Source organism: Ixodes scapularis, unplaced genomic scaffold, assembly GCF_016920785.2.
Source record: "Ixodes scapularis isolate PalLabHiFi unplaced genomic scaffold, ASM1692078v2 PGA_scaffold9__187_contigs__length_104089568, whole genome shotgun sequence".
Lineage (NCBI taxonomy): Eukaryota > Metazoa > Arthropoda > Arachnida > Ixodida > Ixodidae > Ixodes > Ixodes scapularis.
Genome location: NW_024609884.1, coordinates 7,965,779 through 8,109,957, shown reverse-complemented (window position 1 = coordinate 8,109,957; position 144,179 = coordinate 7,965,779). Strand labels below are relative to the sequence as shown.

General features: G+C 47.8%; 4 protein-coding genes across 4 annotated transcripts in view; 2 read left to right on the top strand and 2 right to left on the bottom strand.

Moving 5' to 3' along the window:
- The window catches only part of LOC8041778 (protein big brother), a 62,316-nt gene extending 5,762 nt beyond the window's left edge, over positions 1-56,554 (top strand). The window contains exons 3-6 of the mRNA XM_029991414.4: positions 10,140-10,235; positions 37,187-37,303; positions 45,009-45,128; positions 56,367-56,554. Of these exons, the coding sequence (XP_029847274.1) occupies positions 10,140-10,235; positions 37,187-37,303; positions 45,009-45,128; positions 56,367-56,423 (390 nt within the window). The 3' untranslated portion in view covers positions 56,424-56,554. The remainder of the gene's footprint in view (positions 1-10,139; positions 10,236-37,186; positions 37,304-45,008; positions 45,129-56,366) is intronic.
- Positions 56,555-85,191: 28,637 nt separating this feature from the next.
- On the bottom strand, positions 85,192-108,391 carry LOC121833719 (the record flags this gene model as incomplete). The annotated part of the gene is made up of 5 exons (XM_042287229.1): positions 85,192-85,305; positions 85,461-85,559; positions 85,717-85,815; positions 86,737-86,878; positions 107,187-108,391. Coding segments are annotated over 5 exons (1,659 nt in total), but the record flags the coding sequence as incomplete, so codon positions are not given.
- A 6-nt stretch (positions 108,392-108,397) lies between these two features.
- Positions 108,398-109,418, bottom strand: LOC115328469. Its single transcript, XM_042287228.1, has 2 exons — positions 109,389-109,418; positions 108,398-109,303 (listed from the first exon to the last, which is right to left on the bottom strand). Exons 1-2 carry the CDS (start codon positions 109,416-109,418, stop codon positions 108,398-108,400), a joined length of 936 nt encoding a protein of 311 aa, XP_042143162.1.
- A 22,121-nt stretch (positions 109,419-131,539) lies between these two features.
- Positions 131,540-142,579, top strand: LOC8041777 (E3 ubiquitin-protein ligase makorin-1-like). Its single transcript, XM_029991415.2, has 2 exons — positions 131,540-131,564; positions 141,369-142,579. The coding sequence occupies exons 1-2, from the start codon at positions 131,540-131,542 to the stop codon at positions 142,577-142,579; spliced, it is 1,236 nt and encodes a 411-aa protein (XP_029847275.2).
- Positions 142,580-144,179: the final 1,600 nt, after the last annotated feature.

The window sequence follows — 144,179 nt, the reverse complement described above, 5'->3', positions numbered from 1 at the left end:
AGCGCCAGTAAGAAGTATACAAGAGGCCAGTTTTGTAGGCGTTACCGAAAAAAAAGTAACAAAATGCGTTACTCGTTACTTGTAAATGAAATGTACGCGTTACAGACATGCGTTACCCCAAAATAAAAGGAAATCGTTACCGTAACCGTTACAGGTAAATAAAAAGGTAACGCACGTCACTTTTGCGTTACTTTTTTTATAAATTAAAACGTTTTACGGTTTTGACGTTACATGTATGCATAAAGCGCCGGTCACACGCTTGCAACCGGGTATTGGACGGAGAGACACAAAACCGGTTTTTAAGTCTTTTGCGAAGGCGTAGGACCCGCTCCGTAGCAGCGCATCTGGTCCTACGCCGTCGTAAGCGGTTTAAAAACCGGTCTTGTCGCTCACTCCGTCCCACGGTGTACTCCGTCCTACTCGATTGCGAGTGTGCGAACGGCGCTCAAGCGCCATGCATATTTCAAGAAGCATCGTGTCCATACAGAAACGTAACATAATCACCTTACCTTATTTTACGGTTCAACCTGAATACTCAGGAGGAAAAAGGCGAAAAAAAACGCGGAAATCGCAATAATTAATTTGACTTGGCTCCTAGAAAGAGGAAAAAAATTCAAGTGTAATTTGTTTTAGGTCTTGGGAAAAGACGTAACGGGTAACGAAACTGCGTTACTCGTTACTCAATACAAGTAACGTAAGTACGTTATCAGTTACTGTTTTGAAAACGAAGCGAGTATGTTACGGTTATAGAAACTGACACTTTACCGTAGTAACGCCGTTACTATAGTAACGCGTTACTGCCAACAATGCATTAAACCGTTCCGGACATACACAGCCCCCCCCCCCCCCCCCCCCCCCCCCATCGTCTTTCCGATGCACTATAGCAATGCGAGCGATCATACGGTGCGTGATGGAATGAGAGGTTCATGTTTGCTTCGCATTTCGCGATTTGAGAACGCAAAGAAAAGATAACAAAAGCAGACTACGCATCGGCTTTGTGTTGTGTTCGCTCTGGGCTCTTTGTGTTCTGAACTCGCAGTGGTATAAGAGAAAAGGAATTGAACAACTCTCACGATGTACGGAACGTGTACGAGCCGGTACGAGCATACATCGGAACCCAGATCGAAGTAAGTTGACAAGCTTCATGCAAAGCCGAGTGGCTTTTTGTGTCGCGTCTGCTCGGTGGCGCTCGCTACGCTATCTGTCCACCCTATTGACAGAAGCGGCAGTATACCGATGGAACGTTGCATGCACATTGCTGGCGGTGTAAAGTGCTTCTATTGGGGTTTTTATGGTAAACATAAAGTTTGTGCGAAAGCCATGCGCAAAAAGAGCGTCGTTCGAAGACGGTCCTTCACCGTTGCTCGTGGAGAAGTGGCGCTATAGGAACGCCATCCGCCCGTATACCTGCTCGCCTGGAGGCGACAGAGGAGAACCGTTTTCGAATGCCGCTCTTCCGTGGAGCTTGTCAACTGATACATCTAAGAGCGTTTATTCGGACGGTCCCAGTCTAGCGGCGGCGTTTCAAAACGACACACGCGGGCCCTGAGGCTGGGCCAACTCGGCCGCCATTAATATGGCGAGAGAGTGTTTGACTTCGAAGCACTTGCGTTCCCGCCGCTGCTCCAACGCTACTCGTAAGGCACATTTTCATTGCTTAGTGTCACGTCATTGAACGCAGACAGGAGGGAATTGTAATAATAAAGAAAATGTGAGGAATCATGTTTCCCGAATCAGTCTAAACAGCACGATCCTATCGCTTTGAGCAGGAACGATATGCAACGCGAACCGCACGTATATACGCACGGTACTAATGCGCTACTTCGAAGAAGCAAATGTTCGTGAGATGTTGTCTGCATGACCAAAAGTGTGCTCTGGGTAGTGTAGCAGGCCTGCCAGTGCTGTCACAACAGAGCTTTCGAAAGCAGCTTGCACGCACGCGCTCTGCAGCGAGGATATTGAAAGGCTTAACGCCCTTCACCCTCTTCAACCGCAACATCAACCCCTCACTCTCGTCCACAAGCTCCATTGAAACCATCATCACAGTCATCTGTACAATATCATCTCATTATCGTTAAACGCGGCGCCGCGGGCTTCAACGTTCACGGCGGCATGCTATGGCAGGCGCACACGCGTAAGAGTTTTCACCTTTCTGGTTAGCATATATAGCACGCAGTGGTGAACGCATCTGTTCTTGCGTAAATAAACTACAATTACAATTACAGTTTATACCCGCATTCGCTGCGGCGACGGCCAACATAGTTATGGCGGCGCATCAAGTAAACAGTGTTGCCTGGCGTAGTCTTTAGCCTATAGTTAAACACGGTGTCTTAGGGAGGGCGAGAGGTCGGCAGCCGCCATTTCAGAAAGGGTCTATTCCCCGCGCTGGGCGGTGCATTGTGCGGTTGACGAGAGGCCTTGTGGAATTTCCCGAAGAGGTAGATTTCAAGCTCGCAATCTACCTCTTCCTCTACCTCTCTACCTCGCATAGCTGATTGTAACACAGAGAGCCACATAAGACATATGATGGAATAAAAAAAAAAATATGGCTTAATTAACACACTGAATGATTTGATCAAATATAAATAATTAACTCTGCTGACGCTACAATTTGAAAATAGCCAGCAAATAAAAAACGTAACTGCTTTTTTTTTTTTGAGGGGGGGGGGGATTGTTCGTAAAAATTTTAAAAATAGATTAAAAATAATAAAAATAAAAAAATAAATAAAAATTCCTAATTTTTGTTTTCCACCCAACGTCTGTCTCTATATTCTGGAAGGCTCATGCTATCGGGCGCTAAATGATGGCAAGCTACACGAACTTTCAAGAAAGATATTTTGAATGCTTAGCTGGGCCATTCAGTTGAAATGAGACGAAATAGTTCGTCGAAATCTCTAAAGCAGCGGTGTCAAAAGGGCGACTGTTTGAACCATATTACACGTTCTCGGAGTCATCGGTGTGGCTCATCGAAGTCGTTTCAACGGAAGAACTTGTACCCTGCTCTGTGCTGACTGCCGCAGAAAATGCCACGACCCATTTTCACCTTAAGAATAGCAGTAAAATATTGTTTCGCTCTTCCTGATGCGTTAATGATTTATCTGTCATTGCGTTAATTAAGTTACTTGTACGTTCATTTAATATCAATTATTGTATTATCAAAATGTAAAAAAATAAAACGAAAAGATACTCTCTTTTTGTGACAACCACACCTTGCAAGAACTACTTCGCGCACTTTATGCAGTATGTAAAAAAATCCTTTTTTTTTTTTTAGATGACAGCATGCGAGTAAACCGAAGAGGGTACTTTTACATTACTATTCCTTTCGGTTTGCTCAAAATACGACACTGAAGAATGGATGTCTCGACGGAGAGCTGGTTGTTTTTCGCCCGATGCTTGGATGCAGTGGTGTTGTGGGCGACACACGGCGACAGAAGGATTGGGAACCGCGTGTTGACACTCTGAAAGGTTGCACTCGAGAAGGTGCAAACACAGATAGCAGCTCCGCATTCAACGGCTTAACCGCTTTTGTGCACGGCCTCTGAGGGAGACGGGACGGCGACTCGAGCCGTTATTGTTTCTGTCGTCCGTCTCCTCGATTTCTCGTCATTTTTCGCACCGGTTTTCGTGGTGGGTAGTTCGCATGCTCGGCGCTTGTCAGCGCTGACGTCACTTACGAGACACTTTCGTCGATGTTCTTCAATTTCAATCCGTTTTAGTTACGGGTAGATCAATCCGTTTTAGTTACGGGTATAGTTATATATATGACCAAGGTGAGTTAATAGATATATTTCTAAAAACTAGTCCGGAGTCATTTTCAACCCCGCCCCCTTAAAACCAACACCTCCATGGCTTCAGGAAAACACTCCTGGAACTCCACCAGAGTTAGAATAGTGGCTCATGGCGTTGATGTACCCGGTTGTGTTATTATCTCTGCGGGGTAGGCGAGGTTGCATAAATACTCGATAACCATGAAGAAAACCCTATATCAAAACAAATAAATTTGTAACGCGTTGTACTTCTTGGGACGTTGGTGGCTAGCATACAGCTCACAGTCCGCACGTGCTCAATCACAATTGCACGGAGAGCTAGAAAGTGCTCGTTCGATGCGCACAAACACAGCAAGGAACGCTCCCTGCAACGCTCTTATGTAAGCGTGTATGCGGGAAGGACGTAACGGACGAAGAATTTATATTAAACGAAGTTCAGAAACCTCCGTTGGCAGAAACCTCCTATACACGGAGTATATGCTCTGGATACCATAACTGAAAACATTTACAAACACGATGATGTTCAAGTTTCTGCAACAAACCAAATTAAATGGTAAATATGAGGGTAAACATAATGAAATGTGTCGAATGGCGTCGACGACGAGGCCGCTGCATTGGGTGACGGTATGCGCCCAGACTGGGCCCCCTTCTCAGACCCTTTGCGATCACCATCAGGAGTGGTCAAACCAGCCACGTCGTCAAGGCACCATAGCCGATTGGGTCGTGGATCCTACCGCGCGCGGAATCCCTCTGGCCGGCTGTACTCAGGTCTCACAAGCTGTGTCCAGTGCTATCAAGAGCACAGTCGCACGAGTTGAGCTCTGCAAGTGCATTTTTGTTCGTACGAGCACTGGCGCAGGGAATACTCCAACTAAAGCCACGCGCTCATGCCCGTTCCTGCCACAACACTGGAGATAAGGAGTTTAGAAATTTTTTTCACCTGCTTGGTTCGAGTAACGAGGGAGTAACAACTCTCGAGAGAGCGCCTTCCTTGCGTAAGCACCCGTGAAAGCAAAGCATTCGACAGAGGTGAATGCTCTCGTGCCAGTGCTTTCGACATATCGCTGCACACAATAAAATTTAGCTCCACCCTACCTTCAAGGGCATGAACAGGAAAGGCATGCTGATTATTTATTTTCGCGATATCTTTTATATGCTTCCATTATAAGTAGATCGCCATTAATATGGCGCTGCGTGGCCTTCTGTGACGCGGCAGCTCTCCCGAATGAATATTATTATGATTCAAATGTGACATTGACTGTAAAGTCATTTATGAACGCGTTGTTCACAGCGCATGTTCCTAATGAGCTCCCGCGTATCATCTGCCAAAAGCGATGCGCTAACATAAATATTGTTTCTTTCACCATTTCCTTCGGAACTGTAATATTCACCTTTCAACGGATATCATTGTCACGCAGTTTCTGAGGGAACGTAGCCATTTGACGCGGTTTGTTTACGAATTGCGTTATAAATATATCGAACCACATCGTCTCTCGGTGTACGAGTGGTCTAGCGCACACCAGCTCGGAGCACGTCTAGCGAAAGCTCACGCTGTAGAACCCAAGCATTCTGGGTTCAATCCCCAGCCCTGCCCGTTTCGATCTGGATGAGCATCGTACCGGGGCGTGCGGTCGTGTGTCACCGCTGCGCGGTGCACGTTAAAGACCCCAGCTAGCTTGTATACTGCACTGGCTAAATTCTCATCTACAGCTGAGAGACAAGTCGCCCGTTGAGGCAGACTACGTTCTAGACTGTAGAAACACACACGCAGACATAAAATAAACCAGTTTCAAGTGGAAGAAGCAAACATATCGTCAGTTAACCACAGTGCACAGGTAACGGAAATTCGAGGCACCAAAAAATCTTTAATTGATACGGGCACTATCAGCGATAGGACCTCGGAAACCTATTAGGCTGTCCATGCGGCACAGGTATGCAAATCCGATTCTACCTGTGCGCCCCCAAACCAGCTCTGCCATGAGCGCAGCAAACGAGTGACGCGGTGAGAAGATGCGTCGATATAGCCTCGAGAAAGCGAGACATCGTCCAGCCACTGCAGGCTGTATACACCGCCGCCGCAGCCAGATTCGCACCAATTACGTTTCCGTCTCGGAGAACGCCGTCCGGCGTTGCCCAGAGCAAGGCGACACAAAATTGCATTCCACTGCGAGTTCCCCTCCACGTAAGCACGGCGTGTAGACCCATATGTGCCCTCATCGCATGCGGAGAGAGGGAGAAAAAAAAAAATAGAAATGAAGGGGCTGTTATTAAGGCATCGGAAATCACACGACGACTATATACTCCCGTTTACATGCCTCCAACAGCTTAGCTCGGCCGGCCAGAATGTCTCTGTAATTAGAGCATTATCTCACGCCCAATGTTTCGGATGTACACGCCGCGCGAAGGGCCTTTCGCGAGTCTCGCGTACGGGTCTCCTCGCAAAGCGCATCGGAGGCTACCGAACTGCTTCGTTTTGCTTACGAGTCGGAAAGAGCCCGCCCCGGGCGTCTGATGTGGGCCAACGCGTCTCCGAGGGTATACATACAGGCAGCTCGAGCCGACCCGCGTGCACACACTAACTCATTCCCGTTTTGGGTTGTGCATCGGCAGTCCCGCACCCGAAGCAATGGCGCGGTCACGACGCCATCACGGAGAGCGGCTGTCTCCACCGCGTTGTCGACGGAGTGATGGTCGCCGGGGACTCTGTAATGGGGCCCTGATTACCGTCGATACCATTTCGGGCTTATAAACACCGCTGGCACTTGGAGAACCGACAGCGGGTCCGGCGGAGAGAAAGAGATATGGGCTCATTCGGACATCGAACGATTTCGGGCGCAGATAAGGCAGGAGTGATGCGCTCCATCAGAACGAGATCGTGAGCGCCTAATAGGAGCCTGTCACAGCGGACCCGTAGAACCGAGGCGACGCGGAGGTCCCCAGATGCCGTGCTCGCGGCGCGCCGTAATTTGCGAGTGTGCGCGGAACCGCCCGGGGACCGGCAAACGTGTGTATAATATACGCCGGGATACGCGCAGCGTGGAAGGAGTCATAAGGCGATTTTAGACTCTGCCAATTATAAACTTGGTAACATAAAATGATTTTTGCTCGCGTGCACTGTAGTTTTTATTCCATTCATATTTTTGTTCCATGAGTAAGGTAGAAGCGGGCGCTCCAAACTCGTGAGAAACGTCATAATAATTGTTCACACGGTGAGCGGCAGTACACGCAGCTCTATCATTGTCACGAGCGACACCTCTAAGGCATATAGAAAGTAACGAATTATCCGACACGGATGGCGTAGCAGACTTTGGGACCACGACAAATGTGCTTGACTGCAGCGTGCACTCAGGCCAGAGGACGAGATGCGAGGACGGTATACCAACAGTTGGTCAACGAAGCACTGTAGAACGGTTGCAAATCGGAAGCAACGCCTAAATATGTTATTGTTTCATACTCAAAAGTTGCTGTCATCGCTCTACATGTCTGAATCTTTCACCTAAATAGGATGAAATCAAGGAGGCCATGTTTTCCCCAAGGCTCGTTTTACTGTCTCCAGTCGAGGCAACAAACATGTCTAAGAGAAAAAGTTTTTTTTTTTTTTACTTGAACGCCTCTTTTTTCTCGAAGCGATAGCCGTTCATTGGATCAAAAAAAGTCTTTTAACCTCAACAGTGTTTTTTTTTTTGTTTTTTTTTTTCTGTCTGTTTTTTAGTTTCGCACTGCGATTGACGCGTGACCAAAACATCCCTCAGGATTGTGTTTTCTGCCACTGTGCCTTCCGTTCGTGGTAGGCTATCCACATGTCGCAAAAACGAAAGCATAAAGCGTCCTCTTTTACTCATGTCTGGACCCTCAGCAGAGAGAACACGCTTTCCTGTGTCTGCGCGCGCCAATTGAGCGCGAGTGTTATTATTATTTTTATATTTTTGCGTCTCTTTTATCCTGATTTTGTTATTTCGAGGTCTTATTGGAGGGGCACGGCCAAGGAGGGCCGTGCTTCGATATTTCCGGAACGAGCTCGCATTCTATCGCTCGAAGAGTTGAGTGCACCCGCAGCCGTTCTCTGGCGGCGTGCACCTTAGCAACAGCGAGCGCACCCCCCAAGGCCCCGATGGGAAAACGAGAAACCTTGCTCTGACGTTTCTTGGGTGAACTTCGCTCGCGATGGGAAATGCCCGTCCACTTGTCGCCCGGATAAGCCAACCGGCCGCGAAGGGCGCTTTCATGGACGCCTCGTCGTGAGCACGCCTCAGCATCGCGCCCACGACGCGTGACAACACGGCCAGACGTGATGACGTGACGTGACGTGGTGTGATGAGCGTGACAGCTTTTTTGGCACAGACCTTTTGCTAAATTACTCGAGCACCGAGGAACATGCCGCGAGTGTATAGTCAAACGCGCTGGTGTCTGCAGCGCTAAATGTTCTAAAAGAAATGCCTAACCCAAGTGGCACCTTTGTGCGTGCGTTCCTCGACGCGTTATTTTGAATATTTCCTTAAAATATATTTAACTGCTAAGGCGAGCGCGTGTAGCGCATGTACTTATACGTTTCCAGCATTCTTCGGTGATGCTTGGGTAATTTTGGCGAAAAACCTTACAAGTTAAAACCCACTTCACTTTTTTTTTATTCAAAAGGATGAGTTTTTTTTTTTTTTTTTGTGTTTGCTTGGTGCAAAACTTGTTTATGCTTCGAGACGTGTCAACCGGTTACCATTATTTTGTAGAGCGCAAGCACGTTTCGAAGTTTTGAGTTCATGGTGATTGTTACTTTTCTAGCGACGATGAAACGGAGCACAGCCCACCATCAGAGGAACCGCGATGCGACCGTCACGAGCTCGGTACAACGGCGTTCATTTTTCAGGGCGTAAAATGAGCCGCTAATTATTGCTTTTTCAGTTTACCCTTAGGATCAAGGACCGCGGCTTAGTGCAGCACTGTTCAGCACTCATGACCCACGTGACAAGCGTAGCTGCGCTGCTCAGTGTATTCGCGACTCCTGCAAAACGGTCGGCATCTAGCGGGAAAACAGTGAACCGAACGAAACATTGAACAGTTGTCTCGTTGACTGTGTTGTTACAGTCGTATAAGCGTGGTTGCCCTGGTCGCTGTGAACACCGCGAGAACCAGACATTGTGCGTTTATCAACGTTCATCGGCACCGCAGTCCCTCCATCGCATTCCCAAAAAAGGTCAAGCCTCTCGAAGCTCACTTGCTACCAACACATCGATCGCCGCAGGTTTGAAACGTAGTGAATAAAAATCGGGGAAACTCATTTTGAGTCCAACGCTTGTCTGCTGAAATACGACCGTTGTACGTATTGCTGGTACATGACACGCCACGGCACGACCCGTTTGAGACCACCATATTTGGCCGATTGTGGCGACCCCTAAGGTCGCTGGATTGCGGACAGCGCTTCGGCCGTTTAATCGGTGTTTTATGTGCGCACCCATCGTCTCGAGCTCGGCGCCTCCAAAGCCGCCATTTCCAATTAGCCTCGCTCTTCGGTCCAAATGCCACCCCCCCAAAAAAAAGATCTCGGCTCGCGGAGCCATCTTTGCTCAAAAGACGAGCGCCCACCAAACCACCCCCGGGTGCCGCGGCTTCTTTCAACAGCGCGGGCTTTCGGGGGCCGCCGTCCAAGGCCGCTCTGTCCCCTCGTCGTAAAAGGGGGCGCCCAAGAGCCAGGAGAGTGCACCTGCCCCCCCGGCCCCATTGTCTCGGGGCTTCTTCTACCGGCACGGCCGAGGGCCCTCGGGCCATTCCACTCCGAAGCCCCGCTGCCCTTTCTGCTGGCGCAGACGACGAGCGAGCCATTTGTCGCCAATCACGGCCGGACAAAAGCGCCGTCTGGGCTTCTTTTAAACGGGACGTTTTGGGGAGACGCTCTTGGGAGCCGCGGCATGACGCCGCCGGCCAAACGACCACAAGGCGCTGCCGACAACAAGGACATGTTTCTGGTTGTTCTTTCGTGGTGCATGTCCGGCGGGGCGACGGCGCGAGGATGTCACCGACTTGTCCTCCGACGGGATGGACACAACGGAAGGAAACCTCGCGACTCTTTTGTTCTCTGAAGGGGTTGCTTTCAAGTTCGATCTGTGCGCACCCCCCCCCCCCCCCTTCTCCTCCTTTTTACCGATTTGCTTCACACATGAACCTTTATTTGGTGCAGCGCGAAAGCTCGCGAATGGCTCGGTAAAACAATCACATGGCGGGCGTATAAGAGATGATTATCGAAAAAAGAGACCGATTTTTTTTTTTTCTACGCACTCTGTTTTCACTAATTAAAAAATCACCATTATATTTTCAGCGCATGTTGTCCACGTGCCAGGCGTGTGTTGCGTCTAAGCGACCTGTCCTTTTCTTTTCTCACAGGCGTTCGTGGCCACGGGCACCAATCTTCAGCTCGTCTTCAGCCCCTGTCACAATGGCTACGTGGACTGTTGCGACTTTGACAAAGAGCACGGAAAGGTCAGCACACTTTCCGATATTTTGAGCGCGCGTTCATTGTTAGTATTCAACTGCAAACCTTTCAAGTTTCGTTGGATATTGTTGTATTCGAGGTTGGAGACCGAGAGCGATGCCGAGAAATAATAGTGTCGTGTATTTTTGTTACCTTTTTTTTTTTTTAGTGGTGTACGAAAATTAGAGAGAAAAAAAAGTGGAGCACTTTAACTTTGCATGGTTCGTCAGTGCATCCGAGTGATGTCATTCAAAAGGCAGAAAGAACGAAATGGTGTCCTTCTGCCTTTTTGTTGTGCACATGCTTTTTACCTTGTTCGTGTATTAAAATATGCATGAATAAAGTACTTCATGCACTAACTACCTTTTTGCTTAGGTTGAGCTGGTTGAAATATATATATATATGTATGTATTTTTTGTTTCAATTAAAAAAGTCGTAATTTATTTTCCCCGTGTTCTGAGAGCACAGTGAAACGTCGACATGACATCATCAGATACATGTATTTTATTTGCTGCTGCCACGAATACCCTCTTTGAGGTTTCCCCCAATGCCCCTGCAGTATATACCGAGAGTTCGTGGGGATAGCATACCCCTTTCTCGGGTCTAGTTTGACACAAACAAGCCGCGCACTCCACTGTCGTCAACGAACCATGTTTACTCTCCCGATATTTTCACATTCCGTCCTGGTATCTTATCGACGCGCGGGGTTATTCAGACATGTTTGCACTAGACAGTAATGTATGTGTCTATCAAGATGCAAGATTCTGAAACTTGACCTGTAGATGTAAGGGTGGCCTTTGCAGCTTTTGTGTGAATATGATGTCGTTTATCAAACTCAGTTAACCACTCAAGTATACATCTGACCCTTTTTCACCCTTTCTTTCTTTCATCCAATCAGTTTTCAGTTGACTGGATCCGCTACCGTCGAATTGAATAGCATATCGCTGATGTTTTTGCATGTCGTTGTTCCGTGAACCTCACCCGTTGTATAATTAAACTAACTCCTTAGTTATTGACGCAGGTCACAAAGGTAGAAACAAACTATACGTGCGTTGACCAGCAGAGTTTCAAATCGTGCGCACCAAATGCAACGCAAGAAACGATAAGCAAGAAAAAAACCGTCTTTCAGCGAACCACAGATACCCGAAAGTCAACATTGCGGTCGAGTATTTTCGCGGGAAAGGTTATCTTATCCCAGGTTGGAATTCGGCACGCTCAAATACCAGGCGCTTGAAGAGACTCTTACACGTGAGCCGCCGAAAAGGAGGCACTCGTAATGAGGATTTTCGTTGTTTGCGAATCGTGTGCCAACATTCTAACGGACGCGGAATAAAGCCAGCGACCAGTGCCGTCCTCTTCACGGGATACGAGGAACGCAATTCATTGCGATGTATTCATCAAAGCACTAAGTGAGGATGGTCTATCTTCTAGCCGGCCAACATGTGAACTGACAGTACGTGAGATGCCATACTAAAGTGCGGTGAGCATCACCAATTAATCGTTGGGCTTTTTGCATACATCGTGACTCATGTGAGCGTGATTGGGACGGCTTCTGTGATCCGCAAGCCAGATCTTCAAGCAGTTCGGCCGCATATCACAATTAGAGATAATGGTGTGGACCCCAAACTCCGGTTTCGATAGCTACAGGGCTCTTCTTAACCGTGGCACGAACCCGGGTCGAGCGATCGCGCTCGGGTTGTCCGGAAGCGTACTCGAAAGCATTTTTTTTAAGCTGCGTACCTCGATGTAAGGGGTCGGCGTGCCATGGGCTCACGCTATGTCCACGCGCACGCCACGGACCGACGGTATCTCGCGCGGGGAAGGGCGGCGAATCATCCTTGGTCAGTCGAGGAGATCGGCCACGGTCGGACTGGCGGCGGCAAGAGACGCACTCGACGCGTTGGCGTGAAATTGCCGGCTCATTCAATTAACGGCGGGCACGGCACGCGTCGGGAGTCAGCTGCAGAGCGGTCCGAACCGAGGGACCGCGTCCATGGGCGCCGAGAGTTCTCGTGAGCGGAACGCCGCCTTCTCGGACGTTCCAGAAAGTCGAGGCGAGCGCTTCACTCGAAATCAGCCTGATTAAGGGAGTGTGTCTGTTGGGAGTTCGGGGTTTCTCGCATGCTAGACGCACCACTCTAGATTCTTCTAATTTGACAAAACGTGTATGGTAGTAGTATAGTAAAATGTAAACAATGTAACCATCACATGTAAACATGTGATGGTCACATGATGGTAGATGATGGTAGATAGATGGTAGATAGATGATGGTAGATAGATGGTAGATAGATGGTCACATGTCAGATGGTAGATAGATGCTGGTGATAGATGGTCACATGTCACATAGATGGTAGATAGATGATGGTAAATAGATGGTCACATGTAAACATGTGACCATCTAAACATAGGCGACAAGATTCAGTTCAAAATTCGCACACCGACCTAGCTCTTGACACTGATCAAAAATACAGGTATGTCTGACATATCTGTGTGACATACGTGTATGTCACAGATATGCACATATGTGTGACATACACAGGCGGCAAGGTTCGATTAAAAATTCGCATACCACTGAAACGCGAGTGAGGGAGCCAACTGTGGCCGATCTTTTCGTGGCAGTGGCAACAGTCACTATAGGCAAAGGTGAAAGACCAGACAGGTTCTGCGAAATACCTCCGATCCGCGAGACACCGTTCTCTCCGCGCTCCCGCAATCTCTGGGAGTGCGCAACAGCACCAACCCCTCTTCAGCGATCTATAGCGATGTGCCGAGATATAGAGATCTCCGCGACCCTTCATCGAACATTCGTTTCCGGCAGCCGCGTGCTCCCAAAATGCGCCGTTTCCGAGATCCCCGCGGCGCGGGCACAACTCGACGCCCACCCCGCCTCGTAACCCGCGGGCGAGCCGCCCGATACAGACGTGGCCGAAAGGCGCGGGTACCCCCGAGGAATCCCCCCCGAAGACGCTGCCTCGTCGGTGTGGGGGCACTGTTTTGGCTGCCTTTTTTGGGGTTGCGCGCGGCGCTTTGGGACAAGCGGCGGGGTGCCCGCGCTTGTGTACACAGGACGGGGTGCGCAGAGTCTGCCGGCCGTGTCGGTGTAAAACACCTATCAGGAAGTAGCGCGCACCGGCTCGCTGGTCGGTCACGCTCCGCTGGCGGGGCTAATGCTGCCTCCAGCGGGCGCTCAGCACGCACCTCCGGAGCGAACATGCGAGCCGCCTTGGAGAGACTTCGCGAGGAGGGGATGGCCGCCAGACGGGGCCCGAAGGGGCACCGAACGGCCAGAGCGGTCTTGTCGGAGAACATTTTTCGACTATTTACTGGAATTTGCAAGATAGACTCTCGACGGTTCGTTACACATTTATCTCATCCGGCCATCCACTCATTCCAAACATATCAACTCGCCGGTTTCTTTTCCCGTAGATATTTCGATAACCGCACAGATGTGGGAAAATACCCGTTTCGCCCTGTTAAAGCAAACTAGAAGGGCAGATGAGTAGATGAAAGGAATTATCGACTCTTATAGTTACAAGTAAATATCGGTTTACAAGCGTTTCACTGTAGAAGTGAAAAAAAAAAAAGCGAAACAAAAAGTGCTTGATTTTTCTTAACGTTTTTCTAAAAGGTTATTTCCTAAAGTTTTACCAAGGGTAGGGAATATATCCGCTCAAAATTCACCCGTCACCGAATTTAGAGCAGAGATTTCCGATACAAAGCGAGAATGATATCAAAAGCGCGGTATCAATTTCCTTCGTCCGATTGCGATGGCAAAGCTGATCGCTGAAAGATCTCGACACGCTGACGATACTTTCCCCTTCGTGAGGGAGGCAAAGCTTTCATTTAGCGCTCTTGACCTCTTCTCGGTACCCCTCGAGCTTAATATAAAGACAAACTTCCCGGTGCCGCTTCCCAAGAAGCGGAAGACCTCCATTATTTTGTCTTTTTTTCCCCGTTAACGCGCCGCATTTCTGGGCAAACATACAGAGTGGGTATAAATCACTCCCGCCTGCTACGGGCAAAGCCGCTTTGGTCAGAGTCATGGCCGCCGTGACGCACAACAGCCTTTGGCGCCGACTTCCTTCCGCCGGCATGGCGCGAGTCTCGAAGAGCAGAAGGGCCCCGGGGAGGGGGACCGACCGCGTGGCGGCCACGCGCCAGCCGCGTCTCTACCTGCGCCGCCCCCGCCCCGCTCAAAGCCCCCCTCTGCTGGCCCCCATCGCCTTTCGTGCGGCCCTACCCGCAAAACGGCTGCGGTCCCTTTCCTCGCTTTTAATTGTAGGTGTACGGGGCCGCACCCGCTCCCCGTGCCAGGGCCTCGCGGTTTTTCTGCAGCATTCCAAAGACTGCAGCCAAGTGCGGCGCTTGGCAAAGCCGAGACCCGCAAGAAGAGGCGCGCTCGCTTGCTCGTGTGGGCAATGGCGTGTGTGTGTGTGTGTGTATACGCCTCCCCTCAGCATTCCTCAATGAGCCTGCGCCTTTGTGTTTAGCGCCTGGTGCCGATCTGGACCACGGAAACCTACTGGCCTTGGCTTTGGCCCCAAAAACACCCGAGGAAAAAAAAAAATCTCAATGCAGAGCTTGTGTTGTACAGTTGACTGTATGATTTTTTTTTCATTGTCACAGACGGGTAGACCAAAAAAGGTTAATGAAAGAGTTAATGAGTGGTTGCGTTAATAGTTTTCACAAAAGCAATAAAAACAGTAATAGTGGCCGTAACCGACGTTCATTTTCCCATCGAATAAACTGCTCGGATAACGCCAGAATAGTAGCCGTTGAGGATCTCTCTCCCCCGCTTTGTCTGAACCCGCTTCGACCACCGAAATGGTCATGCACCTCTCTCTGGGAGTGTGGCATACTCGGCCAGTGCTGTGGGCAACCGGAACAAGCAGCGCGAAGACGGACGAGGCCCGCACGGCGAGCCGGTCGGGGCTGCAAACAGCGCGCCTAAGATGGCCTGATGAATGCCCCGATCATTAGCCACACGCCAAACCCAGAATTATCCACCGTTAGACCATCCCTTCGCCCCGTGGCTTTGTGGGCCAGACCAGTTGTACAAGTGCTGTTTGCGGTTCTCGAATCTAACTGCTGTTTAGAACTGCGCGCTCGTTTGGTGCTCGCACGACTCCTTCAAGAAACGTGTAATTTTGGGGAGAAAAAAAAAAATGAAACCGAGCTTTTTCCCCGGTTCTTGGTTTGGCGGACGCGGTTTCGACGGACCCTCCTTCGTGTCTGAACGCCTTTGGGCCGACGCGGGCCACGTTGACCGGGCATACGGCACGTATCCTGAGCTACCCCTTCTCACGTCTGTACCACATATCATTGTTACGCCTAAAACATACATGGGCCTTATTGCGCTCCTGTATAAGACGGGTCGCCAGAGTCTTTGCGTTCTGCGATACGCACGACTCGTCAAGGTCGCTACGAGATAAATAATTTGCCGAAAGGAGACCAGTTGTTACTTAGTTGGAGGGGCGCCCCTTGAAATGGGTCCGAACCGATCATCGCAGGTCGGGCCTTTCTGGCCGCGTGTGGACGGCCAGGATTAGCGTGCTCCGCGCAGCCATTGTGCAGCCTTGAGCAAGCAGAGACGAGTGTTGGCTTTATGACAGGTGGCTGCTGCAGCAGAGCGCGGCCGAGGGGCCCCCACCGTTCCCCGTTCCGCTGCCACCTGACCGCTGTTTGAGTTTCGGCTGCGGTGCCGCTTAGGGAGGAGGCATCAGCCAACACGTCGCGGCGTGATCAGCCCCTGCGTGTTGGAGTAGAGGCGCCGACCGTGTGCTTCCTGTGTATATATGCCGCCGCCGTAGGGTGCTTCGCACTCGGAGTCATTACCGAGTTGTTGGAGTGACGGGGCGCGTCGGCGGCGCCTAAACCCCTTTGGGTGCAGGACGGACCCTTAGGGCCACGGATAAGCACAGTTAGCTGTCCCACCTATTTACCTGGTACTCGTTAAATCTCAGAGACAATCTCGAGATTTGGCGGAGAACAAACAAAAGGAACGAATGCGCGAGGATCCAAGACACCCTCGTTGGTCCCTCTGTCCCAAGTAAAGCTTTTTTGTTTTTTTCCTTGAGATGACCTCAATATTTTCTCTTTTCTTGCGAATATTATTTTCTGATTTTGGTGCTGATTTATTGATAACTTGCAGGCTTTCTTTCGGTGAATTATTCGCCATTGATAGAAATTGCGGATACGACTGCGTTTTTATTTATGTCTGAATGTGCATGTGCGCAGTGCGTGTTTGTATATAATAGATACATCCATGTATAGATAAATACCCGACATATACTCGTAATATTTATCGAGGGTGTATACGTAGACGGGGTGGCATTTTCGCGCGCCACCGAGACCGCGTTTTGTTTTAGAGAATTCGTTTATATGGCGCGGTACGGTGTTAGGTCTTGCTTTTCCACCACAAAGGGATCGTGGCTACATATCTCCTATCCCGAGGGTGAGAGCTCCCCGGCGTCTTCGGAAACCTCGCATCACGGTAAAGTGGTCTGAGACGCTAGCTATAGGGGCTCTGGGCGCGAACGATGTTTATGCGCCAGCATAGACACAGCATCGTGAGAATCTCCGCGAAACGGCCTTCCGATTCCCGGAATGCCGACTGCAGTGTGCTCCGCAACGCTTGCATTCGCGATACGCATTGTCTTGTGTTTGCAATGTCCTCCGTTTTATTTATTTTTTTTTTTTTGCTTATTTTGAGGTTCGTTTACACGATTGCGTTTGACTAAGGACCGACTTCGAGACGACCTGTTTTTGAGCCTCTTGTGACGGTTTACGACCGGCTGCGCGCTGCTGCAGAGCCGGGCGTAAGCCGTCACAAGAGGCTTCAAAACCGGTGTTTAGCCTCTCAGGTCGTAGGCAGTCACAAGTGTGTGAAGGGGCCTTAATGCTCTCGCTCTAGGTTAGATGACTTGTTTTCCTCATGAGGCCCGTTTTGGCGATTATCGCCGAGATTGTCGGGATCGGTATATTCTCTCCGGCTCATAAGCAAAACCGGGCATGTTTAAGCTCCGAGCTGTGGGACCTGACCTTTCTTTGACCTTATCCGATTGGTCGAGAGTGGGTCGGTGCCTGTAGCTAATGAGCTTCTTACCAAGCCCCGATTGGATAGGACAGTTTTCGGCGCACTGCCTTAACCCTTGGCCGGAAGCGGGACCGCTGAGTTTGAACGAACCCGTGCGCGGGCCTCCTCTTCCGCGGTGCGTCGCGCTTGCTTCTGTCTTGCGCGACAGCCCCTGCTCTCCGCTACAAGTTAGACGCCGTCTTCACCGTGCGCACGGGACACTTGACGCCGAGGTAACTGTTTAACTACGTAAGCCGTACGCGGCAGTTAGTTACAGTTGCTCTACAGGTTTGCTCTTGTATGCAGTTGTGTCACGCACTCGTAAAGTTGTATCTGTTTGTATTTATTACAAATTCGCCTTCCAGTCGATTAACACTCCATTGTTGGATACCAGAAGCAGAAGAAGCAAAGAGTCTTCTTCAACAAGTCCAATCAGCAACCGGCATCCTCATCCACAATTCCCCTTCCCACCCTGGAGCTGTTTTAAGTTGGAAAGTTCAACGACTTTCATGAAATTCATTTCTTGATAATTTATTGGAAAAGGGAAGAAAACCATTCACTATAGCGTGGCTTTCTCTTTCTCATATTTCATGTACAAACATTCTGACTTTTTGTGCTATCAGAGTAGTTTATGCAAGACCCAGCTTTGCTTGTGTAAATTAATATATATATATATATATATATATATATATATATATATTGCAGTACTCAGTCAGCTCGCCTGCACCCTTGTTTTAACTATAAAAAGCACTATTCCCGAACGCAGCAGCGTCAGTCAGGTTGTTTTCCGGAACAATCCATTTAACTTAATGTTTCGGCAGCGATTTTTGTGTTCGCTACATATCAAATTATTGTTGGGATATTTTTATTTATTTATCAAAAACGTCGCTGTATTTTTTTAATGTTTTTATAGATTACCAGGAAGCATATCAGCCGCAAACACCAGCACGTTAAAATAAGTATACTGCGCTTGGGCGGCGTGTGTATAAAAGGCAGCTCGATCAAATCTCGGTCCCTTCAAGTGCCGTTTTCCTGGCAACCTTCCGGGTGTCGTCTTTCCGAAGGCGGCGAATGTGACGTGACGGCTTCCTTTCTATGGCGTCGGAATCCCACTCGTGTTTCCGCAAACCCTTAGCTGTACGGTGGCGATCAGGAGCATGATTGCTCCTTTCCGAAAGCTGCCCCTCCCAGGGGTCCGGCTGTCAATCGTTGCAACCTTAGACGGTCCCAGGGGAAACAACAGTGTCAAATAAACCCGCGGCCGCTCGGCTCGAAACTGGCCGTTTCAGCCATTACCAATTTCTTGCCCGCTCAAAGAGTGGTAGGGCCCAAACATTGTTTACCGTGGCTCTGCAAAGGCAGCGCGCGCGTCAGGAGATTGTGGCGGCGGCAAGAACCGCCACAAAGAAAAAAAAAAAAATGAACGAAGGGGGGGAAAAAAGAAAGAGCGTTTGATTTAGCTGCCAATTGCTCGAAGACCGTCGAAAACTGCCCATGTAATGACAGTGTTCACGCAACAGACCATTGGGCGAACTTCATTCAAGGCGTAGTGATTGACAGCGGTTCCTATCGGGGCATGGAAGAAGGGAGCCAATCTATAATTTGACCTCGTAACCCTGAGCCAGGCAACAACCGGCGCTCGGGTCCACCAGGGAGGGGAGCATTCCTTGTCGAGGCTAGACGGTGCACACGGACCATTCTTGGTCTCCTGCGCCGAGTTAGATGTGTGCTCAAAGTCGCACAACAAAGGGAAGAAGACGAACGAAAAGAAAAGCGAACCACGAGGCATTCAACGGCCGCTCAAGACACGGACCATTTGATGTCAAATCAGGCACGCGTGTCTGTTATGCTCCAACTCGCTTTAACGTGGACTGTAGCCAAGGCTGTAAGCGCGCGTGCTCTCAAAGCTACGCGCTCGCGCTGATATACCCTTTACGGCGGTTCATGTTAAGGCGTTTTTTTTTTTTTTTTTTAATTTTATTTGCGCGTTTTTGGCACGTGTGTTTATGGCTGCTATTTTGAATTACGTAACGGCGATTCGCTTACGAGATTGAAGGTATAAGAAGTGGAGTATTTTCCGAAGGAGCACATCAATGGGCCCGCTCGAAACGTACCTGCGATTTCTACTTTCCATTTGTGGCACGTGTTTTCTTTTCACGAACAAGAGGGGACCAGCAGCTCCAAAATGTAGATTGACACGATTAAGAACGTTCGGTTACGTCCGATCGAAAGATCCACCGAAAACACGTTGTCGATCCTGTGACACCTTCGGAACTTCAGGGGTATTATTTGTCCCCTTTTAGTAATTTACCATTCATGATGTCAGCTGCAGAAATAGACGTGGGTAATTCCGTGTCTTCCAAGGTTAGTTAGAAAGCAGATGTAATACAAGGCATAAGTAAAAAAGTAGTCGATTTCAGACAGACGTTCTCAATATGCCCATTTATAATAAACTTCGAAACAGTGTTAAACATAACTCAACTTGAAACACGGTTTTTTTTTCTTCTGTAGATTTCATCAGCTCTACTACGCATTCCCTCTTTCAATATATACAAATAAGCTCGCAAAAAATAAAAAAAAAAAAAATAAATAAAGAGAGAGAGAGATTCTATCGGTTGGTGAGAGCGGATCAACGCGAAATTTCGATAGATGCGTTCGAGACATATGTTACTGTGTTCCCTCACCCACGTAACACGCAATCAGTTGCACGCACCACACCGACTCGTGAAGCGTATTGTCTCCGACAAAAAGGCGCGTTGTTGCATACAATACGACAGCTCGAAGCGATTCAAATTAGTTCTACTGAAAGCGTTAAAAATGAAAACAAGTCATCGGATAGCGCGAAACGGTCGCCGACAAAATCGTTCGCAGTCGAACCCCCGCCATTCAAAAGCGTCGTGTTTCCGGCCAACGGAACCAGGTGCCACTTTTCATTACCTGCTGTCGCGCTTTACACGCTCGCTTTGGCTTCCTCAAATCCCAGCGAGCGGGCACGTAGCCAGTACACGAAAACGCGACGAAGTAGCGACTGTCCCTGTGACGGACGCGACAGCCCGCGGACGTCACAAAAGAGAGGCTCGTTCGTGTATACAAGCGGCTCGCTTCCGCGGACTTCCGACGAGCAAGAACGCACCGTGGTGTCGAGGAGCCCAGGCGGCGGCGGCGGCGGCGGCGCCGAATCGAGGATCCATTAGATTCGCCACGCGGGGCAGCTTTCGTTTCGTTGTGTTGCGCGGAGAAGCGCGCCGCTGGCTGGCGACAACGTCCTCCCACGCGCCGCCGCGTGAGAACTGCGGGCCGCCGGTGGAGCAGCGAGACACAACAGGAAGCACCGTGGGGCTCCGGACTCGTCGCCTCGGCGGCCTCGGGCCCGTGCGCGGGGTGCGACCATGTAGGGCCGCCGGAAGCGCTCTGACGCCCTCGGCAATGTCAGGGTGTCGTGCGGACGAGCTCTTGATTTTGGGAACGAGAAAACAAGCACACGCATACAAAACAATGTGCGCGGAAACACGACGTTTAAAAGAGCTGTACATACATGGCGCTCCTACGATACCTGAATATTAAAACTAATTGTGCAAAAAAAAAGAAAAAAGAAAGGAGACAGAAACGTAACAATAATAACATGAGTAGTTAGCTTCACATCCTGTGCGAACGTGCGACGTTCTTTTTCGGAGAAGAGCAGCTATGCGGTACTTTTGTGACTTTTGTTCGTTAATCATTGCACGCATACACATACGCATCATCACAATCCCACATGGTTTCACCACGCAGGGAAGAGAATGTAACCTCCCAAACAGCTGGCCAACAAAGTGACCTGGACAGTTGTCCTGCCCGGACTCGTATACAAAAAGTCCGGCCAATATTTTTTTTTTTTCTTTGTCTTCACAGAGGGAAGCATTAGCTACGTGCTTGGGACGAAACGCCCAGTAATGCGCAAAAGGGGTAAAAAAGAAAAGAAAAAAGGAACGCATCGTCAAACGACGTTGTTCCGAACTTGAAACGCAAAGACCAGTAGGCAGTTGTCAGGGACGGAGAACACGAAGCTCGTCCAGGGCGCGCTTCGGCCTTCCTCGCAGGCATGCCCGCGATTCTAGACTACTCAGAAAACCATAAGGCGACACGCGAAACAGGGGAGTGCTAGAAACGTGTCTTCGAGAAAGCGCTTCCCTGTTTTTGCTACGTCTCGGCAATCCCTCACACTCTCGCAAAGCAACAAAAACCTCCCACTGTTTCGCTTTTGTTCTTAAGATCCTGCGTTTTTGTCTTCCCCTTTTTTTTTTTTCCGCGCCCGTTTGAGGGCCAGACGGTGGCCCGTGTTCTCGACGAGTCTTTCTTGTAAACGGCGCTCAGTTGAAAGGCGAGCGTTATGTAGTGCAGACTGCGGGGCCCGGCGGACGGACGGACCCACCCGCCGACTCGGCAAGGGGCAGTCCGCGAAGATCGCCCACGTCCCGGGAAAAAAAGAGAGGCTGCTCGGCCACTCACCCCCTCATTACAAGGGTTCCCTCGCCGCTTCGTTTCGGCATATCCATGCGCCTGCAGCAAGTTTACCTGAGACGATGCGTTGGCCCCGCGCGTGTGTCAGTTTTTTTTTTTTTTCCTTTGACCATATTTTTTTTTTTTCTTGTGCATGTTTGATTTCTGGGTTATCAGGCACGAACCTTTTCGTTAGGAGTGGCCTGGAATAGCGGATAAAATAATCAACGTTCTCAAAACAAAACATAAAAGTCAGCATTTGAGGTCTTGTTCACATGCGTTTGATTGCCTGTTAATTGTACTGACAGCCTTAACTTTGAGTTATGTTTTCGAATGAATAATAGTCACGCATGGAGTAATATCCAGAGTCAATATTCTCCATGGGTTCATGCATTTCTGTATGCCTTGGAAATAAATCTTCGACTTTGCCTATATTTTATTATAAACACCGTGGTTATCGATGCCGTGGTCAAATCCCCCCCCCCCCTTTCCCCCCTTTTACTCCGAAACAATAAGATAAAAACATCCCAACTACAAACGCGTTCAAAGGGGATCCGTCATGCTGGCGCCCCATGCAACAGAGGCTCGAGTCACCAGAGCAAACGCGTTCAAGCTTCCCGCCTCAGTCGGTTGGCTAAGCATTACTTGGCTCAGCATTACTTGGCTCAAAATTACTTGGGTCCCAACCAAACGATTCGTCGAACAGCAGACCAAGCCGGTTAGAGCGAGGCGACATCGTGACCACGATGACGTCTCCTCCACTGCAATGGCGACCGTCGTGTACGGCCGTGCGCCAGACGAGGGAATTGAACGCGATACGAGCGAGCAACCGACACCCTGTTAAAGGCGTAGGAGTCTACATAACCGCCGACGCGTGGGACGGGGGATGCGCGCATGGTTCCGAGACGCGCGGCCATCTCTCCAGGCGCATCGTATCAAAGAGCGAGGATGGCATGCAAGAGAGCCTGCAGAATCGTCCCATGCGGCCGTTAAGGGACGCCGCTTCCGTCGAGAGGGCCTCATTTTCAGCTGGCTAGTCGCTCGCTAATTGCTTCCTGTCGGCCAAATTACAGCCGTACGCACTCCGAGCGCCTTTGTTTCTGGCTTCGCGGTCCTTCGGCTAATTCGGCCATCTTCGTGAACCGAGCCGCCGCCGTATACACCGGCGGGGGCGGATGTGGCCCCTACAGCGAGCGCCCGGGTCTCACGCGCCGCTGAACGCGCGTGGCCGCAACGCGCTCAGCCTTGGACCGCGCTCAGTTGGAGTGCGGGTTAGAGCACTGCACGGGCCGGAATTTCTAGGCCCGGCCCGACCCGGCCCGGTAGAGACACGGCCCGGGCCCGGCCCGAGCCCGACAGAATTTTAAATTTCTAGGCCCGGCCCGACCCGGCCCGAAAGAGACACGGCCCGGGCCCGGCCCGAGCCCGACAGAATTGTTAATTTCAAGGCCCCGCCCGACCCGGCCCGATGGCTGTAGCCCGAAACAACCCATTTCCGTTTGAACCCGTCCTGTTTCGACCCGCTCCCGAAACAAGCTCCCCATGGTTCCCAAAACGTGCAAGCGCGGAACGGACCATGTACACTGCGCGACACTGATACCGCGAACACGACGTTGGCTCTTTTTTTTAATTTTACTTCGAAATGGTTTTAGTAGGCACCAAAGTATATCGCTTAGGTATGTGACCCAGATGAGCACTTCTAAAGACACTAATATTTTTGAAAACAGCGTTTTGATTCTATGAGATAAGCATAAAAACACGACGATCGCTTGTTCGCGCTAATATAGTGTCGCGCTCTGTGCAATAAGGAAGTCTTATAATAACGTACTCAAGCACTTTGAGCAAGCTAAAATTAGCATCGCCATAGGTTTTACATTGCAACGCTATTTTTACGGTACGCAAAGCGTTTGCGTACGTTTTTCTAAATCTTCCTAATAGTGAACTAGATATTTTTGAGAGCGATGAATCAGACAGGTTGACAAGCATATGACTGGGACTTTATTTTGTTTACAATTTATAACACAACCCTCGCTCACACGGAAAAGACTTGAAGGCTTTCTAGCTTGAAGATGTCTTTTAGTTATTATTTTTAACGACGCTGCAGTGAATTTGCACTTCGCTTTTTTTGTATTCAATGAACCTAAAAGATGAATGAGCAAACTTCTTGCTATCAACAACAATTTATGATTTACGGCACAAAATTGCCTAGGCACGGCCCAGGCACGGCCCGGGCCGGCCCGGGCCGGCGCGGCCCGAGAACTTTTTTGTTCAAGCCCGAGCCCGGCCCGGGCCCGAGAAAATACGTGCTACCCGGCCCGAGCCCGGCCCGCGGGCCGGGCCGGGCTCGGGCTTTCGGGCTGGCCCGGGCCCGTGCAGTGCTCTAGTGCGGGTCCCCCCCCAGGCGCGGCCGTGTCGTCCTTCGCCCCGAGTTCTCCTGCGACGAGCTCGAAAAACGTCGCGATTCTAGAACCAACTCCTCCGCGCACTCCTCGCCGATGGCGTCCATTTCGGACACCATATTCTGGTGGTGTCCCCGGGATAAGGACCAAGTCGGACGACAACACAGAGGCCAAAGAAGACTGCTTTTAGCATCGAGCCTAGGGACAGGTCTCACGGTAGACTGCACAAACGCAGCAGGAGACGTGTCGCGGGAAAACATGCTTGTATGCAATTGCGAAGCTCGAAACAGAAAGCGTCCCGAACGCGCGCGCAAGACTCGACGAAGTCCGACACCGCTGCTGGCGCTGACAGGCACGCAGGGTGCACCGGTGGCCACCCGTCGAGATTCAAAGGGTTCGTGCGGCACACACGGGACGGCGGATCATTTTACTCGGCGGCGGCGTGCCACTACAGCGACGGGTTCACCCTGGGGGGGGTCGAGTGTCGGGTTGCCGTCCGACAATCGCAGCGGCGGCACCTGCAGCGCCGATGGAGTTTCCATGTCTGAGCGAGCCTGGGACGGCGGGCGTGGCTTGCAGTCGCGTCGGTTGACGCGTATCCGCAGAACCAAAACGACACAGAAAACCTCAACTACGCTACTATGACCGCACTGCGGCTGCCGCGCGAGTGCGGGAACTATATATATATGGTTTCAAACTTCGTCCGGTCTGCCTCTCTCCATGAATGCCGCGTTCGTTTTTATGCGCATTTCTTCGCGCAACGAGTTTTACGCGTGAAACTGCGCGGTACGAGACGCCTCCATCTACGCGTATACGTCTATATCGTTGTTTCGGTTGGGTGAGGGATCGGAAACTATTAAACAAATTACTCGTGCATAGTTTATTTAGGCGACAAAAGAAAACAATAGTTGTTTTTTTAAACAGTTGGTTAGCCTACACTAAGAAGGCACATTCCAAAGCAAGGAGCTAGCGTTTATAGCCAGCCGTTCCAGCAGCCTACGTTAAAAAAAAGTACACACAAAAAAAAAAAATGATGCGACGCAGTCCCGATCACACTGCGAAGCGAGCAGTTTTGAGGCTCAAGATCAGACGCGCGTCAAAATCCTCGATCGATAGCTGACGGTCGGGGCCCACCCCAGGCAGCCAACTCGCTCGACGCAATCGAATTCTAGAAGAAGAAAAAAGAAGCAAGCTGCAGAAGGGCACTTGGAAACGAGCCCGGTTGAAGCTGCTTCGCTGACACGGAGTCGAAACCCGGCGAACGCGACGCCGTGCCGCGGAGGCGGCAGCGGCGGCAGCGGCGGCGGCGGCGGCGGCAGCAGCAACGGCGGCGGCGGTGGCTTGAGGCCGACGCAATCTCCTTTTGTCTTGTGGTGTCGGCCATCTTGAACCGAGCTGGAGAGCCGCCGGGAGATCTGGGGAAGCCGGAGCTGGCCGGAGCTGCGGTCGTAGTCTCCATGGCAACGGTCTCCTCCGCTCCTCTCCGCTTCCCCCGGGAGGGTTCGATAGGGATGCCAGCGTTGACCCGCCACCGCCGCGGAGGGCTGCCCAACTGGCTGCAGTGGCGAGGAAGCTCTCCGGAGCTGCTGGATGGAGCCAGTGTGGAAAGGCTGGGCTCCGTCGAACGAATAGGCTGCGAATATGCGAACAATTTTGCCAAGCGGTGTTCCCTCTGCATGCGTGAGGCGTCAGAACAGTGGCTGTTGTGTCGTGAGCAAAAGCAACGTGCCGCCGCTCAAAATTCGTCGCTTGTACTCCGCATATTCGTTATTTCTTTCTTTCCTTTCTTCTTTCGTTCTTTTGTTCTTTCTTTCTTTTTTATTTATTTACTTGTATTCTTACCGGCAACGTTTAATGTAGAGAAACTCCATCTGAGTCCACCCTTGAGGCGCCAAAGGGCCACAGCCCAATTCGAATCAGTTATATCAGTGTACTCTCAAAGTTTTAATGTTCATTTTTTTTAAATACAGCTGAAGGGACTGCGTTTCAATAATTGCTTCGTTTCAATTGGCAAATATAAAAACGCAAAGTAAAAAACAAATCTTTGAAGACACGATCTGAAACGATAGTTTCCTGAATCGGTAGTTTTAGAAAATGTCGATTTGCGTGCCACCGAGTTGGGAAAGACTGGACGTCGAACTGCAGAGGTACGGCCGCACGAGTAGCGCATCTCGCCAACGAAAATGCTTGCATCAAACATGGCTGAGTCTGGGTTTTCAGTTTGGCAGAACTCGTTTGTACTAGGTACTACACAAAGGCACTTTCCTCTGTGCCCTGTTTACGGTATTCAAGAACACGCTGTTCTTATGTCCATTTTAATGCGAGTGAGCATAACCATCTTACATGGGCGTATACACTAGAACGTTTTGGCTCAACTCATGTTTAGTAATGTATGAAGGCTGGCACGTAATTGTACCTTCGGAAAGCGTTTCGTCCGTACAGATGCTACCTTCCACGACGCGCTGGCGAAATTCGAACCTCGAAATACGCGATAGGGCAAATACCGTACTTACGGCAGGGTACGCGCGCAGCGCCCACGGGTACACGGTGTGGGTGCGACGTCGCGGGTCCGGTTGATTGGGTCGCGACCGTCTTGGAGGGTCGCTCCAGAACGCCTGTGGGCCCCGAAGGATCGATAGCCGAGTGGTGCCAAGGCTCCCTTTTCGGCCCTCTCCGGCATCTCTGGCTTCCCTGCCTCGCACGCGGACGCGAGGCGGTGCACCGCGCCGTTCTCTCCAGACCGCGGCGCGGGAAGCCCCTTCTTGTTCCTGCTTCCTCGGAGAAAACAACAAAGACGTGCACACACAAACAAAGTTTTCGCAGCAGGCACATATTTTATGCTGTAGATATGCAATGCAAAGAGAGAGAGAGAGAGAGGGAGGAAAGAGAGGGAGAGAGAAAGAGATGGAAAATCGATTTTTGGCGAGCATACACAATACAGGGAAGGTCAGTCTCGTTACATAAGGTTCTGTTATCGATTTCTCAACATAATTTCTTTCTAACCTGTAATGCCATTTACCAGTCCATGGTTGTAAACACTACATTTTTGTTGCTGACCGTCAGTCTCGCAATCTTGGAGTGAGAGCGCACGAGGCAGAGAACACTCTAACCGTGTATTCCCGTCGAATGACTGAACGACCATTGTTATACCAAAGTGGGCTCTATATTGCGAAGCCGACGACGAGATAAGAGACGGTTACCTGCACTGTTCGAGTGACACCGAAGAGCCGGAAACAATTCACGCCATAAAGCACAGCGCCCCGTTTATCACCGCACCTGATATTTGTTCCCACGCGAGCTCATCTCTCCGTCGTTAATGTTATACATAGCCAATGGCTAAGAATAAACAATGTCGCCTCGACTTTCGACCACTCTCTCTCTGATCTATTTCGGGCGGGGCCATCCAAGATGCAAACTAGCCCTCGCTTGACTCGCTCCGAGGCGCAATTTCCCACACCGCAGCCGGCCAGACTACGCGCACACGCGCGCATCGCCCCAAGAGCAAACGGCGGCAGGAAGAAAAAGAAGAGCGGCTCTCCCGGAGGAGGGACTGTACCGCACCTGACGTCCGACCGGGTCCATGCACCGGTGGTGGCCAAAAGAGCGCGCGGATGCGTCGGCCGGTTCGCCTCAACAGGGTGGCTGGGGCTTGGCGACACGGACCACGGGTTCGGCTAAGAAAAAAAACACTGCCCCCGGGGGCCATCCATGTTTTATTCATGTGGCGGCGCGAGGGCTATATGGCAGCAGCATCCCACGGGACCGGCATTCCGGGGCCGTCCCGTGCGCCGCGGCGCTGCTCGCTTCCTCCCCTGGTTCCCGCGCCGAGATGCGGCAGCCCAGAGGGGCGGGGCCTCGGGCCCGGGGGCCTTCGGTAATTAAAAGTGGGCTTCGCGGACGCTCCTCGCCGCACGGGAGTTCCGCTCCGGGAGGACCCGGCTGCGACGGTCACTGGGCTCCTGAGTCGACCGTACACGCTGACGCGGATACGAAGGAGAAGAACGCGATTTCGCCGGAAATCGGACCCTCGGACATTCTTCCACCGCTATTATCCGCACCACATTGAAACTAGCCTAACCTAATCTAACGTTAAGCTCTCTCATATTACTTGTGTGGTCTGTCTAGTTTACCCAATCTAAAGCTCAGACTAGGGGCCAAAACGTCATAGACGCGCCATCAGGAAACCAGGTTTTCAGCGGACGAGCGACCAACATGCTCTGCCTGACTTGGTGTCAAACAAAATGCCGCGGCCTCTGATTTGGCGTCAGTATTTGTCGCATTAAAACGTAGCCTCTCAGAGGTTCGCGATGATATCATCTGACTCTTCGCACTCACGATCGCATGCTAAAATGATTTCTCTGCATTACACGCGGAATGCCACTCATCGTTCGAGACAATCGATAGATCGCATTGATCCCAAGCCTTGGCATCCGTACGTCGGGGACAATGCTACTCGAATCCGTTGGGTAGAGGACGCTTCTGGCACTGTACTTGGTCTAGTAGGCAGGATCTAGCTGATTCGTTAATGTCAATACAGCGTCCCACAGTGCCATGTTTATTGACACTACCCTCGTGCAAGACCCACACTCACAAGCTGTTTCTCCCGAGAGGAGCGAACATTAGCATTACGGACAAGCACGATGACAATTAGTCGTCGCGGGCGAGCGCCAGAGGTATGCCCTCGCCCGCCACAGCTGTGGCCCACTTGCGCGCGTCCGACCGGTGCGGCTTGCCGGGAGGGCCTCGGGAACCCTGCGAAGCCCGGCGAAGGAAGCGCACATTCTCTCGGTGTCGCACCGACTCCCTTTCCCCCGGAGCGGCCACCGAAGGTGTGCCCGCTAATGACGGGCTCTGAGGTTTATCTGTCTTGCCTGCCCTGCCACCGGAACAAAAGAAAACAACCAGTGCGGCTTGATGTAGGTTCATGGCGTCTGCGTTCGTCCCCCTCCCCTTCTCTCTCTCTCGCAGCTGCCCGAGTAGGACGGGAGGACACACCTTGCTCTCGAGGCCGAACCGTTGTTTCCACCGGCCGCTGTCTTGCCCCGCGGACACCTCGAGGGAGATCCTGAAAAGAGACGCGGACGCGCGAACTTTATTGACGCGAGGTTCCCTCGGTCGCCTCCGAAATAATGTCGTCGAGAGAGGAAGTGAGCTTCACGGTATCCGCGTTAGTTATGGCATTATGCATTGTAGGCTCAGCCGTCCGTTGTTTGAAACTATTCGAAATTATTTGTAAGTATACGACCGTCGTAAGAGCGATGACGTGCGCGATAAGTTGAACCGTTGTACTTCTAAAACTAAATCACCGAACAAGAACGAAAGACCCTACTCAGTTCTACTTACCTTATCCCATAAGATCTTTAACAAACGTGTCACGAATACCATATCAGACAAGAAAAAAGAAAACAACTACGAGAACGCTCCTCGTCAACTTCAGAAACGTTTCCACGAAGCGTACTTCATCTTTTTAGTGGCACGCACGTGTTGCCTGCGGCAGGACTGCTAACAACTACAAGACTCTCTCGCTATCAACCTTAAATTCCACACTTTCAGCAGCCAGTCTTTGGGTGGTGTGAGGTGGGCGCTGCTCGGGAAATTGCACCGAAGTCATGCTTCTCCCTTGTTTTGACAAATGACTGCCTCTAGGGGGAACTCCAATTGTTCAGCAGCGTTTACGCGCCTCGAAAAGGAGCACAGGCTACCGTTTGATTGTTTCCAAGTCACCGCCGTGAAGCGAGAGAAAGAGCTCTTGACGTTCAAGGACCCGATCGGTATCTTAACCGATTCGAAAAATGAATATGGAAAACCCTTATGGAAGTGATGCGCTGGACAGAAACGCCGTGTGTGTTCGCGCACCCCGGAGAGACAAACGGCGCGCTCATTTGTCACGGGAACCCGCGGAGGCGATGAGGTTAGCACCGTTTTAGAGACGAAAACGGCGGCAGCTCCCAGATGGCCCGAAGGAACGCGATAAACATCGGCTAGTTTGCCGCTCCACCGTCACTCAGCTCCGTGGACACACGCAAACTGAGCGTCGGAAGTTAGCATAGAAAACTGGGTCCTTAAGGGATGTTGGCCCAGTGCGATTACTCTGATTGACGGGCAGTCGATTTTGTCTTGACGGTGGGCTCACGGACTCGGGCGTCTTTGAGACATCGCACCAAAGGCATGTTCGCACACTTGCGTTTGACTTTATACGACCGACTGAGACAAGACCGGTTTTTAAGGCTCTTGTGACGGCATACGAACAGCTCCAGAGAAGCGCATCCAGTCGTAAGGCGTCGCAAAAGAGGCTTAAGGCCCGTTCACAAGTGTGTGAACGGGCCTAGAAGCGCATCCAGTCGTAAGGCGTTGCAAGAGGCTTAAGGCCCGTTCACAAGTGTGAACGGGCCTTAAACAGAATGGATAATACCATCATACAAATGACAGTCTGCAAACAGATTCGAACGCAAGTCACTATGAGAACTGAGCTTCGAATGCCGCATGCCAACGAGTTCAAGGAGAGACTTGGCACGCGGCATTCGAACCACGGATATCGCGCTGACTGATGTCTGCAGATTGTATTTTGTATGATGCATAAGCAGCGTAACCCCAGGTTAAGGGGGTTAACAGTCTGATACATGTTTCTATTCGTTGTATTTTTTTTAACGTTGGACGCCTATTGTGGTTGAAGTGTCTGGGAGATGAGGCATAACCGCCGACAAAGTTGAACGTTTACCTCCGACTGCCCTTAGACGTAGACAATGTTGGACAACATTGCATGAATAGCCGTAAATGATCTCCACTTTGTCTTTGTTTAGTAGTCACTTCACTTCATTTATATCGTCATCTGACGATATGCGCTTACCTTTCTAAATCCTTTCCCCTCCCTGCAACGCCCCCTATCTCCCCTCTGTTCTCAGCAAGGCCCGCAGCCCACTAAATCATAGCCTAATACAAAAAAAAAAAGCCGAAATCGTTGTTGTTACTACGCTGATAACCAAAGAAATGCGCTTGCATTTCGCGCAGCGGTTATGTATAACAAAGCATGGTGAGTGCGGCCGCTCAGCACTTTTCCGCGGGGTGAACTACTTCCTTCTGGTGGAAGCAGACCAGCTCACTAATGCGCGAGTCCCACTAGAGTGACAAAATAGAGCGACAAAGAGAGACAAACGACATCGACAAGCCTCATACCAGAGTCTTTCGCGATTTGACAGGCTTTGTAGAATAAGGGAGGCTCTGCTCAAACACGAGCATCATGCAAGCGAGGGTATCTTTGGCAGGCTTGCAGTCACTCGTACTTACTCCTCGAGCACCGAGCGGCTAAACGCCTGCCAAACGCGTCATCGCGAGCACGCTGCATGTGTTGGACGCTTGTCGCTGTCGTTTGTTTCTATTTGTTGTACTAGTGGGACTCGGGCATTAGCGTTTGCATGAAGGACGTGCGCGCGATGCGCGGAAAACGACAGAGCCATTTCTTTGTGCATACATGCTGTGCATACAGGGGCGACGACACCGTGCGTTTACGGCCCGGTGACATGGTAAGACGACTGCGCGTCAAGAACGGCGTGGCAGGCAATGGCAGCTACGTAGGCCTTCCGCACCCGGGGCCCTTAGGTCTTTCGTAGCACCCCCCCCCCCCCCCTTCACTCCCTGAGATCTCAACCAGTAAAGCGGGGGGGAGGGGGGGGGGGTGCCGCCAGAGGTGGCACCCCCCCCCCCCCCCCCTCCCTTTACGTGACCGGGACCCTTGGCCGTGCCCCTCGCAGAACCCTTTCGATTGCCATGCGGCATAAAAGTGGGGTAGTCCCGGTGACTTTGTCATTTCTATCTTTCAGTTGCTGTGAACGCAACCAAAGCAAACGTTCTGGACCGGTCATTAGTAAAATAGCTCTATTAAAGTTGTTCTTTAAAACCCTTCATATTATGTTCGAGGCTGATGACACAACAGATACTTGGCGTGGGCCAACAATGGAGGGTTGTTTGCACCATGCTATGGATACAAGCGTTTGGCCACGTGGGAGTTTTAAATCCCCGTCAGCTGACACGCAGATTAATCTAAAAGAAAAAAAAAATATCTGAAACAAATAAACATAAACACATGAGTGACGCCTAAGTCCCTTTGCACTGTATATATAGCAAAATGTCAAATGACCAAGACGAGTTTCACATATATTGGGAACATCGCAATGTTATGCTTGCTATGAACCTTGTGATGACGCGCTGCACGCAGCCCCAATTTTCCTGTGCATGGGGTGTTAGGGCCGGTGCGACAACAGTTGACTGCAGCCCCTTCAAAGGAACCATTCGGTAGCTTCTCAAGCAGAGCGTCACCGCAACCGTTAACTGGACGCCGCTAAAGAGAGTGGAGAAATTCGTCGAACATTACGAGACTGCCCAACCTTGCTGTATTCAGAAGTGATTTCCATACCGAGATCGCAGACGGCGTCTTGTAGACCGTTGAATCATTCAGCTGAAACAAAATAGGTAATCGACCAGGAAACAGCCTGAATGAGCTTCCAACTGCCTGTCATTGTTACTGATTCCGTTGTTGAGAAATAAATTCTCCCCTAAACTGCCGAAGAACTGCCGAAGAACCCAAACAGTAAGACACGAACACGGAGCGTGCGTTCGTCTTGTCTGTGCTGTCTAGTCGGGGTACGCGGGGCCAGTGGGCCCGGCTGCGACGGGAGCCGAAAACGCATGAAAGCGGCGGAGCCGAACCGCGCGGGCGATTCTTGGGTGACAGAAGGTAGAAGGCCGCCAACCAGTTGCGTCGCCTCGCCTGTTTCCCGGCCACTTCCTGGGGATCTAGCGTGAGGCCGTCGCGCCACGGCCGGGGGCCGATGATTGACCGCCCCTCTGAGCAACCCGGGGCCACAATGCCGACGGCCGTGTCCCGTCACCGGGGAGTGCGGAGAATCACGAGGAAACGCATAGAAATCCACTCCCAGTGGCTGTTGCGAGGCCAAGCTGCGCGATCCCTTTGTTCTGGGGACATTGGGCCTGCGCGAGGTGCCCCCCCTTCTTTCTCGGGGTGTGAAAGAAAAAAAAAAAAAAGAGCAAGAGGCTAAAGCGTCAATTCCCATGGCGGCGTGTCGGCCCGCCTCGCGCGCTACCGAAGTGGGAGAGCCGGCCGTGGGTGAGCCATCGCAGCGAGCGCGCTCTGCCGATGGGAGGAGAGACGCCGGAGCGCGATTCAATGGATTAGTCACGCTGCGCCCGATATCTCGAGCAACGGGGTCGTTTGTTACTTTGTGTTGTTCGGGGCTGGCGGCGGTCCTCCCCGCGTGGCGAGTTAGTCCAATGGGATTTGGCCCGGCCGGGTTCCCCGCATCGCGTCGATGGTCCAATGAGACGCTCCACGTTTCAGGGGAGGGCTCGGGCCTTGCCGCCGAGCACGGCGAGGGAGAGGAGACGCGATCGATGCAAAAAAACATGGCCGCCCACATATCGATCGTCTGCACGACGTCGTCATGGCGTCGCTAAGAACCCGCACACCGCGCGATCTTCTCTTTGTTTTGCTCTCTCGGGCGGAGGAGCGTCTCAAAAGACGCGCTCCGAAACCACCTTTCAGTCGGTTTGGGTTTTTACTCCGTTTTGGAGACGACGCGATCGGGAAACGAAAACGAACGCGAGGAATATTCCACCTCAGCCGACTTGGTGGGAAAGAGGGACGTTGCTGGAAAGACTAGGCTGACAAAGTTGCAGTTATTCCATATATGCGAATACCTTAATTGTGGACCTGAAATACTCGCCCCATTGTTCCGACAGGTATAGTAATGATTCGCTTATTCGTCTTAAAAACCGGAGCATTATTCTGGTGTTTTGTTTTTGGTCAGTATCAATTGTAGCCCCGTCACGCTCCCAAAAGCTTTTCGCTCCTCGGCACTACGATACGCGATTCAATGAACTTTCATGTTTTAATTGTCGCTTCATACCTTCGGTATTTCGATCGACAAAAAAGCAACCGCATCTCCACGTGGTGAATGATGTTGATTGTTGCGAAGCTCTGGTGGCGCTTGTCTTCGCAGACGCTGAGCCGCAGCATGCCGAGTCTTTCGTTCGTTTTCATCCATGTCACGCTGCGGTCAAATGCTCAAATGCGTATATAACTACGTTCCATACCACACATTCTCTTTCTGACATGGATGAAAACGAACGAAAGGCTCGGCATGCTGCGGCTCACCGTCTACGCAGACAAGCACCACCAGAGCTTCGCCCCAATCAACATCATTCACCACGTGGAGATGCGGGTTTTTTTTTTTTCCTACACGAGCACGGGAGCACGTGCTCACGTGCTCGTGAGTACGAGCACCCGACGCCGGACATCGGACGGACATACGGACATGGCTATACTCTGTTTCACCTTATGTTGTACCGCAGGAAAGGCTGTAAGCGCGAGCTCCTTGCTCTGGGGCAGATCTCGGCGGCACAAGCTCTCGTGCAGTAAGGGCAGCTGTCAACGCTATGAGCTCGCGCTTCCAGCCTTCGCTGCGGTACAACATAAGGTGAAACGGAGTATAGCCCTTAAGGAGCTTCGTCCCTAATAACCGAAACAACGCATCACATATCATTATAATTACTGTTGTGGCGTTCAAGTTTTGGGATTGTACCATTTGCAGGCATAAACCATAAGTCTTCTGTATGAACCCCGTAACCCTGCGCTCAATTCTCACGACAGAATCTCCAACGCGACTCCGTAGTTTCGATGCGAACACTGTGAAATAATTTCAATAAAATTAAATGTCATATTCAACTAATGCCTAGAACATACGCCTACATACAACCAGGAGCGTTTGAGAAAAGAAAGTGACAGGGGGTTTTCTTGTGCTTTTCATGTCCGCATTTATTTCAGGGAAGGGGAGGAGTTTTCTAAGCGTTAAGGCCGGAAAACATTTGAGGAAAATCGTACAGAATTTCTGTGCACTTTGCTCTGCCATGCTGTCATTGAAGAAAAAAAAAAAGAAAGAAAAACAGTGTAATTGTTGCACATTATTATGATATTCGATTTTGTTAAGAGCATATTTATGATTTCTTTGCGATAAATACCAGCCCGTGGTTCGTTCAAAACAAGGGAGTGGAACTATTTTTTTATGCTCCTCAATTCGAGTGATATCCGCTTGGTTTTTTACATATTTTAACCAACTGCCCCACCCTAAAAGATATTTATGTTTTGGAAAAATATGCCTTACGTTTTGTGCCCGGCTTCGATCCGACCACCCTCTTTGTAGCAACGGTAGAAATCGGAGAAAACATTTTTCTCGAATGCAGGGAGCAAGGTAAATTAATTAGAAATGCTGCAGGTGTATTCTTCGACATGGTGTTCAAACACTTGTAGAGAAATAGAGATAAAAATAAAGGATTTTTGTTTATTATTTCAACGAGGTGTGCGCTCTCTTATAAATGTTACAATCTATTTTTTCAAGAGCCCTTGTTTCAGCATATTGGATATAGCATGTTGTATGCAACCTGAGAGATACCAAACTATACAATTTTCTTAATGGAAGCACCCTATGGAGATCGCAATATATGCGCCCTGGATCCTCATGCAAACATCACTGTACGCTTTGTATGCAATGTGTCTTTAGTACGTATGAACACACAAAAGAGCGCAAGGGGTATTTAAGGACGAGCGGGAAGTATCTTTTACTACCGTATATACAGGCACCAAACAACAGCCAGAAACGACACCCTTTTCTCGAAACATACTCAGAATGAACGCGGGAAACATCAGGCGAAGTTTAGGCTCAACAAACTCCCAACTCTGACGCTTAGACGTCGCCTAGGGGGGAACAAAAAAGGACGCGAGATGTTTTCGTATAGCCCCCGATTGTTCTCTCTGAAAGTCGTTCCTTCGGCCTTGCTACCGTTTTCAGTCGAAGCGCCAATACGTAGACAGAGAAAAAATACGAGCGCGAAAGAAAAAAAAAAGAAAAAAAAAAGAAGAGGAAGCAACAGGTACCTGGCGGGAGAAACATCGCGTGGGACGGCGACGGAAGATTGCCGAGCATCAAACTGCGGAAATGGCTCGTTGAAGAAGCGAGAGCAGAGGGGTGCCTGGGTGCCCGCGCACGCCCACCTCCACCCCCGTCGCACAATCCCGTCGGCTTAATCACAGTCGCGCACACACACACACACGGCGCTCGAACGGCAGCTCCGTCTCCGACACCGTGCGTGTGCGTATACACACACTGTTAGCCGCCACACTTTGCCGCGAGCGCGGACCGTCTCCCGCACGCACACGCGCAAAAACAGCAGCAACAAGATCGGGATGAAAGCCCGACAACGCGCACCACCATTTCCGGTGAAAGAAGCGGCTGGCCAGCGCTCACACACGCTGGACGCTTTTTTTTTTCTTTTTTACTCCACTTGTTTTTTTTTTTTGTTGTGTTTTTTTTTTTTTTTCGGGCGTTGTTCGCGGTGTTCTTCCGAAGGAGCCAGGCAAATTGGCGCCTGCTCGCAGCGCTGCGCGCAGTCGCCGTTGCATGCGTGTGCGCCGCCGCCGCCGGCGAAGGAGGTGAAGCGGGCGCGAATCATTCATCAAGAGACTCCGGCCGCCTTTCTCCTGGGCCCCAGTGTCCGCGGGCTCCCCTTGGGAGTGTCCGGCGAGGGCCAGTTCTAATTTCCGACGAGCCCGTATTCCGGAGAAAGGCATCGGCCTACGGCTCGACGGCAGCGGGATTGATTTATGGGGGGAGGGGGGGTGATCCGTTGGCTTGCCCTCCAGGCACAGCGAGCGACGCATCTCCTCCCTCGAACTCCTCCCGCGACGATGCAAACGCGCCCGAAACCCGCTTTCGCAGCTCGGACCCCCCCGAGCACGGGGCAGGGCGAGCCCCTCACCGACGCGTCTTCCTAGCGGCGACTGTGTTGTGTTGTTCACTCGATCTAAGGCTATACGTGGACACGGAATCATTGGCTGCGGCATAGGCGAATGCACGCGGATTCGGCTTGAGTGCGCGTGCTCCGCCGCCATTTTGCGTGCGGGCGACCGTTTCCTGAGCTCAGGTCTTGTTTCTTTCGGCAGGTCCACATCAAATCTAGCTTCATCATGAATGGCGTGTGTGTCCGGTACCGAGGATGGATCGACCTGGATCGTCTGGACGGCGTCGGCTGTCTGGAATACGACGAGGAGAGGGGCCGGGTAAGCACGCCAGGCTCCGTTTCGCTTTTTTGCTTCTTCCTTCTTCGTAACTATAAGTTTGTTACATTGCTATAAGAGGTACGAGGCTTAACACGCTATGCAGGGTACGTCTAAATTGCATAGTACAAAAAAAAAAGACAAAATAAAAAAAAAGAACGCGGCACACTAGTTTATATAGTACGCCACTGCAGATCACGTTTATGGCAGCGTCGACGAATAATAGTTGGGGAGGCAAGAACGTGGCGAACAGGTGGTGTTGAACTGCCCTAGTTACACCTGGATTATCGACGCCGATTACAACATGCTTCAAGTTAGAGCCGCGTCAGTCTCGTATTTCCTTGTCTGAAACGGGAAATGACGAATCCGCACAAAGGCAGCGTTTGTGGCGAGGGTACCCCGGTGTCTAGAAGTTAGATCCGCGGGTGTAACCATAACAACGAAGTGAAGTATAAAAAAAAAAAAAGAAAAAAAAAGTCAACGCCACTTATGGTTGCGTTTAAACCGTTCAAACAGAACCCTTCTGCGAGCTGCCATCTTTGCTTGCTGGGCTTAGAACGCGTTCGGAGCATGCGCCCCCCCCCCCCCCCCCCCCCCCCAGGAACACTCCCCTGCAAATAAACATCCGGGTAGTCATATGCGAATAGTGAATTTTGAGTTCGAAGCGAATTGAAAGCGAAGAGTGATTTTGGCCGAATATTTCGTGTCGAATATCAAATAGTTTCCCCAAGCCTTTAACTATACTGCACCATACTTAAACGAAAATCCTGCTGAACTTAGGAAGGTTGTTTCCAAGATTCAGTTCCCCCTTTAGGTATACTTCGTTTTAGCTTAAGTCCAGACGCAGCCGACGCTACAAGCTGATGGAACTAGTCGAACAGCGTCAAAAGGGCATCATCATGGTGTTCACGATGCTTCTGTTCGTATTGATATCATCACTGAACCAATCAGAAACAAAAAAGGTCTATAGTGACTTGCGCTTCTGACGCTGCTTCATTGGTCATATTACCTCCTAGCGTCGCCTGCGTTTGGACTTAAGCTGAAAAGAAGTTTAAGTTAATTTTCATCCAGCGATACTTAGGGATTGTGGCCTCAGAATCAGAACGAAATAGATGGCATAAAATCAAACCTATAGAGATGTTCAGCTATACCTAATGGAAGGTATTTATAAATTTTGCCACGTGCAAATATAATTCTTTAGATGTCGAATTTGAGTAAAGGAAAAAGAAAACCTCATGAATAACGAACACATGCTGTCAGGAGATCTCTGCCTAAAATGTACTCTTCCATAATAGCCACAGTTTAATTTTGAAGCTTTCACTGTAGAGTAGATATCAACGTGAACAAAGTTTACGTTTCTTTTTTAAATACACCAAGCGGGCGCGCGCAGCATCCCGCTTTGAAAGTGTGCTTTCCTCCCAAGCACGCGACTGCAATATTCGTACTTTTCGAAGTGTTAATCGCGGTGGGTTAACCCCGTTGAGCGCGCTTCTTACCCAGCGCCGGTGCACTGCGGAGAAGCAGCATCCGCAAAAGCGGGTTTCGCTCCTCCGCAGTGCACCAGTGATCGGCATGGAGCGCGCTCAACGGGGCTCACCGACCTCGATCAGCACTCCGAAAAACACGAATATCGCAGTTGATCTCAAACCGAAATCCACATTGGAAAGGTAAATACGCAACTTCCTAAAAGCGTCTATAAAATGAAAAATAAAAGCAAGTCGGATAAATCTGCGCGCAAACCTAGTCTGAAGCGGCTGCAGTCTAATGTGCATGTTCAGCAAATAGCGAGACTAAATAAGAACAAAGAAGAAGTCTTCACCCAAAGTTACTGGTTACTGCGGCAGACAGAGCACATGAAAGGTCACGCACAGTGTCTCTGCACGCATCACCTTTCCGCGTTAGCAGCGTTTGAACTTTGTGATCCACTAAACTGCCTCTGTTGATCGTGCCAATTGGTGTAATAGCATAATAGCGAGCGTTGGACAAAGGACTTAAAGTTTGTAACTCCCTAACCATGTCATCACCGTGGTGCAATTGGGGTTCCTCATAGCAAAGAAGAGGACGCGCGCGCATTTTCAGCGTGATGATCGCTCCAGTTTCGCTCACCAGCGCTCTAAATAGACACATTTAATCAAGCTTCAAACGCCATCGTTGCAGGGTTAATGTCCCTCCAACAAGCCGTAAATATACCCGTGGTTTCGCTTGATTTCGCTTCGCGTTTCCGGATAGACATTCTTTTCTCAAGTTTATTGAGTGTGTGACGCGTAATATTAAAATATACGCAATATTACGGACCCACCTAAGATGCTGCGAGGTGTTTGCCAGAGATTAGAAAACAACGTGGATGAGTCGTGTCCATGACGGCGCATATTCGATTCATCTACTAATTTAATTTATATTAAAAATGCACGAAGATCCATTCGTGGATTCTTAGGGACTGCGTTAGCATGACCCTTAAGAAACGTCACACGCGTCCTTCTTTGGGAATCGCTAACGCTGATCATTTCACTCTTCTGGTTTGGCTTTCTCCTTTGCTGCCTCTATCTTTTGCTTCCTCTTTTTGGCCTTGTTACGGGGTCAGCGTTAGCAACTCCCAAAGAAGAACGTGTGTGGCGTTTCCCAATGGTTACGCTCAGGCATTCCCTAAGGCCTGCTTCAGACGGGGCAACTTTACCAGCAATTTCGGGGTTGCTGGCGGGTTGTTCCCTATAGCTTTCCCTAGATTGACACGAATTGCTGAGATCGGGTCCGGCTCCAAACGGACGAGCAACTCGAACAACTCGGAGACGTTTGAAGCGGCAGCAGCCAATCGGGGACGCGATATTTTCACGTGACACCCCTGTGGTGGTGATGATGACAGCTAAAGACTTGGTTCTGGTCTGAAATGGATCGTTTTTGGAAATAAACTTTTTCAAAAAGACGAGTTAGTATTCTCCAACGCCATTCATATATATAAAAACACGTTTTTAGCACTTAGCTGTGCGTCTAAATAGTGCAAGAAATATAAAATTGAATGATGATGATGGCAAGTCGTAGCAATTCGGTTGCTGAGTGTGACCGCGGGTTGCTGGTGTTGCGACGTCAAGTTGCTGGGCGAAATTGCACCGTCTGAAGCGGGCCTAACAATCCACCAATGAACCTTCCCGTAATTTTTCTTTCGCCCCCTTTTCTGTACTTTGCTGTAAGAGTACGTCGACGCCCTCGGATAAGGTCACCCATATCACTCATGGAAAGAAACACATCCATATCACTCGTGGAAGTAACCGAATCCACCGTTTTAACTACACACACATATCACAGCCCACGCATCGCTACGACGGAAACCCAGAACAAAGAACAACCGGCGACGGCAGAGCGGTAACTGAGCACGCCCGGATTCCACCGCTCCGCAGTCTCCTCTCTTGCTCCGCGCCAGCTGCGCGCGTAACTTTGACGAAAACGAAAGGGCTCGTTTTGACGAAAACCCGGCGGTGTCTGTCAGTTCGTCAGCGCCGGGGAGAAAGGGGGAGGTCGACGCGTGATGACGTCAGCGCTTCGGACCAACAAGAGCGTCGCACGCGCCACCCTCTCCCCCTCCTTTTTCCTTTCTCCCCGGCGCTGATTGACGAAAGACACCGCCTGGTTTTCGTCAAAACAAACGTTCTAATGCTAACGCATTATTAAAAATAAAAAAACGGTGTCGCCAAAGACTTTTTTTTAGACGTGAAAATCGACACGCTTCGGACACACACCGTAAGATAAGGTGCTTCACACGAGTATAAATTAAACGCGACACGAGAGTTCTTTTTCATAGCCCCTGCATCGAACAAGCTAAAAGCCAAGAAAAAAGAAACCACTTCCGCGTCCCTTCTTAGGCCCGTCAACTTGTTTTCTCTTCCACCGCAAAATGCGTCGGAAAACCAACTCGGAGGCCCAAATAGTCGTTCATTACGAACAACGACTATCATTACGCCCTGCAGCGAGAAACCTCAAACCTGGACTTAAGACCCTCGTAATCGCGACAAGTTTGTTCTATCCCCCCTCCCCTCGAGAGGCCATCGCTTTTCTAAAATTTCATTACGCTGCCCCTTATTACTCCGTCGACGATCACCAAATCGCGGACCCTCAAAGCACACACATACCAGGCACGCACGCGCGCACCAGGATTTCAGTTTCCGTTGTTTTCGTTCTCCTCGGCAGCGTGAAAGTTCCGAAAAAGCGGTTGCGAGCCCCAATAATTTCGGGGGGAGCTTAGAACCGATTCCTCACACCCCATTCATTAATTAGCGGACGGCCTAAAAGCGGGACCAAAATAACAGCCTGCCTGCCGCCGTGTAGCAGAAGCCCCCCCTAAAGTTCCCGCAACGTCCAAGAGCGTATACGCCGGGCCGGCTTTCTCCGGTGGCCGCCCTGGGACATCGCTCGAGACACCGCTCGAGCGACGATGGACTGCACCGCTCGGGGCGATACCCGCTAATTGTTACCCTGAGCGATATAACTAATCGACTAATCCTTCGGCAGACCGACGCTGGGCGGAACGGCCGTCGGCGGAGCCGCCCCGCGGCTCGGCCAGCGCTCGGTGCCGAACTCCGAAGGGAGCCCGACGGGAACGCGAAACGCCTTCGACGGATCGCATTCCGCGGCCTTGCCCGCCTTGGTCAAAGCTCGCGCCTATATAGGCCGCCAGCACGGCCGGTCTCCGGACGAAACTAGACTCTAGCAAACAACAACAAAAAGCAACGAAACGCTCACGAGAAACGAAGGCTTCTCTGGTAAAAACTAAAGGAAAAAAAAAAAAAATGAAGCGGTGCGCAACTTGCGTGGAGCACAGTCTTCGGCTCGGTGCCTTCGTGGTACGCACTCTATTATGCCGCCCGCTTAGGACGCAATATTTGGAGGGCGGGGTCGGCTGGAAGGCTGGAAGGGAGTGGGTTCCTGGATTGTGGGTGGTGTACATGAAAGCGTACAACCCCTTGGGTAGAAGGTATCGTTTCGAGCAGTGGGAGTCGACAACTGCGCAAGATCAGATAGTGCACCGCGCGAGTGTAGGGAGCTCCAATAGCTCCAAGAACAACCCAAGCTAACCAGAAGTAATCGACCCAGATTGACCCCTGTCGTGCCATACATACTTGTCGGCTGCCCAACGAAGATTCACGCTTGTGGACTCCGTGTGAAACACGATCTATCGAAAAGTCTCTAGCTGCCGGGAATGCGAGGGAAGAGGAGAGACCACGCGCAGAAAAGGTCCAAAGAACTGACCGTAAAAGAGTCTCGAATACGCGCGTGGACGTGACGTTGAAGTCGGACTCCAGCGCACCACCACTTACTGGAATGCGCGCCGCCCAACCACCCCAACAGGTTCCCCAAGTGCATGGGATGGTGTACGCCGACGTGAATACTCCCCGCCCGCGTATTAGCGAGGCGCGCTGCGACGGCTCCCGATTCGTATGCCGCCGCGGAGGCACTCTCCCCACGACGTTGGAAACTCGGACGACGACGAAGCGCACGTGTCCAGCTGCTCCTTTCTAATGACGGTCGGCGAAACATGCAGCCCCGGGGCAACCCCCAGCGCGCCGAGAGAAACCCACGACGGCCGGCCGCAGGGAAAGGAACGGGGGCAGGGAAAGGGAGGGTGGCAGTGCTGACGTGATGCTTTTGCGGCCGAACCCTTGCGCAAGTGGCACGTCTTAATTACAGGTTGCCGCGACGCGGTGGACTCATATACGTCGCACCGGCCGGGCCCGGAGAGGCCGAAGACGCCCTTTTTCCCATGGCGCGACTCCGGGCGGCCCGACATCTACCCGTACACACACACACGGCCGCTGGGCAGGCCGCCCTGGTCCGCGAAGGAGCCCTTCGCGACGCGGTTAATTGGAGAACCTCCCAGCCGCGTTCTTTATGGGACGTCGCCGGGCCCGTGAGCCGAGGCGTGAGAAACGAGACGACGCGCCGAAAGGCCCGAGGCGCGCGATCCGGGGCCAGGTTTGATCCGGTTCCACCTTTCTGCGGAAACTCCTCTAAAGTCGATGATGTGTTCCGCGGATTCCTGATGTGCGAATCGGGTCATTGCGGTATGTGAAATATCCAGGTTTCTCCTCTGCGATCTGATCTATGTGTAGGTTCACTGTTGTTCGTGAATGCAGTCATGTGATTGGTCCGAGTAATTTTGGAGCACCGTTTGGGGCGGCTAAAAGTTCATTCGGTAGTAGAAAAAGAGACTTTAGTAGCGTGGGCGTACACCACACTTTTATTCCTATACCACTGCGAATATTATATATGTTAAGATACATCTGTTGGCCTATTCATCAAAACACATTATCTACTTTGCCTTCCCAGTTCTGTGCAACTTTTGTTACCATCAATTGCACGGCAGGTTTGATTCACAACGCCTCGAATACGGAACTAACTGACTGTGGTATGTAGGAGCACGACAAAAAAGACGCTGAGTGATGAAGGACTGTATGAACTGCTCTGAATGGTTACTTTGGGCATGGAGTCGGAGGTAAACTAAATTATATTCCGGCAAAATAATTTCAGAACAGAATATTATTGAGCACCCAAATTGATGTATCACTGAAGTTCTAAAGGTTGTAATAAAATTGCGTTTCTTAATTGAAATAAAAATAAAGCTGTCCTCTTTTGATTATTAACATCAATGAAATTTTATATCTGGAACTTCATGATAACACAAATTGGCATGTGAACAATAAATAGCCTTAAAACAATCCAGTCGAACTCAATAAAGTTATTCCCAAGTTTCAATCGTCTTGCTCAAGCTAATTTAGTTTTAATTTACTCAGTTCCCTGTGCCATCACACAGATGGAACCTATGTAAAGGTGATAGCTAAACATAAGAATTAACATAAAAATATATGCTTACAGAGCCGTAGTATCCTTGCTAAAAGCTCGAGTTTGAAAAATTGGAGAAACAAATCATCAGAATATTGTATTCATTTTTATATCTACCCTTCATCCTTCATCTATCATTCATCTATTCATCCCTCCATCTATCATATATATTAGCCGCAGCTTTGTGCTGAACTTTTTACTGCAGGGTAGAGTTGTTACAACAACACTTACCAAAAATCTTTTCTTTTTTTTTTTTAGATTCTTTGATTTGATGGTGTGTGCAACGGCCTGCTCTGGAGGAGTGTTTTCCCCTTAGTACGCGGCTGCGCTGCAACGAAACAAGATACGCGAAATCGCGATGCCTACTCCGCGGTTCTCGCATCACTGCAGTGCACCAGTGCGTGGTGAGAGGCGCACTCAACGAAGCTACCTAACCCATGAGAACAGACCACGAAATATGACAAATATTGCGCGACTTCCAAGTGCTGTCACTGCTATATACAGAGATCAAATCAAGTAGTACGTCATTCAGTGTTATAATCGAAAGTTCTCAAAATACGGACAAGCCAACCGCAACGATCCGGACGTGTAGTGGGGCCTCAAGTATTATATTTTCAGTATCAATAAAGTCAACCTATGTTTGGCGCAATGTTGGCGCGAATTCGTCACAGTTTGGCTAAATGTGGCTGTTGGTGCATTTGGGCGCCAACAGCTACATTCTTTGGCACCTGTTTATTTATTTAAGCAAAAACAAAGTTGTGGAGGAGTGCTTTGGGTATACGGGGACATTGACATGTCTCTCTTGTTTTCAACGCTGATCTAATCTAGGTGTACTATTAGGGTTGTCTCCGCCACTCAACAGGCCTGAATTTTGTTCCAGCTTGAAGACGCCGTGCTTCGAGACCAAATCGAGTGCTACAACCAGAGGTTGCGAGACTTCGAAGAAAAGCAGAGAGCCTTCCGGGCGCGTCATGAGAGGCAGGCCGAGGCGGAACTCGAGGTGAGCGTGCAAATGCAATTGAAGGCTGTTATTAACGTGCATCAACGATGCAAAGTACGGTCTGATGCAATCACAATGTTGAAGTGAGGACCACACTCTAAGAAAAAAGGGAGGAGAAAGGTAGCAAAAGCGACTGTTCCTCCTTGTTGCGGACAAGTTGCCCAGAGAAGGGAGGAACGGCAGTTCAGATGAAAGGAGGAGGGCGAGTTCCTCCTTGTTCAGTTGGCGCAGGGGTAGAACATCGCGCTACTGACCAAGTGGTCAACGGTTCGATCCCCAGGAAAGTGGTTTTTTTTTTTTGTTTTTGTGTTTTTTTTTGTAAAGTTTTTTTTTATTTTTGTTTACCAAAACACACATAAACAAACCCAGACCGATGAAAGGAAAATTAAAGTCCTTATTATTCTCCGAGACGTTTTCCTCCTCCAGGCAGACCGGAGAAAGCTTTCGCCCTCCCGACCCATCTTCTTTCGGTTTCGTTTTTCGAGCACATCGCGCACGTTGTTTAATAAATTAATGTTGAGTTGATTGAGCTTCAGCGGCAGCGAAGGCCGCCTGTAATTCCGTCTTCTAGTGCAAACGTGCAGAACATTTCGGTTGCATTGACGTTTTTACCACTAATTTTATCAAACGAGCTAACGAAGCCGCTAGAAACAGCGAAGTTCCGGAACAGTGCCAGCAGTGCTACATACACTGGGTAAGACGGCCGTCTCCAATTTGCGGGACACACGCGGAACGGCGGAACTACAGCAGCGAAACCACGAGGAACTGTGTCGACGTTTTCGACGTTATGGAAATCGCGGGAACTGCGTCCAAGGAAGGCAGGTTTTCCTGCCGGCTGCCTGGGTGCCTTCCGCGCCGAGTGCCAACCGGCGTTCAACGTGATTCTTCTGCGTGTCAGCAACATCGTCAACGTGGTTCTGTATTTCTTCGTGTCAGCGACATCTTGATGGCAGTGTTGTGGGTGGGTTGTGAACAGAAGACTGGAATTATCGCCGATGTGACCGTGTGTTCGCGTATCAGTGGTGTAACAACAAGATGAGATGACGTAAACTGTCGGGCATTGATGCCGCTGGTCGGGCCGTTATCGGAGGGGCCGGGGTGTCGCAGGATGACATTCCGCTTTACATTAAAGAGTTTAAAACCACTTGAGGGATTAGGTGCAGTCGATCGACGTGTGGATAGTCATGTTGGAACGCTGGTCTGAACGGTAAGCTCCTATCGTACAGTGGCCAATGTGACTGTCGGTCCCCGAGAGCGATTGCGCTCTGGGGAAAAGACAACACTACGAAAGTATGACGGAAAGTACGTATATTTATAATGGAAGTTTAGCATAAAAAAAAAGACAGGCAAAATCGAAAAAAAAAACGCTATCCTTTATTTTACTGTTTAAATATATTACGGTTCCTGTAGAAACTGCCCTCTAAGTGGCGCGCTGGGATGAGCGCTAGAAGTTTTCGAGCTCGCAACGGCGCAGCTCCGTACACTTAACAGTTGTCGGAAGTCGCGGCTTTGACCATACCTCGGCAGACCTCACTCATGAGGGCCCTCACTCACCCTCACTCACCCTCATCTTCACAGGTGAGGTGAGGGTGAGTGAGGGCCGTGAGGGCTGTGAGGGCGGTGAGGGCCGTGAGGGCTGTGAGGGCGGTGAGGGCCGTGAGGGCGGTGAGGGCCGTGAGGGCCGTGAGGGCCATGAGGGCCATGAGGGCAGTGAGGGCGGTGAGGGGTATGAGGGCCATGAGTGCGTGAGGGGCGTGAGGGCGGTGAGTGGCGTGAGGGCCATGAGTGCTTGAGTGGTGTGAGGGCGGTGAGTGCGTGAGGGGTGTGAGGGCCATGAGTGCGTGAGGGCAGTGAGTGGCATGAGAGGCGTAAGGGCCGTGAGGGCGGTGAGTACATGAGGTGGTGTGAGGGCCATGAGTGCGTGAGGGCGGTGAGTGCGTGAGCCCCCTTCAGATCGAGCATCTTTCTCAGCAATTTTGGTGGTAATGGCGGGTTGTTCTCTAGCTTTCCCTAGATCAACACGAATTGCTGAGATCGGGTCCGGCTCGAAGTAAGCAAGCAACTCGGAGCAATTCGAATGCGTTTGAAGCGGCTGCATCCAATCAGGGACGCAAAAGTTTCACGTGATACCACGTGCCGGTGATGATGACACCGAAAGACTTGGTTCTGGCGTGAAATTGATCGTTTTTTTTTTGGAAGTAAACTGTTTCAGAAAGGTGCATTAGTATTCTTAACGAGATTTAAATGCATAAAAACACGTTTATAACGCGTAATTGCGTCTAAATAGTGCAAGAAAAATAACATTTTATGATGACGATGGTAAATTGCAGCAATTGGTTGCTGCGTGCGATCGCGGGCGGCCCGTGTTGCTGGTGTTGCGACGTAAAGTTAATGGGCGAAATCGCCCCATCTGAAGCTGGCCTGAGTGGCGTGAGGGCGGTGAGTGGCGTGGAGGCGGTGAGTGGCGTGAGGGCCGTGAGGGCGGTGAGGGCCGTGAGGGCGGTGAGGGCTATGAGTGCGTGAGGGCCGTGAGGGCGGTGAGGGCGGTGAGGGCCGTGAGGGCCGTGAGGGCGGTGAGGGCCGTGAGGGCGGTGAGTGGCGTGAGGGCGGTGAGTGGCGTGAGGGCCATGAGTGAGTGAGGGGCGTGAGGGCCGTGAGGGCCGTGAGGGCGGTGAGGGCGTGAGGGCCGTGAGGTTCAGCGAGGGTGAGTGAAGGGCTGAAGGTGAGTGTGACTGTGGGGGTGAGGGTGAGTGAGGGGCTGAAGGTGAGTGTAGCTGTGAGGGTGAGGGTGAGTGAGGGGCTTAGGTGAGTGGGGCTGTGAGGGTGAGGGTGAGTGAGGGCGACCTAAAATGCCGACCTCTGGCTTTGACTGCATTCAAGTTGATCGAAAAGCGATTTCTGTGCCCGTGAAGCATCACTTCCAGCTGAGTGGATATCCGCTCTACAGAGATTAATTCAAGACGGCAATTGCAGCTTTGCGCGAACAGCACAAATAGAAAAACGAACACTACAATATAAATACTGGCTACGAAGGGCCATGCGGGAAAACAAACTCATGGCTTGGAACCACATTGGAGCGGCTCGATTTATTGGCTTTCAAATAATTATGGCATGATTGAGCGTCTTCTTTTTAATAAGAGATTCATCCCCTGAGCCATTAAGAATAGCCTCAGATGTATGACATTGCTGGAAAAAAATGAACATGTTCGGAATATTTTTTTTTTGCTTAGGGAGTCACCGAAAAATTCCGCACGTTCAAAACGACCACTATAAAAGACGGAAACGCAGGGCTCGCTAGTAGTGATCGGGGTAGTGTGCTCTTGTATTGATGTTTGTATGTGCGATGCCTGTGTATGCGTTCAATATATGTTGACCTGATGTTTGTAGTGTGCGCAACGTGTCGACATGTGTTAGAGATTCCGAAGAAAAGGAAACGCAATTGTGGCGTAAGAAAACAAAAATATTTTTTTGTAAAACATGAATTGGGCGGTACCTAGCGCCACCTAGCCTAGCTACGTGCGATTACTCTGCTTGACCCTGCCATCTGGTGGCAAGCGATTTAACATCCTTTTACGCTACGCGGCTACGCCATAATTTCGTGTTACCGTGCTGAGATAAGCCAGGAGGTTGCTTCGGATTTGCTTTTTTTTGAGAGCGGCTTTTGGTTTTGCGGGCGAATGATTTTCACTCCTCCGTGATCTGCGGTTGACGCTACGGTTGACGAAGGAATTGTGGCTCGAGGAATAGCAAAGGTAGGACATAAAGTTGCCCGAACTGAGTGCCGGTTGTCTCCGTTGAACATCGCAGTGCTGACGATGAGAAGACTGAGTGACTGCATGCTTTCGAAACGTAAGTTTCTTTACCTGCAGGGGTAAAGAAACTTCGGAAATAAATACAGTTCGCGGAAAGCTCGTGTTACGTTTTTATTTCCTGCTCCTCTCGCTTCGTGCAATAGACTTAGTGTTCTCGTTAAGCCTTACCGAGCTCGATTTGCTCGATTCGTGGCCGCCATAATGAGATGCAGTCGACGGAGGAACTTTTCCTCCCCTGCTTAAGGGACGAAAGTTTCTCCCTTTCTGAAGGAACATATGTGTCAAGAGCGTTCCTCCCTTTAGGGAGGACTATACTGACCCTTTTTTCTAAGAGTGCAGTATACGTTCTCGAGTATAATTCATAAACCAGCATTCTCGAGTGATTCTAGTCAATGAATGAAAAATTGCCATTACATTGTGACACAATCTATGTTCCGTTTCTTTGAATTGCTGAGTGACTCTTAGCGACGGCTTTTCGTAACGAGAGAAAGAGAGAGAGAGAGAGAAGGAAAAAAGAGAGAGACGGGCTTCTTTTTTCACAAAATCACTCTGATCAGGCTGATATGTTGACCCTCTCGGCATTAAAAAAAAAGCAACATATTTAATGGCATTCAAATGTTTGCGATAGGAGGCCAAATCAGTGTTGACCGACAAGTACAATTACCTCGAAACGCGCCGTGAGAGGTCGCAGAAAAACTAAAAATGTATGAACGTTAGAGGGAGGGGGGGACACATCGCGAAAGAGATCGCGCATATGCCCTCGGAGCGCGGAAACATATGCACCGAAAACGACACGAATCAAAAAGACAGCAAGATACTCCTCTCCGTGCATCGACACACTCGAATTCATCGAGGGTTCAGGTCCCCATTGCCCGAGCCCCAAACACACGAGCAACGTTAAAAAACGGTTTTCCCATCCTCCAGACTCGGCGGGACACCGAGTATTTCCCCTAAAAAAAAAAGTGCGGCCTTTTCATACGAGGCGACAAAATTTCGAGTCGGCAGAAGTTGTTTGCCCAGTCGTCACCCACACCGTCTCTCCCCCACCAGGCACGCGCCCGACGTATAGGTAGACGAGCGGCATCCACACGACAAGCGTCGCGCTTTCGTCTAACCCGTCCTCCGGGCCTATACCGCGGCGACGTCGAACCCTTCTCCGCATCCACGAAAGAAACCCCGAGCTCGAAACCCCCTTTCGAACGAGTGGTCGACAAACAAACGCGTCCGTCGCGCTGATTTTTCGGCGATTTCGTCCCAACTTTCCCATCCGCATCCCTAGTGGCTCCGGAAAAGAAGGAAACGGGCCGTCGTCGGGGAAACGGGGCGCGCCGACAACCCTTTTTTTCTTCCTCTTTCCGGGAGGTCGCGCGACCAGGCCAGCGTCGCTGCGCCTCCGCATCTGGTGCGGCCTCGCCGCGCCTGAGCACCTGACTGCGTCATGTCAATGACAAAGCGCAGAGGCGGCGCGGCGGCGGCGACGACGACGCCAGGGCGATCGTGAGCACGGCGACGTGTTAGCGCTTCACCGCGCGTCTTTGGCGAGCCCCAGTTTGCGCGCAAATGGCGAAATTTCCCTTCTTTGTTTGCGACTTCTGGGTCGACCGACCGCGGTTCCCTTTAGTCTAGTATTTTTTTTTTCTGGGTCTCTTCTCGCGCGCGGGTTTGTGTGTGTGTGTGTGTGTATGTTGTTTTCACGGAGCGCCGCACGCTTTCAAGGCAGCTGCCCTCGCGCGGGATGATGCCTCCTTGCCTCTGAGCGAGCAACAACCGAAATAGATGCGCCGGGGGATTTAATATGCGCGTCCTCCCGTTTCGCTAAACTACAGATTTGAGGAAAAACGCCGAATGCGGCAGAAAAAAAGAAAAAAAGAAAAAAAAAGGCAAACAAACAGTTGAATTGTTCAGGTTGGGTTGTGCGCGTGTGTGCGTGCGAGAGGCTCGCGGACAGCGCGGCATCCATTCATGCTCATCCTTTCTGCCCCTTTTTTCTCCCGTTGGGGTAAAAAAACGGGACTTGCTTTCGGATGGGGGAGCCCTTCGATGAAGTGGCGCGGAGAGTTCGGGTTGGGATGCCGCCGGGCGGCAAGTACAAACACACACGTAGGGACACACACACATGCGCGAAAACATACCGACAAAAAGCTCGGAAGAGGGTGAAAACTGAAAGGCTTGTTCGGTTCTGGGTCACGTTCAGCTGATGCGCCGGTGCCGGAGGTCGGACGAGTTACGAACGGATAGAAAGTCCTATTGATGTTTGATCTCGCTCGAAGAACAAGTCCCGGATGTAATATGAGCTGTTCGAGGGCCCTACCCCCTCGCGGGGCTTGTAGTGTTCGATAGATTATTTGGACCAGGATTGACTAGAGGCCAGGTCGATATTGAACCTAAATTCGATCCTTCCGTGTTTCGCGCACAGATCAGTAGACATAAAAAAAAAAGTCCGATAGCAGTAATTTTGTGAACGATGATGTTTGTAAATGACACTTTATGAAGAGCATTTCGGCGTTTAGAAGATTTCTACTAGCATCTTTTGCAATAGGCGCATGTTACATTTTGAAACGTTTAAGAAACTGCTCGCGTTCCGTGCCCACCAATTTCGCCTGTAAACATTCATTCGGGTTATTCACCGCCCTCATTGTACCCGCCTCAAAAAAAAAAAAAAAATCAACGCTACCCCCCCCCCCCCCCCCCCCCCCCCCCCCCGAATATGAATGCTCCGAAAAACGAAGAGAGAGTCCGGGCTCCAGGAGCAGGGTCACCGAGAGATGAGCGGTGGATAACAGACACGTTATCCACCGATGCGCTCACACACTCGTGCCGCTGCGACCTGCATGCATATGCAAACAAGCCCTTCGCCGTTCACAAACGCCGACTCCCTTCTCCGCACGCGCAACCCTTCTGCTGCAGCTCGGCGCGATCGCAGCGCTACGGATGTGCCATAATCCGCAGCCTGCGCGTCCGTTCGGTTGGCAGAGATTAACAAGGCTACCGGGGATGCGACGCTCTCCCCCGCCCGTCGCATCTGCTTCTGTCTTGGCCCCGTAATCCAGTCGGCTCAACCCTTCGACACGTTCGGCGTATAGCGCGGGAAACCAGATGGATCGCCCCAAGACGTCGCGGATTAGCGCTGCGGGCGTTTGCTTTGTGCGCGGACGTCGGTTCGCCCCTCCCCCGCAGCGGAAGACCGGCACGGAAGGCTAGTCGAGCGATCCGTTAGGTTAGCTGTAGGGACAAAGCTCGCCATTGCATGGAAGTATACTCTGCTAGGTGCGTTTCGAGAGTATGCTTAAACACCCTCTTTCCAACTATTCAAAAGGCGAAGAGGAGGATAACAAACACGCGCACGGAAGGAGAGCAGATTCACTCCGACAAAACGGAGACGCGCGAATCCTTTCTTCTTTCTTTTTTTTTTAAATTTCGACTAACTGACATGCGTTCTGTTTTCACTACCCGTCGACACCGGACCTGGTTGTGAATGTGACTTTCTCAGGTTAAAGTCTGTTCCTGTTGGTCCATTGTGATGGCATCGATAATAGACTACTCACAAAAAAATGTAATCTCGTCTCCGTATCTCTTTTTTATGTCTACATCCAATGAGCACGAAGGAGGCACGCGCTGTCTGAAACACGTAAAGGAGGGAAGCTGATATAGAGAGAGCCTCAAACGAAAGCGCTCCGAACGATCCTGCATAAAACGGTTGCGTTCACCCGTCATCCATGGCTGCTGTATCGGCTCAAAAGGAACTCTCATCCTCCACACATATTCGTACCAAACTCGTATCATTTCCGCGCGGGTAGCCGCGGAAGTGGCACGTGCCTTCCCGATCGATTACAGGGAGAAGAGGAATATGCCATTACGACACCGAACGGAGCAAACGTCGAACAATGCCGGTGTTTTTAATGCAGCCTGCGCGAGTTTCGAGCGTTTTCCGTTTAGGGGAACGAGAGCTTCGCGATGTAGGTTAAGAGGTTTCCTCCCGTGGGGCTTTTCTTCCCCTGCTCCGGGCCCACCCTCCCCCTCCGTTCTAAACTGAAATCCCTACGTGCGGTCAGAGCCAAATTCAATATCCCGATCCATACATCTCCCGCGCATTGTGTGCGCCCAAATTGATGGGTTCGGTGGAAGTATAGAGAAAGGTCGCTTCGGGCGAGCAGATTCCTGCTTCCCGAAACATCTGCGGAACTGGATGGCACGATGACGATTCGCGGCGCGAGTGCGCATCCTGGAGGATCGCTAAAAGTCGCAGCATGTTTTCGCATGCTGCGAAAACATGCTGCGTTATCGGAGTCGTTGGAACGATCCGCTAAAAACTCCCTCGTGTGCGCTGACCGATGGGCGGCTGCCGTCAGGTACAAGCTCGAACAGCGAACGAGGAGTGAGACCGCCGAAGTCCTCGACGGCGCCCGAGCTCGGCGCGCGGCCAAGTGCCCGACAAACAGTTCACCTCATCGATCCAAGACGCGCACCACCGCCCGTGTACACAGCGGTGTCCCCGTTCCCAAACGCAAACACGCGCAGTCGATGACTGCTGTGTACAGGCCAGATTCGAGTCACGGCTTCCACGCACCTGGCTCCAAACTAAAAAAAAAAAGAGTGAGGGTGGAAAGTGAGCAGGAAATGCTGGCCGCTTTCTCCGCATATGTTTTATACGGGGCCCAACAAAGGCCGGATTATCGTATTAGCGTCCATTATACGGCGGATAATCCCCGGTGGCGCTTAAGCCGCCCGGAGAGCTCGCTCTGGAGTGGAGAGGGGGAGGTTTATTTTATGGCGCGTATAAATATTTCCCCGCCCGTGAATGCTCGACAGACGGGAGATTTCCCGTGGTGCGGATTAGCCCGGGGAGAACCGGCACTATCGGCGCCTTGACTCGTGATTTCGCGCTTCACCAGTCCGACTGAAAAGCGCGTCCAGGGAAGGTCCGAGGCGCGCCCAAAACTTCAACCGTCACCGTTTGGTAACGCCGCATTAGCCCCAGAAAAAAAAAAAGTTCATTTATAACAAAAAAAAAAAAAAAACGCGTAATCAAATACCGTCTCTGATATGCTCTTAATGTTGACCAGTTTTCTCTCTCTCTTTCATTTGCCCTTGTCCTGGAAAGCCGACTGATGGGTTGATGCTTTTCCCACTGCGCTAAAGCACTGTTATAGGAATCGGGCTTCCTGAATAGGTTGATGGCTGGGCCGTCGGTATGTCGTCAGTGTTCCAGTTGCCACGTGGACTGAGTGACAAAAGAGGTGGATGCTTTCTATAGTCACACACTGCCTGACTAATGGGGCACGAGAATGCTCGAGCTTCTCGTAGACTAATATTAAAGGCATGACAGCGATTGGTGTTCCGAGTGCATTGCGGGGAAGTGCCCATCCTGGACCCTGGGATAGTGTAGTATGTGTGCCCTGCCCCTGACCGATCGCGTTCGTTTTGGTCAGCTTTCACATGACTTGTTTTTTGCGACGCTCTTATGACACGGCATCGCAGCAGAAGAAAGGTACCAGAGAAAAAAAAAACATTATTAAAAAAAGAAGAAAGAAAAGTAGAGGCATCCGTCCGGCAAACGCACGCAACGTGAGAACGCTGGGTCCAACTGACCGGCTCTCTGGTCAGTTGAATTCAGCGTTTGATTGAGTGGCGCCGATTCCCACAGTGTCCTGCATTCGTGCGGGAACCGCGGCGCCGTAACAAGGGGCCCCGAGCGTGCGAGGGCGCGTAGGAATGGGACGACGGGGCGGCCGAGCTCGCCGCCCACGCCACAAAAGCGCGAGAGCCCCAAGGCCTGTTTTCCGCGAAGTACGCGCGCGCCGCGCGCGCTCGGGCACGCGGGCTCTGCCTCAGAACACCGGGGACACAACCGGGGGGAAGGCCGTGCGAGGGCAACTCTCCGTGGCCGATGAAATAGGCCTGGTTTCTGGCAAGTTCGGAGCACTGAGATCGGCCCCGGGCCAAACGCAGCGAAAGTCTGACCGTGCGAAATCCCGATGATTGAAGCAGATAAAAAGAAAAAGAAGAAAAATCTGTTGAAATGGATATATCAAGGCCGTATCCACACATGCGTGAACCTCCCTCTTCAATTCGGAGGATACCGGGGGAATCTGAATAGAGCTGACATCAATATGCCGGCGAAAAAAGGGTGTAAATAAAAAAAAAAAAAAGAAGAAAAAGAACGAACAAGAGAAACGTTGTTTTGTGGATAAAAATCCCCGTTTGAAAAAAAGAAAAAAAAACTTGATCAACGGGACATTGTCGTTCCGCCACGATTCCCGCTTGTCGTCTGCGCCGCACGTGCGCGACGCAGCTCCCGAAGAGAGACCGGCTATCCACTTGCCGCGGCCAATCACCGATGCCGGCTAAAACAAACTTGTCAACACGGTCGCCGCTTGCTGCGCGCCCGTGGCCCGCAAATGAGCCTCTCCGAGCCCGGCTTTGAAAAGCGGGGGTTCGACCGGACAAACGCCGTGCGATCCCTCCTGAACGGTGGGCGGCCGAGTGCCCAGGCGAGAGCCAGTAGACACGGCAAAACAAATAGGCGCGTTTGTGCGCGCTCCAACAGAGCGCGACAAAGAGCGGGGCTTTCGATGGGCCGCTGTCGCCGCCTAAGTAGCCACACACGCGATCGAGCACCGAGGGGCCAGAGGTATTCGGCGCCTTCGAGAGAAATTCTCAGCGGGAGGTCCGCATGTTCCGAGGACTTTCCGGGAAACGGCGCGTCATCTATACGCGCGATATGGCCTCGAAGGAGGCGCGAAAAGGCTGCATTTGTTGCGTTCGAGAGAAAATCGCAAGTCTGTAGGGAGCGAGGTATAAATTGGGAAGAGATGGATGCCACATGGCGCATACGGCGGGCTTCCCTTTCGCAACCGGGGTTCACGGTGACTCGCATGCCTAACAGGATCGAGAAAACGTCGAAAGATTTCGCAGGGGAGTCGCTTTCATTGGAACCGTTTCCTTCGCACAGTCCGCCAGGTACGCGTTTAAGCGCGTTCGTTCCGGGGATGGTGGTCGCGGTTTCGAACAAATCGCATTAAGGGTTCCAGTATCGCTAGCCGAAAGAGGGTGGGTGACGCTTTACCGTCCTTGTCCGCTCGTCACCTTTTTGTCGATCGACGCGACAAAGCAACACCTGGGTTTCCAAACACTGCTCAGCTTCGAACACCTTCCATAACGGCGGATAACTGCGAGAGAAAGAGAGAGAGGGACAGAATTTGGGAGAGAGGAAGGGAGGGGAGAGATGAAATTAACAACACACATCAAACAATCGCCCAAAAAACGTGTTCGGTGTAAGCGTATATACCTCCTGCGATTCTTAAAAAAGAGAACGCCTTTGTTTCGTGCTTTCAAGTGAAATATGGATTTCAGAATGGTGGTCTCAGGTCGTGTAGTCCAGCTTTAATCTTACCTTTCCTTTGCTCTTCTTGTCTTTCCGATTCAGGCGAGAAGAAAGCACCAGGAACTCAGTCCCGACCGAGGAGGATCGGCGAGCAACTGAGAGACACGCCGCCCACCGAAGATCAGCCCCACCCAAAGAAGCGTCCGGCCTTTCGGAAACGAGCGAGGAAACTGCCGCTGGACGGATTTCGAGACCACGACTGTCTCGAGGCCGTCCCGTCCCGAGGAAGGGCCAACACAGCCATCGGCGCCGCAATACGCTTCACTTGACTGTCATCTGTCCGATGCCACCAAACTTCCTTACGTGGCGCCTCGCTCACTCCGGTATTAGTGGTAACACGAACAAAAAAACAAAGTGCAAGGAGCCGCTACGGAAACAAACCGAGCAGATACATTTGTTTCTTCGTTTTACTGCGGTTTGAGCGTATTCGCAATTTACCGTGAAATTACACGAGGGGAATGAAATGTTGGTTCAACGTCCGAGCACAGGCCTCCGGGTTCTTCACGAACACCGATACCGTATTGCTTACAATCAGTAGACTAACCAGGAACGGAGGTTGGCATATCACCCGACATCGTTTGCAACGCTTATATTTTGTATAATCGGAAATATGTTTTTTCTGGGTTAAGTTTTAATTTGTTCTTCAAAACTATCCGAGCTGCAAAAGGTAATCAATTGAGTGATTCTTTTTTTTTGTTTTTAATATAGTCTGGTTCTACCACGTTAGTAAGCGTGTGACGTTTCAAAGAAAGGGCCTTATTTCGGGGCGGAGACGAACCGCGTTCCCGAGTTCCGCTACTTGAAGATGGAACATGCACTGGTGCCCATCTCGTTCGCTCTCCGCTGTGCTCGGGTCCGCACTTCCCAAAGCCACCTTCCCGAAGCGCCCATTCTGGCCACCTTACCATTCTGGCCCCCTTCCCGAAGCGCCGCCCGCGACTGACACCTCGCGCCATCTACAACGCTTAGCAAGCTGCACGAAGTTATATGCATGTACCATAGTGTATTTATATCCAACGTCGCGGGTTGTCTGTGTTACATTCGAGAGTGATATTGCACGCCCACATGTGTGTGCGTGTCGCACTCTATCCAAGTGATCATTCCTTCTCCGTGCATTTACAGTGTATCGACATAATCGAAAGTTTTGAGTTTGTTGTTGCCGTTGTTTCTTGTAGATATTGTTAATATTTCTTTGTCACGCTTGGCCTCGCGTACCTTTGAAACGGTACTACAAAAATGAATGCACTCTTTTTTCCCCCTCCCTTGTTTTTTTTTTTTTTTTTTTTTTACACGAGTTGGAGGGTTATTTTGTGTGCTATGTTTGGGCTTGTCCGTTGAACAGATCTGTCGCGCCTGCCTGCATTTTTGTTGCGAGTCACGCTGCCTGTCTGATTTGTGATTACGGTTTTGCCATTGAGCCGAGTTTGCTATAACCAATAGAGCTAGGGAATCGCCTTCGCACATATAATAGAGAAAAAAAAATAAAGGTTGCTCGCGTACTTTATACGTATAATGAACAATTTCAGTAACAATGCGAGCACTGAGACATCCACTCAATAATTCCCGATTGTGACCTTTGTCTCACCAGTATTGTTAACAATGAATCGGCCCGGTCTTCAAAAACGGTCTACGAAAACAAGTGTGCGGATGGTCCAGTACAAACTACACGAGTTAGTTCATATCAGGCACGTAGCCAGGGGGGTGGCCCATGGGGCCCCCCTCCCCGAAAAAAAATCCTGGCTACGTGCCTGGTTCATATCTTCGGGTCAGTCGGCTGCCAGGACTGTTTGCAGTCCTGGAACAGACTTTGGTATTCGTTTGAACATTTGCTTTCAGCTCTTGTTTCTGAACACAGCGGTTGACTTCCTTCATGGCCCATCTAACTTCAACAAGCAGTGTGTTAGTGGCGCGCCATGTGCTTTTGTTTTTCCTTTGTTTCTTCACGCATTTTTATCACGTGTACACGGCAACGGAGGTCATTATCTTCTGTGAACAAAGCAACCAAGGACACGAGTCTAGTCGGGGTACTATGTGTAATGCTATAGCTGTACATGCAAAAAATTGTATAAAAGTATATAAAACCGAAACCTGACTCGTACCTTTTCATTCTCGTTTCCTGTGATTTCAATCAGTCACTTCTGCCTGCCTATTATTATAACAAAGAATGTGGCTATATGTCACTCGATTTCCTCGTTTAAAATATTTCCCCAATGCGTTCTTTGCGGTGAATGATAAAAAAAATATATTCAGATCTACAATTTTTTTAGGGTAGTTTGGGAGGTCTTTTTCTTAAAGTATAAATCGACAAAAAGCGTTTCTTTTTTAATTTTTTCTTCCATTTTAAAATGACCAAGCAAGTTAACTTTAATGAATGAATGACATAATGAAATGCAAGATAAGTATATCTTAGTGTTCACTTGCCAAAACTAACTACGGGCACCTGGCACACGCCAGCCACTGAGCATCACTAACTTCGACCATCTAAAGTTTTTTTTTTTTTTTTCGTTTTGAATCACTTTAAAATCGGTCTTTTCGAAATGCACGGTGGAACCCCCCGGTCAAGGTGTGAAAGTCGTGATCTGTCGATTGCTTGCTATGCAAAAAGCCGGGGAATTGTGGAACATGTGTATTTTTTGCTGGGACGTTGTTTTTTTCATGTGAAACGTTCTTTGGTTATGTGTTCGACATTTCGTAAGCCCCAAAAGTGAAGCCTGGATAAAAGCGTGGCCGCGAGGCTTGACACTGATTGGTTTTGAGTGTGCGTGTGTGTGTGTGTGGGGGGAAGGGGGGGGGGGGGGAGGCCATCGCAGTAAAAAAGCGCTTGCGCCAGCGGAAACAACACGTTTCATAGTTCAAATTACGGTGTCGGAATCTCGGCCCCGACTGGTGTGTTTCCCGCGTCCAAAAACAGTTTTGATTATTAAGCAAGTATCTTTCAAGTATGAACCGTTTGGAGCAGGCTCACGGGCTTTAAAGGGATACTGAACAGAAATTTGGATTTCGCAACTATAAGGCCGCAAAAGCGTTAAATTGGACGCTACGAACTCTAAAGCATCACTCATATATCGGTATCTCAAACGGATGGCCGTACTTTTGGAAAAGAAGGGCGCAATCACGCGAGGTCTACGACGTTATTGTCCTGCTGTAAAATTTGAGAATGAGGGAAGCGGCCTCGCTTCTCCCCTCTTTGCTTCGGTTCACCAGCTCGACGGGACGTAGCGAGGAGGAGAGGGAATGAGAATCGTGACGTGACTTGTCTCGTCGGCCTCGTCGGCTCTGTTCAATCGTGCACTTCTTTTTCGAAAATACGGCGATCCATTAGAGATATCGCTGTATGAGTGATGTTTTTGGGTTTTGCAGCCTATCCATCCAGCCTTGTTTTGTAGGCTCTGAATTTCGGTTCAAAATCCATTTAAAGACGCGTCTAATTGCTGCAAAAGTAGTCGAAAGTTCACATGCACTTCTTTTTTATCCGGGTTCGTATGTCGCAGAGGCAGTGGGGAGAGGCTGCAAGCTAAGCCTTCTGCGACATGAAACAACACATAGCAGACGCCACCTTAAGGCTGACCCGCATAGGGCGTATTCTCGACAAATTTACGCGCGTTTCAGCGATCGTATAATCACGGCATTTGGCGGGCGCTTTTTTCACACAAGGGAAGAGGGGAAGGTCGCCAAACCACACACGGTTCTTTTCGTCGGCGTCTCCTCGCCGTTTGGTGCAGAAAAGCGCGAGTCGGGCGAACTCGCGCTTTCCATGAAACGAGGCAAAATCTAAATCGGCTGCTATATTATCACCTTCCGCAGGGGGACAGAAACAACTGAATGTTATCAATGTACTACCTTGCAGTCACCAGGTTGCTAACAAGTGCCGGCAGAAGGACGGCCACCATCTTTGCTGAAAAATCTTCCCTTTATATTTTTTTTCTTTCATATCACCTGTCACATAGATTGTATTTTTCTTTCAATCGTTCATCGCTCGTTCCAAAGAGATATAGCGATTTCGTACAGTTCGCCGATAAAGAGGCGAACGCGACAAGCGAGCGCCCATTTCGGCGGCTGAATCAAGCCAGCCAGCAGGCCGCAAAGCTAGGCAAGCCAATCCTCGAGCAACTTCCGGCTGTTAACTCGCGAGCTGATTGGCCGGCACCGCGCCGTACGCTTCCGGATACGCCACGCCGAAATACGCCGGAGCGCCGAGATCTGTCTGGGTCGGGTCGCCGAATACCCGCGTACTTGCGCCAACCTTGAGGCGTCAAGGAATTGCTCGTCCCGGCGGCCGCTCTATATCAAGATTACGTCCACCAAAACGCCCGTAAATACGTCCAAAATACGCCCTATGTGGTTTGGCCTTTACATTATCATCCCAAAGCGGGAGCACCGACATATATGGCCACGGAGGCCTTCGATATTGCCGTGGGAGCAGATCTATCAGTTTCACAAGGGAACCATGGCAAACTTCATCTTTCTTCTCGCGAAATTGACAAACACAGAGCACACTCAGTCGCAAACTCCTTGCTGTTTACACTGCAACGTCCGGCATTTTCACTATTTCTAAATACCATATAACCGAGCAAAAAGAGATCGTACAAAAAAAAAATGCACAAGCAAATCGGTGGGCAATGGTGCAGCGCGCTAAACGTGTGGCATAACGCTATCGGCACTCATCATTGGTTAGTTTAGCGACTGGCTTAACGCGTGGCATGGACAGGCGATAGCAATCCCTGGAATGGTGATCGGGGCTATCCCGGGTTTTAAAAACGTGTGACAAGGTGCTAAGTTGCTACCTGCCGGTCGAACGCAGAGCGGATGCCCCGGAGGGCTTTCCCGCCAAATAGCAAACACATTAACTCACGGTAATAAAAGAAAAAAAAAGTGTAGTGACACGCGGGAAACACACCAGTCGGGGACGAGATTCAGACACCATAATTTGAACTATAAACCACGTTTCTGCCTGACGCAAAAGCTTTTTTACTGCGATGGCCTCTCCCCCCCCCCCCTCCCCCCTCCGCCTCAAAACCAATCAGTGTCGAGCCTCGCGGGCACGCTTTTATCCAGGCTTCACTTTTGGGGTTTACGAACTGCCGAACACATAACAAAAAACGTTTCACATACAAAAAAAAAACAAAAAAAAAACTGCGTTTTATCAAAAAACAAGTACATGGTCCCCAATTTCCCGGCCTTTAGCATAGCAAGCAATCGACAGATCACGATGGGCACACCTTGAACGTGGAGGTTCCACCGTGCACTTCGAAAAATACTGATTTTGAAGCGACCGAGGCGAAACTCAGTCAAATGATCCACAATGCAGAACTACGAGCGCGTCGGCATGTCCTTCGACGTGTTGTGCACCCGAGGTGATTCAGAGGCCTGTTAGAAGTGCCACACAAAGTGTCCCGAGTGTGGTTATCTCAAGTGATGCGAGCGCTGCCCACAACAAGAAAATCTCGAAGAATCCTTGGACTTCCCCGCCTTATCTAATCGGGGAAGGCCAGAACTGATGCTGCGACAGGTGTGTACGTCGTTCGAGCGGGAAAATTAATTTTCTTCTGTTTGATCACAAAAGGGAAGTCTGTTGTGCCACGTTGGTTCTTCCGTGGTGCTAAATTAGCTACTGCAGGTGGGATAAGGAGGAGGTACAGGCCAGCGCACGCTCAACTGCAGTGCCGAAAAAGGCGATTTGTTTTGTATTTCTCCAGCTTTTCAGTAAACATAACACTTATAGACGATTGCGGCGCTAATCACAAAGATGAAAAGTGCCTAGTCACTGGGCTATGAAAGCATGCGCGCCGTTTGATATTCCGCAGAAGGGAGCTACACTGCTCATTCGCAGAAGGTCTTCCACAGTCCATGGTCGCTAAACTCGTCGAACACAAAGTTGCAGCCGAAGTTGACGGAGCGCACCGATTGACTTATCATGACGGTGACTTCGCGTTTCTTTCGCTGACGTCCAATCGAAGCGCTCCGCGAACGTTCGGCTCCAACTTTGTGTTTCCCGAGTTGGCCCCAGCAGACAAATATGGCAGCGCGCAAAAGGCGATTATCAGAGAGGTCTCCTTTTACTATTTACATACATGAACCGTTGCTTGCGTCCCAAGCAACTCCCGGTCACTCCGTCCTCGCAAGCTTGTCGAGCTTGCTTATGTCACCAGTGCTTGAAAGCAGAAATGCTTTACGGACAATAATGTTGGAGATCTAGCCAGGGCCTTCGGCTGCATAATTTAACGTCTTGAGGAGACGATTTGGTTTACAACAATATTCGAAACATTTGAAGAGATCTGGATCATCTTGGTCCTTTTGGCGCTTGCCTGGAGAATTGGTGGTTAAATGTTTCATCGACGTTTCAAGCCGGCGGTGCTATGAAAGGTCAGTCAAATGTGAGGATTTTACGTGCCAAACCAACGACGGGCATCCGGCGCGCCCTAGCGGAGGACTGAGGATGCATTTCGATCACCTGGGGATCTTTTGACTTGCAACCGAAAGCTCGGTTACACGGCTCCTTCTCCGCAAGGAGCCTCCGTCAGATTGCGGGCACCTCGGCCGGGATTCGTACCCGCAACCAAGGGATCCTTAGGCCGGCGCTTTGCTTCGGACTCAGAGCCACCGAGGCGGCGGTGTTATGGAGGGCTTTGTTCATTATTTTCGTGAACCGGAAGTTCGCTGGGATGGATGGATGGATGGATGAATACGGCTGAGCCCTTTGGATCGGGCGGCAGCTTACGCCACCTAGCCATTTTGTTTTACCATTTAAGCTCACGTCAGGGACGTCAAAGACTGGAGCACCACCTGGTGACGTTTGCAAAGAAAGGGTCTACAAAGAGTAAGAAGCGGTATGCGCCTCCCATACGGGTGAAACAAGCGTAAAAAAACTGTTTTTAGTTTGTTTCTCAGAGTACCGGAAGAAGACGAATCAAGGCTAACGAGATGAGCGAAGGTTTGTCAGCGTTTTCCAGGTTTGCTGCTCGCATCCCAGTTCTCTCGGTTCTCTACCGCCGTAAATAACCTATCAGCAAATCAAACGCTTAAAAGCTGGCAAACCAAAGCACTGCTCAGAACTACGCGATTTTTGCTCGTACACTTGAACCGATTTATTTTCGCTGCATTGTGGCGAAAAGAAACTGGCCAATGTCTGGCGGCTCTTCATTCGACGGAACGACAAAGACAAACATGTGTTTAGTGAGCGGGGGAATTCCCGTGTATTCTGTTTCTAAAGCACAGGGAAGAAAAACTGAAGAAGGACGAGAACTGGGCTGTGCTCCAAAACGCTAATAACTGAAAAAAAAAAGAAAAAAAGAAACGAGGACAAAAACACACAGTAATCAGAATATTAACGGAGTCTTTTCACTATCAAAACAAGTTTACACTATACACATAACGTCTACAAGTGTGCACGTTGAAAGATGAAAGCATAGTTGGATGTACCAGCAACCCACGTATTTTTGTTTACGAAACATCCTGGCATTGTTGTTCCGTCTCGTTTGCTATCTTCTCTCGAGTGTTAGGGTCTTCTTACAAGGCAGCGTGTCGCTCCCAGGCCTTGGTTTCTGCGTGCAAAGTCTAGGACAACGATACAACGCGATCAAGTCCAAGTCGGTAAACATGGAGCTTCGAGCACAGCGAGCGCACCTCATCATCCGTATTCAAGTCACATTCCATTAGTCAGAAACGCCGTAGGCTCGAGCGGAAGGCACTAATCAATGTGCCCGGACTCCCGGCTTTCACAGCTGTTTGCATACAGCGATGGCAGGCGGCGCAACGCAGCGGCAGCCATATGGCCAGAGAGGAAGGCAATCGTGACAGTCAGACCCGCACCGGCGACGAGAGAGACGCACATAGAGCACGGCTGGCGCCCAATAACAGTCATTTAGCAGCTCCATTAGCACATCTTAGTCGCACCTTCGAGGCCACTCCTCCGCCGGCAGACCTGTAACGCCGGGCACCCGCTGCATTTTAAGCAGACACGCTTTGCCCTTTTCTCTGGATAGAGGAGCATAGAGAGAACAGTCAGCGCCACGTCTGTTCTGACGAGTCACACACTGCAGTTAGCGTCCGTATCGAGAAGCGGCATAAGTAAGTTGCAGGGGGTGTCCAGCCGCCCCTTTGAGGGATACTCTTGACGCGATCGTCTATTCTCGCACAGCCCATCCATCCATCCATTTGACGCGTACATCTCCATCACACCTGCGGTGCGGCATAGTGTCCGACGTCTCAATGAGGCTTGGGGGAACTCGTGGCGTGCAAGATGCGTCTTCGTCCCCTATGCGAACTGCATCTAGTTCGCATATATTTGGCCCTCGAGTGCCAGGGTGAATTGCGTGAACAAATGAGGGCGTCTCTCTCGCGCTCACACGGCAGGTGAAGACCACGCAATTTACAGGTATGATTGTGCACGGCACGAGCTACCGCTGCAGGGTCAAGGCTTGACTACGCCCGTAGCCTTTGCTGTTTCGACTTCAAAGGAAGCATGTAGTTGCCCCTTTCACAACAGCGTACGTGACGGATGAATCTCAAGGTGTCCAGTGCAAGCGCACGCTATTGTTAGTGCATTTTCTTGTAAGTCTGGGGGCTGCAATCCGCATTTGCTGAGTTTTATACTTCGACGTTCCGGCGATCGGTAACCTTTGAACGCCACATGTGTTTGAGGCGAGGAGCCATCCGGTAAAAAAACGCCTCGATGACTGCGAAGCCAATCTCTGGCCTATACAGATTTCCAGTAGGTGAGTTCGAATCGCGGCCAAGATGCCCACAGTCAGGCGGAGGCTTATTGCGGAGAAGCCAAATTAGGATCAGCAATGATTATCCGAAAGAAATAGTGGAAGTGCGTAAAAAGCTGTGGGCAAGCGCTTCAGCTGACAGGAACAATGGCAAAAGGGTCACCTTGGTCCATGACAAACTGAAAGTAAACGACCAGTTTTACGTATGGGACCATGGCCAAAATGAGCGGTGCCTATGTCACGAATATCGCCAAAATGACGCCTCAGGTGGTACACGGTCATCTCCAGCTTTAGATAGTCGTCTTGATTCCCAAGGCACTCCCACAGGAGCATAGCTACGCCTTCTAGTACTTAACGCGCGCAGTATCGCCAATAAAACTTCAGACTTAGAATATCTTTTATTAGCACGAAGTCCTCACGTTGTGTTATTAACAGAGACATGGTTGAACAAGGATGTGCCTAATAACTGCATTATTCCTCCTGGTTACCAAATGTTCAGATGGGATAGAGACTCTCGTGGTGGCGGTGTAGCTATTGTAGTTAAAAACTCTGTCTCGGCTGTGTTGGTTCATTGCGATCTTAACGAAACAGTGTGGTGTAGAATTACTTTTGCGAACAATGTGTATCTTGTTGGTGTAGTGTACAGGCCACCTGTTACTCAGCCAGAGTTTTTGGATAAGTTGAATTTGTTCTTGTGCGCTCATGTGAAAAGTACTACAAGATTAATACTGACCGGTGACTTTAATTTACCTCACATAGATTGGGAACCTTTGTCCCCTGGGCACGTGGAGACTTCCAGTGCTGAAATATTGTTGGAAATATTGATTTCTCACACTCTAAGGCAAACTGTGAACGAGGAAACGAGAGTAACTCCTGAGTCCCGGTCACTGTTGGACTTGTTGTTTATATCCCAGAGAGTGGGTGATTACACAATCTCCGTTGAAGAAGGAATATCAGATCACAAGATGATTGCTATGGACATATTGCACAGTATAGGAAATCGTAAGCGACCCTTTGTTCCTATTCCAATCAAAGATTATGTTCAAGCGGATGACACTTCTGTAATCGATTTTTTGGAATGTTCATTTAGCCAGTTCCAGCTTGCCTGCGATTGTGAGTCCGTGGAGGAACTGTGGCAGCGTTTTAAAGGAGTTATAAATCATTGTGTAAACAGATTTATTCCGACTCGCTTTAAAAAAACAAAACAACAAAACCCGTGGATCAATCGTAAGATTATTCACATGAAGCGTAAAATAAATAGATTACGGAAAGGAAAAGATAGTAAAGACCAGATATCTCACGTCCGTCGTAATTTGAAAACCGCATTAAATGAATCCAGGCAACAGTTCTTTAATCGGAGACTTGGCAACTTCCTGAAAACATCGCCAGAAAAATTTTGGCGTTTTTTTAGTGAGAAGAAAGAAAGCATCGATCATGTTCAAACCGCAACCAAGATGGTTACAGAACGGAAGGAAATAGCAGACTGCTTCAATGAATTTTTTCAGTCTGTTTTTTTTAAAGACAATGGTAATAGCTATGACGGTGGACAATTTAATTCATTCCCGTGCTGCATGGAAGATTTTTCAATAACTCGGGTGGGCGTATTTCAGCAGTTGCTAGAGTTGGATGTAAAGAAGGCTAGTGGGCGATGAAATACCGACTGCATTCTTGCAACGATATGCCGAGTGGGTGTCATTTTATCTAGAAGCTATCTTTCAAAAATCTTTGCAAACTCACTCACTGCCACAAGATTGGCGTAGTGCAATCGTAATACCTATTTTTAAAGGCGGAGTCCGAGCAATCGTGAATAATTATCGCCCCGTGTCTCTTACCTCTGTGTCATGTAAGCTTCTGGAGCACAATATAGCAAAACATATTATTATTTTTCTTGAAGAGAACCAGTTGCTTTACCCGCATCAACACGGGTTTCGAAGCAATCTTTCCACTGTTACGCAGCTAATCGAAACTATTCACGATTTTTCGTTAGCAATAAACGACCAGAGGCAGATAGATGTTATTTGTATAGACTTCGCAAAAGCTTTTGATAAGGTTTCTCATAATAAACTACTCTTCAAACTTCGACAAATCGGTATTAGCTCTACAATATTAGAATGGATTGAGGCTTATTTGATCAATCGCAGGCAGGTGGTGCGTGTTGACGATTGTATGTCTTGTTCGTTGGAGGTGTTTTCTGGTGTCCCACAGGGATCTGTGTTGGGACCCTTATTATTTTTGTTGTACATTAACGATATTGCTAGCATTGTAGAGCCAGGCGTTGAAATGAAGCTTTTTGCCGACGATTGTTTACTTTATTCGGTAGTCACAAATGTGAATGAGCAAATTAAAATCAATCGTAGCCTTCAGGCTTTGAACATGTGGTGTGAAAAGTGGGACATGGAAATTAACTATACTAAATCCACATTCACTCATATAACTAAAAAAAAGAGTGCACTTTGTTTTAGGTATAACATTGGAAATAACTTCTTGAACAATGTAAATAGTTTTAAATATTTAGGAGTGACCATAACCCATGATCTAAACTGGCGAAAACATGTGGAAAACGTGTGCTCTAAGGCTTCAAAGAAATTGTACTTCTTAAGGAAAAAATTGCACAACGCAACAAAGAACGTTAAGTTAATTGCCTACAAAACATTCGTGAGGTCAGTTCTAGAATATGCATCGGCTGTCTGGAGTCCACATCAGAAAGTCTTGAAGTCCAAATTAGAAAGAATTCAAAGATTAGCTGTCCGCTTTGTTTGTGCTAAATATAAATGGACAGATTCGGTTACATCAATGTTAGACTCATGCGACTTAGAGCTACTGGAGACAAGGAGACAAAAGCATCGACTGATATTGTTTTTTCAGCTCATCCATGGACAAATTAAGATTAATAAGGACAGCTATGTAAAACTACCATGTAAACGAAGTGACCGATTAAATCACAACTTAGCCATTGAGCCGTTCAATGCCCGTGTGGATGTTTTTCGATACTCATTTTTTCCTGATGTGATTGAATCCTGGAATACATTGCCTAGTTATATTGTTGACAGGGAAAATGTTCGTGAATTTGAGAGCCTACTTGACGTGTACTATTGTTGTGAAAGATGTTAGGTAATGTGTTTTGTTGTTTTTCCCTCTCTGTAATGACCCTGACAAGGGTTAACAGTATTTATAAATAAAATAAATAAATAAATTTCGGTTGCACGTCGGAAGAAGCTCGTGTGGTCGAAATTAGTCCTCAGTAATCTGCTGTCGCGTGCCAGTTGACCTTCGTGGGATATCACCCTTAAATATCTCTCCCAGATAGATAGAAAAGAAGAAAAAAATCCACAGCAAAATAAGTTGCATAACGAAGTGTTAGTGTACGTGTCACTTAAAGTAATGCGTCTGTAAAGGAGGTACCGTCAAATAAATTGCAAATAAATTCGTTATTAGTTTATAGCAGTTTTCAAGAGTAGCCGCGTCGCCTCAATCAAGGCGGTTGCTGATAGGTTGAAACAAGACTACAAGATAAGCACAAGTCGCTCTGTAACCTGCGCGATCAGCCTGTGTGTAAAAAAGAAATGAGAAAAGCCAGTTTTATTCCTGGGTTTTATAATGTTTGCACAATGAAAACGTATTACAAAAATGAAGCTATTGGACATAATATAAATCGAGAAAACAGCACAACAAACACAAGGACGAGTAGAAGAAGTGGATGGGACGAGCGCCGAATGAAAACTATAAGTTTATTAAAGAAACAGATAAAAACCAGCCGCAGCAACCACCATAAAAACTATTAAACAAAACGCTTGAGTACAACAAGATAAAAACTACAAGGCAGCACGCTGCAATGACAAGCTAAAAGAAACAAAAGTAGCACAAGGACTATACAGTCACTGAAAACTAAGAAACTCCATTTCCTTTCAGTGCAGATAAACAGACGTCTGACAGACGCAGCTAACTGTATCTGATTTGGTTGATTCAAAGGACTCAAGCAATTCACGTACAGTTCTATTATTCCCCTGCCAATTATTTGAAAGTCATTAAAGTTAGGGCGGCAATCGCAATCCGCCACGCGTAAAGGTAAGTGCCCCCCTGATGTTGATTTTAACCACAAATCCTGCTCTCTCTCTTTCGTTCATTGATGCACCTCCCGGATTGAACGATATAAACTTTTCCACACGACAGTGTGATCTTATAAATTACCCCTACTGCACATTCCACATATTTGGTCCGATGGTTTATCACACATCTGCGTTTGTTTTGACTATATTTGTTAAGGCGCCGGCACAATTTTCCCAACTTGCGGGGTGCCGACAACAAGATCAAAACATCATACCGTTCGGAAGGCGCGTAGCCAGGGGGGAGGGGCATGGGGCCCGGGCCCCCCCGAAATCTTCCATTTTGCTGGGACCTCCTCTCCCTCCTCCCCTCATACAACATTTTGTCATAAGTGCCGTGCCCCCCCCCCCCCCCCCCCGACCCCCCCCCCCCCCGAAACAAAATCGTGGCTACGTGCCTGCCGTTCGGCTACCTTTCTCAAGTTGTGAGAGACCCTGTGCATGTACGGAACAACTTACGGCCTGGTACTTGACTTATTCTTCTCGGGATAAGACCCGCCCTTAGGCCCGCTTCAGACGGGGCAATTTCACCCAGCAACTTGACGTCGCAACACCAGCAACAAGGGCCGGCCGCGTTCATACGCAGCAACCGAATTGCTACGACTTGCCATCATCATCATTTAATTTGATTTTTCTTGCACTATTTAGACGCACAGCTACGCGCTAAAAACGTGTTTTTTTATCTTTAAATGGCGTTGAGAATACTAACTCACCTTTCTGAAAAACGTTTATTTCCAAAACGATCAATTTCAAACCAGAACCAAGTCTTTAGCTGACATTATTACCACCACAGGGGTGTCACGTGAAAATATCGCGTTCCTGATTGGCTGCTGCCGCTTCAAACGTCTCCGAGTTGTTCGAGTTTCTCGTCCGTTTCGAGCCGGACCCGATCTCAGCAATTCGTGTCGATCTAGGGAAAGCTAGGGAACGACCCGCCAGCTACCTCAAAATTGCTGGAAAAGTTGCCCCGTCTGAATCGGGCCTTAAGCTTCTTTAGCAACTTCTCTGCAATACTAAGCAAGACCGAACTGGGGAAGCTTGCCTGTCGACTGAAGCTGTCATGCATCACATGACGGTCACGACACAACTTCTCAAGAGTTGCACGGAGGCAAGACAACGCGATACTCCTCTTCACTAACTTTGAGTGAGCGGGGTCGTAAGGCAATAGTCCCTTCTTAGTACGCGGATTGTAGGACCAACAAATGTCAATAGAGAACGCCACTTTGTCACTTGGTGAGTCTTCACTGAGATATTCACAACCGACATTGAATTGCAAACCAGAAAGGAGTCATTGAGCTCAAGACCACGCAGATGCCTCTGCAAGAAAGTGCTAACAAGACACTGCGACGATTTCATTTCAGTGACTATAGCACGGGCTGTAGCTCTGCTTGAGTGTATTGAACACAACGGAGCGGTTAGTTTTCAGAATGTTTGTGGTGGTGGTGGTGGGGGTGGGGGTAATTTTATTTAGATCTTAAATTTCTATTTGCTGTCTAAATTTGTTTTGTTTGAAGGGAATTACTACGTGGAGAAGGAATGTACCTGCATTGGATCCAGCGTTGCCCCTGTCCTTTGTGACATTCACTTAGCCAAGTGTGACCAAGCCCTTTCTTTTTACTTGGACTTGTTGTCTCTGTTTAAGGTTTTTAGGTACATGGACGACTATTTAGTGATTTTGAATACCACTGTTGGTGTTACTGTTGGTGATGTCGTGCAGGATATTTCGATTTTCTTTAAGAAGAACTGTGATTGTCTGAAGGTCGCGCGCATGAGCGCCAAGATGGCAAGTTCCCCTGCGCTTTTTTCCTATCTACATTTACAATTCAGAAAGGGTCAGTGAAGACGATTATGGCGTCCTCTTGCCTCCGTCCAGCTCAAATGAGAAGTCGTGTCTTCATATGATGCATGGCAGCTTCAGTTGACAAGTGCGGAGTCTTGTGACCGCGGGCTTCCCCAGTTCGGTTTTGCTTAGTGTTGCAGAGAAGTTACTAAAGAAGCTTAAGGGCGGGTCCTATCCCGAGATTAATAAGTCAAGTAACAGGCCGCAAGTTTCTCCGTACATGCACAGGGTCTCTCACAACTTGAAAAAAGGTAGCCGAGCGGTATGATGCTCCGATCTTGTCCTCGGCTCCCCTCAAGTTAAGGCAATTGTGCCGGCGCCTTAACAACAACAGAAAAAAAAATAGTCAAAACAAACAGAGATGCGTGATGAACCATCGGACCAAATATGTGGAATGTGGAGTAGGGGTAATGTATAGGATCCCACTGTCTTGTGGAAAAGTATATATCGGCCAGACCGGGAGGTGTATCAATGAACAAACGAGAGAGCATGATTTGTATTGAATATCAACATCGGTGGGCACTTACCTTTACACGTGACGGACTGTGGTTGCCGCCCTAACTTTAATAACATTCATACCATTGGCAGGGGGAACGGTAAGACTGCACGCGAGTTGCTTGAGTGTTTTGAAATAATCAAAGTAGGTACAGATAGCTGCGTCAGCCAGAATGTCTATTTATCTCCACTGAAAGGAAATCGAGTTTCTTAGTTTTCAGTGACTGTAGATTCTTGTGCTACTGCCGTGTCTTTTAGCTTGCCATTCCCGCATGCTGCCTTGAGGCTTGTATCTCGTTGATCTTAGGCGTTTTTTTAATATCTTTTTTTTTTTTTTTTGTGGTCGCTGTGACTGTTTTTTATGTGTTTCTTCAATAAACGTCTAGTCGTCATTCAGTGCTCGTTTCGTCCTCTTCTTCTACTCGTCTTTGTGTTTGTGGCGCTGTTTTCTCGATTTAGTCACAAACCAACTCGCCTGAATTGCCACCTTTGAACATAATATATTGCGAAGAGTTACCCAAATACTTTTTAAATACTTTCCGCAAAAGGACCTTGTATTTATAACGTTGTGCATTTTCATTCTATTACTGCTCAGCCCAGGGGCGGATTTAGAGGGGGGGTCCAGATGTCCTGACCCCCCTCTTGATTTCTGCATGTGTAAAATTTAGGGCGTGAAACGAGGGAGAGAGGGAGGGGGTTCCTAAACACATGGTACGCTGACAAACACCTGACGCCCCCCCCCCCCCCCCCCCCCCCCCCCCTCAGGATATTCCTGAATCCGCCCCTGGCTCAGCCCCGAGCAATCTACGCTCCTTGAAAACCTAATAGAACGCAAATCAAGCGCAAGTTTCATATTATTTCACCTCGTAATCATGCACGATGTACTATGCTCTGTTTCACAATAGGACCACCCAGTGACACGGTCCGATTCAGGGATGGGCAGTATTTCAAATCATCGTCATCATCATCATTTATTAAACCTTGAAGGCTATTGCTGGCATTACACAAGGTGGGAGTAACTGCTGGAACACATTTTATAAACGAACAAACAAAAAAGTGGGTTACATGCTGGAAAGCATTCTTATATAAAGCAGCAAAAACCGAAAAAAAACACTTAAAACATTTTTAGGGAAAAACAGCTGATGAAACAGAAAAATACCCAAACCCAAATACAAGTATTTGAAATACGTATTTCAAATACTTTGTGTATTTTGCATTTGTATTTAATTACAAATTGGGTACTGTATTTGACGTATGCATTTATATACTAAAACGTGGGTATTTCAAATACAATTGCAATTAAATACAATTTTGTGGGCGAAAATACATCCCTCAAATTTATTGTCACTGTCCAGAGCAGGAAAAAAATTACGTTCTGCACCGAATGCAGTGTCTCTCAATCAAGCACAAGCGTTTAGTGACCTTGTGATTACGGTGCTAGTCCAGGGCCAGAATAGTGACGAAATCGACGTTCACAGGCAGACTGGCTAAATAAGTGCCTGTGACAACTTGTGATGCTTTCCAGCATGATTTCCATCCATATTTTTGCCTGGAACATTCTAAATGCGCGGGTCGTCCAGATTGTCGCAACTGGTGCGAGTTGCAACAATAAAAAAATTCTCTAGCGAGTGCTGCGCGTCTTGGTCGTCTCGGTTCTTTGTTGGTCTATACCAAAATGTAATCGACAAGAGAAGCTGTTTGAAGCTCTGTACATTTTTAACCTATTACGTCCAAGCTGATTACATTTTTTTGTGATTATATTTCTATTACGTTACTAGAGCCTCGCACACTAACTCCCGAGTGTGCGATGCAAAATTAAAATGAGATACCCAGAAACCCGTTGCAGGTGCGCTGAAGTCGCTGACGCAAATTTTGAGGAATGTATATGGAAAAGTATTTGGAGGAGACCAAATACATTTGGTTGTATTTGTATCTTGTACTTAAATGCTTTGTTTTGGAAATGTAATTATATTTGTAATTAAATGCATTTTTGACGGAGTATTTTGTATTTGTATTTTGATACATATTTGCATGTATTTCGCCCATCCCTGGTCCGATTGATCCAATCAAGCAGCATCAGAAGTGTATCGTCATGGTGCGCGGCATCTCGGTGCGTTTGCTAGTTCGCTATCACCAGCTAGACCAATCGCGCGCAGTGAATGCGGCGTCATCTTTTTTTCTGCGCGTGTTTGGTCTATAGCCGGCGAGAGCACAAAGAGCGCCATGACGATGCACTTGGTTGGCACAGCTTGAATGGCTCCACCAGGTTATGGAGTCTGCTGCGGTCTGACTTATGTGAAACGGCAATTTACTGACTTCACGTGATTGCGGTGGCGCTGTTGTCGGTACTGCGCATGCGCAAAGGCTTCATTCCTCCCCAATCTGGTCTCCGCGCACGCGCAGTGCCCACACCTGGCGTGGACAAAGCGGGCTTGTTTTCTAAACACTGTGTCGGTGTATCGCGTTGAGTTCGAATGATCACTGAAACGAGTGATTATTGTGGCCTTTTCGAACATGCTCTCATTGTGCCGCGTCTAACAACAACAACAAATGCCGCGAGTACGGCGAAGTGTGCGTCGTGAAGTTTGCACGTGTAACACATATACCTGACGATTGCAAAGTTTCAGCATGACGCTCAATGGCGCCTTGAACGTGCCACTGGAAACGAGATGGGAAGAAGAGGCTGACCAAAACAGTTCTTTTCCTGCAGCTGACGAGAATGAGAGAGGCGCGCTCCGGCGCCCCCATCGCCCTATCTGAGCGGCTAGCGCCATCTGTGTCGCCTCATGGGAAACAACCAAAACGCTCCGTCCAAAACAAGACACGAAGCGAGGGTGAACCCACCTGATAATTAGGCAGGTGGATGTTGCGCGAACTTTATAAGCGGCCTGTCTATATGTTCTTTTTTTTTTTTTTTTTGACCCGCATTCAATTTAAGATGGAACGCTACTGGATCAATTTTGCCTTAATTTTGAAAACGTGGATAGGAACCGGGGGCGTAACCGGGGGAGTCCTTATGTGGCTCCCCCAATTGGGGGCAGGGGTTTGGGGGTTGGGCGGGGCCCCAACCCCCAAACCCCTACCCCCAACTTCCTCGAAAATGATTTCTGGCTACGCCACTGATAGGAACTCGTCTGATGGGTGCCTAGTAAAAAATCGGCTTCTCCGATTTTTCGATTCATTATTTAAATGAATTGGCAATATTGCATTCTCGCTCGGATGACGCCCAAGCAACAACCAAGTGCAATGCAGCTTCGATCCAATCCAGAAATGCACTCTAGACAAATTTCGCGTCTAATTCGCATTATAACCATATGCGCAATCACCGAACTATAGATAACGCCCAAAAATGTTTATCCGCTTTACAACACAATACCCGAGAAGTCAAGAGCCTACTAATTAAGCGGGAATTCATAATAATTTGTAACAACTGCGCGTTTTATATCAAACGGTTATCTTTGGGGTAACGCGATAGTGATGATTAATTCGCTTTCCATGCCCCCATAATGAACTCGAATACTTCTGAATTTTCGCGGCTCACCAGATGGATAAAAGATCGCTATTGCGATTCGCGGCACAATCGGCCTCGATGAGATCAGTTACACTGTCGCTAATCTGACGAGCCACAACCTTATTTAGGCTGAACCTCAAAAGCAGAACGGCCCGTTTTCGGTCGCCCTTGACGGCAACATAGTTCGCACCGGCAGCGTCCAAAAAGCGCAGCCTCTGACAGCAGGAGAGCGGCTCCAACTGCCATAGAGGAAGGGGGCAAGAACCGCCATGGCGGACAAGGAACATGAGCCGCGGCGATCGGCCAATAACAGTCATTTAGCGCCTCCATTAGCACATCTCGGTCGCACCTTTGAAGACGCTCTTCTGCTGGCTGACGTGAACGCCGCACGTTCGCTGCATCTTAAGCAGACAGCCTTTTCCGGCGGTGCGGCGGATACGGCTCAGACTGCAGTCAGCTATAGTCGCACACGGCTCCATGCAGCACCCTGAACAGAGGCGCGGCCTGCGCAACATGCGCGCGGTGCCGCGTGCCAAAGTGACGACCTCTGAAACAGCCTCAATTGCCCGGTTGCACGGACTCCGACAATCCGAAGATCGCGCACGTCTCTATTACGAATACTGAACACAGCGATGTGACTGACCGGTCCAAGACATTTCGGAGAACTCTTTTTTTTTTTTCTTTGAGCAGCAGTTGGTTTATTTTGGAACAGAAAAATATCCCCTGGGAAGCCCAAGGTTCATGCGTTGGTGTGCCGACTTCAAAGGCAATAAATGCCTTGTGTGCTTCAAGCACTCAATAGCATCACTTGCAGAGCAAGTTTGATTCGCTTAAGAGCTCAAGTAGCTACTCGTGCTCAAAAGCAGCAGACACGGCCACACGTATCGCGTGACGAATCAAAAGAGTCAATAATTTTGCTGCATGGTGCTTCTTCATAACAAAGAATGTAATATCGCTTATTGAATTCATCACTGAACCTAAATCTCTGAGAAGTCACGTAAAAAGGCTCATTACAACAATAAATAAAAAATGAAAAAAAAAAACACGCTGAGTGATAAAGGACGCGAACGTCTGTTAAAGGGGCCATGGAATGATTTTTTCAAATTCTTTGTAGCTTCAATCCTCAACTCAACCCCGAAACGAAAAATCAGGTGGTCGTGACGTGCTTCGACACCGGAGGCGATGACTCCAAGCTTCCAACGTGCTTTTAAAGCCCACGATGGAACTTGTCATTCTCAAGTGATGATAAGTGCCGTCACGGCACTCAGTGGCCACGAACGCTAATGTAAATATTCGTCGACGGATTGACTGTAGACGAGCGCATACGCCCGAGTGACGCAGTGCTCGTGTCCAATGCGTGAGATGGGGTCGGCGGATGTGCTTGTCCTCCGCGGATGCATCACAGAGAAAAGGCAGAGAGCTTTCGATGGAAAGGAGGAAAGTCCGCTATTTTGTCAAATTTTCCTACCGAAAGCAGTCCTATCCTCTTTTTTTTTTTTTGCCCACTAAGCGGAATGCGATTAGTAAAATCTCAATCAAAAATCACTTATCCCAGCCGAAAATTAATATCATGGTTCCTTTAAAGGTTATTTCAGGTAGGGAATCGAGAGTCAACTAAATAGCATTCATCTATTATTCAACTGGCATAGTGTAATGCTCCATTCAGACGGTCGTAAAAGTACTTTTAGCTACGGGACCTTTATGGCCAGCGGCGAATCAGTTCGCGATCCTCCGCGTGTGACAAGTGCTCGCGACCCAAGGGACCGGGCTGATACGCCGATTGCAAAGGGAGTTAAAAATACCTTTATGCTGACCGTGTGAATGGGGTATTAAATGAGAACCAGTCTGAGCACCAAACTATATTATCTGTATAGGTTCCAGTGTTGCAATAAAAAAATCAATTTACTTTTGATAAAACAAAACAAAACATGTGATTGAATTCCCCACATTAATAGCTCTTACATAAAGGTTTAAGATGATCAAAAATCATAATGCGTGGGATAAATACGCTTTAAAGAAATCCCTTAAGGTTACTCACAAAAATCCCTTTGCTCACTGCTACAGCTAGATTTAATTTACACATCATTGACAGCTCCCTGAAACAGTTGGATGCCTGTATATTGGCGAAAACTGAATGAGGAATTTGACATATAAACATAAACCTAAAATTTCACCCAGATATACCTAATCGAGGTAATTATTTAGAAATCATATCGCTATGCACAAGTGTACATGTACCTATTCAGCCAGTCCTGCCCGTAGAATTCTATGTCGTCATTATCCGACGCTCTAGTCCAATGTCGTTCAAGAAGTCGTTCAAATTCCCGTAGAATGGAGGTAGCCATTTTTATAAGGGTATCCTTAGATAAATTTCGAATTTCAAACAAAAACACGACCAGATGATGCATGCAACTCGTCAGCATATCGCGGTATGTTATTTATATAGTATACTAGCTGCTGCTTTATTTGTCAATTTACAATTTTATTTAAAAAAATTCTGAATTAACATTCAGCAAGTAATTCTTTTTTTAATACCTGACGTACGCGTATGTGCCCTTCCGATCTAGAACAGTGTGTTTTGTTTCCCTCGGCAGATGGCTACGCTGCGGCGGAGCGACGGCGACGCACACTCTGCGGCTGTTGCTTCTCTGCAGCGCACCCGAGCGCAGGAAGAAGCGCACTCAACGTAGCTTGCTAACCCGTCCGGGCAGCCCAAAGGCCCGTTCACACACTTGCGTTTGACTACAACCGTCTGAGACAAAACTGGTTTTTAAGCCTCTTGTCACGGCTTACGATCGGCTAGACTGCGGCGGAGCCGGTCGTAAGCTGCTGCAAAAGCATTAAAAACCTGTCTTTTCTCAGTCGGTCGGAGTCAAACGCAAGTGTGTGAACGGGCCTTAAGAATAACTAGAAGTTATACATAATGACAAATACACAGCGCAAAAGGACAAAAAGGGAAGAGACACACCGGATAGAACAGAGCGCTGACTCGCAACTAGATATTTTAATAGAAGAAAAAAGAGAAAGAAGAATATTTTGGTCACCATAAATTCGCACGTGTAACCTGTGCCATGATATGTGGTCGCTATGGCACGCGCTGGGCCTTCATAGTCAATTTCATGAACTCCAACTCTTTGTTGGACAACGAGACAGATGGTGTGCTGATGCAACTTGCTCCTCCACTGTGGATGTAAAAAGCCTCCAGAACCTCTCGGGTTGTTTTGTCCCGGTGTCTTCCCATAACTGTGGTGGCATCAAAAGACGGTTCACATAGACATTCTTTACAGTGAAGTGAAAAATTCCCACCCACCGTGGCTCTGAGGGAGTAGTCGTGCTCACGGAGCCTGTCGTTTAGGCAGCGTCCTGTTTGTCCAATGTAGGAGCGGCCGCAGGATAGTGGTATGTTGTAAACAACACCCGTGGCACAAGGCACAAACGGCTTGGCGTGCTTTTTTGAACATCTGTTTTTTAGACTTCCCTCTGCCTTGGCGTTGACTCTTAGGCAAATCTGACTCATCTTTTGGGGAGCTGAAAAGACCACCGGAACTCCATAGCGGTTTCCAACATTTTTTAGGTTATGGGAAATCTTGTGCACATACGGGATGACAACTGGTCTCTTTCTTTCCACACTACGTTTTGTATTCTGGATCCCTTTTACTTTCCTAATTATGGTGCTCGCAATATCTGACAGTAGGGCGGATGGATAGCCGGCTTTTTGCAGTCTCGCTGTTTGCGATTTGAAGCTCTCTCCTATAGTGTGGAGGCAAGATTTGTTCAATGCTGATTGTAGGCTAGACAGAGCAATGCCCCTTTTTATGATTTTTGAATGGGCCGAGTTGTAGTCAAGAATGGCCTTCTTCGACCTTGGCTTATAAGTCCAGCATACATGGTCGTCTTCTAGGCACAGTGAAATGTCAAGGTACTGAAGCACATTTTCTTTTGGGATCTCGAATGTAAACCTCAGGCCTCCCCCACACGTTTTAAAGACACTCATCACTTGTTCCCTTACCGTGTCCAGTAGTACTCCTTTTTTAAGAATCACTAGAAAGTCGTCTACGTAGCGGAACACCTTACTAACAAAAGTGTCGCCTAACTCACTCGCGATAGCACAGTCCACTTCACCCAGGTAGATGTCACTTAAAACGGGGGCAACACATGACCCAATACACACCCCCGACTTTTGCCTGTAGCTATTCCCCTTCCACGTGATTATCATGGATTGCAGGTAGAATTGCAACATTTCCATAAAGCTTTCCAAGGTTATACCACTTGAACTTCTAAAGGCCACCTCTCCATTATCTTCAATGCACCTCTTCACCGATTCCAGCATTCTGTTGTGCGGCAAGGAGTAGTATAGATCTTCTACATCTATACTGAATGCTTCTCTCTTCCCTAGGCAGCTGCCCTCGAGAAACTCCACGAGATCTTCTGAGTTGAACACCCGGTAGGGGTCCTACATTTTTAATGAGGATAGCTGTTTCTGTAGATAGGACTGCCTTTTTCGAGCCATAGTGTCTGAAAAAGGATCTTGGCAGAGGCAGGTGGCGACCTATCTACAGAAACAGCTATCCTCATTAAAAATCAAGGACCCCTACCGGGTGTTCAACTCAGAAGATCTCGTGGAGTTTCTCGAGGGCAGCTGCCTAGGGAAGAGAGAAGCATTCAGTATAGATGTAGAAGATCTATACTACTCCTTGCCGCACAACAGAATGCTGGAATCGGTGAAGAGGTGCATTGAAGATAATGGAGAGGTGGCCTTTAGAAGTTCAAGTGGTATAACCCTGGAAAGCTTTATGGAAATGTTGCAATTCTACCTGCAATCCATGATAATCACGTGGAAGGGGAATAGCTACAGGCAAAAGTCGGGGGTGTGTATTGGGTCATGTGTTGCCCCCGTTTTAAGTGACATCTACCTGGGTGAAGTGGACTGTGCTATCGCGAGTGAGTTAGGCGACACTTTTGTTAGTAAGGTGTTCCGCTACGTAGACGACTTTCTAGTGATTCTTAAAAAAGGAGTACTACTGGACACGGTAAGGGAACAAGTGATGAGTGTCTTTAAAACGTGTGGGGGAGGCCTGAGGTTTACATTCGAGATCCCAAAAGAAAATGTGCTTCAGTACCTTGACATTTCACTGTGCCTAGAAGACGACCATGTATGCTGGACTTATAAGCCAAGGTCGAAGAAGGCCATTCTTGACTACAACTCGGCCCATTCAAAAATCATAAAAAAAGGGGCATTGCTCTGTCTAGCCTACAATCAGCATTGAACAAATCTTGCCTCCACACTATAGGAGAGAGCTTCAAATCGCAAACAGCGAGACTGCAAAAAGCCGGCTATCCATCCGCCCTACTGTCAGATATTGCGAGCACCATAATTAGGAAAGTAAAAGGGATCCAGAATACAAAACGTAGTGTGGAAAGAAAGAGACCAGTTGTCATCCCGTATGTGCACAAGATTTCCCATAACCTAAAAAATGTTGGAAACCGCTATGGAGTTCCGGTGGTCTTTTCAGCTCCCCAAAAGATGAGTCAGATTTGCCTAAGAGTCAACGCCAAGGCAGAGGGAAGTCTAAAAAACAGATGTTCAAAAAAGCACGCCAAGCCGCTTGTGCCTTGTGCCACGGGTGTTGTTTACAACATACCACTATCCTGCGGCCGCTCCTACATTGGACAAACAGGACGCTGCCTAAACGACAGGCTCCGTGAGCACGACTACTCCCTCAGAGCCACGGTGGGTGGGAATTTTTCACTTCACTGTAAAGAATGTCTATGTGAACCGTCTTTTGATGCCACCACAGTTATGGGAAGACACCGAGACAAAACAACCCGAGAGGTTCTGGAGGCTTTTTACATCCACAGTGGAGGAGCAAGTTGCATCAGCACACCATCTGTCTCGTTGTCCAACAAAGAGTTGGAGTTCATGAAATTCATTTCATTTCATTTCATTTATTAACTATTTTGAAGTGGGGTGGCAGGGACAAAAGGTGCTTAATAGCACCTGACCAAGATCCCGAGCCCCATACAGGTTTCAGAGCGGCAACACAGATAAAAACAATAAAAAACAAAAACAAAACAAAAAAACACACACAAAAAAACAAGGTTGTTTACACATTGGTATCCAATATATTATTCAAGCTTCAAAATATAATCCTTTATTCTTTTTTTGAACGTATCTATTGAATTTACTTCTTCAGCTATTTCCAGAATTTGAGGATGCATGTTTAGAAGTTGGGGAATTTGCTGTGTTAATGTTTGTTCACCATAGCTCGTACGTGTGTGACCTCTAGCATAATCCACACGTCTTAAGTTGTAGTTAGTTTCTTTTAAGGGAAATTGGGTGTGAAACGACTCCGTGTCAGTTTTGAGATAATGAAAGATGGCTTTTGTAAGGTTGAACATTATTAACTGTTGTATAGTAAGCAAGCGATGTTTTTTAAAATAAGCAGATGTGTGATCGTTATAACTTAGACACTCGATAGAACGGATCGCTTTTTTCTGGAGCACTAGTAGTTTTTCAAGGTTATTTTTAGTAGTCGTACCCCAAACCAATGAGCAGTAATGTAAATGAGAGTGAACAAGTGCATAGTATAATTGGCACTTAAGCCATGTTGGTAATAAATATCTTAATTTGTGTATTGTGCCAATTGATCTGGAGAGTGTTATAGACAACTTGGACACATGAGTTGTCCAGTACAAGTGTTCATGAAACCACACACCCAGGAACTTTAATGACTCAACCTTCTCTAATTTGTAGGAGTTAAATTTTATATCTAAGTCGTAGTTAAGCATCTTATTTCTTGCCCTAAAAACAATATATTTAGTTTTTAAAATATTTAATTCAAGCTGGTTTGCAACTAGCCACAGTGATAAATCCATTAACCAATCATTAGCTGTGCTTTCGAGATACTGGAGGTTACTATCGGAAAAAAATACATTCGAGTCGTCTGCGAATAATACCATTTCTGAGCGATGCGAAATATTAACGATATCATTGATGTAAATAAGAAATAGTAATGGTCCTAAAATTGATCCTTGCGGGACGCCATATGCTATTTGATGGATGTCTGATTTGACGCCGTTATAAGTGGTGAATTGTAATCGAGAACTTAAGTAACTATTAATTAATTTGTTCGCTATGCCCCTTACACCATACATGTTTAGCTTTGTTAGTAGTATTTGATGTTTAATTGAATCAAAGGCTTTTCGGAAGTCAAGAAATGTTCCGATGGTAAACTGATTATTTTCAATGTTTGTAATAATTTTATCTTTAATATTTACAAGTGCCATTTCCGTCGATTTATTTTTTTGAAACCCAAACTGCTGCTCGGAGATTATATTATGTTTTGTGAAAAAACTAGTCAGGCGATTATTAATTATTTGTTCTAAAATTTTCGAAAAAATAGGAAGTACAGAAATCGGCCTGTAATTATTGAGGTCATTCCGTACACCACCCTTATGTACAACGCAAACGCGTGCTACTTTCATTCTGTCTGGAAAGCGACCAGTTAACAGTGACGTGTTGCATATGTGTGTTAGCGGAGTTAATATTAGACTGGAAATGCATTTAATTGGTTCAGCTTTGAGACCGTCTTCACCTGGGGCTGTACTGTTTTTAAGGCAAGCAATCAGGGTACTTATTTCTTCCTCGTCCGTAGGAGAAAAGAAAATTGAGCTAGTTACGTTATTACGTATATATGAAATGACATTAGCTGCATTGGTTGGGGAAGACGAGCATGCTCCTGATGTTAGAAAATGAGTATTAAACAAGTCTGAGAGCTGTTTACCTCCGTAGCTTTTGCCGTCAATTTTCAGTTCAGTAGGAGGTGGATCACTAGGCCTGGAAATCAAAGTTCCTACAGTGCTCCAGATTTTCTTAAAGTCACCTAGGATGCTCATAAATTTATTTATATAATATTCGCGACGTGCCTTTTTTAGGTCCGAGTTTAGTTTGTTTCGAACTTTTTTGAACTTGACAATGATATCTTTATCTCTTAGCTTAATAAATTTATCGTATATGGAGTCTCGATATTTTATTCTCTTATATAGCGTAGGAGTCACCCAAGGCTTTCTTGACTTCTTATGTTTTTTCAAGGTTCTTAGCGGGAAGGCATTATCATATAAAGATATGAGCTTGCTAATAAAAAGATTGTATGATATGTCTGGATCACTTTCATTATATACAAAGTCCCAATTGATATTAGACACCGAGGAGTAAAACATGTCAAGGTTTTCCTAGCTGATAGGTCGGTAAGTTATACAAGGGAAATACATGGGGCTTTTCCCAAGTCTCTTAAATAAACAAAATGTTGGCAGATGGTCGCTTACATTCCACGTTAACACCCCTCCTGTGAGTTCATTAGGATTACAATTCGTAATACACAAATCGATTACAGTAGCTGTTTCCAGTGTAACTCTTGTAGGTATATCAATTATGTTATGAAAGCCATAGCATTGTACAATCGCCATAAGGTTTATACACGTTGGGCTTAAAGACAGTATATCAATATTGAGATCGCCAATTAACGTTAACTGGAGACCTAGAGACGTAGCGTAATCCAATAGACTCTCAACAAAACCAAAAAAATTTGCAGTACAACCAGATGGCGGCCGATAAATCACAGCTATAATTATCTGTTCGTATTTAATGACCATAGACTCATAATCGCAGCAGATTGAGCAATATTCAGATAAAACAGTGTAGATAAGGTTGTGCCGTATATACAAAGAAACCCCCCCCTCCTCTTTTGTGTTTACGATACATACTTTCAGTCTGATAGCCATCAAACAAAACAGCGTCATCTTTGCAGGTATACCAAGTTTCGGTGAACGCCAGAACATCAAACATAACGTTCAACTGATTCAAGGAAATATCTAGCTCATCTTGTTTGTTCTTCAGGCTTCGTGCATTTAAGTGGAAAAGAGATAGTCCTCTTTCATTGGTGGAAGTATTTCTGACAAAATGTTTAAAGGAAGCAGAGTCATAATATGAACATTCTGTTTTGTTATCAATCATTTCAAACGGAAAACCGATATATGCTATCTGTAGCTATTTTATTTCTAGTTTATCTTCTGAAGATCGTCTTCATTTTCGATCTTGATAGCTCGGTCGCCCTGTCTCCTACGAACAAACACACTTCCGTCTTTTTGCCATGTGAACTGATAGTCCTTGCCTTTGCCTTTGTTAGCCACAACAGTTTCTTGTTTGCCGCTGTTAGATTGTCAAACAAGCGTATGCTAGACTGCCTTTCCCGCAAGCTTGAGTTCTTTTTAATCCACTTTTCCTTTGTTGCTCGTGAGTTGAAACGTATTAACACGACAGGGATCTTATCAGCACGAGCTGGCAAGCGGTGTATGCCCTCGACATCACTTTCAGCGAGTTCAGGAAGTTCCAGTTTGGCCACGAGTTCATTTACAGTGTGTAGAAGGTTCTCGTGTTCTTTCCGCGGTAAGCCATGTATTTCCAGATTTTGTCGACGACTGTATTGTTCTAGGTTGTTTACACTTATTCTTAGTTGTTGGACGTCAGGGCCACCATTGTTTCTCTCTACGTTTTCAAGTCTACTTTTTATTTCAGCTATTTCGTTGTCCTGTTCTTTAATATGCTTAAGGACTTCATCATATTGGTCTGACATGTGCTGAACTGATTTTTCGATGTTTACGATGGTTTCTTTCATGATCATTAGCGTGTCAACCTTTTCCGTAATTGTCGCCAGGCTTGTGAGTTTCACGTTGATTTCGGTTAACAGTGTAGCGACATCAGGTTCCTGATCCTTCTTGCCCTTTTGGGGATTTTGGGTGTATCTGACTTTTGGTTTCCGGCATGTCGAACACTTCCAATTTTTGGCTTTATAAGTCTTTTCATCCGTACCAGCACAATTCCCAAAATGGTAACCGTGACCACATTCCGAACATCTCGCAAAAACACCATTCACTGGTAAAGTTTTGTGACATGATAAACAAGGACCCTCGTCCTCCATGACACAGAGGCGCACACAAAAAAGAACGGCTCAGCAGTGGCAGCAGCTACGAACCTTAAAAATGGTTTTGCAAGAAAATTACACCAACCTGTAATGATGAAAGCGACGGTTTAGCTTGTTACGACAACCGGTCTGCTGCCACTGCTGAACGCCTGTAAGGGCCGTCCTCCCTGACCGCCTGCTCTTGTAGCACGACTGTTGTGCCGTAGGTGACGCAAGGATGACGTCTCTCAGATACAGCCAACCGTCAAGAAGGTCCTGGTCGATGATCCTTGGGCGACGTGGGTGACGCGGCGATATGGCGGTATGAGACGGTCGTGAAGTACCAGGGTGATAAAGCAGATCTGTAATGATGAAAGCGACGGTTTAGCTTGTCGACAACCGGTCTGCTGCCACTGCTGAACGCCTGTAAGGGCCGTCCTCCCTGACCGCCTGCTCTTGTAGCACGACTGTTGTGCCGTAGGTGACGCAAGGATGACGTCTCTCAGATACAGCCAACCGTCAAGAAGGTCCTGGTCGATGATCCTTGGGCGACGTGGGTGACGCGGCGATATGGCGGTATGAGACGGTCGTGAAGTACCAGGGTGATAAAGCAGATCTGTAATGATGAAAGCGACGGTTTAGCTTGTTACGACAACCGGTCTGCTGCCACTGCTGAACGCCTGTAAGGGCCGTCCTCCCTGACCGCCTGCTCTTGTAGCACGACTGTTGTGCCGTAGGTGACGCAAGGATGACGTCTCTCTGATACAGCCAACCGTCAAGAAGGTCCTGGTCGATGATCCTTGGGAGACGTGGGTGACGCGGCGATATGGCGGTATGAGACGGTCGTGAAGTACCAGGGTGATAAAGCAGATCTGTAATGATGAAAGCGACGGTTTAGCTTGTTACGACAACCGGTCTGCTGCCACTGCTGAACGCCTGTCAACTATGAAGGCCCAGCGCGTGCCATAGCGACCACATATCATGGCACAGGTTACACGTGCGAATTTATGGTGACCAAAATATTCTTCTTTCTCTTTTTTCTTCTATTAAAATATCTAGTTGCGAGTCAGCGCTCTGTTCTATCCGGTGTGTCTCTTCCCTTTTTGTCCTTTTGCGCTGTGTATTTGTCATTATGTATAACCAAAACCAACTAGCCCAACTTTCTACTTTAATAACTAGAAGTCTTATGGAACTCCCGAGTACTGTCAGTGTTCACTGTGAGGTTCAAATCGAATAACCCATTATTGTAATCGGTAATCGAAAGTTTGAAAAATGAACACAAACCTACCGTAACGATCCAGGAGTGTAATGGGGCATAGTTATTAGTTTTTGTATTGAGGAAACGAAATGATCTTCTAGCGCAAATTCTTCACGTTTCGGAGAAATGTAGTAGAAATTAGAATGTGGCAGGATAAGTAAGTACTTTCACGCAGTTTGGCGCAAGTGGTGCCGCAGTCACATCACTACGTACTGCGCAGCATTTCTGAAGGGTGACACTGCATGCCCGCCCACTGGATCACTAAAAAACATTTTTTTTTCTTTTTCCTCAGTTTACTTGGTGTTCTCTGGAATGCACAAAACATTTGGAAAGTGGAGTTTTTTTTTAATTTATGCTAATGGTAGTCATACATCAAACCGTAATTCGAATCGAAACGCGCTACGCCATTTTCACACTGAAACACACACCACTTTCGTGTGCGCACCGCGGAAGAAAACACAGCTATCGAACTCGAACAATTGTCAGCTTGCAATGCAGACGCAATCATGTGCTTTCTAAGGCCCTACGCACGTACCTTTTCTTCCACGTAGTAGTAAAACGATGGCATATATTTCGAGAAAGCAGAAGCCGACATCTTTATGTCGCATTCATCGATGGTAAGTGCAGCGTCGGTGTCTGCTATTTGTGATAATGGTATACCTAAATTAACGTACACACTGTAAGGATGCAGCTGAGCTAGGGGAAGCTAAACATGTTGAAAAGTGCCCGAGGTCGGGGTTACTCGTGGGGGAACACAAATACATAGGATATGTTTGTGTTGTCCACTAAGTAATCCCAGTCTCTGGTGATTTTCATCGTGGACAACCCTGCCGGTCGGAACAGAAACAGACACCTACAGCTGACGAGAAAAAAAAGGCTGAGAAGTCATCGAGCTATCGACCGAGGTCTCTCTCTCAGCAGAACCGCGCGCCCCTTTTCAAAACTCTGAAGTCAGGACGCCAGAAAGCGTCCCCCGGCAGCCCAGAGATTGTTCAGACGCGCGAAGCAGTTGGCGTCGGCCGGGGGTCATCCGGATCCGATGACGTCATTAATCTCGGGTGCTAAATGGTGCCCCTTTCTTGGAGTGCGCTTTGTGCGTCGCTGACGGGGAGGCGGCGGGGCGGCCGGCACCCCGGCGCGCACCCGCAGCTGCGTCCCACAATGGCAAGACGCCTCCGAATTAACGGCCCGGGAGGCTTCGACGGGGGGCCTCCTGCCCCCCGGCGCCCATTGTGCGCCGTTGTCCGACCGTCCCACTTGGGAGATCATGATCGCTTAGCCGGATCAACCCGCCTGAAATATGGACCAACTCCATCAGCGGCCCTGGCGCCGACAGCTTCTTTTCGGCCCGTCGACAGAGCGAGGCGCGAGCGATGGGCCCGTCCCGCGGAGGACGACCCGCTGCGCAGACCGGGGGTCTCGCGCCCCTTCGGGTACACGAGCGACCGGGGCGTCTTCCCGGACCCCGAGGGGGTCTTCCAAAGGTCCCGTTTGCGCGGGAAGGTGACTCCACGTTCCCCCTTTGAACAACTATCCAAAGACCCTGGCATTCCTGGTTACGTTGCCATCTTCCGACAAAATGCGAGCGTTGGACTCGGAACATACACAGCTTGGAACCTACAGAAAATAAGGAAGACGAGCAGGGGAGAAGGCTTCGCGTACGCTCTTGAATCCAGAAGCAATTGTAGCAAATGAAACGCGCACAAAATCTGCAGGCGTTATGGTGCTTTCGTAGAACGACTGATTTACGCGTGTTGCCAGAAATTGCTAAAACATTAGGTGTGGTCTTTGCTTTCTTTATTGTTGCTATGTCAACCAGTTAGCTGTTAACCAACGAAGCAAATGGTACAATGCACCCCAATTGATGTGCGATATTTTCTGAAAACCTCAACGATGAGATCCACGATCATAGTATTGCTGTTGAACAGTGCTGTACGAAATATACGTAACTGCTGCTGTATTTCGGCTGATGGCACAGTCGTTGTGCACAAGTGAAGACGGCATAAAAATTACATCAAACTCATGACCCTGGATCTCAAGATCTGGTGTGTTCGCGCGCTTGGAAAGCAGTTGAGCCGCTCCCTAAAATGGCGAGTTCGCCACGTTTGCCACACCATGCTTCTTTTTTTTTTCTTTTTTTCTTTGCGAATAAAGATGTGTTAGAGATGTCTGACCAAAAGAGTATTATTTAAACTTGATTGCGACATTGATCAGATTACTTTCAACGAGAAAATATAATGATCCACCCTGCGGGCTCTATGACGAGCTCGCGACGTGTGCTCATGTACGCGCGCCCATGTATTCAGGACTGTGCTCCGTTCATTGCCCGGCCATTACTCGTTGCGCATCCGTGCACTCAAAACTGCAGAAGCGTTGCCCGTTCTTCGTGTGCCCTTTCTAAGGTAGCAAGCGACTCAAACGGCTCTGGCTTCTTGAAGTGTATAGGAGTACAAGAAAATAAACAAACCGTCTTTTCCAGGCGCCTTCATCCCTCTCTCTCTCTCTCTTTTCTCTCACTTTCTCGATGTCTGATTGTGAATAACATGACGACATGGTGAAATAGCACTGAGATACCCGTTCCGTAGACATTTCGGAATGTACAGCTCAAACTCAGCACATGATCTCCAATAACCACTTCATGCCAAAAAAAAAAAAAAAAAAAAAAAAAAAAAAAAGCCCGCAGCAAGTTTTAACGTTTTAAATCCCTTCCCATTTTTTTTTTGGGGGGGGGGGGGTGGGGGGTGGGGGGCGGGGGGTAGGGGAGAGGAGTAACTGAACTAGAGGCGAATAACGACATCTGAATTTATTTATTTTTCCCCAGCTAAAGACTCGTTCACGCACTTGAGCTTGACTAGGACCGACTCAGAGAAGACCGGTTTTTAAGCTGCGACGGTTTACGACCAGTCTTAAAAACCGGCCTTGTCTGAGTCGGTCGTAGTCAAGCGCAAGAGTGTAAATGGACCTTAATATGAAAAATTGAGTAAAGGGCACGAGTTCGTATACGTCTTAGCGTTTTATTCGACGAATTTGACATTTGCCTAACCTATAGCCTCGACCAAATAGGCGTTGCGATCAATTTGAGGCGCGACGTAGCCGCTATGGTGCTGAAGGATAAAACAAACGCAGAGGGCGCGGCATTCGAGAAGAGGAGGCCAACGAGCCCGGTGACTCTCTGTTCGCGGTGGCCTCCCCGCCGGGCCACGAGAAGGGCAGACGCGGACGCAAGCGGAGCCAGCAACGCGGCAAGTGGGCGAGCGACCGGTGCACCCATGCGTACCGCGGGGGCGTCACCGCGTCAAATCGAATCGAACGCGTCTCCAAACATCAGCGCGACGGCCGACAGTCATCCCGCGAACAAAAACAGACGGTCCATTAGCCAGCAAATGGACGAAGCGGGTGGACCGGCGCTGAGTCAAGAGAATCCACCTGTGTCCTTTGTTGGCCCAAACTCGATTACAGTCCCTACACAGGGACGCCTTTAAAACGAGTCGCGGCGCCATCGCGCGCGCGCGATTGCATTCGCGGCCCAGGAACGAGCCTATGAAAAATGCGATTTTTCAACGCTGTCCCCGCGTCGCCCTCCACGTCGACGGAGGGGGGAAAGCTCGTCACAAAGTCCCAGTAAGAACGGCTGCGCGTAATGAAATGACGCAAACAGCGGAGAGGCGACGTCGATCCCTCTCCATATGGCCCACCGCCCGCGGCGTCAACTCCTACCGTATAAAAGAAACACATCACCCCCAAAAAAAGCCACCAAAAAAAGCCAGAAACATTTCTTTTTTTCCCCCTCTGTTTTCGCACCGTCGAAGGGACTTTTCGCCCGGAGCACCAGTCGCATCTAAAGCTGCCTTGGCTCCTATTACCGGCAGTAATGGTCTCCAATCTCATGGCTCGCGCACGGGCTCGACCCCCAGCGGCGGCGGGGGGAGCGGGGGCCGGGGCTCGGCGGTAGCCGGCAGCGATCAGACGCGGCGCGCTTCCGCTCGGCCGAACTCCCTCCGCTGCAACGCCGGCTCGGCAGCGTTGCACGTGCGCAGGGGTGAGGCGCTAATTGTGGCTAATGAAATCACTGCTCGCCAGAGTGGAAGATTAGCTCTAGCGTGAGCCACGGTGCCGGCGAGCGTTCAAACGCCACGGCAGCGCGCGCGCGAATAGACTCCAAAAAAAAGAAGAAAAAAGCGTGCACTCCCTCGCTCGGCCTATTCGTCCGTGCGGCGAATGGCTGTGTTCGTCGTCTAGCCCGTGCCCGGGCGTCCGAGCGCGTCGCGACTCCCGCATGGCCGCGCTGGCACGCATCAGCATAAACACGAGGGTCTCTCCAGAAGTCTATGGCCCTTGGCCTCCTGAGGTTTATGGACCGGGCTCAAGTGACGCGCGAGCCTGCAGCGTTTGCACGCGGACGCTGTTTGGACGCTCCCTTCGAAGCGTGCACGAGAGTGACTTATAGTCGTGACTCTAGTAGTTTCACGAGAGAGAGAAACTCAAGACACGCGATCGATTTGCCATGATGAAGGTTGTACGAGCGGCCTGCCTCCGTAACGAAGGCAAAGCGAACTTTTCAGGCATCGAGTTGTGCGGGAAAGCGCATCGGATATACTAATTGCACGCGGCATCGAGCACACGAACATGCGGACCCTCCTAAGAGCTGGTTTTCTTATCCACGCGCATTTGTCAATCGGGGGTAATTTTCATTTGACTCACGTGCCCAGATTAAACTCCCATTCATTTCTTAGATGGACGTGTTTCACGGAGCGTAGACCCGGTCGTTGCCACTGTAGCCGGTATGCGAGATGTCCGGCGTGCTTACCACCGTCTTCCGCTTCCCCGTCGTCATTAGGCGGAGACCTCAAGGTGCCCCCTCGAGACGGGTCGCCGGTGTCCTCCCGCATACCCCTCGCGGTGCGTACTCGCGCCGACGGTAACCGCGCTTTCAGTGACCGCCCACAACAGCGTCCCCTCGGAGGACTCGGGAGCAACGACGACGCCCCCCGCGATTTTGGGCATCGTCCACGCGAGCGGCGGCCGGCCGGCCCACGTCCCGAGCAATTATTATGATTCCAGCATGCTCCTTACGCGCTTCCCCGGGTCGCTGTTGGCGGTGGCGAGCGTCTCGTGCGTCGCTCGGCGGGAACAATGCGCCCAGATTCCATAAATCGCGATTCGGGCACGGCCCCCTCCCGGCTCAGGGCCGTAATTACGAGCCCGGCGCAGCGCGAGCGCGTGCCGCACGACAGGAGGCGCGTTCCGAGCACGACACGGACCTGACTCGATCGTTCGGGGGGGGCCGCTCGCGACACCGTTAGAGTACACTGCTCTCGGGACGGAGCCATCGGATGCATGGTCGCTCGATTGGCGATCCCATCAAAACTGCTTATAAACATGAGCGCCAAACTTACGTGTTCGGAGTCGTCTGCCCAAAACACACGCGCGCCCACGCCACACGGATTTCGTCTAAAACAAGATGGTGTGGTTCAGAGCCAATCGTGCGGCCGGGCAGAGTTCTTACGCGGGTATTGGAAACGGGGATGTATTATATCTGCGACCGCTCGATCGAGCGCGGTGTAATAAAATAGAGCATAATATAGAAATGACAAGAAGGGCAAATGCCGCGTGCGGTCGCTACCTTCCGTCGTACTTGGACTGCCCTCCCAAAGAGACGTCGAAGTGCGTATCAAATTCCAGACTGAAAGACCTCCCGGCTGTTCGTATTCTGTCAAGAAAGGATTAGCGTTATGGTAGCTAGTCTCGGTACGATAGTCCTGTAGGCCATACTGGAACCAGCGTCAGCAAGTGCACATCGTTGTCCGATCATTCGATGACGGTACACGCTGAGAAACCGTCTGATGCGACGCCCGCGCGGCGGTTTCTATTGCTAACATATCCGTATTTATTTCAAAGGAGTCTATATTACCAATATAACCTGGTGGAGTAATTGGAGCCCTGTCCTCCTCGTCCTTCCTCTTATTTTTATTTCACAAGTACCTGTATTGGCTAACGCGTCATCTAATTATCTCGAGCTGAAGAGGCAGCGAGGATATCTCAGAATCAGGTGTGTTGAAAACCATAACGAGACGTTCCGAGGCGCCGTAAATCTTTACACTGAGGGAAAGAAAGAGAAGAAATCTGAAAGCATCCACAAGTTCTCCCGCAGAATATATTCTACTGCTTCCAAACTAGTGGTGGCCATTGGCGAAGCGCTTCGCTATATCTTAGTACCATCTGCTCCCGTTTAGACAATCATCAGTGACTCTGAATCATCCCTCCAATGACTATCCACATAGAAATAGTCAAGACAGACAACTAATGTAGACATTTCCCTCCGTATATTTCCAACTAGTTCTTGCTCCACTCGGGAAGTCTGATAGTCATAATATTTACTGCACCCTACTTTTGGAAAGAGGTCGCTTTTTCGTAAATTTTGCAGTTCTTTTTTTAAATTCGAAGTGAATTATTAAAACAAAAAACCGTGAAAGATAGACTGTGGTCTGTGCAGGTGAGTTATACGGCCAGGGGCGAAAACAAAAAAAGTGGGGGGGTGGGGGGAAGGGCATAGTATGGGTGAATAACCCTCAGAATAAGTTGGACAATTAACTAGAATTTGTTAATTAACGGGTTATATAGTGAAAATTTCCATTTATATTACTGTAGCCTCGCTTGGAGTAACACGACGTTCACAAACTTGCAGAAACTATATTTATTGCAAAAACGAATATTGAGAATTATTTGTAATGCGCCTTATGATTACCATAGGGTTTGTTTCGAAAGTTCAGAATGCTAAAAATATTTAACCTCTATCACTATAGATTATGCATCAGCTTAAAACTCGTGAACAAAAAAAAAATTCGCGTTTCTTGTCAGACTTATCCGAGTTAGTCCCGAATGATCACGTCTATTTAACCCGACACATGGAATATTGGAAGGTTACCGGCTGTAAGACGAACTATGGTACACTAACTCGCGTTACACTATACTTAAATTGTTCAACTACCTCGTCAGCAACGAAATGTGTTTAGACTCCATATCAACTAAAGATTGGCGTTCATTCTATTTGCGCTTGTGATTCTTCATCGATGCCTACTATGTTACCTATTATCTACTTGTTTGTTTGAACTGTATAAGGTTATTTTTAGGGCTACAACAGTGTCTGCTGTGTAGTGTTCATAAAAATTCTGATGAAGTTCTTTGTCTTTCTTATGTATATGCGTGTGTGCGCTTCTCTTTTTTTTTTTTTTTTTTTTCTGCTGCTGCGTTTGTCACCGTATCGGGCTTCGGGCTCGTCAAGCCTCCACTGGAGGTTTTTTTCCCTTCTGTCCCTCCAATTCATTTGGAAAATAATGTTATTATTATCGTCTAAAATAGGCGTATGGTTCTAATTAGAAACTTGCTGGGTATTATCTAAAACCATTAAATTAGTCAAGTTTAGGAAGATTTGAGGCACGTGGTAAGCCGAGGGGGTGCGCTAAAGTTCCCACCCATGCAGAAGGCGCAGCGCTGGCGGCGCGAAAACACCGATGAAAAGATTATCATCAGCGTTTACCTCCTAATCTTCCTAAGCTTGACTGATTTAATGGTTTTCGATGTCGTTCTGCAAGTCTCCAACTGGAAACATATCTTTATTTTCATTAAATAAAAACAAAACCTGTTTTAGGTCATTATCTGACTTATTGTGACGAGGATTATTCCTCTATAATTTGTCTCTCTGGCTTTATAAATCACATGCACCGATCGCATCAATCTATCGTTCACGGCTTTTTTTAAAATTAAAGTAATTATGTTTCAACTAAAAGCGAACACCCTGTATAAATCCACATTAATGTCTGGATCTCCTCGCGGTCCGAAGAGATAAGAAGACATCTTCTGCCCGTCGTCTCTTACACAAAATATTATCTACATAATAGTCGAAAGTTTGAATCACCAAACTGTTTCGTTTGTGGAATCATCAGTTAATTCAAGGACTTACGATTGAATACTAGAAGAATAAAGATTGCAACAAACAACGTGGAAAAAAAAAGAAAAAAAAGAAACATAAACTAGTCACCTAGATCAGGACCATGGAGCCCTTTAACTTTAACGAACTGTGCCTTTACCGCACCTATCAACAACAAACATTGACAAGATACTCCAACTTCATGAACAATACCTTTTCAAGAGAATTCACCTTCTCTCTGCATGCTGTGTGATGTCGTGTAAATCGGAAGCTCTTTTTTTTTTTCTATGTGTTATATATTGTATTTTTCCTTCCCTCCCGGAGCACCCAGTAAAAAGATAATTTCCAGGCGAACCTGCGTGACTTTCCTTACTTTACCTTAATCATGCGCTTGTTGATGTAGACTCTACACGTAGTATACGTGCTGTTTCAAAACAATGCACATCACACGTCCTCTTAATCATCTCGCACAGATAAAAAGCTAATATATATATATATATATATATATATATATATATATATAACCCATTCATTTTCGCCTTATATTACGGAAGCGTTTTTAATTTTTGAGTGTGCGTGCCTGCGTGCTTGCATGTGTGTGTGTGTGTGTGTGTGTTTGTGTGCGTGTGTGCTTGTGTGTGTGTTTGCGCGCGCGCGTGTGAATGAAAAAAGGGAGAGCGCAAACTAAGCAACTGGAGATGATAAAAATTAAAAGTTTAATAGACTGGTGGAATCAGAAGATTAAAATATTAATGATTGATAACCATTTTAAACACAAGACATTACGGGATAATATAAAGTAAGTATAAGGCAAAAATATATAAAATTTGGGTGGGCTGGCGTCGTCCTTTCGGCAGTATAGCACCAAAAGTAACTTACAACCAGGCAAGACAAAATGCCTGGAGAACCTTCAACCAAGAAATTATGTCATTATCAAACTGGCAGACAAGGGAGGGGCCATTGTTATAATAAATGCCTCTACGTACAAAAAAAAAAGTTTTACAATAATTTAATGACTCGAACTTTTACACCGCATTTACCACCGACTCCACTGATAACTATGTCGCCACGATATCTCAGGTCCTAAACCGTTTAGATAAAGATAAAAAAAAAAATAATAGACGGTCACTTTTTAGAATTTCTTACACCCATCGACTGGAAACCGTGGAGCTCTCCTCCCCAAAAATGAAAAATTTGCGCACTAATCCATAAAAATATTTACGGTGTAAAAATGTTTATTCTTTATTCGCGTGGCCCTCAAAGTTGCGTCAACGTCCAGTTGGGAAAGTCGTTGCTCCATCTCATCTCAGACGCGATTTCCTTCTCACGAAAACGAAGAAATACCTTGTAAAGGGAAGGTCCGTTCCCTTGTGTAGACAGGGTTTGCTACCTTATATAATATATTTATTGAAAACAAAATATAGACATGACACCCATATGACCGTCTTATCTGAGCACACCCTATACTTTGTATTTCGGCTGATTCCTAGCACCTGAGTCGCCCCATCTTTCACAGAAAATTCCTGACAGGATCTACGCCTTCTGAGCAGCTCAAGAGCGTCACTTCTATTATCATTCGAAAGATGTTTTACTTAATTCACTAGGTTTTTCTGGTTCCAATGTGGATCTATTGCAATAGTTCTACCGTACTTACACTTCATAAAGCAAAAGAGGCATTTCATGCCAATGCACGCGCGAAGTTCAAGCCTCGTGAGTGGTCGAGTGACAAGAATTGGCAGTGCCAGACTTGGCGGACCACACCATGAGATTCCTTATTGGTAATATTTGTCAGAACAGCTATTTGCGAAGAGGTCGTACTATAAGGGGCGCTACGTCAAGCTTGTTTCGCTCACAACGAAACGAGCAGGGGTAAGAATTGAACCCCGGATCCGTGGGTTCAGCAGCGCGAGCTTTCACTCCACGTGCTCCGAGCCGGGGCCCTAATCTGAACACTTGGCGAAAACGTCGGCGAGAAATCCGGCGGCCGTGATTGGCTGGCGCCACACTTGACCTTGACGCCGGCCAATCACGGCCGCCGGATTTCTCGCCAACTTTTTCGCCAAATGTCCATATTAGGGCCCCCGGTGTGAGCCCCACTAGCCCACTAAACTACCGATCCTCCGCTTTTCTTTTTTTTTTTATGTAATGTTGTGCGCAGCATGGACGAAGACAAAAGGTAGAACAGGACAGAGCAATGCGCCTTGTTGTGTCCTGTTCTCTCTTTTGTCCTCGTTCTTGCTGCTCACAAGGTTCCATAAGATGTAAAACCAACTCGTCCAAACAACCACTCTTCTTGAATCCCCCGCTTGTTTTCCCCGGAGTAATGTGCACGAGGCACGTGCACTGGAGGCTTTACTTCATCTTTCTCGATTGAGCGCGGTGCAAAAATTTACCACGACTCGTGCCCAACTTTTTGTTGCGTCCGCGTTCGGCTTCACGGTTGAACACGAGCCGAACGCTAAGGCAACGTTCGGCGACGTGGGCCGAGCGCTGCGTCAAAATACAAACAAATAGTCTACGTTGTTGTTGTCCCCATCGGTGTAGTTCACACTTTAGCCACCAGGGGCGCGACGGTTGGATCTCCTTCCCAATAGTATGTCGGTTACAGGTTAACTGTTTCCGCTTTCGTTCGGATTTCGGTGATCATCAAATCCAAATAAAGGTTTCGTTCCGACTACGGTTACCGAAACGCTTTCGCTCTTTAACAGTTTCAGTTCTGTTTCTACTTCCGGTGTGATTTCCTGGTTCCGCTTGCCACTCCTTCGTGCCCCGAAAAAATAATTAAAAACACGATTATTGGGGAAACGAAAGTCGCTGTAAGTGCACTCTAAAAAAAATTACACCATCTTCCCGAGGGGAACCATGGGGTGATGCGGAGCATCGCGGATCGTTATTAACGGTGTTATTAACGGTGTTAGTAACGTTGTTGAACTTCACGGTCCCGAACCTCAGGTTCTGCTGCTCGACGTTCACGAACCAACGCGGCTTCCCGTTCTCGAAGGTCGGGTTCCGCCGCTCGCTTCGTACGTTTACGTTGAACTTCACGGTCCCGAACCTTAGGTTCTGCTGCTCGACGTTCACGAACCGCCGCTGCTTCACGTTGTCGTATCCGCCGCTCGACGTTGACGAATGGACGCCGCTTTTCGTTGCCGTAGTTCAGGGTCTGCCGCTCGCTTCAAGCGTTTGCGCTCAGCGTCGCGTGCCCTTCGCTGCGCAGCTTTGTCTTCAGTGGACGTTGCTGTTAGTTTGTGGGGTGGTGCTGACGCTTGCTTGCGCCAACCCACTAACTGACGGGACTGTTGCTTCCATCACAATTCATCGGAAGAACGGAGTGGAGTCAACAGCGGTGAACTGAACGCGCGCAGCGCGCTACCGCTGCTTATATTCACACTTGAAGGAGAGGAGACTAGAGGAGGAGAGTTGCGCATGCGCCCGCGGTGTGAGTAGAAGCGAACGCACGCGAAGTGCACGCAGCTGGTAGAGAGAGAGAGAGCGGAGAGAGTAACGCGCAGCTGTTGGAGATAGGGAAGGAGGAGAGTTGCGCATGCGTAGTGTGAGTACAGTGTGAGTGCGGACTACGACGCCGCGGGACATAGACCCGAACAAGAGATGCTCCGCATCTAAAAAAGCACGTGCGTCTACTTTCCCGCCCAACACTCGGAGAGCCAATCGCCGCAACTTACGGAGGCAGCTCAGCGAATGACGATGCCGAAATATAAGCTTAGACCAAAAAAACAAAGTCTGAGCTGAGACATTAAGCAATGCAAGCGTGACGTTTTGCATTGCTTAATGTCACAACTCAGACTGCGTTTTTTGGTCTGAACATATGTTTCGGCATCGTCATTCGCTGAGCTGCCTCCGTAAGTTGCGGCGATTGGCTCCCCGAGTGTCGTGCGGGAAATCAGATTCATGGGCTCTTTTAGGGTGTGGTCACTTAAAAGATCCACAAAAATGTACTTTTATTCCCTCTCCCCTTCTTCCCCATCTTCAAACTGAAAAACGAATTGAATTTTTACGAAGGGCTGGTAGTTTTCAAAACTGACCCTCTAAAAGCCATGCACTCTTCTCCACTTACTCGTCTCGCGGATAGCAATATCAAAAAGCAACTTTTTTTAAGTTCAAACAAGGGGCTTTGTTAGATTGAAACCTGTGAACTCTAAAAACGCTTGTGCGATACGGGGTAACCCGTTAATAAAGAATAACAAAAATTAACCCCGCTCCTCCTTCCCGGCTCACAATACATTTGGCTTGTCTGAATTGCCCACCGCAAAGATGGATATGGTGAAACGCTGAGATTTTTAAAGCTGAATATATAAAAAAATAGAACCTCGCTTCCGGTTGTTTTCTTCTCCTGGTGTCCTTTCATCAGGGCAGTCAAATTTGTATGTTGCCATTTAATGGGATATAAAAAAAAACACTTTGTTTAGTTAATTAATAATGGCAATTAGCAAACCACGAAAGTAACGTATATGTAACAATACGTTCAATTCTTTAAACTGTAACGGGAGCGAGTTTCTTTCTCACAGATGGAACTTGCAACGGGAACGCGTTCCAAAAATCAGAAGGAACAAGGAACGAGCCTTCGTTCCTCTTTTCCAGGAACATGTACAACGCTTTTCAGCCTAGGGAACTGGTCTTCATCGGCTGAAAAGAACACGCCATATGATAACTCTGACGAGGCACTGATCTTCAAAGTAACACGCGAAGGCTTCTTTTTGGATTTTAAATTTTTTGGTCACGTGCAAAATATTTTTGCTTCGTTTCTACTTGACTACAGACATGAAGACGATTATGATGCTACTGTCTGCTGCACTGTACTCCGCTTAACCTTAAGACGGACCGCAACGAAGGCTAGAAGCCCGAGCTCATAGCTTTATCAGCTGTGTACCAGCTGCGCCAGAGTTCGTGCAGCCGAGGTGCGTCTTTGAGCAGAAAGCTCGTGCTTGTAGTGCACTTGGTACCCTCAAGCTACTGTGGCACATAGTCGGTAGCCCGGTATACGACCGCGGCGCACATGAGCAGGAGCGGAAATCCCGTGCACGGTCGTATATTGAACTGGTACCCCCAGCGGGAGCTTGCCAAACCAAAGTGCGGAACCGCTCTTGTGTTCTAGGCCTGACACAAAACACCAGTGCACACCAATTCTGCTTGTACCGTAATTTCTGCTACTAACGCTGTACCTTGTGATATAATGTAAATAAGTATTAAAGATAAACCTTCGTCACATCAGAGTTACGACTAGTCAAGAGCCAGCGTAGGGAAGTACCAGGGATTTCCCTAGACCCCCCCCCCCCCCCTAGTTTTCCTGGACACCCCCCCCCCCCTTGAATCTAAAAAAAAAAATAAAAAAGGAAAAAATAAAATAAAATTCTTTTTTTCAGATTAAGTAGAAAACACCCCCTCTCAGGTGTATACATAGAGAAAGGGAAACATACATTACGGGTATGAGCATTTGGTTAATAGACGTCTGTAATTTAGCTAGTGGACTATAAAAGAAAGTTTTATATTTTATCTAGCCTCGCCTCGCATCGCCTCGCCTGCCTCCCCTCCCCTCCCTCCCTCCCTCCCCCCCCCCCCCCCCCCCCGCCCCGAGCCATTGGGACACCCCCCCCTTGATTAGAATCCTGGGGAAACCCCTGGGAAGTACTTTATTGTATTTAAAGTACTACTTTTAGCAGGTTTAGAAAACGTGTACTTTACTTGCAGTAGATTACCTGAGCGTGTGGTTGTACTATATTTTAATTATTTTTCCTGGTATCTTCCGAGGAAAGTTCAACTCCCAACATCAAAGTACATTCTCCAAATTTGATCTTGGTAAATTTGTATCACAAAATGACGCTATGTCAACTCTGAAGCCACCTGACTTTATCCAATATTCGCCGCCATTTCCGAATAAATCATGCACACTCGATTACCCATGGGGCAATGTATACCAGTTAAAAAAGAAAAACATTGTACAGGGGAATGAAAGGATATCATGAAAGATTGTATTTATATTATATACTTCAAGTATAATGCACCCGGTGTACATTCTTGTACATTCTTATACTTTGAAAGTACATTGTATTTATATTAATATACTTCGAGTATAATGCACCCGGTGTAGTTATTACATTAACTGAGTACATAACCCCTAATTTACTTTGTACTGTACTTCAAGTACATTTTATATGCACTTTACCGAACACAGTCAAGAGTTACTAGAGAAACTGCTACGAGGAGTTTTTTCTCTCTCGAGGAACTCTACGAATCCCACACTGTTCGGCCAATTATTGTGTAGTGCTCCATAAACTTAATGCCGTCACACGGACTCCCAAACTTGGAGCTGTTTCAGGTTTCTCAAAAATAAATCAAACACCTGACCATTTGTAACGCCTTCTCCAGGCGGGGTAGCAATCGGGGATTTAAGTTACCATTAGATAGTTCGATTGGTAGCCGCAGAAATAGATCAAGAAGTGCTTAAAAAGAGTCGTCAATTCCTGGCGGAGTCAAGTTTTTGGGACGCTGTACATTGAACTGACATTCGAGCGCGCAATTAGTTCGCGCTGGATTCACTTAGTGAAAACAACAAAGAAAGTTTAGTCATCTAAAAAACCTTGAAAACAATAACGTTGCTTGGACAAAACAACAAACACGTGCTAAGTCTATATACGCATAAACTTAGAGCTACCAGAAGCCCTTTTGCGGAATTGTGTGTGAATATGGGCTTGCGATCCCAGCGCTTTGACTACTTCCATGTCTCTGTTCACGAAAGTACGTGCAGTTTCAAACTTACCAAAGCTACATGCATGTAACCAATGGGTTCCAGGCACATGCGGTACAACCATCGTACAAGACGACTGAAACCAGAAGTTACTGTCGCAGCTCAGTGGCTATATGTCTCCCTTTCACCATTGAACCAATATCGCCAGACCTCAAAGGAAGATCACTTGGTGTATAAGTATGTACGATGCCCAATTTACCGGGTTTCCAAGGACTCGCCATCAGCCCAAAAAGTTCGGTTCGTTTCAAATATTTTGCGAAGGTGCCCCACCGCGCGAGCGTCATCCATATCGGAGTCACGATAACGCTACCAAAAAGATGTCTGTGAGGTGCCCTCCGAAACGTTCCACACCGTGACACTGCTTCACCGGATTGCCCGGGATCCCGTTTAGGCATCGAAGTGCGCGCCAGAATACAAAATGACAAGAAACGCGAATTAATAAACGAATCAATCGAACTTTGTGTGCACGACAGCTTCCGTGATAGATATCACACGACAGCTCCAGAAAGAAAAGGGTAGGCTAAACAGAGCCGTCGAACCCAGTGAATGAGCAAAACAGCAAAGCAAAGTTGGTCCGAAACAGCAAAGGGTCATTCTTCGAGAAGTCAAAGCAGCAGAGGGGTCGCCTGCAAACATCGGTCCCCGCTCCCTGGTGCGGTGGCCTGACTTTTTGAGCCTTTCAGCCCGCAGCCTTCGACCGACCCTCCACACGGCGGCCCCTCAAATATCGGCAGTTTTTCTCGTTGTGCTACCGCAATGTTGGTGGTGTTCGAGTGTTGACAGTTCCGCACAAAGGCCGTGGAAATGAAAGCTTCCTCCTAACAAGGAAGCGGACTCGGGAAGGGGGGAGGGGGAGGAAAGGGGAGCCCCCGACCTGTCAGAATGCGGACACTTAGCGGTTTCTGGCGCACACACCGCCGCAGGAGGCGACCTCTGGGGCCATGTCTCTACCGTCCCCACCCGGCGAGCGTCTCGGGCCCATAGACTGCGCCCACCCCCGCGGGGCTCTTGTTCCACGGGGCCGAAATCCCTCGAAAGGCATCTTTTTCCGAGTCGCTGGACTCCTTCTCACGCTCTTCCCGACCGCGTCCTGCGACTCTGACCGCTCGGCTCTTGACCGCCTTCGCGGGAACCGCGACACGGTGGTTGCTGTTCCTTAGACGCCTTTTGAGACGCGGGAGATGGGGGCAGCGAATAAACAGTTCCGTCCACGGTTTCCTTCATAGTGTCGGCAACACGCGCCGTCCAACGGGTTCTTTCTTGCTGCTTCGAGTTAAAAATGATAGTTAACAGTCAGTGACAACTTAAGAAGCACGGGGAGGGGCGAGAATCTTATCCGCCGCCAATGAGAGTCTAGAAGAACGTGTGTCCCCACCGGCACTCACCCGTGAGAAAGGGATGCTGCCGAAACGTCGGGGGTATACTATTTAATAAACTTGGTGAGAGTTTGCAAATTTTGTCTGATGTCTCCCTCTAACTAGGCAGAGAGCTGCCAAACCTTTACTTTTGAACGATGAACGGAGCAAGAACCACAATAAACAACGGTCTGCGCCTCTTACACTGTCAGCGACTCTAAAAGACGCTAGACACCGTGACATCGAAGAGAAAACAAAAACGGAAAACAGACAAGGAACTTCGCTCCTAGACAGCACTCAGCGCATCCTCAAACTAACGCCCCTTGATGCCTTTGTATTTGTTAGTGGCACAAATGCGCCACTGCATGAGGTACATGCCTCGTGCGGCCTTTGGAAGCAATGGCGACGATGCGACCGACTTGAGCCAACACCGTCTATACTTCGTTTCAGCTTCGGTCCGAGCGCGGCCGATGTTATGAGCAGAAGGGCCAGTCAAACAGCGCAAAAAGCGAAACGTCATGGCCTGCTCTCTGCAGTTGATAGGACCAGCCGGTATTCGCCGTGTCTCTGTGCGCGCTCCTCAGCCGGCTAGTCCTATCAAGGGCTGAGAGCACGCAATGACGCTGCGCTTTTTGCGGTGTTTGATTGGCCCTTCGGCTCGTAACTCGGCCGCGCTCGTACCGAAGCTGAAACGAAGTATAGAAACTAAAGCCTGCCCACACGCTCCGTGACGTCACTGTACAGCTAGGCTAGCGAGCGGAAAAGCGACTGTCGGCTGTGCGCTGGGCTTGGCTGCGCCGACGCTGGGCCTTTCCTCGCTTGGAAATATTGTACGAATGTCACTTAACCCTTGCGCGACAACGACGTAATTAATCGAATTACAGCTTTTATAATTAGAAGTCTGTATAAAACTTTGACTTTTAGGGTTTACTATCAAGTTTCGACGACTGAAAACACATATATGGCAAAAATATTAGCGACTATACCTTTTTAAACAGAACGTAACGGCGCAAGTGAGCTGGTGAATATTGTACATCTTGAGACGTTCGCCTTCTCTTCTCTCGGTGTCAACTTTCGTATTTCCTCAATACGCCTTTTCCGAAATTATTTAACTTAATACATTTTATAGAACCAAAGTGCTGCTTTGCTATCACGAATATTTTAATTTGAGACATATTTCTGACGCCCATACTTACCTACCACACAACTAGAAAATACCTGAAATAGCATTTTATGCCAAGCGCCTTCCAAATGGTTCTTTGAAATATAAAATAAAAGTAACAGCACGCTTTCTAGCTCCCACGTTTATTTAAACGACCACTTTTCTATTAAAAAAAAAAAAACATTGTACAAAAATGTTGTGTTTTTTTTTACATTAGTTTTTTACGAACACTGGCAGTCGCTTTTTGGCTGGAGGCATACCTTTGCATCCTGCACTAAGGCGTCATTTTTCCCTTGCACGTTTTATTGGGAAGAATGTTAATCAACAAGGTTAGGACGAGTTTAAAGAATGATTGAGGTGTGTGGTCGCTTGTACGAGTGTTCAACTCTACGAACTTTGGCAACGTAATTTGTATCAGGTCCCTGACAACTTTTCTTTGATCATGTAACCGAAAGCACTAAGCGATGTGCTGGGACGACATAAGTTTGTTTACAACAACTTCAGCGTGCATTATCGCAATGACAACCAGTTGTGTTGGAAGGTGCAGTCCACTTCGATTTAAGCATCTATCAAATGATGAACCGCTGCATCGTGAGGAAGTGTCTTTTCCAAAACCGAATGCTATCTGCCTTACTCACATTTCAATTCTTTCACAGTCACATAGTCGAACTATCCCTACGCAGGTCAGAATAGGAGTTTTGGAAGACAGAGCCGCTAAATCATAGTCGGTCTTGTCGAATGCAAAAGGCATAACACAAATCAAAATACTCTGCGCAAGTGACTCGCATGCTAATACCAACCAAATATTTCAAACAATTTTGAAAGTGGTAACTCGTTCTAAAAGTATGACTTCTTCAAACTACAGAAAATAGCAGAGTATACCGGGATTAGCAAGCATTTGTGACGTGACCCATCTGTTAGGGGGAGAATAGTGACGTCTGGGGCACACAAAAGAAAGTCCCGGTGAGAGGGGTCTCCCTTTTTTCCCTCTTCTCTGGTGGTGGCCGGAGAGCTGACGTCATGACGTCAGGTGCAAATCATGTGTATTCCTCTACCTGGAGAAAGTCTCCGTCATATGAGTACGCCACAAGAGCAATGTCACACTGTCAACATTAACGCCGTTAATGAAAGAATGCGACGACTTCAAGCTTGCCACATGCTTTTTGCACACGCCATCAAACTTGTCGTTCGACGCCATCTTCTTTTCTCGCGGGAACGATGGGAAAATCCTTGGCTCTCGGCGGTGTACGTGAATTAGCAAACATCCATGATGTAGCGCACGTGACTTCGAAGTGCAATGACATCTGCTCTTCTCTGTGAAATCTCCGACGTGCGAATAAACCGTCAGGAACTTCACCATGAGAGATACATGGCGACGTGGGAAAGCCTTCTCGCATGCAGTGCTACGCAAAATTAACTTCGACCTTGCGAATATTTAGCGTGACACTCCCCTAAACCTACCGTATTTGCACGCCGACATTGTTCAGAAAAAAGTTGTGTTTCGTACGGGAAAAACTCGACAACGATCGGGGAGTCGAGCTTTCACCACGCAATTCGACCGGTAAGCACACGAATAGCACAAAAAGTGCCAAAAACGAACCATCTCGTGGCGGCGTTAAATTAAGGGAACACCGTACATTCCCAGGGTGTATGCAAGTTTTCATTTACAAAAAGATGAGACAAAGCTAAGACGTCTTAAACGAGTCATAGGCTTAGCGTGCTTGGAGAAGGGCTTTTGAAAAAGTGTGAAATTCCGAGCTAGGCTTCTTGGCGCATCTATAGTAACTTGCTTGCCCAAAGTGCCCTGGTACAATGGATAAGACTTTCAGAAAGTAATATTTTTAAGCTTTTTTTTTTTAATGTCATAAGACAATTTAATAGATGGAATTTTTTTTCTCAATTCAGACACGTGTTTGGGGTCAAATGTTTTAATTAAAAAATAGCGTGTTCTGGGAGAATTTCTGAAATGAACGACCGCGCAAACGACAAGCTTGGCAGACTTTTTTTTTTCTAGTCATTAATTATTTTTTTTATTTACACAGTACCTACATCGCACAGGGGGCATTATTGTAGGGGGTACATGGTACAGGAAAGTAAAACGATTATTTATTTATTTATTTATTTATTTATTTATACATACTGCAGCCCCACTGGGGCTATGGCAGGAGTGGGAGGTAAACACAGACGGTCCGGACATCACTGTGGACCACTGTCAACGGCACACAGAAATTCATCTGGTTGTAGTGATCGGATGTTTCCTGGTAATAAATTCCAGCGTTCAATAGTGTGAGGAAAAAAACTGTATTTAAACATATCAGTACGAGGATGAAAAGGTAAAATGTTTAATTCATGGTGGCTCCGAGTTGCAGTTGGCTCGAGAAACTTTATGTAGTTATGTAACGAGTCAAAACGTGATGAGTTAACCATGAAATACAGAGACTTTAGGCGCTCGATACCACGACGCTCAGAAAGAAGTCTTAGACCTAACACGGAAAGATTAGAAGAAGGAGAAAAGTTTCTGTCATACCGACGACAAATAAAACGTACCGATTTCTTTTGTACTGATTCGACCTTTTTTATATCGGACTCTTTGTAGGGATACCAAATAATAGAACCATATTCGAGGATTGGGCGAATCAAAGTTTTATAAGTTAAAAGCTTAGTATCTTGTGGTGCCACACGTAAGGTACGCCGCAGGTATCCAAGTCTTTTAAGAGATTTGTTACATGTCGTATCAATGTGCTTAGACCAAGATAAATCAGGCGTGAAAAGGAGGCCAAGATATTTATATTCAAAAACTCTTTCTAGGCATAACCCGTCAAATGAATAATTAAACACAGAAGGTGATGAACGCCTAGAAAAGGTCATAAAAACCGTTTTACTAAAATTCAGGTTCATTTGCCAGGTTTTACACCACGTACAAAAATTCACGAAAGAATTGTTAAGAGTTATATGGTCATCTGAGGAGTTTATCACATGATATAGTACGCAGTCGTCAGCGTAAAGTCGGACCTTAGTGGAAATACAGCGTGGCAAATCATTGATATATAACAAGAAAAGTAGCGGTCCAAGAACTGACCCTTGTGGAACACCTGATGATACGTCAACTGTACTAGACTTGGATGAGTTAAAGTAGACAAACTGAGACCGTTGGGAAAGAAAACTGGATATCCAGTTCACAAGGTGATGATTATTTAGAATTAGGTTAAGCTTGTGTAGGAGTTTAGAATGAGGAACGGTGTCGAAAGCCTTTGATAAATCTATAAATATCGCATCAACTTGGTTACCGATGTCAAGAGACAGACCGATATCATGAACAAACTCTGTTAGTTGTGTCATAGTACTATAACCGCGTCGAAAACCATGTTGGAAATCGCATAAAATATTGTTAGTATCGAGAAACTCTATTACATGCCTGTAGACTATATGTTCCAATAATTTGCATGAATGTGACGTTATAGAAATTGGTCTATAGTTTGACAGTGATTGTGAGTTGCCAGATTTGTATACGGGAATAATTTTTGCGAGTTTCCATGATGAAGGAACTGTGGCCGTTGACAGTGATTTCTGAAAAATAACCGTGAGATACCGACTGCACCATTGGGAGTACCTGACAATAAATGAATTAGGAATGTCATCAGGACCAGGACTTTTTTTAGTGTCTAACTTCAAAATCAGGTTTAGTACGCCCCGAACGTTCACATCTATGTCGTCAACCGCAGACTGCGAAACATGAGTAAAAGGAGGAACTTCGAAATTATCAACTGTAAATACTGACTGAAAGTACGTATTAAACGCTGTAGCGATTGTCAGCGCGTCCATAGTAGTTACGTCGTTAATTATAAACGAGTTTGAAATTGTGCTGCCTGGTAAAATAGACCAGAATTTTCGAGGGTTGCATTTTATTAAGTTTTGTAAGGTAACACGGAAATAGAAGTCCTTCGCGGAATTAGTTTTTAGTCGAAGTTCCCCCTTAGCTTGAATAAACTGAGCAGACTTTACTGGGTCAGCGCAACGTTTTCCACTCCGCAGTCTGCCGACCCGTCGCGATAAATGTAATAATTCTCTTGTTATCCAAGGTTTGACAATGTTACTTTTTTTAGTTTTGAGTGGCACAAATCGCTGGATACACGATTTAACCAAGTCTTCAAAAAATGTAATGAGTACATTCACGTCACTGGAGATACTAAGTTGTTCAAACACTTCAAAGGAATAGCTTAATGAGTCAATTATGGACACATCATCGGCACGGTTAAAATCAGGAAAAGTGTGGTAAACAAAACGTGTTTTAGGGACAGGATAAGCAACAGAAACAAGGACTGCCCTGTGATCTGATATACCGTCAACGACTTCACATTCAAAATGGTTTTCTAGAAGAGGTATACTAAGAAATACCAAATCTAAAACTGACGACTCTCTCGTGCTCTCCTGAACAATCTGTTTTAAACCAAATGACAAAGAAAAGTTCACTAACTCTCTAGATATTTGAACGTCAGGACCAGATAGCGACAAAGACGACCACTGGATGCCAGGTAAATTGAAATCACCCATTAATATTAAATTGGAAGAAGACAGGTTATGCTCGTACATAAAGTCAGATAAAGCATGTAACTGATCAATGGGAGAGCCGGGAGGGCGGTAGACAACGCCAACAACTAAAGATATATTATCCACATTAAGTTTGCACCACACTGATTCAATCTGGGGAGGACCCTGTATAACTGAAAATTTAATATTGGACTTTAAAAAGAGTGCGACGCCACCGCCACGCCCGTACTTTCTATCACCTCTAACCACGCAGAAACCAGAGGGTGTAATTTCGGTGTCGTATATGCCATCATGTAACCATGTTTCAGTGACTCCAATAATGTGAGCAGAGTGGGAAGAAATTAGTGACAGAAAATCGGGGAACTTGTTTACTAAACTTCTGGCGTTAACATTCAAGACACAAAGATTTTCACTTAAACCGTCTTTTAAACCGCGGCCGAGTCAACGACCACCAGTAGATGGGGCGGTGATAGTAGACTGGGCGGAGTAGTCGGAACACTTAACCAGAGTATTAGTTTTAACATCCCAATTATATCGCTCATTATTGATGAACACATGATCATATCGAAGGCGAACGGAGGAGCCACTGTCACGGAAAGAGGCCGTCGCATCCCATATTTTCTTTCGAACAGAACGGACATGAACAGAGAAGTCTTCCGATATACGAATATCTGAACCCTTAAGCTTGAAAGAATTTTTCAATACTTCCATTTTTTCGCGAAAATGAAGGAGTTTCATAATGACAGGACGTGAACGATCGTCGTGTTTTCGACCTATTCTATGGCACCTTTCAATACGTGGGCAGTCAATAATCAGTTTATCCGAGAATATTTTTGATACGTTAGAGAGTAATGACTCACTAGTTTCGTCTGCGCTTTCGGTGAGGCCATATAAGATTAGATTATTTCTGCGCGAGCGGTTTTCCATGTCGTCATTCCTCGCGACGAGTCTGTCTACCACACCAGACAATGACTTAAGCTCTATAAGCAGATTGTCACAAGATGTACAAGGGACACTTGGCGTGGCAGAAGGCGACTCGAGGGCAGCCACTCGTGCTTCAAGAGCGTCAAATCGGGAGTTAACTGACTGTTGGAATAATTTGATTTCAGCTATGTCCTGAGCCATCTTTTTCTGGCCAGCCAGCAATTCAGCAAACATATCCGAAACTGTGGGTTGTCTCTCGATATCTCTTCCGTCATTATCGCTCTCACCCGAATTAGCAGCCCTCGAGTCCTCTGTAACCGAAACTACGTTGTCTTGTTTTGTTTTTTTGCTGTCTTTTTTTGGTGGTCCTGGATTCGTTTCAACGTCTCCACTAAGGAGAAGGCTATTGATGCAATACACCAGCTGAGAGCACAGGTCAACAAAACAACAAATACCGTGATCGTATCCATGTGGGCGAGGAAATAGCAGTAAAAAGCGATTATCGGACCGTACACAATGAGCGTTCTGAAGGTAACATACCTGCGAAAGAAGCAGACAGCGGTTGAGCATACTGTCCTCGCTGCTATCGCCTCGCCCACTGAAGAGGAAAGATGCCGGTGAAGCTTTTCTATCCTCGTTAACCGACGTCACAGAACTGGGCCTTTCAATGATTGGACGATCCAGGAGGGCATCACCGACGGGGGTGACTTGCAGATTCACGGTTTGTAGGCCGTTAAGGAAACCGTGAACATCCTCAATTCCGCTGGCAAGGAAGTCCGTGGACGAACAAGACGGGTCGACCACGCAGCATGGAACAGTTGACGAAGCAGGAAGCGCCGGCAGTAGCTGGTATCCGTGCGCCGCGGTAGCATTGTACACAGGAACAGCGAGGGACACGAAGAACTGCGAAAGAAGCAGACAGCGGTTGAGCATACTGTCCTCGCTGCTATCGCCTCGCCCACTGAAGAGGAAAGATGCCGGTGAAGCTTTTCTATCCTCGTTAACCGACGTCACAGAACTGGGCCTTTCAATGATTGGACGATCCAGGAGGGCATCACCGACGGGGGTGACTTGCAGATTCACGGTTTGTAGGCCGTTAAGGAAACCGTGAACATCCTCAATTCCGCTGGCAAGGAAGTCCGTGGACGAACAAGACGGGTCGACCACGCAGCATGGAACAGTTGACGAAGCAGGAAGCGCCGGCAGTAGCTGGTATCCGTGCGCCGCGGTAGCATTGTACACAGGAACAGCGAGGGACACGAAGAACTGCGAAAGAAGCAGACAGCGGTTGAGCATACTGTCCTCGCTGCTATCGCCTCGCCCACAGGCGTCACATTGTATCAAACATGTTAATAAAAAGTAAGACTGTTGATTGAAAGAAGTGCAATAAGACTATTACAAAAACTGTTACACAAAATCAGAAACATAACAGTACAAAAACAAAAACACAGCACACAAATATTAAAGGATGTCTAATAATGAGGTGGAAAACATAGCATCCGAAGTCTCAGCGACCAGGTGCTGCGGAAGACTGTTCCAATCACTAATTGATTTTGGGAAATATGAGTTCTTAAACATTTCAGTTTTACACCTAATATTCTTTATTTTTAGCGGGTGGTCCACCCTTGAAGACAGGTAATCAGGATTTTGTAAGTAGTGGTCCTTCACAATACCTGTTTGTCCTAAGTAAATACTTCTGAAAAGTTTCATTCTAATATATTTTCTCCGCGAAACCAGAGATTTCCACTCCAGTTGTTTCTTTAAATCTGTTATACTTGAGCAAAATTCATAATTATTTGCAACAAAACGGGCTGCTCTATTTTGCACACGCTCTAGTTTCGATATTAAATTTACACAATACGGGTCCCACGCTGGACAAGCATACTCTAAGATTGGCCTAACATTAGTTACGTATAGCAGCTCCTTAATATTTGTTGGGGCCATTTTGAAATTCCGTTTGATAAAATTTAAAACGCGGTTTGCCTTTGCTGTTATTGCGTCGACGTGCTTAGTCCAGGAAAGATCTACGCTAAGATAAACCCCTAGATATTTGACATCAGCTACCTCCAGAAGGGCAACACCGTTCAACTGATATTTTGATAGATAAGGCTGCTTTTTTTTTTTTGGTGAATCTAATATAATTGCATTTATTGATATTACGATACATTTGCCATTTGTCACACCAGGTCATCACCTTTTCAAGGTCTGGCTGAAGTAGAAGAGAATCATCCTCACATTTAGCCTCTCTATAGATTACACAATCATCTGCATATAATCGGACACTGCATGTTAGGTTTTGTGCTATGTCATTGATATATATCAAAAAGAGAAGTGGGCCAAGTACAGACCCCTGTGGGACACCCGAGGTTACATCCGCATATGGAGAATTTTGACCACCAACAACTACGCATTGTTTACGATTTAACAAATAATCATTTATCCAACCAAAAAGATAGTCAAGAAGGGCCAAAAACGACAACTTGTGCATAAGAAGTGAATGTGGTACTTTGCCGAATGCTTTTTGAAAATCTAAAAGCAGGCAGTCAACCTGAACATTTTTATCTAGTGAAAGTGAGAGGTCATATAAAAACTCAGTGAGCTGAGTTTTATATGCGAAAACTGACGTTTCTTCCACCTGTCGGAGATCGCATGTTTGGCCACTCGCTATTCTTTCACTTCTCACACTACGGCACTAGAAATCTTTTGTGATATTTTGAAAATAAATCTTATGGCGCTTAATAAACAAATAAAAAGTATTTTGGAACAATTTAAAAAAAAAGTAGAACTTTCTTTTTACAATGACTTTTGGCAAAGATTGGCAAGTTCTTACATGCGACCTACATAAGGTATTTAAAAACCTTGATACCACACAAAAAAAAGCTAAACCTAGTTATTTTAGTGCATCTAAATTCAATATGTGTACAAAATGAAATTCGTTATATACATGGGTGTCCCCCCCCCCCCCCCCCCCCCCTAAAAAAAACAAAAAAACATTTACCGGGCATTTTTTACCCTGAATACAAACTATGCATTCTCGAACGCTTATTTTCCTCCAAAATGTTGCACTTACGAACCAGATGGCAAAGTTTCAGCACTCACCGTTACTCTATTCAACGGTCCGGGATTTTTTGAAATTTTGAATGGGAAAATGGCGGACGACAGAGCTCTACGGCACCAGTTACCGAAAACGGGCGAAAATGGACCCAATTTTCCCGTTGAAACACGTAAGCTTAAAAGTACCTGAAATAGTGCGCGATGCCAAGTAAAAGTTATTTTACTCCGCAACAAAGCTTGCCGTTTTCCAACACACATTTAACAACATTCAAGCTTGATTTCCAGTGGTATACACAAAACACGTAATAATTTATTTATATTTCATAATAGATCACGATCATACCTCCGTAATGACAGAAACATGAAGCAAATGTATATAACAAATTTTAATTTGTACACAGGCACGTAACCAGGATTTTTTTTTTTTTTTTTGGTGGGGGCGCTTATGACAAAATGCTGTATGAGGGGGAGGGGGGAGAGGAGATCCCAGCAAAATGGAAGATTTCGGGGGGGGGGGGGGGAGAAGCCGGGCCACATGCCACCCCCCCCCCCCCCGCCCCCCTGGCTACGTGCCTGTTTGTTCATATGATATCGAAATTATATGAAATAAAAATAGCTACATTTGAGGTTTCTGGTGATATTAAGGTCATTAGATTATCTTAAATAGACCTGACTTACAAGACTGTCACGCATTTTGTTTTATTACTTTAAAATGTAAGATTTTCTTTCTTTCTTTTTTTGTTTCATTTGGGATAGTAAAATATATTTTGAAAAGGGCAAAGAAGAGTCCTACTGCGATTGCTAGAGAAGGGACAAAATAGCGAGCGGTCAAACTTGCGATCCCCGACAGGTGGGAGAAACGTCAGTTCTGGCCTCGGCCGCTTCAATGATAAAAAAACCCAAAAACTCGAAGACAAAACAAAACAAAATCCGTCAAGCTTGCCCGTTTGCTTTCCTTTCAAGAATAAACCGAAAAATTATATATCCTTGTAAAAAATGAAAATATCGACCCCATACCGTGCCTGAGTGGGATGAAAACACCGATATTTTTTTACTCTTTGATAGCGATATGGTATGCATGCGCAAAGGCCCGGCGAAGTATCGAGCATAGTTATCGGAACAATCTATTCAACCGAACTTAGTCGGTACCTCAAGAAATACCGTTCTTTGTAGGCAGAGCTTTTATCTAGGCACTTTAATTTAACAAATATGCAGCGCCTTCCTGTCATACAGTATTTTCAAATAAAAAAATCGAAACTAATACAAAAAAAAAGGACGACACAACGAAGTTATTCGTTTTTTTCTCCAGTCTAGGGGTTTTGTCTTAAAATATGTTCAATCATCACCAGCTAGTTTGAGCCTCACTTTTTGTTCATTGAACCAAGATTCTGTAACATCCAGTCGCTTTTCAATTTTTTGTCGTTCTTGATAGATAAGTCAATCGTCAAGTGTCGCTACCTCTCTAGCAGACGTCCTCGTAAACTTGTGTCTTGAAAAAAAAAAAACTTGTTAAACGTTGTGCAAAAAAAAAAAAAAAAGTTTTGAATTCACAAAACAAACTAACAAGTCAAGCCGCAAGATATTTTTCTCACTTCGTGATGTCGTGCACAAAAGCATGTAGAAATTACTGCACCGCGGGTCGGAAGCCCATATCAGAGGTTGCCCAGCTTGGCATTCTCCGATGGATGAGCTGGCTGGGCTAGCTTGTTTTGCTTAGCAGCCGAGCAAGCTGGGCAGCGCTGGCAGGGGATCGGTGGCCTGAGAGGGCTATAGCGCGCACCAGCTCGGAGAGCAAAAGCTCGCGCTGCAGAACTCAGGGATCCTGGGTTCAATCCACTCCCCTGCCTGTCTCGATCTGGATGTGCATCGTACCGGCGTGCGGTCGGGTATCACTACTGCGTGGTGCACGTTAAAGACCCCAGGTTAGCGGTTGTACAGCACTGGCTAAATTGCTCATCTACAACTGAGACACCAGGCGCCCACTGAGGCAGACTAACTTCCGGCTGTTATAAACATACACACAACAACGTTCATCAGCACCGTGGAAGAACAGCAGGAGGTCCTTTCATCGCCTCCTCCAAGAAGGTAAAGCCTCTGGACGCTCGCTCACGTCAGCACATCGCCGCAGGTTCGAAACGTGGAGTCCAATGCTCGCTTGCTGATATCCCAGCGTTGTGCGTTGAGCTGGCACATGGCACGGCACGACCTGTTTTAGACCGCCATATTTGCCCGATAGTGGCGTCCCCTATAGGTCGCTGGAGTCACGAAAAGCGCTGAAGCCCCTTTCTCTTCGTCGCGCTGGGTGCGAGGGCGGAATCATGACCTGTTATACAGAGATCTCAACATTCCCGCGCTTTCTGCTAGCCTAAACAGCCTAACCAGAGCGGTCAAAAGCGCGGCGCGTGTTCCCTAAAAAGCGCGTCTCAGCTCGGAGCGTGGAGCGAAAGCTTGCGCTGGGAACCTCCTGGGTTCGATCCCCGCCGCCCCCGCCCGTTTCGATCTGGATGAGTTTCGTACCGGCACGCGTTCGTGTGATCACTACTGCGTGATGCACGTTAAAAACCCCAGGTTAGCGGTTGTACCGCACTGGCCAAATTTCTCATCTACAGCTAAGAGACCGATTACCCGTTGAGGCGCATCTCCATCAAGGCTGTATAAACATAAAGAGCAAGCCAACTTTTTTTTTTCCCTAAAAAGCGCCACGCGCAAGGCCACTGAAACCTATGGGTATTACGTCACACCCAGCGGTTGGTTTTTCGTTTTTTTTTCTCGCGTCTTTTGATACGCTCGGGTTACATGCTTTGATATTCAAGTTCACAGGTCAAAAATACGCTAGACTTCACCTCCAGCTTGTTTTTCTCAAGAACCTCTTCAGCTTCTCTTTAGACGCAGCCGACGGTACGAGCTGATGGGGCTAATCAGACAGCGTCAAAATCGCATCATCATGGTGTTCGTCATGTTTCTGTACGTGTCCTATATCACCACTGGACCAATCATGTACAAAGACCAATCACGTACATGTACAAAGGTGCATCGCACTTTTCAAGCTCCTCAATCGGTCCATTTAGCTTGTAACGTCGGCTGCGTTGGGACTTAAGCTGAAACGAAGTATAGGAGCAGTCGTAACAAAACGAAGCGCGTATAGCTTTAGTTCCAAGGAGTTTTTGGGTGAGCGGCCCTTGGAAGCGGATGGTTGGTCGGCAGTACTTGTAAGCAGTGTTGGAGGTAACGCGTTACTAGTAACGACGTTACTGGTAACGCGTTGCATTTTTCGCTAACGTAGTAACGTACTCGTTAGTATTCTGAATGACTAACGAGTAAAGTATTTTCGTTACTTTTTTACGGAATCGGCTATGAAATTACATTACTCGTTACTCGTTACTTTTGACCAAAACTGGTGAAATACATTAGGCATTTGGGAAAAGGTCACGACGCCTGATCTAAAATTTAGAATCGCCTATCATGTGCATAAAACTGAAGACGTTAGGGGAACTAAATTTAGGTCACTAAGCTCAATGGAGGATCGAGCTTCTCTGCTCGAGGGGCAACTACTTTCGCTCAAGCACGCAATGCCCAGGCAATGCCGTATCTTGCTGCTAAGACTTCTGAAACTTTGATTTCCTAAAACGGTGGTTTCCACTTATCAGTCTATCTATTCACCGATCCATCTCAAAATCCTGCACAAGCTTATCGCTGAACGGAACCAGAGTCTGTCACAGTAAACTTAAAAAAAAAAAAAAAAAATTCTGAATTAAAAAAGACATCCGTTAAAAGGCGACATTATCTCGCATCTCGAAGGGGAAACAAACCTTCGGCTACCAGCTAATTCCGTTCGTCCTCATTTTATTTTATTTTTTCATAGTGTCACCACCCACAAGATTTGAACGAACGACTGTGTTACAGCCCCCTCCCCTCCCTCCCCTTCCCCTCTGCTTTGTGCAGCAGGGGTCGACAGCGGGGGGGGGGGGGGGGGGGGGGGTGCGAGGAGACAGACATTTGTTTAAAACAGTGTACAACTAGTGGCGAGGCCATTTGCTCGTTTCTCTAGTTACAAAAAAAAAAAAAAAAAGAACCACCCTTTGAGGAATTGTTTACTCTCGCTCTCCCCCTCGGTGCATGAAAATTCCTGACCCACTTTTGTACACAGAAGAATTGTTCGCTTTAATCGTCTTTACTCCCCTAAGGTCATAACGAAATATGAAAAAAGTTTTAAACCTGTAAAGAGTGTGCTGGTAACCGGAGTGCTGTTCCACATAGTGAAGTAAATCAGACTGGTAATACTATGAAGCGAACTGTTACTAAAACCGACTTAAAGATGAGGGGTGTTGGTTGGCTGGTTGTGTTCTAGCAGTCCCCATTCGCATGCTGCGCCAAATATATGCACTTGAACACAAAAGTAACGCAAAAGTAACGTTCGTTATTTTTGAAAAGTAACGGTAACTGTATATCGTTACGTTTGTAAAAAAGTAACGACGCTCAATAACGCGTTAATTTTTACCAAACTAACGAGTAACGCTATTTCGTTACTCTTTTTCGGTAACGGGCACAACACTGCTTGTAAGAAACGCCAAGCGTAAATTTTATCAAGAGGCTTTACCTCAAACTTTAGATACAATCAACTCTTCACATAAAAAAGGCTTCCTTTTTTTTTTTTTTTTTTACATTGATGGATCGAGTTAGTCACCGGTACACCTGTGCTTCGCATGTTCCCGTGCAAAGCCACTCCTTGAACTCGTTGCCATGCGGCACACGAAGCATGTAACGTCCGGGTTATTCGCAGTCATAACTCGATGTAGTCCTCCTAACGTAAACAAACTTAGCTAAACGCTCTTGTGAGCGCTTATCCGAAACGAAACGCTCTTTTGCTTTCATTTCGATGTGGCTATATGTATCCCCAACATTTTGCTAACCAACGACACATGACGTTAGGTACTGACATCCATAGAAACGCAAGATGCCAATAATAGCCATAATCCCGTTCTTCGCACGACAATCGGTTCCCGTATATTTTCATTGGAAGACTTTTTAGCGTCACAGGCTGTCACCTCTGTGATGAATAAATAATCACGGATCGATCCCTTTCTTTGTGTCTGGAAATTATTCGCGACTTCTAACTTTTTTTTTATTTGTCTTTTTTTTTTTTTTTTTTTTTTTTTTTTTCGATTTACTTCGCTCGTGTTGGAAGGCCTCCGCGAGTGCGGGCGTCCCGATGAACGGCGCCAGCTGGGAAGTCCGTCCAAAGAATCGGCTCCAGCGGGGCCCTTCCGGGAGCGCGTCTGGTTGACCCCCGGCCGGACCCCGAGCCGGACCCCGCTCGGCGGGGAGAACTCGGCTCGTTGGCTCGGGCCGGGTTTGATGGAGCCGGCTGCTTAGGGTGAACCGGCTGCGGAACAGGAAGCGCACCACCCCCGACCGTTTGCTGTCGACCCGGGAAGTGCTGGGAGTCGTCCGGCGTTCCCGACGACGCGGAGGACGAATCGAACAGAAGTCTCCCAGTTATAATGGTGGCCTTCCGAAAATCAAAATTTACGTTTGAGACAACATACCTAATAGGGACTTTCAACGACATTCAGCGCAATGTCTCGGGAACGAATAATATGCATTTCATCTCAACATTAGCGATTTTATTCGCAACTGTAGTTCGCCGCTCGCCCCCTGGCGGACGAATGAAGAACCAGAGGAGCGGGGACGGTGGCGGAGACGGTGGCAGGTACTGTCGGCCTTGGTGTTTTCGTGCTTCTATTACCGCATGGTTCTGGTCGGCGTATTCGTGCGTGAAGCAGTTTTCACGAAGAAAAAAAAAAAAAAAGAGTGAGTGCGTAAAAATAAGAATGTTTGTGTTCTGCCTCGCAACAGCGTTTTACGAAGGGACCGGGATGTCTAAGTTCATCAGGGACTTTTCGCATATCGCACACGCTGCGGATTTCTGGTCTTGCATGTGGTCGCCAGCTCAATTTGTGCTCAACGTGACGGCAAATGCTCCCGCTAGTAGTGTAGATCTCTAACGTACGGTCTACGAAAAGACTATTCTTTGCCCCAAGTAGGAGAAAACTGGTCGCGCAACGGTATGACGAGCAATGGACATTGGGAATGGGTTCGCGTTTTAAGGCCGTTATAAGGAACATGACCATTTGCTCCAAGCACTTTAATCAGACAGAATACGCCTACTTGCTTTCAGGTAATTACAAAAGCAAATAAAAAAATTTCTCGAAGCATTTTAAGCGCATCTGTGCTAGCCAGCCGTTCGTGACGAGAGCTTGGATGCTACAACGGGTAGTTTTGGCGAGGCGGGTTGCAACGTTGCGAATAACACGCGGGTACACAAACGTGCGGTATAATAAAATATTTCTTTTTGATAGAGCAATAAATGAAAACCCTAAGCACGCCGATGACGTTAATAGACAGTTTTAGCATAGCGTTACCGCAGTCTCCCGTGAGCACGGCAAAGCTCTTGTCGCGCACTAAATATTATGATTCAAAGGCGCAGCGCGAGCTTCCGCTTGCAATGCTGCACCTTAAGGTAGCCTGCGGTCACGCTATCCTAAAACTTCCTCTTAATAACCATAGTGCAGTTCGACCACGTGTTGCAATACACTAAAACCGCGACGGGGAGCAGCGAGTTGTGAACCTAGTGACACGAAGGCATCGATACTGTGAACGCTGCTCTTCCGGAGCTTGCCAGTCAACGTACGCGGCTCACTTTTTAGAGCCCTAATGGCCACGCAAAGCGCAAACACCACGATATCTTCATCACAATCAAAAATGTTTTGCCACAAAAATGACGTACAGTTGGTGTCCGAAATGCGCTCGCCCTTTAGAAAGCTTCGCTAATTGAGGTTTCCGCAACTTAAAAAAAAGAAAAAAAGAAACACAAAAAACCTAAAAGAAAAAAAAATTCGTACTTTCATTGGGACACGCGTGTCAAGAAACAAATTTTACCCGAAAATTTAGAGCAATATTGACGGCTGGAGATTTATTTGAAATTCTGTGCGTAAAGTCCATGACGTCACGGGTCATTCCGGGATGACCATCTGGGTCGTGACGGCGAAGCCGATCCACCACTCCTCCACGCGCGCGATATGCCGAGAGAGAAAACAAGTGGAAAGGAGGTGACTGCCAACTAAATCGCGTCTCGCGCCGTCAATATTCCTCTAAAAAGTATTTGGGTTCTTTGGACAAGGTGATCTAGTCTCTTGGTGAACGCTGCATGCTCCTTATTTACGAGAGAAAGTCAGTAAGTCACAGACATCAAATATCCGATATAATTAGTGACTAGTTTCCAAATACGTCAATAGGTGGCATCTCAATAATGTTCATAATATTCACTGTGCAGTAACTAGATAACAGACGCACACATGTCCAGCTCAATTTACAAATGGCGACTGTGCTCGAGGAGTGTACGCTGGATGAACAGCATGCTGCTGCGCGTTTTTTTGAGGGCAAAAGGGCTTCATGCAAAAGATATTCACAAAAAAAAAAAATGTTTCCTGTTTACGATGAGAAGTCTTCATCGCAAAAAGTAGTGCACAACCGGGTTGAGAAATTCTTCCAGGGGTGGTCGGATGTTGTTGACGAGGAGCAAACTGGTCGTTCTGAAAAGATTGTGACAGAAGCAACAGTGCAACGGGTGGAAGAAGTGATTTGAGTCGACTGAAGAGTAACAATAGAACAGCGTAGCAACTGAAATTGGCTGTTTTCATGGTTTATCCTGCACCATAATGCATGACCCTCTTTTAACTTCCGAAAAGTATGCTCACGGTGGGTGTCCAGACAGCTGACCGAGGAACACAAAAAGAATCAAATGGGCCTGTCCATGCAACATCTTTTTTGGTATGCCAACGAAGGGGGACAGATGCCTAGCAAGATTCTTAACTCGGGATGAATCCTGGGTTCATCACTACCAATTCGAAACTAAACATGCTTCAATGCCCCCAATGGAAGCATCCTTCACCTTTAACCAAAAAATTCAAGGTCATGCTCTCAGCTGGCAAGGTTATGGTTACAGTGTTGGGATTCTCACAGAGTGTTGCTGCTCATTTTCTGAAACTAGGTGAAACTGAATGCTGAGTCATACCGTGAAGTTATGTTGAAGCTTCGGGTAGCAATTAAAAAAAAATAAAAAGAAAAGCATCCAGGCGTATTAACTGTAGGAATCTTGCGCCATCACAACAACGCCAGGCCTCATGCAACTCGATTAACGCAGGAGACAATTGATAAATTTGAGTTACAACTTCTTGAACATCCGCCTTATAGCCCTGACTTGACCCCAAGCGACTATCACTTGTTTGGTACGCTAAAAACTCTCCTTGGCAGCAAAAGTTTCGCGACAGATGAAGATGCAGGATACGAGGTGTGTACGTGACTGAGAAGCAGCTAAAGAATTTAATGCAGGAGATTTTCGGGGCCCTGGTAAAGAGATCGGATAAACGTGTCAATGTTGGGGGAGTATATGTCGAGAAATAAAGCAAGATTTTTATTCGGTATCTCATACCATTTTTTCTTTAAATAGCCTTTTGTAACTTACTGACTTTCCCTCGTATATTGTATGTGCGGACTTCTGTTGCACTTTTGAGTACACTGGCAAGAACCTGTGGTTATGCGTACTTCTTTCTCTTCCTTATGCAGGCAACATCTGGATGGTCCCATGCATGGTGTGAAAGGAGAAGCTGCCGACGTATTTTAACATATAATAGGTGTTGCTATCAATTTAATCTTGTTTTTCTCACCCTCTCAGCTTGCTCAAGGAAAAAGCTACAGAGCCAGAGGTTACTAGCAATATATTTTGCTAAATGAATAATTAATCACAGAACTTCACAACTTGTATGCAATCCAACGAGGTCATTAAATGAACTCCGTGTATTCATAGAATCTGTTAGGCTCGTGCAAAGACTTCGGTCTTAACGGTTCTTAATGGGCATTCATGTGAGAATGTACCATTTATAGATGCTGATGTGTTCCAGTCAAGGTCCTGTGACGCTCTGGAAGACTGCCAGACACCAGTCTGCTCCATGAGCTGCCGACAGCTGAGCCCGCCGGTACATTCCATAGGAGAATCTGTAAGTGGCTGCTGTTTTGCTGCATGCTATATCACTTATTCTAAAGCTCCTGTGCTTGGTGTCTGCATATTTCAGCCCAAAAGTGTGAGCTACCTAAAAGGGCACGAAACAAATTGTCAACAGCCAATTGTTACGCTGAACTTAACATGATCAGTTTTATGTGTTCCATGAAAATGGTTCTATGACTGATGTGTGCAGGAGCTCTGTTTAGTGCTTTAGTCACGATACTTCGAACCAGTTTTTTTTTTTTGTCTAACATATTAAGGATGCTGAGGTTGCATTACAGGCTATTGTTGCACAGAAGCTTTAGTAAGTGAAACATGTTGAGCAGCAGAACACCAGTTACTTTCAGAATATATGTCTCGACAAAAACAAACAATATGTTATGTTTACCGTGTTTTCAGAAATTGCACTCGAAAGAAATGCCTCGACACATCCTTCTGACATGGCACGTCAACCACAAATGTTTTTTTTATCTGTCAAGGAAGCTTTGGAAGTTGTGAATCCTAGCCATTTTCCAGCTCTGGAAATGTAACACGTGTTAAAGCACCGAGTATGTTTAAAGGCACATACAGTCTCCTAAAGCATTTTGCATATCTGATGAAGCAGAACTCTTTCTTGGGCTCAACACTTCCAAAGTTTCTTACACGGCAAATATTTCTTGGTTACCGTGGTCTTCCAAAGAGAATATGAACGGCTATTCCTCGGATTATGACAGAATGGCTCGTTTCCTTTGAAAACAGGCTTTCGTTTTCTTCACGCGTGCCGTTATTTCCAGGAAGCTCGTTATTCAAGTGTCACGTCATTTTCACGAATGTGCTCGTGATTTAGAAAAACGTAAAGCGTTGAATTGATGCCTCTTTCCACATATTTTCAGAAAACAACGGTACATTATTTTAATGAAAAATTCCTATCAATAAAGATGCCAAGTAATTCATCGTCTTTTGTTTGTTTGTTTGTTTTTCACGAAAGATTTTTTACAGTGAAAGAACCGCTTACATGGTGTAAGATTAACACGGTGGAAGAAAAGCCGGCGGCAGATATTTCACCACCAGAGTGGCAGACGAAGTTACGTCGGTGCTACCCACCTATTGCGAGAAATTTACGCCTGGCATACAATTTCCTCCTGGGTCCAAGTTCCGGAAACGAAATGTTTTATTAACGAGGGTTCAAATATGTCCCGGGGCCTCGTTGTCCCTCTTTGTCTCTTTACGTGTCAATTTGGGGAACGTTCTTCCGCCCCGCCGAGCAGGGCTCCGCGAGCCCCAGGCAGCGCGTGCTCTGAGCCACGTGCCGCAGCGCCAGTTTATCGGCCTTTTCATCATGGAGCGGCCCCGCCAGCAGCGCGGAGCCGCGGGCCGCCGGAGCGCAATAAGAAACATATTGGCCGGCCTTTCTCGCGCGATACATACAGACACACAGGACGCATGCCGGCAAAAAGCCCTCATATAATACTCGTCGCTCTAAAAATGGAAGAGCAAAAAACAACAACCAAAGAGCTTCCAAGCATCGGCTACACTGACGCCGATCTGCAAACTTTCGAATGGAAAACACCAGAAAAAAAGAAAAAAAGAAAAAACGTGCTGGGGTTCTTCAATTTCAGTTCCCGAGAGCGGGCTGGGTCTCCCCTGCCCAACAGTCCTGCTAAGTGCTCAAACACCCCCCCCCCCCCCCCCCCTTTTCCCCACAAAAAAGAAAAAAGAGAAGCACTGAATCTGTTGACGGAAATGTGGATTATAATATAAAAACAGCAGAACCTTTATTTTCAACAGAAAAGTTGCACGCGGTGCAGCTTTTCTGCTGAAGAGCCAAGGCTGCCTTCGCCCACATACGCTCGAGGACTTCGGTTTCCTTCTCGATTCTTTTTAGCTTTCACTCAAAGTGACATATATGTAACGAGGGATGATTTTTTTTTCTTGCACACAAAACGCAATGAAATTAGTACAAGAGAGCGAGATGTTTACCGCTAACCTAGTCGTAAAAACAGTGAACACAAAAAACACTTCTGCGTAATTTAAAGCACCTAAGAACCAGAGCTCCGAGTATGCTGACTGTATAATACAATGTCATTATATTTTTTTTTTTACATTTATTATTGAATGTGAAGTAAAGTAACATTGCTTGTTCCTTTATAATCTGGATTCTCGTATAGGTGCTAGGTCGCTATTTTAATTATAGTGTTGGTTAAACTAAATGTACTATTATGGTGCCATAAGTGTGCTCGCCGACTTGTACCGTTTAGACCTAAAAATGAAGTCTGCGCTGTGGCATTACGCAATGCAAAGTGTCATGCTGGTATTGCGTAATGCCACATGGGACACTTGCTTTGGGGGTCTAAACAGATGTTCCGCCTCATCCTTCGCTGAGCTTATTTCGTAGATCGCAGAGATTGGCTCTTTGAGTGTCTTTTGCAACACCAGGAACACGGGCCGCCCGCGTTCACACGCAGCAACCAATTGACTTTGTTAGTGTGTCGTCATGGGGCCTAACAAACCGTTGCTACTGTCGTTGTTATGGACAAATACATGTGGCTAGGGTCAGTGGCGTCACTAGGCTCAGCGGCACCGGGGCGATGGCCCGCGGCGACCCCCTACCCCCCATCGCCGCCCGTCTTCATTCCCCCCCCCCCCCCCCCTTCTCGTGGCCCGTCGCGACACCCCCGGAGCGCTGCACCCGGGGCGTCCCCCCCCCCCCGCACCCCCCTTGTGACGCCACTGGCTAGGGTTCGCTACAAAATGCCGACCGGTCAAAAATCAGGAGTAGGATTTAAACCTCTAAAGATCACAGATATAGAAAGCTTGAATGTCCTATATGTTTCGACAGAAGTGTGCCGGTAATCACTTAATTCTGAAATATTTACCACTGCAACTTTCGGTCCTGAAGATGCCTGCAGTAGACGGCGAATGCAAGAAGTATGCCGTCTGCCTTGGCCGACACCGTCGTTTGAATCGTGTGAACGATATTCTGATATTGCATTTGTTTGACTATAATGGAGTTTCAGACACTTATAAAAAATCATAGTGGGGTGCGATGAAAAATATGGTTTATCGAAAGTCCGGCCGTGGATCGAGATGATCGTCTGCTAAAACATCGCATTACACCCGTGAGAAAAGCACTTCAGAAGATCGGTTGAGATGCGAAATTTTGTTTGCGGACTCGCGCTATGGGGGGTGCTTAGTACCTGGTTGTAACCATAGCGTGGATAAAGATTCTTGCAGTTTCTTCAATTTCCGGAAGACCCCAAAGAGCGAAAGAACTGGATAAAAAACATAAGGTGAGTACATGTAGCACTGGGGAACGTTGATGTAAAAAAAGGGCCAAACCAACCGAGAGCACGTAAAACCCATATTCTGTTCAGTCACACTGTCTTAAAATATGGCGCTGTATTGATATATTATTACTATAATATTGATAAAATAGTTTGCACGCAAGTAGTAGTGAGAGTAAAATCCAACTCAAACTTGCAGTATAGTCTTACATTGTTATGGTAAAACAGCGTTAAGAAGTACGCCTGTGTCCATGCACTATCCGGTTATTTTGTTTATACTTATATATCTACCTTTGGTGATGTTTTTTCATTGTGTTCTCCTGTTCGGACTAGCTTTTTAATGTAGTACTTAGTACAAGAAAAAAAACGCACATTGCAGAGGCCTCTACGGCTATGGCGATGCACTTGTTTTTGTCGCTCGTTTACCGACGCAATTCAACGAAGCCGACCGCTGCAACAGAGGCCAGCACATCGTGTCGTCTGCTACCAAAGCAAAGTGGAGTGTAATACTTCAGAAATGGCTTTCATCGTTGCAGTACTACACTGAGGCGACGAGAACATCTTCATAATTAGATATCAAGAAGTTAGGTTGCTTACAAAAAAATATTTACTTGTCAGCAAAAATCTAGCCTCATGTGGAGTCTCCATGCATTAGTCCATAGCAACGTTCCTAGCAACGGTTTGTTTGAACCAAGACGCCATGTTGTGACGTAGTCACTTACGGGGTCAATTGCTGCAATTTGCCATCATCACCATTAGATTTTATTTTTCTTGCACTATTTAGACAAATAGTTACGCGCTATAAACGTGTTTTTATTCATTTAAATGACGTCGAAAATACTGATGCATCTTTCTTAAACGGTTTATTTCCAAAAACGATCAATTTCAAACCAAAACCAAGTCTTAAGTCGTCTTCATCACCGCACGGGACATCACGTGAAAATATTGCGTTCCTGATTGGCGGCTCCTGCTTCAAACGTCTTCGAATAGACGGATCTCACCAACCAGTTTGACTACGCAACCGCTGCCGCAATGCATCGAGCGCCGTGATCGAGGGAACTTTGGTTTTTCTGCTCGTGTGACAACCTCGATGGAGCTCTGCGCGTGCAGAGCACGAAACGGCACGAGCCCTCTCGTGCACTGCCGTTTGCCTCCAGTGAACTAAAGTTATGGCAGCGACACGCATGTGCCAAACGCTTGGTGAGATAGGTCTATTGCTCCGAGTTGCTCGCTTGTTTTGAGCCGGACCCGATCTCGGCAATTCGTGTCGATCTAGGAAAATCTAGGGAACAACCCGCCAGCAACACCAAAATCGCTGAGAAAGTTGCCCCGTCTGAAGCAGGAGGTCGTGGTCTGAGCGGGCCTAGAACGGGGACGTGTCGCAGCACGAAAGTTCCGAATTCAACTCGCGTCACGTTTTTCTTTGTTGTTCTTTTTAATAAGATAATATTTGGGCGTGTGTCTTACTTTTACACTGTGATACTTTTTATAAATCATCCAAAACATCCACTACCACAACTGCGACTTACACGTTTTTTTTTTTTTTTTTTTTTTGTCCCATCTGCTAATTTAACACACCGGAAGAAAAGAAAAAGATCAAGCCAAGTTAATGCGCTAACACAATCATTTCATAATGTTAATTAAAAGGAAACCAAAATGACAGCATCGCTATGACTTGCATACAAACGGGGCCGAAACAAGCATCCTTTCCCCAGCAACTACAATTTTGTGTTTTTAAATAAACAACGCGCCTGCTTCGACTCTTTTCAGTAACAGGATGCGTGATACAAGAGATGAAAAAAGGTGTGATGCAAGAAGCAAAAACAATTTGTAAAAAGAAGACAGTTAAAAGGTAACATACACGCACGAAAAATAAATGGATATAAAAATAGAAAAGAACACCCGATTGGAACCCGGAACTATAGCGCCGCGACGGCGAGTCCCGCATCCTTTACCCCTCAACCACTACAAAACGCCCCAATCGAGCCACTAGCGCGGATATTTAAATATACTGCCACCGCTTTTATCTCGCCTGACTTCTCGTTCATTTTGGCTCATATTTACCTTTCCTGGCCATAACTTTACATGCCGCTTCTAAAGCATGAAGTGGCGGTTAATTGGACTCCAGTTGAAAGCCTCTGCGGTCAGTTTCTGCGAACGAAGTTAAACGTTTGTAGTCGAAGCGACACGGATTTCTCTGCCATTAGGCAGGGGTTCTAAGTACCTCCATGTCCCCATGGAGCTCGTCACGTGTGCTTGGCCACAACCGCGATCGCGGCCGCGAGATGAGCAAACCATAGAGTTATTATAATGTACGATAGAGGTTTAACTGGCGCTAGTGTGCTGCTGCAAATTGAAGCAGACAGCAACCAGTCCGAAATTGACTTCCGGTAATGCATTTCTATGGGAAAAAGCGAGTGCATTTTCTCTCTGGGATAGATTATAACAGCAAATATCACGACTAATTCGTACGCACTAGGTAGCTTGGAACATTTCTCAGTCACGCGGAGGAAATAATTGGTCAGTTACAGCGTTTTTATTTGAAATTCGTGGCACGAAAAACGGTGCTAAAACCGCTTCGTACGTGTATTTATGTGCACTGTCGGACACTGTTAGCGCGAACACGGCGTCGGCGCTTTCCAGCATGGGGGATATACGTGCCAACGAACGAAGGATATGTGGAAAACCAAGAGAGACGCCAAGAACTACGTAGTAACACTGGATAAGTAACTCCTTGTGCATGCAGACGATCAAAAATAAATTGAAAGTCACGTAATATAGCCAGATTTGCAATAAATGAGTACTGCTTTATTCTTAAGTTTCTGCTTCTGAATATGTGCGAAGATGCTTGATCTAAGTTCACATCATCACCCGTACGCTCCAAATCTTTGCAAATATGGCGAAGCCAGAGAACAGTTGCCCGATTAAAACTGCCCGACATAGGAAATAATAAAAAGACACCTTTCGTAGCCATCATACTTAATTTTTTTTTCTTTTTTTTAACAGATCGTAAAGATGCAACGGGCATATTAGCAATACATAAGTGCCACCGGAATGCTGGCGAACCTTGAACGCACTCTACATTCTTTTCGATTGTTATTTTGCTTAGAATCGTCGCTCATTTTTACATATCTGCCATGGAACATAGGTTTGGGACTGAAATATAGCGAAGTTTTACATCGTTCAGTGGTAAAGAAAAATGCTGTAACGAAAGCAATCACACTTTCACAATATTAATAAATGTACATACTATCCGGTACAACCGAAATCACAAAAGTTATTCGTGTCATTTTCAGGCGAAGAGACAGAATTCACGCGCGTTTTCCCATAGGAATGCACAGGAGCACCGCAAAAGTAGACTGGTTGCTGTCTGCTTCAATTTGCCTCCCGGAAGTCGCATAGACACTAGCGCCAGTTGAACCTCTAGCGTACATTATAATAACTCTATGGAGCAAACCACCCCTGGTGGCCTCATGTCGACTCCAGAGACTTCCTACCTCCATGCCGTCAGCGGATGGCGTTAGCAGACGAACCGCGTTCCTCGGTCGCGTTAGCAGACGAAGCGTTTACAAACGCTATCTCCGCTCGCTCCGCGAGAGGCAAATTACATCTCGCTCTCGCTACGACCAACATCGGGCCTGCGGTGATCGGACCCCAGGCACCAACCACACTTGCATCAAGCCTCGTTGGAGCCGTCAAGGGTTCGCCAGGCGACCGCTTCCCGCTCTCAGCGTCGTCCCTGCACCGGCGCGTCCGGCTTTGGCTGCGTTCATTTTAGCTATGGTGCCTGGAACGCGTCTCCGGCTGGTGAGTTCACCGCGTCCCCAAAACCGTGGTCCCTCGATGCAGACACCTGTTCTTCTGCAGGTCGTTCTCCAGTGAAAGCAGTGACACTCGCTGCGTTAGCTCGCGCTTTTCGCCACCATTTCTACGACCAACCGCCAGGATCGCGGCATCCGACAGCATGACACTCCGGCTTCTGTGACGTCATTTGTCGCCACTTTCGGGACCACGTTTGATGTATGGGCAGCATAGGACGCTCAAAACACCCATCGGAGACGCGCTGCAGGCACCATAGTTTAGCAGACGAGATTCGAACACTAGCGTCCGCTTGCTGGTTCCAGGAGCCAGCGTCTGCGTTCGCGTGGCGAGGCGCTCCCAGGAGACGCTTCGTTACCAATGGTGACGGTGAGCAGAACAGAAGGACTTCATCGTGTGGAAGGACGGAGGTGCGTGGAGAGATCAGGTGGGTGATTGAACTCTTTCGTCGTGCTTTTCAACGGGCGAAACGTATATAAAAGGAGTTTGAGATAATAAGGACTCAAATAAAATGACCGCCGATTCTCTCCATCGCCTAATATTTTTACAAGCCTTCCAAGCGAACACACACAAAAAAGTTCGTTTCGAATTTGACTTTTTTTTTCTTTTTTTACAGCAATATGCGGTAATTTATTGATGTGCCCCCCTGTCGATGCTTGGGTGGTTCCTGACGTTAGACACAGAACTCGGAGATGCGTTTAAGGCACCTGGGTTACCTGTGTGGTGACATCGACATATCTGTCGTCGCGGCACTTCTTTTTCTTTTCTTTTTGTTTAAAGGTCCCCTGCGTTGTCTAGAAGACGCTGCGAAAAGCGAATTCTTAATCGGTAATGGGTAGTACAAACTTGCGTGTGTCATACCCCAGTTATGCTAGCGCTCTTAACTGTTACTAAGCCAACGACAGTTGACTTAATCGCGATCGGCCGGAGTTTCACGGCGGCGCTAACTGCCATTGAGCTGCTGACGATCACCGAGTCGGTGGCCGAGTGGGGATTCCAATTTCGAACGCCGTAGCGCGCACGTGGAATGAAACGCTCCGCTGGGAGTCCGATGACGGCGGCTCCGAGCCGCGGTGATGTCGTGTGCGGCGATGTTCCAAATGACTACGCAGTGATACTGCCTACCCTGCCGACAGGAGAAGCCATGAAATGCAGCCTTGTGATGCATGCTGATACCCGGGGGCGGCCGTACCGTGCTGAAGACTTCGTATAGGGCCTCTGAATCAGGTGGGAGTTCGAGAAGACGTAGCAGGGCTTGGCGCGTTTCAAATGGGGCAGATCTGGCTGCTGAAGCTAAACACTACCTCCGCCAAAGAGAAGCTTCTGTGAGAGGGGACCGTGCTGGTGAAGGGGCGACCATGCCTGGTAACTGATCCAGAAAAACAAGAGCTGAAGGTAAAAGTCCACTGGGTGGCATTCGACGTTTCTGCAGACGCCCTTCCCGCGAAAAGTGGAGAATCGAGGGCCTGGCAGACGTGGATTCCACTACTGTCATCAAACGCATTGTGCTCCGTGAAGACTTAACCCCGGAGTCCCTGCCGTACCAGCTGCGCCTTTACGGAGGCACGCTGCTGGTTGTTGTTCCCAGGCGCGCACCGGTGTGCCTCCGCTGTCGACGCACGGGACACATACGGCGCGACTGTAGAGTGCCGAGGTGCGAGGAGTGTCGAGCCTTCGAGCATGAAGCCTCAAATTGCGTACGGTCGTACGCTCGAGAGGTCGAGGCGGCGGCGACTCCAACCGCGAGGATTTCTTCGCAAGACCCTCAGGCGTCCGGTAAGCAGCAACGCGCGCCATTAGCGATGCCAGAAGGCCAGGTCTCCGTCGTAGCATTGACGGCAGAAAGCACTGTTGGTGAAAATGAGCCTAATGCAAAGACCGCCAGTGAGACGACACCGACTGCAAAGGACGCGACTGGCGCACTGGACGCCGAAGATGAAACAGCAATGGACTCCGCGGCGGCGGCGATCAAGCGGTGGCTCAGCGACCCGGAGGAGGGAACCGACCAGTCGCTCCAGCAGACTGAGAGTCCCTGGTTGGTAGTGACGAGCAAGAGGGGACGACGCGCTGGCCGCAGCCGTTCTTCGTCTCTTCTCAGGTAGAGCGAAAGCGGAACACTTCCGGTGAAAAAATGGTTGGACGAAAAGTGCATATTTGTTCCCTGGACTGTGAACTGTATCTTGCGCAAAAGGCGGTATGCTGATGTAGATGCTTGAACAGTGTGTCACTAGTTTACTCAGGGCATTATTCAAATTAGAGAAGTGTATAAGGTTTTGGGAGATGGGCCTGATTGGTTGCCAATTCTATAGACGGACTGGTCACATTAAGTTCATGTTAATCAGTCTGCGTCAGCCGTAATTCAGCTTGCACTCTTTTTATAAGTGTTTCTGAAAGTGTTTTTTTTTTTTTTTGTGAATGAATGATGCCTGGCCATAAAGAAAAAAATAAGCGTCGGTGGCCGAGTGGGCTAGCGCACACCAGCTCGGAGCACGTGGAGCGAAAGCTCGCGCTGCAGAACTCGGGGACCCTGGGTTTGAGCCCCACCCCTGCCCGTTTCGATCTGGATGAGCATCGTACCGGCGTGCGGTCGTGTATCACTACTGCGTGGTGCACGTTAAAGACTACAGACAGTACTGCACTGGCTAAATTTCTCATCTGCAGCGAGTGACTCGTCGCAACTTTGAAATGGATGACCAACAGCGCGCTGTATAAATATCCACACAACTCCAATTATTTTTTTTCACCGAGTTGAAGTGAGCTGGCTTTCCTCAGTTAACTGATGGGGGTTCGCCCACTGATCTCTATTGGGTGATTCCACGTCAGTTAGTGCTACGATGGTCCGGGTCATAATTTTGAGATTTTCGCTAAACAATATATATGAAAGCCATGTTCTTGGGAGGAACATTCAGTTATATATGAACGCCGTAACAATTTTTTTTTTCGCTGAGATATAAAATAGAGAAGCTTGAGGCGTTGAAATTGAGAAGATTTCACGATGCTGGTTTGCACAGTCACTTTTTCATCGAAACTTTCACATCACCCTAAGTTTTTTTTAATACAGTTTACAGAAGATATACGACACATATACATAAAAATTAAAAATATCAATACAATATTTTTATGCTAACAAAATTATCAAACATGGCATAAAAACGCGTTTTAGAGACACATTCACATTTTTTTTTTTTTGCAAATAAACCATTTTTTGTAATGCTTCACAAAACATATCAAAATGTGCGTCCCTAAATATTCTTTACGACTATATAAATATAATATGCCCAGCCTTATTTTTATTCTTGTTATTAACGGGGAAATGCAGCTGTTCTCTCAAAATGTGGCAAAATTGGGTGTCAATATTAAAAAAAAAAAAAAAAAACTCCATATATTATTTTATTTTTAAACTCCCCTTAGCACTTTGCAGTGACTTGAACTAACTTGTGATGGCAAAACATTGAGTAACGTATGACCTCCAATCGGGAAAATCTACGACAAACCTTCACTCGGAGCGAGCCGACGTCTTCGTCATAGCGGCTTTGCCGCACCGCATCGAACTTTTTGAGCATAAGCTATGGCATGTATTTTATATATTTAAAATTATTTTTTTCATAAGGGGTGAGTATAACTGACGCGAAAAGGGACTTTGAGCTGTAAAACCATTAATTAGCTTACAATTCACAAAAACAAAACGGCCCCACTCTGCGAATTCGCTAACTATGCATACATGAGCTTAAAACTCTCAGTTGTGCAAGTGGCCATGTATACATCCGGCCTCTCAGCGTATGATGACTTCCAGAGATGAGATGCCTGGATTCCTCGCACAGGTTTTACAGTGGTCAACTCTGCTTGCTGCGCCGCACGAAACTCTTGAACCCGTTCCGCAGACAGGTGGAACATGCAGACATTTGTTACTTTTTCATGTAGCACTTACACAATTTTCTTAGCGGTGACAATCGTTGAGTTGAGCAAAGATCTCAAGTTGGTGGGCGTTGCGTGGTGTTTAAGAACACCACCTACTCCATCACAAGCACTCTTTCAGTGTCCAGTGGCTGAAAAGATCTATCTTGCCGAAGAGTACGGCTTCCGTGACGATTTTTGCAATTGGAAGCGATTCTTAAAATGCGCCGCCGCTTCGTCTGATACAAAAATTATTTCATAAAAGACTGGGTAATGTTCATCAACATACTCTTTTATGGCCTCTGTGGCTAGAAGAGCGTGAGCTGTGTCATGTGTTGTGTCATCGCTGACAACGGCAAAGCTCTGCGTGCCTTGCGTGGACGTAACCACACATGTGAAGAGAGACACTTGAGTTTTTTTTCCAATGAAAACTCTGCACTTCGGTTGGGAAGATTACTGTCCAATTTTCCGCAAAATCGAAGTGGAACATCACGGCCTTGGGTGGTAAGGCGGTTCAAGTGTGATGTATCAGGCTTCGTTGAAGGTCACGGATGTAAGGATGCCTCATATAGACGATTGCAAGCTGGGCGACTGGCCGCCGCCATGTCTCTGCTCGAGCAGGCACGCCCGTGCGATTACGGGCTTGCCAAAGCTACGTTCACCCGCGCGTTGCACGCGCTTGCACGCATGGGGCACCACTTGTGGCGCCATGCTTGCAATTGTCTATACTTTTCGATCTCCAGTTCCCGCAAGAAGTTGGAAGTGTCCATAACTTTTTTGACGAGTTCGCCGGCGTCCCATAATGCGAAACAGATATCTTCGTCTTCGTCAAGATGGAGCGACTGCACCGAGAGGCTCTGCATTTTTAAGCACTTTTCGCAACGGCGCAAGAGGCAATCGTTCTGTGGAGCGCTGCAGAGGTAGATGCGCTTGAGGTCGTCTTCAGTAAATGTCTTCTTTGGGCTTTTTTTAGTGCCGTTAAAAACAACCCAAAATTGACGCAACGTATGCATGCACACACCTCGTGCTCGGGACTTTTTTTTACCCATTTTGGTCGTAGGGAATAAAATTTGGAGATGCCTATAGTTCTGGATGGGGATGGTCCTTCCTAAACAGCCGGTAAGCTTTCTTAATAGAGCGGGTCATAAACCTTTTTACGACTTTGGACATGTTGTCGTTGATAAGGGCTTTGACGACGTCTTTTTTGTTGGGGATTTGAACAGAGCATGCGAGGTCGTCGCGTGTGTAGTACTCAATTGCAACCCTCACGTCTTCGGCATTCGCCTTTTTCCCCATGTAGGGAGCAGGAGTTGCCCATACACCACTCTTACGCTTCAGTCTTCTTATATGATCAATCATGTAGGCAGTCGCTTCCGGAACCAGACGCAATATTTCTTTCTTCGAGATGCTTGATGGCAGAAGCGTGTACAATCGTTTGCGTTCCTGGTGGGAACTGCATGCCTTCAGCGCTTCACGGAACGCGTCAAACCTCTTCGCGCAATGCTCACAACTGTCTTCGCCGGTTTTCACGTCATAAACGCTTGATAGCTTTCTTCTAATCGAAGAACTCACTTGAGCTTGTTTTTTCTTCAAATACGTTCGCGCCTTTTTTTATGGTTTTACGCTGTTTTAATGGAGTTACCGACGGACTAGCAGCAGTAATGTTTGGAGGTGGGCTAGTCTGGCTAGTTTGGATGTAATGTTAGTATGTTTGGAGGTGGCTAGTTTGGAGGTGGACTAGCAGCACACGAGTCTTGACTCACTTCAGCCAGCATTTCATGTGAGTCCCGGAAAGAAGAGTTTGATGTACTCACGTTGTGAGGAGTATATAGCAATCTCATTCTGGAGGCATTTGTAGCAATGCTGGCATAAAAGGTCAGATTCGTTCACTGTCCGTGGAGCCAGTAGCTTTTCCAACCGCACTTTGTTGAGTCTCCCTACCGGCACGAGGTGCCTATCGCTCTACACTTTCTTGTGTCTCCGTAGATAGTCCACACAGAACAATCGCACGGTGATGAATCGTTGGGCCATGGCTGTTCGATCTGACACTAGGCTCTTACTCGCTTCGTAAATGACAGAACTTGAAACGTCCTCGCAAACGCCTATTTGAGAGGTTCTGAATTTCTCACTCCCGGTTCCGAATACCCGGTTCCGAAAGGAAATGTCCTTGTGGTTATCAACTTCTGTCTTCCCTTGTAGATGTAATCGGTGCGTCGCGCACGGTGTTTGCAGTTCCACTTGTTCAGCACCAAAGACATCGAATCTCCTGTAAGGATAGCGATAGTCAGCCGTTTTTTTTTTTTTTTTTTTAATCACTTTGTGAAAGTTTCCTTTCGGTGTCGGAGTGTAGTTTGTGTGTGAGTGTGTACTGGGGAAGGGAGGTTACGGCGGTAAATTAGGAGAGGGGGTTAGGGGTTCTGTCTCAGTCGGTTCACATAGCGTGGTGAAACTCATCTCTTTAGGTTCTTGCGAGAGGTGCCCGTTCCCGTTAAAGGGAGGAAGTGGCCGAGTGGGCTAACGCGTCTCAGCTCGGAACGTGGAGCGAAAGCTTGCGCTGGGAACCTCCCCACCGCCCCCGTCCGTTTCGAAATGGGTGAGTTTCGTACCGGCACGCGTTCGTGTAATCACTTCTGCGTGATGCACGTTAAAAACCCCAGGTTAGCGGTTGTTCTGCACTGGCAAAATTTCTCATCTACAGCTAAGAGACAGACCACCCGTTGAAGCGTATACCTCTGGAGATCAAGGCTTTATAAACATACAAAGCAAGCCCATTTTTTTTTTTCCCGTTCCCGTTGCTGTCCTTAAGCTTAGAGTGATTTACTTTGTCCGGTTAGGTTCGGTCAAGTCTTTGCGGTCGCCTGTCTTTATCTTCCTTATTTTTTTCATTCTGCGTGGGCATGCATGCATTTATCTTCGTTCTTCTTGTGAATAAGCTCAGCTGCGTTTGAAAATTCGTTTCGCACTGTCTGTTTCCCCCCCCCCCCCCCCCCCCTGGTTTCAGGGTTTAGATTGCAATGGTTTCCTGCATATTTTCCCGTACAACTACTCTCACCTTAATTTCGCGTAACTGACTCTTCACGTATTTAACTTTGGGTTTCAAGGTACGATTCGTAACTGCCGCCAGCAGTGATGTTCGCAGGCGTTTCTTGTTCGAGATAAGGGGTGGGGAAAAAGGGGGCGGGTTGGGGGGGGGGGGGGGGTATGGTCACGCAACGATAAAGCAATGCTCGGAACAGCAGGGCGTTCCACTCTCTACGATAGAGTCCCGCTTTCCAGTTTTTGACGCTTCCATGAAGGCGACGTTATGCGGCAAAGCCGCTATAACGAAGACGTCTGCTTGCTCCGAGTGAAGGTTTGTCGTAGCTTTTCCCGTTCGGAGGTCATATGTTACTTAATCTTTTGTCATCAGAGGTTAGTTCAAGTCACTGCAAAGTGCCAAGGGGAAATAAAAAAACAACTAAAAGATGGATTTTTTTTTTTAATATCGACGTCCAATCTTGCCACATTTTGAGAAATCAGCCGCATTTCCGCATTAATAACAAAAATAAAATTAAGTATGGACATATTATCTTTATATATCCGTAAAGAATATTTAAACACGCGCATTTTTATATGTGTTGTGAAGTATTATAAAAGATGTTTATTTGCAAAAAAAAAAAATGTTAATATGCCTCTAAAACGCGTTTTTATGCCATGTTTGATTTTTTTTTTTTTTTGCATAGAAATATTTTATTTATATTTTTTTTGTATGTGTTGTATATATTTTCTAAAACATATTTAAAAAAAGTTATGGTGACGTGAAAGCTTCGATAAAAAAATGACGACTGTGCAAAGTAGCATTGTGAAATCTTCTCAATTTCCACGCCTTGAGATTCTCTATTTTTTATATCAGCGAAAACAATTGTTACGGCGTTCATATATAGCTGAATGTTCCTCCCAAGAACATGGCTTTCATATATATATTTTTAACAAAAATATCTAAAGTATAACCCGGACCATCATTGCATGAACCGACGTGGAATCACCATATTGTAGTAGGCTCTATCGCGGATCGGGGCTTGCCTTGCTGGGGTCGAGTGGCACCACCGGCAACCATCACTTGACACGTCACTCGCCAATGCATGGGACTCCATGGGAAAAAACGAGAAAAAGTGCCGTTTCCCCCTTTTCTAAGCTGTTGTCGGCACCGAAATATTTGGCTGCTTTTCGTGAAGACTGTCAAATAGCTTGTGAACAAACAGTAAAACTGACAGCCCTCACAGTTCTTATAAATTTATGTTTTGTGGTCAGGAGTGACTCCGCTGGGCGAAAAAGGTAGTGCAGTTCAATGAAACAAGAGTTTCCTAGAGTTACCACGGAGTCGGTGGCGGTTTCGTTGAGTTGGGTTTGGCCAGAGTCGTGTATACAGAGACGCTGTTTACCCGCCATGTAACGAGCTTCTAGTAGTGGCATGTAAACAAAATAACGCCCACGTTGCCTGTATTGACAAAATACATGGGAGATGGAATCCCAGCGTGTTTTTGTTAGCTTCAACCTCCAGTTCTGGCGAGAAGGTAACGCGGCATCGATCATTTTTACGTCCGCTTGGTCTGCTTGGTTTGAACACTGTTTTGTGCGTTGTCTTGTTAATGAGCGTTGAGTCTCTGTTGGGTTCGAACACAGTTTTGTGTGTTGTGTTGTTAATGAGCGTTTGACCTGATATTCTGCAGCCGCAGGCTTTATTTCCATGTATTAAAGAGAGAAGACTCGTGTCCGAGTGGATTACTGCTTCAGAAGAACAGGGGCCTGGATTCTACCCCCCCCCCCCCCCCCCTAACTTCGCAGCTGGCACAAGCTTTTTGTTTTTCAGATTTGTGCTCGCCGTCGTATGCGCTGTGGTACCGGCGAGGAACACACGGCTACGCTTGCACGGTGATTGACATTAACACACAGCGACGGACAAATGGCGATGTATATACGCTGGAAAATGTACCCCCTAAAATGAACTACTGATAATTGCCGGTGTAAAAAAAAAAATCGATGGCTCTCCATCGCTAAAACCCACCCCAGCTCCGCATGCTGAATCTTAAGCCTGGTTCAGACAGTTGCGTTTGACTGCGTTTGACTGCGTTGCGGCAGCGAGAAACCAGGACATCCCTGCTGCTTATATCGCGTGCCATGATGATTCCTTGAATTGGAGTCCACGCTTCATACGAAGCACAGATGTGCCGGAGACTCACTTTCGGTACTCGACGCAACGCAGTCAAACGCACTCAAACGCAAGTGTCTGAACCGGCCTTTAGAGTCACTTTCGCAAGCGGGATCGTAACACCTCCCCCTTCTAGCCCACCACAGCTCGACCCCAGCGACACAAGTCCCGATCAGCGATTCAGCCTACTACAATAGAGATCAGTGGTTCCGGCTCTGGTGCCGCACGCGATCACAAAAACGTACAAAAATAAAAACAAAACAAAATCGAAACGCAGTTTTAGCGAAGGTCATAGCTGAGACGCTAAAAGCTCGAGGCAGGATACGCCGTCAAACGCTTTCCAGAGAAGAAAAAAAGAAAAAAAGAAAAGAAACCGAAGCATTGCAACATCACCACCACCCAGACGCCACCACCCAGAAATAAAAGACGCGTGCCCCAGAGCCGTATATGTAGAGAGTTTGGTCAATGGGAGGCGCGGGCAGAGCCAGGGCGTGTGGCAGACTCGGAAAGAGGGCTTGGCATGCTCTCTTGGCCAACCAGAAGCCGAAAAGAATCCCCTAGCGGTGGTAGCGAGAAACAATTCTGAGCCGATCGATCATCGAAGGTCTATGTTCGTATATGGTTTTAATAAGTGCGTAAAAGTGAAGTGTAGTAACTCTTTGTGGTTAAAAATAGGGTGCATGTGTTGTTTCATCATGATCATGCAGAAAGATGTAAGAAACGAATGCGCCGCTCAACTCTGTTTTGCGCGGACAGAGCGTGACCGCTCTGACGGCAGATTCCCGGCGCTCGGCGTAAGGATTATGTCGATCTTTCCGCTAGTCGCACTCTTCCACCATCATTTCAGATGAGTGTGATTGAAACATCACGTGTACCATATTTTCAGCCATCGAGAGTTACTCCAATGCAGTTATCAGGTTTGTTTCTTGCGACCACCGCCAGGGTATTATTTCCGGCTTCTGGTTGGTCACATTCGAATTTCTGAAGACGCCCTGGAACACGCCCAGCCCGCTTTCGGCCAATGGCGCCGCTTCATTTGTCTCCTATACTTCCCAACGAATGGCCAAACTCTCTACATATACGGCTCTGGCGTGCCCTAGTAGTTCTATAGGCCCGTAGCTCTCAAGTTTTGAGCAGCGCTCCAGGCGAGCAAAATAAAATATTTGGCTCACGGATCGAACGTGCCCGTTATCACGCTTCCTCACTACAGTTTTTTTATACTCCGTTCCATTCTTAGTGCCAGCGCAGCAGAGGCGAGCTCCGAGCTTGCAGTGTCCCTTCCGAGCACGCGCGCTCGTGCAGTGCGAGCATCGTTCAGGGGAACATGTTTTTGCAAGTAGCTTTAGCTTCGCTATCACGTAAAGTGAAACATACGAGCTCACAGAAGCTATGAAAGAACGCAATATAAGCTGAGGCCGCGAGCTGCATAATTCTTTTTTTTATTTTTTAAACGTTTTGTTATCGGGCGTCTACAGATGCTGACTGATGATTGCATTCGAACGTAGCACGTGCAAAATCGAACGTTACAGCGCTGCCAGGATAGTGCTGCCAGCATAACATGGTCGCGTCTTGCGCACGCGCTTGCGCCCCCTGCCCGAAAGCAACGGGTCTATTGTTTTATGGCGTCGAATCTAGCCGATTTTGGACGTGAAAAGGCATTTTCCGTTCATCAGCACAACAAAGAAGGGAAAAATCTCGGCGATGAGGTCGTTTTGCCAAACCACTCCGGTACCTGATGTTGCGTTTGGGAGGTGACGATCTCAGGGCTATGGCTCGATGCTAGCATATGGCCCCGAGGAAACAGGCCTGTGGGGCTACTGAAGTAGAACTTTTATGTACAGGGAATATACGGGTAGCAAGGTCGACCGTGTATTCGGTGATCGGCAATTGACAATCGACGACTTCGGGCTCTCCGAGCCCATGTTATATAACCCTCGGAGGGCGAGAAGGCCCGCGGAGAGAGAGGGAGTAGCCTCCCCCGGCGTTCGAGTGTTCATGTGGTGTTCGAAGTTCGGGGGCGTCTGATGCCGCGCTTCGGTGGCTGGTGTATAAGGAGTCGACGCACGTGCTGAAACTCAACACCGACAGACCCACACATACACACAAGCACGTACACGTACTCCGGTATTTCTCCTTGCGAGGGCCGGCGGTCCCAGATGGTCTCGTGACCTCCGGAAGACCCTTCTTTTTGTGTTTGGAGCCCTGATCGTAAGCCACCACCGGCCCGATGACTCAAGGGTTGGTCTCGGGAATCTGAGCGTGAATGTCTAGCGTCGTGGCCCGCGTCGGGGCCCAACGCGACAAGAGGTTTTGCTGCCATTGGCGACAGGTGAAGGCCAACTCCAAGGCGGAGCCAAGGAAGCCAGTCGTAACACTGATCAAATTAGCTACCCAAAACGAGGGCACCAGAAGTCTTGCGAGGGCCAATCCGGTGAGTTTGTACTAGCCAAGGAGAGGTCACCGCAGTTAGTTCAAAGCTTTAGGGGCCCTATGTTGCGCTTTTTGGACTCCCACGGCGACTAGGGTGAAGGAAGTGACGTCAACAACGCAGCAAACGCAGGTTGGATGTTTCTTCTGCGGAAATTCTTCGTCAATGACTCTCTCTCATTAACATCCAATCTGCGTTTGCTGCGTTGTTGACGTCACTTCCTTCTCTCTTGTCGCCGTGGGAATCCAAAAAGCGCTACATAAGGCCCCAGGGGTGATCAGTGCATGTGTGTGTTAACGCACCCCAGCTAAAAGCGCGTAAAGCCAAAACTCGTGCTGCAGAACCCAGAGAACCCGGGCTCAAACCTCACCCCTGCCCACCCCACCCATGCTAGCAGCTGTACTGCACTGGCTAAATGTCTCATCTACAGCCGAGAGACAAGTCACCCACTGAGGCTGACTACGTTCCCACTGTCCACACATACATACAAGAGAATTACTTTACTTCAAAGCTTCGACGCAGGAGACCCACGCTCTGGAACGTGTGACACGGGTCGTCTCCCGGCTCGAGCATTTAGCATCTTAGGTCATAGCTTTGACCTGTGCTACGGCAGTGTTTTGATTTCTGCTGTTCCTTTGCTACAGTGAACTAGAATATAGGCGCAGTGGAAAAAGCGTCGGCGGTGCCCAATCAACCGTATGAAGCCAGAAGTGTAGACTGCCGCGGGTAGCGCTGTTGTCGAAATCCGGAGGACATGGCTACTGCAACATGGGATATGGAGTCGCGTACGTTCTCAGGTGGTTTCTGTGGTGTCTATGGTCGTTTCCGCAAATTGTTTGCGTGAATGCAAAGTGCTTGGCATTGTGATTACATAGGTTCGAGTCTTGTCGCTAAGCAATGAAAACGAAGAGAAAGAAAACGGATGCGCACCGCTACGCGCCACCATGCAAGACTAGCTACCCTGGTTTTCACTACATTGCCAAGCAAGCTTTAAACATTATTTCATAGACGTTGAAACACCCATCAAGCATACATAGGCCACACTAATGAACTGCTAAGATCAAAAACAGCTACACTTGGCGCGAACTTCGCTGGCAGGAGTGCTCCGGAATCGAACGCCAGCGCTACCTGGTAGGTTCTGCACGAAGCGCCTCACCTGGAGGCCGGCTATTTTCTACTACTCCTATTCTAGTTCACTGTACTACAGTGTTACTCTACCTTTGCATCTTTCCTGTGATCGCGTGCGGCACCAGATATCATACTCTTTTACACGCGCGACAGTTTCAGATGCGAGTTTGTACTACCCATTACCGATAAATAAGTCGTTTTTTTTTTTTTCTGCAATGCCATTTGAAACGCAGACGGCCTATATCGCTCTCTAAGCGAAATGGTGGTATATCGATCCGCAGTATTTGATAGAAAACCGAGAACATTGTCAACTGTGATTAAAGATGTTCCGAAACCATTTACAAAACTGCCTCCATAGTGACGGCTTCGCCTGCTCCTCTTCATGCAACCGGGTTTTCACATATTTTATTTTTATATTTGCGTTTTTCTCGAAATAGGTTAGTTATTCCATGTATACGTGCATACAATTATTTTTACATTTATAGAATGCTTTCTGTCTTTCAAGGTTCGGGCGTTCATCGTGAAAGAAAAGGAAGAAGCTAAGATGGCGGAGGGTGGGCTCCGAAGCTACCTCTGCAGGTTTTTTCTCAGCGGGACGTGCAGAGAGGGAGATTCGTGCCCCTTTTCACACGAGCTGGTCGCCGGAATGCCGGACAACGTGTGCAGGCACTACCTCCGAGGGAACTGCATGTACGGAAGCAGGTGTCGCTATGAACATATCCCGGCTGGTCGAGGGCACGCCAACAAACCCAAGAACAGCCGAAAAGGTCAGAGCCGACATCGCACCAATGACGGGCACCGAGAGCCGAGCCACACGTCGCTCGCAGCGTCCTCTTCGGGCAGCTCGGCGGAAGGCCAGGGATCCGGACTGCCTTCATCGAGGGTGACACAGAAGAACGGTGGGGTCTCCCCCTACTCGGACACCGATGCCGGGCCGCGAAAGCTCGATACGCATAAGGCGCCATTGAACTGGGTCGACGCGCCTGAATTCGTACCCAAAAGCGAAAGCGGCGTGCAAACGTCAGCGGAATCCCACGCACGCCATCACGAGGAGGCTCCGCAACAGACGCAGGATGTTATAGGAGGCGCACTGAAGCCGCTCTGCCCTTTCAGAGCGACCAGCGAAGGTTGCCTCCTAGGCAAACGGTGCTTGAAGGCGCACCCCGAGCAGTGCGACCTGTGTCAGAAGTGGTGTCTTCATCCTGACGACCAAGAGCAGCGGAGGCAGCACAAAGAGGAGTGTGTCCAGAAGCACGAGGAAGACATGGAACTCTCTTTCGCCGTGCAGCGCAGCGCGGACAAAAGCTGCGGCATCTGCATGGACGTGGTCATCGACAAGGAACCTAGCTCAGAGCGACGGTTCGGCATCCTGGAGAAGTGCTGCCACGTCTTCTGCCTCAGCTGCATCCGGAAATGGCGAGGCTCCAAAGAGTTCGACAGTACGACCGTACGCTCTTGCCCAGAGTGCCGCACTCAGTCGGACTTTGTCACTCCGAGCAGCTTCTGGGTGGAAGTGGGACCCGAAAAGGACAAGCTCATAGCAGAGTACAAGAAGGCCATGAGCGTCAAGCCGTGCAGGTATTTTCAAGAGGGCCGAGGCATCTGCCCCTTCGGGAGGGCCTGCTTCTACCAGCACTTGTACCCGGACAGACGCGAGGCGGTGCTGCCCCCGCCCCGGCGCAGGAGGAGGGAGAACAGGGCATCCGATATCCAGACGCTCCACGGCATGTACCTTTGGGATTTCCTCGACCTCGGCGACCACCTTCTGTTCCCGACGTTCAACCAAATGCTTCCCACCGTCCCGGACACCGACGACGAGGAAATCGAATGGAACAGCCTTCTCGAGCGCTACGCCGCCTTCTGAAATGGGGGCTGCCATCGGGGGTTTCTTTTCCTTTGGTTTTGCTGTTTGTTCGTTTTTTCTTTATTTATTGTAGTTAACTGACTGCAAAGTCACGTGTTTTGCACGTGACTTCGTCATCAGTGTGCAAAACAACTGCCGAAGAAACGAGCAGTGTTTTCTGATGCGAGTGAAATTCTGGTTTTGTGAGACACACAGCCTGAGAACCATACCGAACAAACAAAGTAATAAGAGGAGTTGTTTTGTACCGCTACCTATCCTAGATGTCACTACCTTTCCTGTCTTTTGGGTTAGAAAACCATTTTGGTATGCTGTGTAATGCGTGAAAAAGGGTGCAATATGAGAAGTCGCTGTTTTTACCTGATTTGCAGTGCATTCTAATTGGTGACTTTTTTTTTTTTCCAAAGTCGCTAAGGTGTTGTTGTTGCTGTTGTGTTAATAAATATGCGTATCTATGAAACCAGACCCCGGCTGATTCCTGCTTTACAAAACAAATAATGATTTTCCTCATAGAGCTAGCCATTATATTTGGGACGACTGTCTTCGTAAATAAATTTCTCTCGAACATTCTGATAAACCCGAGGAGTGCAGAATGCATCATGCGTGCATTGCCGTTTCGTTATTCTTTGTTATGCTTGGTTAAAACGATTTTTAAGTGATTTCGGATGCGTTGCGCACATGACAAACTCATGTGCCCCCCGGGTTTTATCATAACGAATGGACAAGTTTAAATTTATTCAGGAGTGGAGCGTGTGAGGAGCATGCTTCGATGCAAAGTTTCGATGGGTTCGGCTTCTGCCGAGGGTGCGTGTAGTGCCTCGAGTTACTATATTAGGGATCTTGGAGAAGTGGCGAGGGGAGGAGGGTTATCTAAAGCCTTTGGACGCAATTTACGGTTCGTGTTTCTTCGAAGTACGGGCAACCATTGTTGCGCGAAAAGCGCAAAACACGTGCCCCGAGCGAGTGCGTGGTGCGTTGCCATTTGCTTCCAAGAGAGCTGCAAGAAGCAAGGGCCTCGTGCTTTGACGCATTTGCCGCTACTCGCAAGACAAAAAAAAATACAAACACGTCGAGGGGCTTTAGGTTTATCGCGCTCGCTACGCTATCTATTGGCTGCGGTACGAAGTCATCCGTTGGTGAGATCTGCCTCGTGACATCGTTGGGTCACGTGGGAGCTAGGTTTCGTCGTTTGGAAGCCACTTGCGCGCGCCGACGCAGCTAGGCTCCCGTGAGTCGTACTTGGTTATGCTGTTTGAGCTAAAGCCCCTCGATGTGTTTGCGTTTGTCGTGCAAGTAGCGTCAAATGCGCGAGTGCACGAGGCCCATGTCTCGAGCGGCCCTTGGAAGCAAATGGCGGCGCAGCACTGAAATGAGCGGGCCTTGGAAGCGAATGGCGGCGCAGCACCCGCTCATGGCACGGGTCTCGCGCGCTTACACAACAATGGTTGGCGGTACTTGTAAAAAACGCTTTTATCAAGGGGCTTTAGTTTGAGCTCCCCTTCAACTCCTTGCGGCGCCGAACGAAGGCCTTGGCTACGGATCCCACACATCGTGGATCGATTGACTGTATACGCTGAGCCGCGTGGTCATGTCTCGCTTGTTT

Excerpts from the sequence above, each read along its gene's own strand:
- LOC115328469 (XM_042287228.1), bottom strand. The coding sequence starts at position 109,418 with ATGTTACCTTCAGAACGCTCATTGTGTACG. Across the intron at positions 109,304-109,388 it reads CAGAACGCTCATTGTGTACG|CTGGTGTATTGCATCAATAG; the intron begins GTCCGATAATCG and ends CTGTGCTCTCAG.
- LOC8041777 (XM_029991415.2), top strand. The coding sequence starts at position 131,540 with ATGACCTCCAATCGGGAAAATCTAC. Across the intron at positions 131,565-141,368 it reads CTCCAATCGGGAAAATCTAC|ACAACGTGTGCAGGCACTAC; the intron begins GACAAACCTTCA and ends CCGGAATGCCGG.